This window comes from Aureococcus anophagefferens (assembly GCF_000186865.1).
Source record: "Aureococcus anophagefferens unplaced genomic scaffold AURANscaffold_10, whole genome shotgun sequence".
In the NCBI taxonomy this organism is placed as follows: domain Eukaryota; class Pelagophyceae; order Pelagomonadales; family Pelagomonadaceae; genus Aureococcus; species Aureococcus anophagefferens.
In genome coordinates, this window is record NW_008705570.1 from 1,361,203 (window position 1) to 1,484,329 (window position 123,127).

General features: G+C 71.8%; 22 protein-coding genes across 22 annotated transcripts in view; 13 read left to right on the forward strand and 9 right to left on the reverse strand.

Annotated features, from left to right (window-relative positions):
• Window positions 1-9,176: 9,176 nt before the first annotated feature.
• AURANDRAFT_64537 (hypothetical protein) lies at window positions 9,177-12,231 on the reverse strand (the record flags this gene model as incomplete). Its single annotated transcript, XM_009039113.1, has 2 exons — window positions 9,177-9,506; window positions 10,879-12,231. The coding sequence occupies 2 exons, from the start codon at window positions 12,229-12,231 to the stop codon at window positions 9,177-9,179; spliced, it is 1,683 nt and encodes a 560-aa protein (XP_009037361.1).
• A 451-nt stretch (window positions 12,232-12,682) lies between these two features.
• Window positions 12,683-13,672, forward strand: ABC8 (putative ABC transporter; the record flags this gene model as incomplete). The annotated part of the gene is made up of 1 exon (XM_009039058.1): window positions 12,683-13,672. A coding segment is annotated over one exon (990 nt), but the record flags the coding sequence as incomplete, so codon positions are not given.
• A 1,185-nt stretch (window positions 13,673-14,857) lies between these two features.
• ABC40 (hypothetical protein) lies at window positions 14,858-19,964 on the reverse strand (the record flags this gene model as incomplete). Its single annotated transcript, XM_009039112.1, has 4 exons — window positions 14,858-15,898; window positions 15,936-16,652; window positions 16,820-18,772; window positions 18,900-19,964. 4 exons carry the CDS (start codon window positions 19,962-19,964, stop codon window positions 14,858-14,860), a joined length of 4,776 nt encoding a protein of 1,591 aa, XP_009037360.1.
• SDH3 (putative sarcosine dehydrogenase, SDH3) lies at window positions 19,963-22,990 on the forward strand (the record flags this gene model as incomplete). Its single annotated transcript, XM_009039059.1, has 3 exons — window positions 19,963-19,973; window positions 20,295-21,990; window positions 22,234-22,983. 3 exons carry the CDS (start codon window positions 19,963-19,965, stop codon window positions 22,981-22,983), a joined length of 2,457 nt encoding a protein of 818 aa, XP_009037307.1.
• A 1,789-nt stretch (window positions 22,991-24,779) lies between these two features.
• AURANDRAFT_64540 (hypothetical protein) lies at window positions 24,780-28,159 on the forward strand (the record flags this gene model as incomplete). Its single annotated transcript, XM_009039060.1, has 6 exons — window positions 24,780-26,258; window positions 26,516-26,653; window positions 26,825-26,977; window positions 27,314-27,619; window positions 27,800-27,847; window positions 28,049-28,159. 6 exons carry the CDS (start codon window positions 24,780-24,782, stop codon window positions 28,157-28,159), a joined length of 2,235 nt encoding a protein of 744 aa, XP_009037308.1.
• Window positions 28,160-30,270: 2,111 nt separating this feature from the next.
• AURANDRAFT_27076 (hypothetical protein) lies at window positions 30,271-31,134 on the forward strand (the record flags this gene model as incomplete). The annotated part of the gene is made up of 1 exon (XM_009039061.1): window positions 30,271-31,134. The coding sequence occupies one exon, from the start codon at window positions 30,271-30,273 to the stop codon at window positions 31,132-31,134; it is 864 nt and encodes a 287-aa protein (XP_009037309.1).
• A 12,527-nt stretch (window positions 31,135-43,661) lies between these two features.
• AURANDRAFT_71728 (hypothetical protein) lies at window positions 43,662-52,058 on the forward strand (the record flags this gene model as incomplete). Its single annotated transcript, XM_009039062.1, has 8 exons — window positions 43,662-43,729; window positions 43,788-43,829; window positions 43,951-45,097; window positions 45,286-45,812; window positions 45,868-46,198; window positions 46,587-46,766; window positions 47,207-48,244; window positions 50,292-52,058. 8 exons carry the CDS (start codon window positions 43,662-43,664, stop codon window positions 52,056-52,058), a joined length of 5,100 nt encoding a protein of 1,699 aa, XP_009037310.1.
• Window positions 52,059-56,835: 4,777 nt separating this feature from the next.
• AURANDRAFT_12141 (hypothetical protein) lies at window positions 56,836-57,534 on the forward strand (the record flags this gene model as incomplete). The annotated part of the gene is made up of 1 exon (XM_009039063.1): window positions 56,836-57,534. A coding segment is annotated over one exon (699 nt), but the record flags the coding sequence as incomplete, so codon positions are not given.
• A 925-nt stretch (window positions 57,535-58,459) lies between these two features.
• Window positions 58,460-59,204, forward strand: AURANDRAFT_59056 (hypothetical protein; the record flags this gene model as incomplete). Its single annotated transcript, XM_009039064.1, has 2 exons — window positions 58,460-58,516; window positions 58,587-59,204. 2 exons carry the CDS (start codon window positions 58,460-58,462, stop codon window positions 59,202-59,204), a joined length of 675 nt encoding a protein of 224 aa, XP_009037312.1.
• A 346-nt stretch (window positions 59,205-59,550) lies between these two features.
• Window positions 59,551-60,063, reverse strand: AURANDRAFT_12986 (hypothetical protein; the record flags this gene model as incomplete). Its single annotated transcript, XM_009039111.1, has 1 exon — window positions 59,551-60,063. A coding segment is annotated over one exon (513 nt), but the record flags the coding sequence as incomplete, so codon positions are not given.
• A 3,919-nt stretch (window positions 60,064-63,982) lies between these two features.
• On the reverse strand, window positions 63,983-65,150 carry AURANDRAFT_2958 (hypothetical protein; the record flags this gene model as incomplete). The annotated part of the gene is made up of 2 exons (XM_009038926.1): window positions 63,983-64,526; window positions 64,726-65,150. Coding segments are annotated over 2 exons (969 nt in total), but the record flags the coding sequence as incomplete, so codon positions are not given.
• Window positions 65,151-66,000: 850 nt separating this feature from the next.
• AURANDRAFT_26961 (hypothetical protein) lies at window positions 66,001-66,537 on the forward strand (the record flags this gene model as incomplete). Its single annotated transcript, XM_009039065.1, has 2 exons — window positions 66,001-66,264; window positions 66,337-66,537. Coding segments are annotated over 2 exons (465 nt in total), but the record flags the coding sequence as incomplete, so codon positions are not given.
• A 931-nt stretch (window positions 66,538-67,468) lies between these two features.
• AURANDRAFT_17386 (hypothetical protein) lies at window positions 67,469-67,756 on the reverse strand (the record flags this gene model as incomplete). Its single annotated transcript, XM_009039110.1, has 1 exon — window positions 67,469-67,756. A coding segment is annotated over one exon (288 nt), but the record flags the coding sequence as incomplete, so codon positions are not given.
• Window positions 67,757-76,564: 8,808 nt separating this feature from the next.
• AURANDRAFT_2565 (hypothetical protein) lies at window positions 76,565-77,879 on the forward strand (the record flags this gene model as incomplete). The annotated part of the gene is made up of 3 exons (XM_009038924.1): window positions 76,565-77,113; window positions 77,240-77,400; window positions 77,543-77,879. Coding segments are annotated over 3 exons (1,047 nt in total), but the record flags the coding sequence as incomplete, so codon positions are not given.
• Window positions 77,880-78,235: 356 nt separating this feature from the next.
• P5CR2 (hypothetical protein) lies at window positions 78,236-79,042 on the reverse strand (the record flags this gene model as incomplete). The annotated part of the gene is made up of 1 exon (XM_009039109.1): window positions 78,236-79,042. The coding sequence occupies one exon, from the start codon at window positions 79,040-79,042 to the stop codon at window positions 78,236-78,238; it is 807 nt and encodes a 268-aa protein (XP_009037357.1).
• A 4,647-nt stretch (window positions 79,043-83,689) lies between these two features.
• AURANDRAFT_11312 (hypothetical protein) lies at window positions 83,690-84,874 on the reverse strand (the record flags this gene model as incomplete). The annotated part of the gene is made up of 1 exon (XM_009039108.1): window positions 83,690-84,874. A coding segment is annotated over one exon (1,185 nt), but the record flags the coding sequence as incomplete, so codon positions are not given.
• Window positions 84,875-95,824: 10,950 nt separating this feature from the next.
• On the forward strand, window positions 95,825-96,391 carry AURANDRAFT_6700 (hypothetical protein; the record flags this gene model as incomplete). Its single annotated transcript, XM_009038946.1, has 2 exons — window positions 95,825-95,934; window positions 96,001-96,391. Coding segments are annotated over 2 exons (501 nt in total), but the record flags the coding sequence as incomplete, so codon positions are not given.
• Window positions 96,392-99,295: 2,904 nt separating this feature from the next.
• On the forward strand, window positions 99,296-100,222 carry AURANDRAFT_11435 (hypothetical protein; the record flags this gene model as incomplete). The annotated part of the gene is made up of 1 exon (XM_009039066.1): window positions 99,296-100,222. A coding segment is annotated over one exon (927 nt), but the record flags the coding sequence as incomplete, so codon positions are not given.
• A 394-nt stretch (window positions 100,223-100,616) lies between these two features.
• AURANDRAFT_64546 (hypothetical protein) lies at window positions 100,617-110,095 on the reverse strand (the record flags this gene model as incomplete). Its single annotated transcript, XM_009039107.1, has 4 exons — window positions 100,617-102,240; window positions 102,276-107,146; window positions 108,327-109,130; window positions 109,190-110,095. The coding sequence occupies 4 exons, from the start codon at window positions 110,093-110,095 to the stop codon at window positions 100,617-100,619; spliced, it is 8,205 nt and encodes a 2,734-aa protein (XP_009037355.1).
• A 2,477-nt stretch (window positions 110,096-112,572) lies between these two features.
• Window positions 112,573-116,043, reverse strand: AURANDRAFT_64547 (hypothetical protein; the record flags this gene model as incomplete). The annotated part of the gene is made up of 1 exon (XM_009039106.1): window positions 112,573-116,043. The coding sequence occupies one exon, from the start codon at window positions 116,041-116,043 to the stop codon at window positions 112,573-112,575; it is 3,471 nt and encodes a 1,156-aa protein (XP_009037354.1).
• Window positions 116,044-118,018: 1,975 nt separating this feature from the next.
• Window positions 118,019-121,447, forward strand: AURANDRAFT_64548 (hypothetical protein; the record flags this gene model as incomplete). The annotated part of the gene is made up of 2 exons (XM_009039067.1): window positions 118,019-118,064; window positions 118,233-121,447. 2 exons carry the CDS (start codon window positions 118,019-118,021, stop codon window positions 121,445-121,447), a joined length of 3,261 nt encoding a protein of 1,086 aa, XP_009037315.1.
• Window positions 121,448-122,166: 719 nt separating this feature from the next.
• AURANDRAFT_64549 (hypothetical protein) overlaps window positions 122,167-123,127 on the forward strand; it is a gene marked incomplete at both ends in the record, with an annotated part of 7,044 nt that continues 6,083 nt past the window's right edge. The window contains one exon of the mRNA XM_009039068.1: window positions 122,167-123,098. Coding sequence (XP_009037316.1) covers window positions 122,167-123,098 — 932 coding nt within the window. The remainder of the gene's footprint in view (window positions 123,099-123,127) is intronic.

Sequence of the window (123,127 nt, forward strand, 5' to 3'; positions counted from 1 at the left end):
CGGGAGCCGATGCGCGCGGGGCAACATCGCTTCAACGCCTAATCGAGGGCAAACTTCGCCAAAGCGGAGCCCCTGGTTTCACCACAAGCTCATCGCCCCCTAGAGCGTGCCCTGGCACTGCTCGACGTCGCGCGACAGGGACGCGTGGTCGACGCCGCTCGACGTCGCGTCAGGAAGAGGGCGGACGCCGAGACGCCCGAAATCGAACGCCGAGTAGACGACCCGTTTCCAAACTCTATGGACCTCCGCGCCCGCGTCGCCCTCGCCGCAACAATCATCCTCTTCCTCATCTTCACGAGCGACGACGTGCTCGTGCCCCTCTTCGGCGAGCGGTTCCCGCCCTTCCACCGCAACGACGTCACGTTCCTCGTCGTCTCGCGCGCGCGGTCGGGCACGGACTGGCTCGATTCGATGCTCAACGACGCCGTCGACGTCTGCGCGCGCGACGAGCCGCTCGGCGACGTGAACACGTGGCGCAGGGCCGAGGCGGCGGCGGGCGTCGAGACCTCCGAGCTCGACCGGCGGCACGCGGCGCTCATTAAAGAGAAGATCCACGCGGTCACGTTCGGACAGTTCACCAAATACATGACGCGCGACAACGTCACGAACCACCACGTGCGCTGCGACGACGATATCGTGACGGCGCGGGGCTTCAAGTGGTTCCACATGCAGGGGGGGATCTGCCCCTACGGGGAGGGGAAGTACTGCGGCCAAAACCCCGCCGTCGACCGCGTCTTCCGCGACTGGCTGCGGAAGCACGAGGTGCGCATCATCATGCTCGAGCGCCACGGCCTCGCCAAGTACGTCTCGGGCCTGCTCAAGACGAACCAGACGCTGCCGAAGCACTGCGAGACCGCGGCCTGCGTCGCGCGCGTCGGCGAAGTGACCGTCGACGTGTCCGTCCGCAACCTGCTCGCGAAGATGAAGAAGGAGGCCAAGGAGTGGGACGCCATGCGGGCCTGGGCGTCGACGGCCGGGGCCGCGTTCCTCGACGTCCAGTTCGACGACCTCGCGCGCGACCCCGTCCGCGTCGTCTCGGACATGTACGCGTTCCTCGGCGCGCAGCCCCACGAGACCAACCCCCACCTCCTCGTCAAGTCCATCCAGCGGCCCCTCGACGAGATCATCGCGAACTACGCCGAGGTCGAGGCCGCGCTCGTCGGGACGCCCTGGGAGGTCCCGGAACGACGGCGCGTCTTTTAAAAACGGCTTAGTGCGGCCCGAGCGCGAGCATGCCGATCACGGCGACCTCGTCGGCGTCGTGGCGCTTCGGCGCGCCCTTGCGGCCGTCCATCAGGGGGCCCAGCGCGACCTTGTGGTCCTCGAACGCGAGCGCGCGCCATCGGGGCTCCTCGGCGAGCTCCGCGAGGAACTCCGCGCGCGCCTCGCGGCCCGGGTCCGCGACGAGCGCCGCGGCGCCGTGCTTGCCCCGGCAGGCCGCGAGCAGCACCTGCGCGACGGCCCGGGCCATCTTGCCGTCGTACAGCACGTCGGAGCAGAGGATGAGGTCCGGCCGGAAGTCCGCGAGCGCGTTCTCCACCTCGATGAGGTCGAAGACGTCGAGGAACCGCAGCCGGAAGCCGCCGGCGCCCTCGACGCGCGTCGCGACGCGCGCGCCGTCCTCGCAGAGCCGCAGCGCGACGGCGGACGCGTCCGTCGCGAGGACCTCCGCGCCCAAACGGCACGCGGTCAGCGCGCCGAGGCCGCAGCCCGCGCCGATCTCCAGGACCTTGAGCCCCCGGAGCCCCGCCGCGCCGCGCGCGAGCTCCTCGGCGACGGCGACGCTCGACGGCCAGACGACGGTGGCCAGCGACTCGTGCGCCAGAAATTCGCCGCCCGTCGCCTTGTCCGCCGCCGCGGACGACGCCTGGTCCCGCAGCTCGAAGACCATGACCTCGAGGACCGTGAAGCGGCCCGAGCCGACGTCGGGCACGGCGAGGGGGCAGACGACGGGCACGATCCACTGGCCGTCCTCGGCGTCGGCGCAGAGCTCGACGCCGCCCTCGTCGAGGTCCACGTGGCTCAGCGCCTCCCGCAGATCCTCGACGACGGGCTCGTCGACGTCGAGCATCTGCGCCATGCGTGCTGTTGGCGGCGCGAGCGGCGGCGGAGCTAAGAGGCAGAGCAAGTGGCCCAGTCTCTCCCAAATCTGTGGCAACTCCGCGGCACCGTCACTGCAAGTGCCCCGCGCAGGGGCAGCTAGCTAACGATGGACTAGCCCCATCATAATAAACGATGAGCCGGCGCGTGTCCCTTTTGGCGCGCGTGGACCAGATCGTCGCCAAGGGCGACTGGAGCCGGGAGCGGGCGCAGCAGCGGCAGACGCACCACGTGCACACGCGCACGTCCGACAAGCGCGGCAAGCGCTTATTGGGCACCCAGGCGACCATCGAGTACTACTCCCACCAGCTCAAGAAGCAGGACAAGGCGCCGAAGACGCCCCAGAACGCCGAGGACGCGCGGCGCCTCGACGACGCGCAGGTCGTCCGCCGCACGGCCGGCTCGGCGTTCGCGAGCCCGCACCACCACAAGCGGAGCAACATCGCGCTCTTCGCGGGCGGCACGACGGGCCAGCGCGGCCGCGCGACGTCGGCCGTCGCGCTCATGCGCCGCGCGGCGCCCCACCTCGCGGAGCAGGTCCTCGACGACGCGGACTTCGAGACGACGGTCGCGAAGCTCGACGCGCTCCACGGCGCGCACGGCGAGGCCGTCATGCGGCGCCTGAAGCAGTTCCTGACGATCATGCGCTCCGCGCGCGCGGGGTTGGAGGCGCGGGACGACGACGGCGACCCGGGCCTCGCGCGCTTCGAGAACGGCGTCGACGTGAGGATGCGCGCGGCCGTGCCCGCGCTCGAGGTCATGGCGTGGCTCTGGCGCTACCTCGAGCGCGAGTTCGAGCGCCAGCACGGCCGCGAGCCCCTCGACGAGCACGCCGCGCGCTGGACGAAGCACCACGAGCACCAATTTCTACTGTTCCGCGGCGGCTGCGACGTCGACAAGGAGGAGAAGCACGTCGTCCGCATGTCCGACAGGGTCGACGCGGGGCCCCACGTGCTGCACAAGGAGGACTTCCAGTCCCAGAGCCACGTCAAGCCCGTGAACCTCATGTTGAATTTTATCTCCGCGCGCACGGAGGTCGTGCGCGCGCTCGACGGGCGCGCGAAGGCGGCCGAGGACGCGAACGCGCCGCCCGCGTGCGAGGACGTCAAGCCCCGGTCGCCGACGCGGCGGCGCGTGCCCGTGGACCCGGAGGACACGGAGAGCGACGGCGAGGGCGACCCCTCGGAGGCCATCATGCCCAAGCGGTGGGTCGACCCCCGCGAGGACGCGCGCGTCGCGCTCGCCAGGGCAGCACAAGAGAGCGAAATTCCCAACTTCAAAGGCTCCGATCTCGGCCGTTTTCCACTCGTTTCGGCTGATTTTTGGACGAGCGATCATCTCTCGGAACGGTCTCGACGCGTGGATGCTTTTCTTGTGACGCGCGCGCGCGGAACACTCACGTTGAAGCGACGTTGAATCACTCTCGTGCTGCCCAGGCGCTCGCGACGGCCTACGACGGCCGCGACGCGCGGAGCCTGACGACGAAGGTCGCGTACAAGTTCAAGTCGGGCACGCACCGCCACTCCATCCACGTCCTGTTCATGAAGTGCCGGCTGCGGCCCGTGACGGATTTCGGCGCCGAGGGCACCTTCACCTACCAGGAGCTGATCCTGGGGCTGGCGACGTTGAACCTGACGTTCGACGTCTACGAGGCGCGCGCGCTCTTCGCGACGCTGGGCGGCGGGCCGGGGCGCGTGGTCCACGTCAAGACGCTCGACACGTTATTAATGGCCTTCTGGCTCCGCGTCACCCAGACGAAGCGGCGCAACGAGACGGAGAAGCGGCTCAAGCGGGAAGCCGAGGCCGAGAAGACCGACCCGCGCCCGAAGCGCCACATGGACTTTGTGTGGTCCAAGGCCGGCGTCGAGAAGACCATCGACCCGGGCCCGCTGGGCGCGACCTACGGCAACGTCACGGGCCCCTTGGACGAGCTCGCGAAGAGCGCCGCGGCGCTCTACCTCGAGCAGGAGGAGGCCAAACTCGCGGCGATGGCGCGGCCGAGCCACGCGCTCACGAAGCTGAAAGCCTCCGCGCGGCGCACGTCGCTCTTCCGCCGCCTCAACATGGGCGAGGCGCGCAACAAGGAAACCAAAAAACAGCCGGAGCACGAGATCCAGGGCCAGCAGGACGTCGCGGCGTTGTTGCAGGCGGAGCACCTCCTGCACCGGCAGCGGCGTTTAGCGACGCGCTACACGGATTTACGTAGAAAATACATCAACGAGAAGCCCTACTTGTTGAAGGTGGAGCGGCGCAACCTGCCGGCCTTCGCGCTGGCGGCCCTCGGCGACGCGCCGGAGCTCGCGAGCCCGCAGCGGCCGTGGTTCCCCGCGGGCATCCTCGAGTACACGGACATCGAGGCCGAGTACCGCGAGGACCCCGCGCGGGACCCGAAGACGCCCCGCACGAAGCCCCTGGTCGACGCCGTCTCCGCGGCGCTCCAGCGGCGGCGGGAGCTCGCGTCCGCGCTCCGCCGCGTGACGCGCTTGGACGCGCCCGACGTCGCCGACGAGAACGCGGAGGCGCGCCTCGCCGCGAACGTCGCGCGGTCCAAGCGCCACACGGACAAGCTCGCCCTGCGGCGGCGCAACCGGCCGAAGCAGGTCGTCCTCGAGCGGCGCGACGACGGCGGCTACGACTACAAAGAGACGCGCAAGTACCGCGACTTCTCCATGGACGACCGGCCGAAGATCAACGACTGGGCCTCGGACTCGACGGTGGACGGCCGCGACACGGACGTCGTGCACCTGCTGCCGGCGCCGGACGCGCCGGAGCTCCTGCCGCGGCGCTACGAGCCCAAGATCACCGTGCCTTTGCACGACACGCACTACACGCCGCGCGTCTTGGCGGAGCTCGAGCCGCCCAAGCCCCTGCGGCGGTCGTCGTCCGCGGGCTCGGGCGACTGGCCGGGCGGCGCGTCCGGCGGGTCCGGGGAGACCATGGCGACGCTGCCCGAGGGCGGCGAGGAGGACGTCGCCGCGGACGACGTCGCCGCGGAGGACGTCGCCGCGGAAGCGCCCGCCGACGTCGAAGGGAACCGCCGGCCGACGCCAAGGATAAACACGGCCGCCGCCAAGGAGGTCGCCGCCGAGGAGAAGCCGCCGCCCGCGGCGAAGCGCGCGCCGCGGCCGTCGTCCGCGGCCGCGCGGCGCTCCGTCGCCGGCAAGCAGCAGGGCCGCCCGACGCTGCCGCCGCGGCCGTCGTCCGCCGGCGCGCTGCGGACGAAGGCGCCGCCGCCCCACGCGGAGTGGACCGTCGCCGCCGCGGCCCACGCGGGCGCCGCGCCGCGCGTTCGCCGGACGACGCGGAAACCGACGCTCCGGACGCGAGCCGCCGAGGTCCCGAAGGCGCCGCCGCCCATCGCGGAGGACTCGCGGGGCGCGAGCTCGTCGCGGTCCGACGACGCGTCCGAGGCCACGGAGGCCACGGAGGCCACGGAGGCGACGGCGCCCGTCGAGAGCCCGCGCCAGGCGCGCGCGGACGAAACGACGGTGTCGTCGCAGTGGGAGGCGTCGGAGATCCTGTCGGAGACCGTCGGCTCCGACGAGCCCGCGCGGCGGCCCCGAACGAAGATGCCGCCCGCGGAGTCGATCGGGAAGCCCGCGGAGCCGCTCGCGGAGCCGCCGTCGAAACTCGCCGAGCCGCCGAGGCGCGCCGCGTCGCCGGACCTCCCCTCCGAGGCCACGGCGCCGGACGTGACGTCGCTCGCGTCGCCGCTCGCGTCGCCGCTCACCGTGCCCGCCATCGCCGCCGCCGCCGCGCCGCCCGCCGTCGAGGTGGCGCCCCTGGACGACGACGAGCCCGCGCCGCCCCGTCCAGAGACGGACGACGCGCCCGCCGCCGCGAAGAAGCGCCGGAAGAAGAAGCGCCTCGGCGCGCCCAAGCTCAACGCGGGGACGAAGGGCTGGCGCGCGCGGACGCCCTGCGCCGGCGTCGCGACGCCGTCGGTGCCGCCGCCCGTCGGCCCCATCACGAACGCGCTCTACAAGCAGCCCGTGGTCAAGTTCGGCGGCGCGTCGAAGTCGACGCCGAACCTGCGCAAGCCCGACAAGCTTTGGGAGCACTGGGACGTGCGGCAGGGGGCGGCGTCATAATGGCATTACGTGGCGCGCGCCTGGACGTCGCGCGCGGGGATCGGGTTGCACTGGCCCGTGTCGTCCCAGAGGACCTCGTAGCTGCCCTCCTCGGAGAGCACCTCGTCGACGACGCCCGGGTGCCACGCGCCGCCCCACTTGGCCTCGACCTCGTCGCCGACGCGGAAGACGGGGTCCGCGACGAGCGACGGCGCGCGGCAGCAGGGGCAGGTCAGCCGCGTCCCGCGCCGAGTCCGCGTCGCGGCCGTGCCGTCGGCCCAGGCGTTCTTGCTGTACTCCTCGAGGCAGCTCACGTGGATCCGGTGGCCGCAGTCGAGCGCCGTCGCGTCGTCGCCCAAATCCTCCAAACACACGGGGCACGGGTCGACGCGCGGCGGCGCTTTCTCGACGCGCGGCGGCGCGGCCTTTTCGACGCGCGGGCGCTTCGGAGCGGGAGGCACATTGTCGCCCGCGATGGTGGCCGCGAGGGCCTCGACGTCTGTTCGAAGGTACGTTTTGACGTTTCGAGCGCTATTCGTTCCAACCGTCGGCTGTCGCGCAACCACACATGTGAGAGCTTCAAGGCTCGTTCGACTGATGCTCGGATAGAGCTCGTGCACCTTGCTCTTCGTGAGCCGTTCGCCGCGTTCGACGGCTTGCCCGCCAATTCTGCCGCGATCTTCGAGGCAAGGGCCTCGACGTCTGTTCGTAGGTACGTGTAGACGTTTTGAGCGCTAACTTTTCCAATCGTCGGGCGTCGCGCGACCACAGAAGGCAGCGCGCGAAGACGGCGTTCAGATACGCACGGATACAGCTCATATACCTGGCTCGTCGCGAGCCGTTCGCCGCGTTCGACGGCTTGCCACGTCGGATCAGCCAATTCTGCGGCAACTTGCGCTGCGAGGGCCTCGACGTCAGATAAAAGGTACGTGTGCACGTCTCGAGCTGCATTAATTCCAACCGCCGGCTGCCGCGCGACCAAAGAAGGCTGAGCGCGAAAGCGCCTTTCGGATACGCTCGGATAAAGCTCGAGCGCCTTCTGCCTCGTGAGCCGTTCGCCGCGTTCAACAGCAGCCCAAAGAGGATCGACGGCCGCAGGAGCCGGAGCCGCGAGTCGCGCGATGAGCGCAGTCACGTCCGAGGGCAAATACGTCCAGACGTCCACAGGCTGAGCCAGTCCAATTTTCGGGCGCCGCGCCGTCATGCGAGGAATCGTGGCAAGCTGGCGTTCAAAAACGCCAGGGTAAAGCTCGAGCACCTTCGCCGCCGTCAACCGCTCGCCGCGCTCCACCGCAGCCCAAAGAGGATCGACAGCCACCGGAGCCGCTAGTCGCGCGGCGAGCGCACTCACGTCCGAGGGCAAATACGTCCAGACCACTCGAGGATTGCTTTTAAAGCCAAGTTCCGGCCGTTGCGCTTTCACGCGAGGAATCGTGGCGAGCTGTTTGTCAGAAACACCAGGGTAAAGCTCGCGCACCTTCGCCGCTGTCAACCGCTCTCCGCGTTCAACAGCAGCCCAAAGAGGATCGACGGCCGCAGGAGCCGGAACCGCGAGTCGCGCGACAAGCGCAGTTACATCCGAGGGCAAATACGTCCAAACTTCTCGAGGACTGCTCGCGCCAAGCAGCGGCTGTTGCGCTTTCACACGCGGAATCGTTAGAAGACCGTCGCCGAGGCCCCGACATGTTCCATGGTAAAGCTCGTGCACCTTCGCCGCTGTCAACCGCTCGCCGCGTTCAACAGCAGCCCAAAGAGGATCGACGGCCACAGGAGCCGCGAGTCGCGCCACGAGCGCAATCACGTCCGAGGGCAAATACGTCCAGACGTCCGAAGGCTGAGCCGGTCCAATTTTCGGGCGCCGCGCCTTCATGCGGGGAATCGTGGCAAGTTGGCGGTCAGAAACGCCAGGGTAAAGTTCGAGCACCTTCGCCGTCGTCAATCGCTCGCCGCGTTCCACCGCAGCCCAAAGAGGATCGATGGGCGCCGATGCTGCCGCAGCTGCCGGAGGTGCGGGTTGCGCTTCTAACATGGGTGGCATGGCCGCTGGTTGCAACGCCGGAGTTTCGAGGGCGCCGGCGTCCGTGGACTGCGCCCCGACAATTTGTGTCACCTCGTTCTTGAACCATCGAACATCTTCGCCGTCGAGATCGACGCCAAGATTGGTCTCGAGCTGCGTCCAGAGGCTCGCGAGCTGGGCAGGGTCTATATATCTCGCCGCCAAAATATCGCCGAGCCGCGCGCCGACGCGCCGCCACATCGCACGCGCCTCCTCCTCTGGACGGGCTACGCCGAGGACGACCATGGCGTCCGCGCTCTTCGCGTCGCCGAACTTTTCGACGACCTCGTCGAAGGACGCGCGCGACGCGTCGAAGCCGTGTACGCTGAGGACCACGTCGCCAACGCGGAGCGCGCCCGCGGCCATGACTTCGTGTTCCGTGAAGTCTGTGATGACGACGCGCGAGGCGCTGTCGAGGCCGATGCGGATACCGTACGACCCGTTCGTGAGCGCGAGGGACACCTCGAGCACGGAGTGGCCGGGGGGCACAATCGGCGGCGGCGGTGGCACCTCGACGCCGCGCGAGGGTTCTGAGCCCCGACGGAGCTCGACGACCTCCTGCGGAAGTGCCGCAACCTGCGCTTGCTGGAGAGTCACGTTTTGGGCTTGGAGCTCCGCGACCTGAGCCCGGAGCGCCTCGTTCTGGGCTTGGAGCACTTCGAGCGACGTCCCACCGTCATCCGGCCGCGCGCCCTGGGCGGCGCTCGACATCTGCTCGTAGGCGTCGCGAGCCGAGAGCGGTCACCGCGCCTGTGCTGAGGCGATTTCAAGCGACCCGCTCGCGAGGCCTCGAGAAGCTACTTGTAGTAGAGTCTACTGCGGCGCTCCGAGGCCTCTCATCATAGACTCATGGCGTCTAAGTTCGCCACCCCAAGCCTACGCCCGACCCCAGGCGACAGCCACATGTACATCGAATCAGGAACACGACGAAGGGAGCTGGTAAAACGAGCTTACGCGCGGGCCCGGACGTCGCGCGCGGGGATCGGGTTGCACTGGCCCGTGTCGTCCCAGAGGACCTCGTAGCCGCCCTCGGAGAGCACCTCGTCGACGACGCCGGGGCACCACGAGCCGCCCCACTTGGCCTCGACCTCGTCGCCGACGCGGAAGACGGGGTCCGCGACGAGCGACGGCGCGCGGCAGCAGGGACACGTCAGCCGCGTCCCGCGCCGCGTCCGCGTCGCGGCCGTGCCGTCGGCCCAGGCGTTCTTGCTGTACTCCTCGAGGCAGCTCGCGTGGATTCGGTGGCCGCAGTCGAGCGCCGTCGCGCCGTCGCCCAAATCCTCCAAACACACGGGGCACGGGTCGACGCGCGGCGGCGTTTTCTCGACCCGCGGCCGCGCAGCCTTTTCGACTCGCGGGCGTTTCGGAGCGGGAGTCGGAGCGGGAGGCGCGTTGCCGCCCGCGAATTCGGCGGCGAGGGCCTCGACGTCTGTTCGCAGGTACGTGTGAACGTTTCGAGCGTTATTAATTCCAATCGTCGGCTGCCGCGCGACCACAGAAGGGAGAGCTTCAATGCGCCTTCGGGATAAGCTCGGATAGAGCTCGCGCGCCTTGCTCACCGTGAGCCGTTCGCCGCGTTCGACGGCTTGCCACGCCGGATCCGTCTCTTCAGCCGCGGCCTCCGCCGCAAGGGCCTCGACGTCTGTTCGCAGGTACGTGTTGACGTTGCGAGCATGGCAACCTCCAATCGTCGGCTGTCGCACGACCACAGAAGACAAAGTTTCAAAGCGCCCTTTGGGCAAGCTCGGATAGAGCTCGCGCGCCTTTGCTCTAGTCAGCCGTTCGCCGCGTTCCACAGCTTGCCACGTCTCCGGATTCGCCAAGATGACGAGGTCCGCTGCGATAGCCTCGACATCCGTGCGCAGGTACGTCTTGACGTCGCGAGCGGGATTATTTCCAATCCTTGGCTGTCGCGCGACCACAGAAGGCAGAGCGCGAAGGCGACTTACAGGTACGCACGGACAAAGCTCGTATGCCTGGCTCGTCGTGAGCCGTTCGCCGCGTTCGACGGCTTGCCACGTCGCGGACGGTGTCTCTCGCCGAGGCCCTCGCTCGTGCGCCAACTCGCGCCGAGGCTCACGGGGTCGTGCCCGCGCGCCCTGGGGGGGCGCTACCGCCGGCGGCACTGGACCGCTCCGAAGTTCGACGTTCTCCTGCTGCAGCGATGCGACCTGGGCTTGGAGCTCCTCGACCTGAGCCCGGAGCGCCACGTTCTGGGCTTGGAGCGACGCCCCGTCGTCTTCTGGCCGCGCGACCCGATCTCCGCTCGACATCTCGCGTTAGCGCGGACGCGATTCTCTCACCCTCGAAAGAGCTTTGCTGCGGCGAAACACCTTCGGCGAGCCTCGAGCCGGGGCCGGTGCCGCGGCTGCAGGACTAGCCTAGGACTAGCAGGGTCCCGAGGTAGTCCTCCCCGAGCAACCCACCAAGCCTACGCACGACCCCAGGCGACAGCCACACGTGCATAGAACCAGGAACACGACGAAGAGAGCTGGTAAAAAAAACGACGCGCGCCCGGGGCGGAGGCGGCTATGCCGCGCCCGGATCCTCCGCGACGCGCGCGCGCGTCGCGGCCGGCGCGTCGAGGCCGCCGCCGTCGGACGGCTCGGGCGCGTCGTGCTTCCTGGGGCGTTGATCTACGGAATGCTTCACGACGAGGATCATGACGATGGGGCCGCCGCCGCACCAGAGGCGGGCCGCCTCGGCTTCGACGCGGGCGAAGACCGCGCCGCGCGCGCGAAAGCCGCCGCGGACCAGGTGCGACGCCGCGGCCTCAAAGTATCTCTTCTCGACGCCCAAAATCTTGACGTCGCGGGCCTGATTCCCCGACGCCGACGTCCACTTGCACGCGGCGAGGCCGCCGACGTCGGCCTCGTCCTCGGGGTCGACGCCGCGGAGCGCCGCCGGGTGCTTGCCGTAGAGCACGTACCAGCCGGGGAGGAGCGCCGCGCGCAGCGTCTTGATCGGCGTCCGCGCGGACTTGACGGGCAGCGCGCGGCCGTCGGTGAACGTGCCGGCCATGGGGAGCACGCCGCGGTAGCAGCCGCCTTCGGCGTCCTCGACGGCGACGCGGACGAGGTCGAAGCGGCCGAGCTCCGCGTCCGCGATGAGCGTCTCCACGAACGAGCACTCGGTGCATCCGGGAAGACGCTCGGCGCCCCAAGACGCGACCGGCGCGGCCGGCGGGGGCGGCGGCGACGGCGCGTCCTCGCCGTCCGCGGGCGCGGCCGGCCGGGGCGGCGACGGCGCGTCCTCGCCGTCCGCGGGCGCGGCCGGCGGGGGCGGCGGCGACGGCGCGTCCTCGCCGTCCGCGGGCGCGACCGGCGGGGGCGGCGGCGACGGCGCGTCCGCGTCCTCGCCGTCCGCGGGCGCGGCCGGCGCGGCCGGCGGCGCAACGACTTGCGACGGCGCGTCCTCGCCGTCCGCGGGCGCGACCGACGCGGCCGGCGGCGCGGCGACCTGCTCCCGGCGGCGCCACTGGAGGCCCAGGTCGGGGGCGCCGCCGTGGAGCGAGTGGTCCTCGAACTGCCAGCCGGATGTGAGCCAGTCGTGCCGCGCGGCGTCCGCGTCGGACCGCGGCCGCTTCCGGCTCTCCTTGCGGCCGCCCATCTTGAGGAAGGTGGCCCGCGCCGCGTCGAGCTCGAAGCGCTCGTACGCCGTGAGCTCGCTCGTCTTCCTGAAAGATTTGTTTTTGCCCATCGCGCGCGTCCGGCTGAACTTCTTCGTGATGCGCATCGGCGTGCACCGGAGGAGGCCCGCGAGGAGCGCGCGGAGCGACTCGCCCCCCGCGCAGCCCGGCGCCTTGCCGTTGATGAAGTGGTCGATGACGAGCGACGCGTAGGCCTCCTCGGGGGGCGTCCACTTGCCGTGGCGCTCGGGCCGGTGCTTCTTCGCCGGCGGCGGCGCGCCGTCGCCCCCGGCGGGGGGCGAACCGTCGGCGAACAATTCGTCCGCGGGCGTGCCACCCTGGAAGTCGGGCGATCCCTCGTGCGGCGTCAAGGGCATCGGCGCGCTCCAGGTCCTCGGCGCGGGCATCGTCAAGGACATCGGCGCGCTCCAGGTCTTCGGCGCGGGCATCGAAGCGAGCGCGGACGGCGAAGCGATCTCGTCGCTCGTCGCAAAACTGAGGCGATGACCGTTATGCTCCTTTCGCTCCTCTTCGAGTAGCTCGTCAAGTCGTCCATCCTCGGTCGCTAGCGCGAACATGTCCATCGTGCCCGAACGAGAATCCTTCGAGCCGTCGAGGCGTCAGGAGCTCTGTGCACACGCACACGCGACCGTGTGATTCAGCTGCTTGCACGGCAACTTGATGAACGTGCTTCCACGTTGACATGATCGACGTGGGATGGGCTGCCCGCAGGGCGAACGCGCGCGCCGCGGCCTCGTAGTCGCGCGCGAGGTCGCCGGCGAGGCCCGCCGCGCACTTGCGCTCGCCGTAGGCGACCCATAAAAAACCATGGACCTCGCCGGGCTGCCCTGCATCGCGCAGAGCGACGACGAGCTGTCGGAGCTGTCCTGCGTCGCGGGCTTCGACGACGACGTCTGCATCGCGGGCCGCGAGTCAACGGACATCGATTGCTGCTTCGAGGACCGGCGGCGCGCGGAGGCCGCCAAGGCGCCGGCGAAGCGCCGCCCGTCGCAGCAGCGCCTCGCGAGCTCCGCGTCGCGCGTGCTCGCGTTCTCGCGGCTCACGTTCTCCGTCGCGGACCGGCGGACGCGGCGGGAGCGGCGGCTCTTGGACGACGTCGGCGCGCGCTGCGACCGCGCGACGACGACGGCCGTCATGGGGCCCTCGGGCTCCGGCAAGACGACGCTGATCTCGCTCCTGACGCTCCGCGCGCCGCGGGGCCGCGCGACGGGCCGCGTGACCCTCGGCGGCCTCGCGCTGACGCAGCGGCGGTTCCGCCGCCTGTGCTTTGTGGTGAACCAGGACGACGAGCTGTGGCCGACGCTGACGCCGCGGGAGCAGCTCCGCCACGCGACGCAGCTCTTCGCCGCCGCGGGCGCGGACATCGAGCCCGGGAGGGCCGAGGAGATCATCGACCGGCTGGGGTTGGCGTCGTGCGCGGACACCTTCGTGGGCCACGCCTTAGTCCCCGGGGGCCTCAGCGGCGGCCAGAAGCGGCGCCTCTCCATCGGCGTGGCGCTCGTGAAGCAGCCCGTGGCCGCGTTCTTGGACGAGCCGACGAGCGGCCTGGACGCGGCCGCGTCGCTCCACACCATGGCCTTTGTGCGGTCGCTCGCGAAGGACGAGCACCTCATCGTCGTGGCGACGATCCACCAGCCGTCGACGAAGGTGTTTTTGGATTTCGACACTCTATTGCTCCTCTCCGAGGGCCGCGTCGCGTACTCCGGCGCCGCGTCCTCGGCCGCGGCGGCCTTCGAGGGCCTCGGCCACGTCCTGCCGCCGCTCACGAACCCGGCGGACTTCCTCCTCGACGTCGTCAACAGCGACTTCTCCGACGCGGGCGTCGTGCGCGAGATCCTGGACGCCTACGCCGCCGCGCGGGAGCGGCGGCGCGCGACGGTCGACGACGACGCGCATTTCCACTCTGGCGGCGTCGACGCGGGGCTGGAGACGGCCGTGGTCATCGAGCCGACGATGGGGAACCAGGTCGTGCCGCTGCTGCGGCGGCACGCGACGCTCCTCGCGCGGGACCTCGTGCTCGTGGGCGTCCGCGCGACGTGCTTCTTCTTCGGAAATTTGTATTTCGCGACGGTCTACATAAAATCCCGCGAGCGGCACCAGACCCAGGTCGCGAACCGCGTCTGGCTGCTCATCTGGATGAACGCCGTGCCCGCGTGCCTGACGCTGGTCATCGTCGTCGCGATCAACATGGAGACGCGCATGGTGAAGTCCGAGGCGAGGAACGGCATGGTGTCGCCGGCCGCGTACCTGCTCGCGCGCGCGGCCCTCCAGGTCCCGCTCGTCGCGGGCTTCTGCCTCGTCGCGCTCGGCGTCCCCGGCTTCGCCGTCGCGAATTTCACGGCCAAGGACGGCGCGTTCTTCACGACGTGCGCCATCTGGTGCGCGGGCCAGTTCTGCTGGGACTGCTACGGGACGGCCTGCGCCGTGGCCTTCGACCACCCGCTCCTCGGCACGGCGCTCTACATGTTCGCCTGGTTCTCGTCGTTCCTCTACGCGGGCTTCATCATCCCCATCGAGGACGTCAAGTGGCCGCTGCGCGCGCTCGCCTACGTCTTCCCCATGGGGCGGTCCATCCGCTCCATGATCTGGTCCGACTTCATCCGCGCGCGCTACGACGCCTGCGACAACTACTCGTCGAGCCACTACTGCTACTGCGGCGACGACTGGGACCCGGCGGCGGGCTGCGACGGCAAGCACGTGCTCCGCGACATCGGCATCATCTACCGGTCCATCTCCGCGCGCGACAAGATCGCCGAGGACGTCGCCTACTGCGCGGGGCTCGGCTTCCTCGCGGGCGCCTACGCGTGCGTCGCGTTCTACCGGTCCACGCGCGGCTCCGCGGCGCCGCGGCCGCCGTCGGACGCACCCGCGCGGAGTCGCGCCCCGCTGGCCGCCGCGTTAAAACATACAAGTTAAAGAGGTCACTCGTCCCGCTCCGAGGGCGTTGTCGCCGCGTAGGAACATACATGTTATTTAGATAGGTCACTCGTCCCGCTCCGAAGGCGTGCACCCCCAGTGGGTCACGTAGCCGCCCGCCTGATGGAACGCGACCTGGGGCGCCTCGAGCGCGTCGTCGCTCGCGAAGGGGAACGTGGGCACCCAGAAGTGGCCGAGGGCGTCCTCCCAGAGCGCGTTCATGTCCTCGAGGACCGTTTTGTAGTCCGGGTCCGTCGCGAGGTCGATCTCCTCGCGCGGGTCCTCCTTGACGTCGAAGAGCTGCGTCGCCGGCGACGACCCGTCGCAGCGGGCCGGGTCCGAGTCGATGGTCCCGTTGAAGGACGGCATGAACCAGGTCACGTTCACGGCGTTGTACGTGTACTTGTAGGCGCCCGAGCGGATCGACGCGGTCGAGTCGGACGCCGCGAAGATGATGGTCTCTCTCCCCGCGGACCCGGCGCCGGCGCTCCCGGCGATCTGGGGCCAGTGGTTCATCGTGTCGAAGGAGCTGTCGAAGGTCGTCAGCGCCGCGACGTCGCCGCCGCCGAGGTGGACGAAGGTTCCGAACCAGTCCACGTGGTGCATCAGACCGTCGTAGGCCGCGCCGCGGCGCCGCGCGGGGACGCGGCTCGGCGAGTAGACGACGCCGGGCAGCCGCAACCCGCCCTCGAACTCGTAGAACTTGGCGCCCCGGTAGGGGTAGTTGGAGCCCTGGCAGTGGTAGCCGCACGCGAAGCCGCCGTTGTCCGAGGTCACGACGAGCACGTAGTCCCGCGCGCGGTCGTCGAGCGCCGTCCGCACCTGGCCCACGCCCCGGTCGATGGCGCGCAGCCCGCAGCCAAAGTTGAAGCGCGCGAAGGGCAGGTGGCCCCGCTCCATGAAGATCGCGTCGTCGTCGTCGTCGCCCGTCTGCGCGCACGTGTCCGCGTCCGTGACGCCGTCGTTGTCGTGCATGCCGTGGTAGGCGAGCCACATGAACAGGGGCGCGTCCTCGGGGGCGTCGTGGAGCACCTTCTCCGCGCGCTCCGTGAAGAGCGCGGTCGTGTACGTGCCCTCGTACTCGGAGCCGTTGAACGCGAGGCCGCCCTCGTAGCGGAACATGTCGTAGAGGGGGGCGCGTGACGTCGTTGACGGTGTAGGTGTTCGCCGTGTCCGAGACGTGGTCCGTGTAGCCGATGCCGTCCGTGAAGTAGCCGACGAACGTGTCGAAGCCGCGCTGCCACGGCATGTACTTGACGTTGCAGTGGCCGATGTTCCACTTGCCGATGGCGTGGGTCTGGTAGCCCAGGCGCTTCATGCCCTGGGGCAGCATGTCGTGGCCCAGGGGCACGGAGAAGTTCGAGTAGGCCGTGACCTCGCGGACGCCGCCCTGCTGGTCGCTGAAGCCGATCTTGTGGGCGAACTTGCCCGTCATGAGCGTCGCCCGCGCCGGCGAGCAGAGCGACTGGCCGTAGTAGCTCGTCAGCTCGACGCCGTCGCGCACGAGCTTCGACATCTCCGTCGGCTTCGGGAGGTCCGTCGACCGCCAGAGGTCGTTCAGTCCGACGTCGTCCATGAACACGAGGACGATGTCGGGCCGGCCGTCGTCGGCGAAGCGTGCCACGTGCGCCGCCGACGGGCCCGCCTCCTCGTCGAGCGCCTCCGGCGCCCGGCCGCGGGCGGCGAGGCCGACGGACGCGATGCCGACGAGGCACGTCGCCGCGACGGCCGCGAGGACCACGGACCGGCTCTTTTTCGGGGTTTGCCGCGCCGGCCGCTCGTCGTCATCGGTGACCTCCATGAGCCGCTCCGACTCGGCCATCGTCGGCGACCGACGGCCGGCCGCCGAGGCGCGGGAAGGCTGCCCAGACGTCCTTGGATTAGCTTGGATGCTGCGATCTTCACACTGCAGTAAAGATCTACCGGCTCCTGATCCACGAGCAGCTGCGCCCGCCAAGTCGCCCGCCGGACGATGTGCAGGGGAGGCCAAAGACCGCGACATTCACATTACCACCACGCGCTCGACACCACGAGCCCCGCGGCGACCATGCAAAAGACGCCGAAGACCGCGAGCGCCAGCGCCGGCGTCCGCCCCAGCGCGTCGACGGCCCGCGCGAGCGGCGCCACGACCCCGGCCAGGCACAGCGCCTTGGGCAGCGACGCGCGGTCGCGCCGCTCGCGGTGGAGCCCCAAGAGCGCGCCGAGCGCGCCGAGCCGCAAGGCGACGCCGATGACCAGTAGAAGCGCCACGTCCAAGACGAGCCCGTCGTCCGCGTAGTGGAACGCGTGAAGTCCCGCGAGCGCCGAGTGGCGGTTCGGGTCGTCGATAAAAGTCACGGGCATCTTCCACGCGTCCGAGAAGTGCCGCGCCTGCAAAACATAAAGCGCCTCGCAGAGCCAGCGGTTCGGCGACGCCCAGGGCAGCCCCACCAAAAGGGGCGACATGGAAGCCAGATCGTCGAGCGTCGGGACCACGCCCGCGAACATGGAGGCCACGAGCACGAAGACCGTCGCCGCGAGCTGCGCCTTCGACTCCCGTAAAAAAACCGTCGACGCGAGGTAGCCGACGCCCGCCGCGGCGTAGGCGCAGGCCGCGCAGACGCCGAAGAAGACGACCGGCCGCGTGAGCGGGGCCGTCAGCGGGTAGTAGACGGACAGGAACGCCGCCGTTAGCAGGGCGAGCCGCGGCAATTCCACGAGGTCCACGGCGAGGAAATAGGCCGCCAGGTCGAGATCCGCGCCCGCGGGCGACGCCTCGCGGTCGAGGCCGGAGCGCTCGCCGCCGAAGCAGGGCAGCGCCGCGAGCGCGACCGTGAACACGAGACCCAGCGACGTCATGAAGTTCATCGACGGCAGATCCCCGAAGGCGTACTCCGAGTACGTCGACGCGACGAGCGCGCCCGCGAGCGCCTCGACGACGCAGTCGCTGAAGAGCTCGCCCAGCCGCCGCGACCGCTCGACGGCGTAGCGGCTCGCGAGGATCCGGACCGCGGCGGGAAACGCCGGCCGCGCGCGCCGGCGCCGCGGCGGCGGCGCCCGGGTCTCCGGAAGCGGGGGCGCCCGCCAGAGCGACGCGAGCTTGTCGTCGCCGGCGACGACGGCGACGACGGCGTCCGCCGGGTTCGCGTGCGACGCGTCGATTGGCCGCACGCTCCGCAGGTAGGGCAGCGCGTCGCCGGGCTTGCCCTCGAAGGCCGTGCCGCCCCGGCCGAGCAGGAGGAGCCGGTCGAAGAGGGCGAAGGCGGCGCTCGACGGCGCGTGGAGCACGGCGACGACGGCGACGTTCTTCTGGGCCGCGAGCGCGTGGAGCGTCCTCGCGAGCCGCAGCGCCGTCGCCGAGTCGAGGCCGGACGTCGGTTCGTCCAAAAATAACAGGCTCGGCTCCGCGACGAGCTCCACGCCCACGGAGACGCGGCGCCGCTGGCCGCCGGAGACGCCGCGCGCCGCGGCGCCGTCGCCGAGCAGCGCGTGCTTCCGCCGCGACAGGTCCAGCGCCTCGAGCACGTCCTCGACGAGGTCCCGCCGCCGCCGGTGCGCCGCGGGCAGCCGCAGGCAGCTCGAGAAGTAGAGCGTCTCCCAGACCGTGAGCCGCGCCTTGAGCGCGTCCGCCTGGTGCACGAAGGCGCTCCGGTCCGCGCACCAGCGCTCGACGCCGCCCCGGCGCCCGTTGACGCGCACGGACCCCGTGCGCCAGCCCGACCCGAGGCGCCTGCCCGCCAGCAGGGCCAGGAACGTGCTCTTCCCCGCGCCGGACGGGCCGAGCACGGCCGTGAGCTCGGCGCTCCTCGCGGCGCCCGCGACGCCGCCGAGGACGCGCGCGCCCGACGCGAGGCGCAGGCCCAGGTTGCGGAACGTGAGGTCCACGCGCTCGTCGGCCTCGCGCGGGCGAAACGCCGGCGCGAGGTCCTCCGGCGGCGGCCGCGGCCGCGGCGCCGCGCCGCGCGACACGACGCCGTGCACGAACCGCGCGTCCGCGGGCACCTGGGCAGCAAAAGAGAGATTCAACGTCGCTTCACGTGAGTGTTCCGCGCGCGCGCGTTCCGGAAAAAACATCCACGCTTCGAGACCGTTCCGAGAGATGATCGCTCGTCCAAAAACCAGCCGAAACGAGTGGAAAACGGCCGAGATATGAGCCTTTGAAGTTGGGAATTTCGCTCTCTTTTGCTGCCCTGGCGGGCACGGCCAGCGGCAACTCCTCCCAGGCCGTCGCGTCGTCGCCGAAGACCTCCGCCTCTAAAGCGACGTCCATGGAGTCCACGGGGTCGACGAGCGCGTCGTAGGCGTCGAGGTCCGCCGTCCCGTCGACCTCGATGACGCCCCAGGCGTCGTCGTCGCCGTCGTCGTCGTCCGACGCCGCGTCCGCGACGGGCGCGGCGCGGAACGCGCGCCGTTTGCGCGACCGGTGCCGCCGGAGAAAGGCGAGGAAGCTCTGGAGCAGGCGGCTCACGCGGACGACGACGACGACGAGCACCAGCGACGCGAGCGCGAGGCGCTGCGACGCGCCGGAGAAGTCCTGGCGCGCCGCGCGCTCGGAGGCGCACCGCGCGAAGGCGCTGCACCGCTTCGGCCGGGCGGAGCCCTTGGGGCAGAAGTGGTGCGCCGGGCACGGGAGGCGCGTCGTCGCGTCGGGGCACGAGAAGCCGGACGGGCACGGGTGCACCGCGGACGACCCCGGGCAGAGGCCGTTCGTCGGCGACGTCGTCTTTTCCAGCGCGCTCGGGAAGGCGCAGGCCCCGTCCTGGGCGACGGACGGGGGGCAGGCCGCGCCCGTGGGGCAGGCGACGGCGCAGACCGCGTCCTCGGCGCAGAAATGGCCGCCGTCGCACGCGGCGAACGCGCCGGCCGCCGAGAGGCCGAAGCCGCGCTTGCAGGCCCGGTTCGCGCCGTTGCCGCAGGCCGACGCCTTCCGGCCGACGTACAACGTAGTCATCTCTTGCGTGTCGCAGCGGCGCACGGCGGACGCCGCGGCGCCGTAGGCCGCGGCCCACGCGGCGGCCGAGAAGTTCGCCGGGGCCGAGCCGCTGTCGCGCGCGAGGTAGCGCGCGTACTTGCGCGTGTCCGGGTCGTCGAAGGCGAAGGCGTAGGTGCTCCGCCGGTAGAGCTTTTCCCGTCTGTAGACCGCGTCGACGGCGGCGGCGACGACGGCGGCGAGGATGGAGCAGCGCAGGACCATGCCCAGCAGGTGGAGGCACGGCCGAGGCCGGTCGTCTTCTCGTTGTATCGCTGGAGGTGGGCTCAGCGGCAGCCGCTGGTGTTCCGTGTCCGCCGCCATCCTGTCGGCGCCGGCGACCATGTCTAGATCTATCTCAGTAGAGGAATACCTCGGCCATTGGCGGGCTGCCTGCAGCCAATCAGATTTAGGAATACATCGACTTCAAATTTGCCACAGCGAGGCTTTGAGGCATATGGCATCTCGCTTGGCGTCGAGCCGCGCGCTGCCAGCGCTTCGCGCGCCGCCAGCGCTGCGCGCGCTGCGAACGCGACGGCTCACAACGCTTCCGAGCCAGGCGCGCGTCGTCGTCGTCGGCGGCGGCATCATCGGGACGTCGACGGCCTACCACCTCGCCAAGCGCGGCTGGGAGGACGTCGTGCTCCTCGAGCGCGACCGCCTGACGAGCGGCACGACGTGGCACGCCGCGGGGCTGATGGTCACGTTCGGCAGCCTGAGCGCCACGTCCACGGAGTGGCGCAAGTACTCCAAGCGGCTCTACGCGGAAACGCTCGAAGCGGAGACGGGACTGGCGACGGGCTTCAAGGGCTGCGGCTTCATCGAGCTCGCGACGGACGGCGACCGCCTCGAGGAGTACCGGCGCGTCGCGGCCTTCAACCGCAAGGAGGGCGTCGACGTCCAGGAGATCTCCGCGGCGGAGGTCGAGCGCCTGTTTCCGCTCTGCCGCGTCGACGACGTTTTAGCGGGCTTCTACGTCGCCGACGACGGCCGCGTGAACCCCGTCGACGCCACGGCGGCGCTCGCCAAGGGCTTCAAAAACATGGGCGGCACGGTCGTCGAGGGCGTCGCCGCCGAGGATTTAATTACCGAAGGACGCCGCGTCGCGGGCGTGGCGACGACGTGCGGCCACACCATCAAAGCGGACTACGTCGTCAACTGCGGCGGCATGTGGGCGCGCCAGTTCGCCGAGAGGCACGGCGTCTGCGTGCCGAACCAGGCCGCGGAGCACTACTACCTCGTCACGGAACCCATGGCCGACGTCGACCCGGACTGGCCCGTCGTCGAGGACCCGAGTTCGCACACGTACATCCGGCCCGAGGGCGGCGGTTTGATGGTCGGCCTGTTCGAGCCCGAGGCGGCGGCGTGGAACGTCGGGCACATCCCGCCGGACTTTAGCTTCGGCGAGATCGAGCCGGACTGGGACCGCATGGCGCCGTTTTTGGAGACGGCGTGCGGTCGCGTGCCCGCGGCCGGCGCCGCGGGCGTGCGCACCTTCTTCTGCGGGCCCGAGTCGTTTGCTCCCGATCTCGCGCCCTTGATCGGCGAGACGCCGGAGCTCTCGGGCTACTTTGTGGCCGCGGGCATGAACAGCATCGGCATCCTGACGGGGCCCGGCGTCGGGCGGACCGTCGCGAACTGGGTCGTCGACGGCGTCCCGGACACGGACGTCTGCGGCGTGCACGTCGACCGCACGAAGGACTTCCAGCGCGCGCCGCTCTACCGCGCGCGGCGCGTCGAGGAGGCGCTCGGCGACGTCTACAAGTGCCACTACCCGTTCAAAGCGCCGAAATCCGCGCGCGGCGCGCTCCGCCTGCCGCTCCACGAGAGGCACGTCGCCGCCGGCGCGACGTTCCGCGCCGTGTCGGGCTTCGAGGCGCCGGACTGGTTCGGCGCGCCGGACGCGTCGGACCTGGGCTGGGGCGAGCCCGCGTTCTTCGAAGCCTGGGCCGCGGAGCACGCGGCGGTCCGCGAGCGCGCGGGCCTCGTCGACATGTCCTTCATGTCCAAGTTCGCCGTGGCGGGGAGGGACGCGGAGCGGGTGCTGCAGCGCCTGAGCACGGCGGACGTGTCCGCGGGCATCACCTACACGCAGTGGCTCCGCGACTCGACCGGCACTTTAGAAGCCGACCTCACGGTCACGCGGCTCCCGGCCCGCTGGGCCGACGCGACGGGCCTGGCGCCGCGCTTCGGGGACGCGGATGCGGCGGACCCGTTCCTCGTCGTCGCCACGGACACGGCGCACCGCCACGTTGAGGCGCTGCTCCGCCGGGAGATCGGCGGCGACGAAGTCGTCGCCTACAGGGCAGGACAAGGGTGATTCAACGTCGCTTCAACGTGAGTGTTCCGCGCGCGCGCGTTCTAGGAAAAAGCATCCACGCTTCGAGACCGTTCCGAGAGATGATCGCTCGTCCAAAAATCAGCCGAAACGAGTGGAAAACGGCCGAGAGAGGAGCCTTTGAAGTTGGGAATTTCGCACTCTTGTCCTGCCCAGGTCGCCTTCGCGGACGTCACGGGCGGCCTCGCGCAGCTCGCGCTCCAGGGGCCGCGGTCGCGGGACATCCTGCGGGCGGCCGTCTCCGGCGCGGACGACGGCGACGTCGTCGCCGGCCTGCCGTTCCGCGGCGTCGCGACGGTCACGGTCGGCTACTGCCCGCAGGTGCTGATCGCGCGCATCACCTACGTCGGCGAGCTCGGCTTCGAACTCTTCGTCCCCGCGGAGCACGCCGTCGACGTCTACGACGTGCTGACGGCGGCGGGCGCCGACTTTGGCCTCGCGCCCGCGGGGCTCAAGGCGCTCTCGGGGCTGCGATTGGAGAAGGGCTACCGCGACTTCGGCCACGACGTCGACAACTGCGACACGCCCTACGACGTCGGGCTGGGCTTCACCTGCGACTTCTCCAAGGAGTTCAACGGCAGGGCCAAGTGCCTGGAGCACAAGGCCGCGCCGCGGCGCCGGCGGCTCGTGTCCGTCGCGCTCGACGACCCGGCGGCCTTCGCGCACCACGGCGAGGTCGTCTACCGCGACGGCGTCGTCGTCGGCGACGTGCGCGCGGCGTCCTACGGCCACGCCGTCGGCGGCGCCGTCGGGCTGGCCATGGTCGCGCCCGGCGGCGGCGCGGCCGCGACGAAGAAGTGGATCGACGGCGGCGACTGGGCCGTCGACGTCGCGGGGACGATGGTCCCGGCGCGGGCGACCCTCGGGCCGCTCTACGACCCCAAGGGGCTGAAGATTAAGGGGTGAGGTTTTGCATATTGGAGTGCGAGGCCGTAGGTGCCTACACCGTCGGCGGCAATGCTGCCGGCCTCGTGCTCGACGTCGACCTCGGCGTCTCGCAGCACTCGAACTCGACCTTGACAAAGCTGTGGCAAATCGTGTTGGCGCGAGTTTTCGCTAGCCCGCAGCAGCGCGCGGCACTCACTCACGCGCCACCCGCCGGCGCGCAGCAGCACTTAGCGCACGACCATGGGCGGCGGCGCAGATCTTGCGAAGCTGAACGGCGCGCAGAACTGCGGCCTGGGCATGGTCGCCGGCTGCTGCTGCAAGGCCATCAACTACCCGCTGCTGTCCTGGAAGAACAGCGTGCAGCAGGGCCTCGGCGTGTCCCTCAACCCGGCCGTGGTCTATCGGGGCCTGCCCATGGCCATGCTGAACCTCGGCGGCACGACGGCCGTGCAGTTCGGTTCGACGCGGCGTCCCGCGGCGATGTTCGAGAGACCGGGAAAACGACGAACCGTCGTCACCGAAGAATTTTGTTAGGCACGACGGGCTTCTTCCAGCGCGCGCTCGGCTCCGTCGCGAGCAAGGACGACGCGGAGATGGGCGGCGCGTTCCTCGGCGGCCTGGCCTCCGGCGTGCCCTGCTCCGTCTGGGAGCTGACGATGATCCAGCAGCAGCGCTTCGGCGGGTCCATCCTCGGCACGCCGACGGGCATCCTGCGCAACTTCGGGGGCGCGGGCCTCCTCCGGGGTCTGACGATGACGCTCGGCCGCGAGTCGCTCTTCACCATGGCCATGCTCGGCGTCACGCCCCAGATCCAGCGCAAGCTCGTCGACAGCTCGGGCATGGACAAGCAGGTCGCGCTCGCGGCCGGCGCGCTGACGGGCGCGTTCTTCTCCGCGACGGTCACGCACCCCATGGACACGATCAAGACGTGCCTCCAGGGCGACCTGGAGCGGACCAAGTACGGCGGCGTCCTCGACACGGGCAAGAGCCTCGCCGCGGAGTACGGCGTCGTCCAGGGCCTCTTCAAGGGGCTCTCCTTCCGCATCAGCCTCATCGCGACGACCTTCTTCCTCATCAACAACTTCAAGCAGGCCATCGGGCCCGTCCTCTACCCGGACGTCCTCGGCGCGTAGGCCGCGCGTGCACATAACATGGAAGATTGCATCATCGCCGCGCGACGAACGCGCCGACGCGCTTGCGCTTGCCCGCGCCGCGCGCGCCGATCTCCGCGTCGCCCGTGTACACAGTCCCGCGCAGCGACCCGTCGTCGTCGAGCGCGCCGTCGAAGATGAGCACGTCGTCGTAGACCGTCGCGAGGTCGAGCGTCCAGGACACGGAGACGACGTCGTTCTTGTTCGCGTACTTCCACGCGCTCGCCGACTCGCCGAGGAGCACGTCCTGGCAGATGGACGCGCAGGTCCGCCCGCGGAGGCGCGCGTCGCCGTTCGCAGCGAAGTCGAGCGCGCCGGAGAACTTTGCGCCGTCGGCCGTCGCGTCGAGCGTCCACGCGCCGATGAAGGACGCCGCGCCGCTGAGCGGCGCGAAGCGGCCCAGCTTCGGGACCTCGGCGGCGGCCGGGAGCGGGAGCAGCAGCGGCAGCGGCGCGGCGAGCAGTCGGCGGCGAGTGGTGCTGCCAGCGTTGCGCAGCGCGGCGACGCTCGTGAGACTCAAGAGCAACACAGCGGCGCGCGCGGCGTCGGTGCAACACAGACACATTGAAGCTTCAGCATCCGAACAAAGCGAGGGCAGCCCGCCTGCAAACTGCCGACGCCGCTCGCGCCGACTTGGCACTGCGCTCGTCGCGGCGTCGCACCATGGTCATCATCTCGCCGCGCAAGTCGAAGGACGCCATCGGCCCCTGGCCGACGGAGAAGGCCCGGGAGATCGATTCCTGGCTCAAGAACAAGTGCCCGCAGCGCCTCTTCGGCGGCCAGGCCGCCGTCGAGGGCATGGTCAGCGTGCTCCACGCCTGCCTCGCGCGGGGCGACGCGGCGACGAAGCACGAGGAGATGGCCCTCTGCTGGGCGCACGTCGCCCTGGAGCTCAAGGCGTCGACGGCGTCCGCGGGCGACTTCCACAAGATGTGGGTGGAGAAGGTCCTCGCCGGCACCGCGGGCGAACTCAAGACGTCCGCGCACGCCGCGGCCCAGGCCGGCGGCGCGCCCCCGGAGACGCGCGACGCGGCCACGGAGATGCTCTCGCCCGCCGAGGCCTACGCCCTCGACACGCTGCGGGAGGCGAGCGAGCAGGGCAGCCCGCTCGCCGCGCCGCCGCAGCTCAAGCTCCCGCAGCTCGACCTCGCCAAGGCCGACGGCGGCGGCCCCCGGAGCCGCACGGAGCGCGAGGGCCGGCGGAGCGCGAAGCCGACGCTCTCCGCGCGGCGCACCCAGTCCGCGCGGGGCAGCGGCCTCGACTCCGCGCGGAGTCAGTTCGGCGACGACGAGCCGCCGCCCCAGGACAAGGCCGGCCGCAAGAAGCGGCCCGGTCGCCAGCTGAGCCGCATGTCCATGCTCGAGCGCCAGGCCCACTGCGCGGAGAAGAAGCGGGAGAAGCTCGACGCGCAGCGCGCCGAGAAGGAGCAGCGCGAGGCCGACGAGCTGTCCTTCGCGCCGAAGCTCCACCGCCGCATCTCCGCGCCGCCGCCGCCGCGGCGCGAGGCGTCGAAGCAGGACGTGCTCAAGGAGAAGAACGGCGAGCCCAAGAAGAAGCGGCCCGCGGCCCTGCGCAAGAAGCGGTCGTCGAAGAGCAACGCCGCGAGCGCGCCGTCGCGCGAGCCGTCGCCGGCGGCGGGCGAGGACGCCAAGCCCCGGCTCTCGCCGCGCACGGGCCTCGCGCGCCGCCGCCGGAGCTCGGCGCCGCCGCCGGACGAGAACGCGGCGCCCGCCGAGGCGGCGCGCGCCGACGAGCCCGCGCGCGCCGGCGAGCCCGCCGCGGAGCCGTCGCCGGAGAAGCCGCCGTCGCCGGAGGAGCCCGCGCCGGCGCCGTCGCCGGAAAAGCCCGCGACGCCGCCGCAGCCGACGTGCGAGTTCGACCGCGTCGACGACGGGCGCGCCTACGTGCGCCTGCGCAAGCCCGGCGACATCGACCCGCGGAACATCTTCCGCAAGCGCGCGGGCAAGCTGGGGCACGACGGCGCGACGCTGTCCGTCGGCCGCGACGACAAGGGCAGGGAGCACGTGCTCCAGGTCATCCTCGACGCGGACCGCTACACGCCCGAGCAGGCGCACGCCTACCTCCTCCAGCACCACCACGCCGACTACCTCGCGAAGCGCGAGCGCGGCGGCGACTGCGCCGTCGCCGGCGCGTAGGGAACCCCGCGCGTACTTACCGCTCGTCGCCCGGCGCGTAGAGCCAGCGGCGGCCGCCCTTCCGGCCCTTGGAGGCGGCGTGGACCTTGCGGCTCGGCGCGCCCGTCGTCGACGTGAGGAAGTCCGTGAAGTCGAGGCCGTAGATGGCCGAGTCGCAGTGGGCCCAGTCGAAGTCCGCGTAGATGAAGGGCACGACCGGCGACGCCGGGTCGAGCAGGTCGTACATCTCCTCGTTCGTGTAGAGCGTCTGCATCGTCGGGTCGCCGCCCTCGTCGCCGTCGCGGAGCGAGAACGCGAACGGGATCACGGAGCTCTTCTGGTGGCCCGTGCAGTTCGTCACGGCCGCGGACCCCGTGCCCGGCCAGGACTCGGACTCGAAGGTGTCGGAGATCTTCTTGTAGATGAAGAGGCGCTCCATGGTCGGGTGGATGGGCCAGAAGGACGGGTCCATGGGGCTCCCGGACTCGAGCTGGTCGCCGTCGGCGCCGATGCCGCCGTCGCAGACCGCGTCGATGACGTAGCGCTTCACCTTGGACGTGAGCCACGCGTAGGACTCGACCTCCTCGTACCAGGAGAACATGACGCCCCAGTGGGCCTCGACGTCCTTGTGGGACGTGCACGCCGCGTGGCACTCCGCGAAGGGCGTCTCCGCGGAGCAGTACTGGGGCATCTCGAGGTCGCCGGACCGGTACATGTCCTTGAGCGTGACGAAGAGGCTGCCCCGCAGGTAGGCCATGAACGTCTCGTACTCCTCGTACTGCGCCTCGCAGTCGCCCCGGCAGGGGACCTCCGCGCGGAGGTACGCCTCGACGCCCGCGGCCGTGTCGTTGCAGTGGAACGTGCCGCCGATGACCTCGTGGACCGTGCCGTGGGGGTCGTAGGGGAGCAACCACGCGAAGTCGTACCACGTCTCCGACGTGAGCAAAAAGTAGTGCTCGACGCACGACGGCAGCGCGGTCCCGGAGTAGCCGCACATGTCGGGCACGCGCGTGAGGTAGGGCTGCGGGTTGTTGTTCCAGGGCGCGCGCAGGTAGCCGTAGGAGTTGTGCGTCGCCGTCCACTGGTTCGCCGCGACGGCGATGTTCGCCCACCGGCCCTCGTCGATCGTCAGCGTGTCGCGGTTGACGCCCCCGAGCCAGGACGCGTCGAAGATCGGCGACCGCCACACGCTCGACAGGTTCCCGCTGTCGAGGAGCCACTTGTCGATCGTGAAGTCCCAGTACGGCAACGACACGCGCGCGTCGACCGCCTGCATGGCCTGCTCGAACATGAGGGACAGGCCGCTGTGCATCGTCAAAAAGCCGAGGCCGTCGTGCATGTGGTCGCAGGTCACGTCCGACGACAGGGTCACGTGGTATTTCGATAAGTCGTTGATGTCGAGGTACGCGGGCCCGTAGAGCCGCGAGCCGGCCTCCGTCGACGTGTTCCAGAGCGTCTGCATGGCGTCGAGCCAAGCGTGGCGGTCGCCGTCCGTGAGCTGGCGGATCTCGCGGCGGATGTACTTGACGATGACCGTGCCGGCGTAGGCGACGGACGTGCCGTTCTCGTCGGCCGCGGTGAGAGAGATCGCGTACGTGCGTAACGCGAAGAACTTCTTGAGCACGGCGGCGCCCGACGCCGTCGACCCGTCGTCGAAGGCCCAGGTCACGTTGGTCGCGTTGCCCGCCGCGGCCCAGACGGCGACGAGCTCCTGCCACTTGTGGGGCTCGGCGATCGCGTCGTACGACGACGCCCAGGAATAGAGCGTCCCGGGCTCGCCGTAGGCGTCGACGTAGGCGTTGCGCACGCGGAAGGACAGGGGCGTGCCGGCGGCCACCGCGGCGGCTTTGTGGGACCGCGTCGCGCGCAGCGTCGAGGCGCCGGCGTCGGGCTTGAGCCAGGCGTAGCTGAGGACGACGAAGAACGCGACGACGAAGGACGACGCGCCGGCGAGGATGCGCGACCGCGACTTCCTCTCCGCCGCGTCTTCGATCTCGTCGTACGCCTTCGATCGACAGGGGCGCCGCGGCATGGTCCCGGGCTGCCCTAGGCTTCCATCGTCCCCCAATCAAGGGATCAAGGGATCGGGAAACCATGTTGAACCTCGGCGAGCCGGACGAAGTGCTGGACGATTGCCGATTTGCCGGACGGGCTCCGAGACTTCGAGACGGGACCTTACGCGGCGGGACGCGCGCCCGCCCGACCCCGCGCGCGCCTACTTGCCGCGGGGCGGCGGCGCCGACGAGCCGCCGGCCTTCTCGATGCAGCCGTCGCCGTCCATGTACTCGTACTTGTTCTCGAGGAGCTTGTTCCGGTAGCCTTCGAGGTAGTCCGTGATGCTCCGCTCGACCTCGTCGCCGCGGCCGTCGGCGAGGTCCCACTCGTAGACGGCCTCGTTCTTGCAGTTGACGACGAGCATGTTGTCGTCGACGTCGCGCGCGAACGGGAAGTACGGCTCGTCGATCTCCCCGAGGAGCTTGCCGCAGGCCTGGAGGGCGATGAGCTCCTTGTCCTCGAACCAGATGCCGTCCCTGGCGCTCAGGTAGAGCTCCTCGAGGGCCAGGGGCAGCGCTCGCCGCTTCGCCATGCGGTCGACGTCGTCCTGGGGCGTGCCCACGGCGTCGAGGTCCGCGTGCTTCCGGAACCACTCGACGATGTCCTTGGAGCACTGCCGCACCTCCGCCGGCGACATCTCGCCGCGGCGCTTGTTCCCCTCCTCCGCGACCTCGATCTTCCCCGACGGCGGCATCGTGCGCTGCCTCGCGGACGGCGGATAGCTGCCCCGAGGTTCGAATGCCGCACGATGCACTTTATAGGCTGTGCTCCAGTTGACTCTGGAGCAGCGAAGGACGCATTGCCGACGCTTCGCCGCCCATCTTACTGCGCGCGCTCGACGCATTCCATGAAGCCCATCCACGGCATCCCGACGTCCGTCATCGTCGTCGTGTCCGCGCTCGTGCTGTTGCACGCCGCCGCGTTGGCCTGGTGGCTCAAGAAGGCCGTCGAGAAGCCCCAGAAGGGCTGGGGCACGCTCGAGGGCAAGAAGAAGACCTAGATGCGGCCCTTCGCCGTCGTCCGCGGCGCGCTCGGCGCGGAGGCGCTCGCGGACCTGCGCCGCGAGGCCGACGCGCTCGCGGCGAAGACGCCGCCGACGGTCGCGAACGGCTGCGTGCTCGAGCCCGTCGTCGCCGCGGCCGGCGACGAATGGCGCGCGGACCGGGCCGCCTACGCGGCCGCGCGGCGCGAGACCTGCGTTTCCGCGCTCTTCGACGCCCTCCCGCGCCTCGCGGCGGCGCACCTCGGCGCTCCCGACCGCGTCTTCCTCTTCAACGACCACTTCGTCGTGAAGCCCGCGCGGAGCGACGTCGCCTTCCGTTGGCACCGCGACGTCGACGAGCAGCTCGCGTCCTTCGCGGGGCCGCGGCGCCGCTACGTGTCCTGCTGGTGCCCCCTGGACGACGTCGACGAGGCCAACGGGTGCCTGGTCGTGCGCTTCCGGGGCGAGGAGCTCCCGCTGCGGTGCGCGGCGGGCGACGTCGTGCTGCTGAGCGACGACTGCGAGCACGCGTCCGGGGCCAACGGGTCGGCGTTCCCCCGGCGGGCCTTGTACGCGCAGTACTCCGACGGCGCCGTCGGCGGAGACCGGCCGCTCCGCCTCGCGATCCCGGTCGACGTCTCGCGGCGAGAGCCGCCGAGGAAGCGGCCGCGGTGCGACCTGCCGGCCTTCGCGCCGGACCTCGACGCCGCGGCCGCGTCCGCGCGGACCGTGCTCGCGGACGTCGACGCGTGGCGCGCCGCGGCGGCCGCGACGGCGGAACGAGAGCACGCGCGCGCCGTCGAGGCCTGGGACGGCGTGCGGGACGTCGCCTGGGCCGCGCTCCACGGCGACGGCGCGCACTGGCGCGCCGTGCCCGTCGCCTGGCGGCGCTGCTACGCCGTCGCGGCGTTCTACGCGGGCTGGTCGCGCGGCGAGCAAGGAGAAGCAGGAAACGCCGTCGCGTGCCTGGACCTGGGCCTCATGCTGTCGGACGCGTTCCACCGGCCCGCGCTCCTCGCGCTGGTGGATTTGCTGGAGGCGCGGCTCGGCGTCGACGCCGACGCGCCGATCGCGCCGCCGCGGCCGCGGCCGCCCGTCGTCGACGCGCGGCCGCGGACGGGCGCGGACGTCCCGGCGTTCGAGCGCCCGTCCGTCGCGGCCTTCGAGCGCGCCTGCTACGCGCCGCGGCGGCCGGCGTTGCTCACGAACTGCATGGCCCACTGGCCCGCGCTGACGACGCGGCCCTGGGCGTCCTTCGACTACCTGAGGCGCGTCGCGGGGCACCGGACGGTGCCCGTCGAGCGCGGCGCGCACTACCTCGCGGACGACTTCGCCGAGTCGCTCTGCACGCTCGGCGACTTCCTGGGCGAGGTCGAGCTCGGCGAAGACGGCGCCTACCTCGCGCAGCACGCGCTCTTCGACCAGGTGCCGCGGCTGGCGAGAGACGTCGCGACGCCGGACTACTGCTGCCTCGGCGGCGGGCCGCCGACGATGAACGCGTGGCTCGGGGGCCGGACCAAATCGCCGCTCCACCACGACCGCTACCACAATTTGCTCGCCCAGGTCGTCGGCTCGAAGTACGTCCGGCTCTACGATCCGGAGCACTCCGCGGCGCTCTACCCGCGCGACGCGGCCGACGTCCACGCGGTCTCGAGCCGGATCGAAGACATCGACGACGCCGCGGACTTCCCGGCCTTCGCCGGCGCGCCCTACGTCGACGTCGTCCTCGAGCCCGGCGACCTGCTCTACATCCCGCCCCACTTCTGGCACTACGTCGAGAGCCGGGAGCCGTCCTTCTCCGTGTCCTTCTGGTGGGCGCCGGACCGCGGGGGCGAGGCTCCTTAGGCCTCCGGGGTAGTTTGAGGGGCCATACCGGATGGGGCGGTCTACGGCCCGGGAAGGTCAGAGGGATTCTGTTTCGCGGAAGTCCCGCGGGAGGGATGCCGGTTCGCTGAACGTCACCCCCCCCCGCGGACCAAAGTCCGGGAGGCACGCCGCGCCGCAGGTCACGGGCGACGCCGGCGCGTCGTCTTCGTAGACGCGGTCGTAGACCTCCGCCTCCTGCTCCGCGCGGGCGACGGCGGCGGTGGCCCCGGAAGCGCGCGCCGCGAGCTCGGACGGCGAGAGCCCGCCGGGCGGCGCCTTGTCGTCGCCCCACGGCGACCCGGGCGGCGAGTCGGGCTTCTCGGCCTCCTCCTTTTCCTCCTCCTCCGGCGGTTTCTCGCCGAGGGCGCCCGCGACCACCGTCGCGAACGCGAACAAGGGAAGCAGCGCCGCCGCGAAGAGGAGCAAATTGCTCAGCACGGCGAGGCCCGGCCGGTGCAGCGCGATCTCCGCGCGGATCATGAGGCACACGAAGAGCGTGATGACGATGGCCCAGGACGCGATCTCCGCGATCGCGTCGTCTTCTTCGAAGACGAACGGTCTGTATTGGATGTAGGCCGCGAGGTACAAGATGGCGACGGCGACGGCGATGGCGAGCTGGAGCTTCGAGCCCTGGTCCAGGATGGCGATGAGCGCCGTGAAGAAGACGCGCCGCAAAACTTCCAGGCATTCCCACCAGTAGACGCGCGGCTCGTAGTCGCGCCAGAGGTACCTGGGCAGGAAAAGAGTGCGAAATTCCCAACTTTGGAGGCTCATATCTCGATCGTTTTCCACTCGTTCGGCTAATTTTTGGACGAGCGATCATCTCTCGGAGCGCTTTCGACGCGTGGATGCTTTTTCCGGCACGCGCGCGCGCGGAACACTCGTGTTGAAGCGAACTTGAATCACTCGTTTCCTGCCCTGCGTGGTACTTGAAGGAGTCGACGGGGATGTAGCGCGTCGACGCGCCTCCCTCCGACCCGTCGAGGCGGCAGTCCCGGAGGTCCATGAGCCCTTGCCTACCAAGCATGACGGTGACGATTTCTCGTTGTGTTCCCACCCCAAATCTCTCGAAAATCGTCACGGCAACGGGGCGCCGGCCCTCGCTGGAAGGTGTCGCGGCGGATGAGGCTCGCGCGCGCGTTGTGGGAGATGGCGTTGCGCACGGCGGTGCCGTGCTGGTGGTTCTGGTGGGGCGTGTCCCCGAGCCCCTCGGCGACCTTGACCTCCTTGTGGACGTTGAAGTCGATCTCGTGATCGGAGAAGTGTTCGAGCACGGCCAGGGCCTCCGCGGACTCCGTCGGATTGAGCTCGTTCCGCGCGCCGTAGAGCAGCACAAAGTAGACGAGCGGCACGCCGATGGGGTAGAGAACAACACACAAAATCCCATACACCCTCACGAAGCGCCGGTAGAGCGACCCGTCGCAGGAGATCGCCGGCGCCACGCGCAGGAAGCTCTCGTCGCCGCCGTCGCCGAAGTCGTAGGCGTCGCAGACGAGCGCGCTGACGGATCCGATGCTCAGGAGCGGGAGCGAGAGGTGGAGGAAGAGCAGGAACCCCTCGATGAGCAGCATGCCCGTGCGCTGGAGCTGCTCCGGGCGCTTCTCTTTGACTTTCGCGACGGCGTAGGACGCCGCGAGGAACGCTAAAAGCACGAAGGGCGTGACCGTCGTGCCGACCAGAGTCGTCGCGTAGTACCGCTCGTTCGACGCCGAGCTCAGGCAGCGCGTCGCGAGCAGCTCGGAGAACCCGAAGTTCGTCACGGACGCGACGCGGAGGAAGTGGCCGTAGACGTCCGGCACGTTGAGCATCGCGCCGAAGACGTTGGGCACGGAACTCACGATCTGGTAGAAGGCGCAGATGGCCTTGAACTTGCCGATGTGGCGCCCGAGATTCGCGTACATACCGCCGTCCTCCGCGCCGAGATCCTTGACGGCCCCGACGACGTCGTTCGCCGCGCCGCCCTGCGTGTCCGCGACGAAGATGAAGCATTCGCGGCCGCGCTCCGCGAAGATGAGCCAGATGCCGCCGCAGAAGCCCAGGAGAAACAGGAAGGCGTAGACGCCGAGCGAGAGGCCGCGCGCGCCGCTGTCGCAGCCGTCGCACGTGAAGGCGACGCCGCCGGCTGTCGCGTAGTGGCCCCGCTCGCAGTCCGAGCAGAGCACGCCGTCGTAGCCGTCCGCGCAGAGGCCCTCGCCCGTGGCGTTGCCGCCGGGGCACGCGTCGCCGCCCCCCGGGCACCGGTAGAGCTTTTTCGAGCTCGCCGTCGTCCGGAACCACTTCTCCTTGACGACGAGCGACGCGAGCTCCGACCCGAAGGGGCAGCTCGCGCCCTTGGGGCAGCTCCGGCACGTGCCGCCGGCGTCGTAAAATCCCTCGCAGCACGCGCAAACAGCGTCGCCCGGCGACGCGCACGTGTTCGCGCCGTAGGTCGCGCAGGGCTCGCAGTCGACGGCGTCGGCGTCGGGCACGCGGTTCTCCGTGCACTCGGCGCACGCCGTGAAGCCCAAGTAGGGCTGGACCGTGCCGGCCGGGCACGCGCCGCAGGCGGCGTCGCCCGTGGCCTTGGCCGTGCCAGGGGGGCAGGGCTCGCAGCTGTCGCCGTCCCACGCGCGGCCCTCGCGGCAGAGCGAGCACTCGTCCGCGGCGTACGTGACGGCGATCTCGTTGTACTGGTCCGGGGCCTCGACGGGCACGAGCTCGTCCAAACAGTAGAAGTCGACGGTCACGGAGTTGGCGAGGAAGAGCGTCTGGTTCGGGGAGAGGGACCGGACGCGGTGGAGCTCCGCGACCGCGTAGCGCAATCCGAGGCCGCTCGGCGCGCCCGCGGCGGAGTTGCCCGCGAGCGACACGTTCTTGAGCGCGAGTCGGCCGCCGTTGACCTTGAGGAAGCCGCCGCCCTCCTTGTCCGCGTCCGCGCGCAGCGCGGCGTTGCGCGTCGCGGCGACGTCCGCGACGACCATCAGACCGTTCCACGTGTAGTCCCCCGAGCTCGCGCAGGACGCGATAGCGCCGCCGATGTCCGCGACGTTGTTCTCGAAAACTGAACGGTAGATCTTGAACTCCGCGGCGGCGATGTCGACGTAGATCGCGCCGCCCTCCGTCGCGGAGTTGCCGCGAAACACGCAGTCCTCGACGACGGCGTCGGACTTGAGGAAGAGCGCGCCGCCGTAGGAGTGGCGGTCGTCGTAGGCCGTGTTGTTCTCGAAGGTCGTGCGGACGATGCGGATCTGTGACGTCGGCGACTCCTTGACGAACATGGCCACGCCGCCGGAGTCGTCGGACTCCTTCTCGTCCAAATTGTTCGCGAAGACGCAGTCGGCGATGAGGAACGTGCCCGTGTAGAACTGGAACGCGCGGAAGACGCGGTCGAAGTTGTCGTGGAACGTCGAGTTGCGCACGTTTAAATTCGTGAGCTGGGAGAAGACGAAGGTGCCGTCGCCCTTGTTGTCGTTGCCGTAGGCGTCGATCACGTCGAGCGACGCCTCCGCGAGCGACGCGAGGCGCACGACGCTCCGCCCGTCCGAGTAGACGTTGTGCGCGAAGGTCGTGTGCGCCATGGCCAGGCGCCCGCCGGAGCACTCGTGCGTGAGCGCCATGCCCTTGCGTGCAACGTTGCGTTCGAACGTCGAGCCGTCGACGGCGAGCGACTCGGAGAGCGCGTAGATCGCGCCGCCCTCGGCGTCGGCGCCGTCGGCGCCCGCCTGGCAGTCGGCGAAGGAGGCGTTGGTGATGGTCAAGGATGTCCCCGTCGAAGCGTAGAGGCCGCCGCCGTCGCGGCCGGCGACGCAGCCGGAAAAGGCGGATCGCGCGAGCGCGAGGCTTCCCCCCTCGACGCCGAGGCAGCCGCCGCTCGCCGACGACGACGACGAGGCGAACGTCGAATCGGTGACGGTCGTGCTCGACGCCCGCGCGTAGATCGCGCCGCCGCCCGCGGCGTCGCCGTCCGCGAACGTCGACCCCGTCACCTCCAGCCGCGCGCGCTCGGCGAAGATCGCGCCGCCCTCGCCCGCGGCGCGGCAGGCCACGAAGCTGCAGTTCGCGAGCGTCGCGTTGGCGTCGTAGACGGCGACGGCGCCGCCGTCGCCGTCGTCCGTCGCGCAGCGCACGAACGTCGCGTTGTCCGCGCGGAGCGACGCGCCCGCGCGGACGACGACGCAGCCGCCGTGCGTGCGGCTCGTCGGCGCGCGCGTCGACGGCGCGGCCGACGGCGGCCGCGAGACGCCGACGAAGTCGCTGGGCGCCGCGGTCGGCGCGTAGCGCGCGGCGGTCGGCCCGTACGTCGGCTCCGCCGTCGGCGCGAAGGTCTTCGCGAGCGTCGCGTCTACGAGCGCGAGGGGCGCTTCGACCTCGAGGATCGGCGCGGCGCCCTCGTCTTGGTAAATTCCGAAGCCATCGCCGTCGAGGGTGCGCGTGTAAGACGAAGTGAAGGACTCGTCGGCGCCGAGGAAGATGTCCGCGGCGAGGCGGACCTCCGTCGCGCTCGCGTCGGCGAAGGCGGCGCGGAGCTCGTCGGCGCTCGAGACGGAGACGACGGAGGCCGCCGCGGCCGGGAGGACGACGAGCAACGCACCCAGGGGCAGCCTCATCTCCCTATGTTTAAAACTGTGCATCTTGCATCCATGTTGGAGCTCTCAAGAATCATTTTTTGGGAGAGGTCCGGCGGCTCGACGCTGAGCGTCCCCGAGTGCTATTTACCTTCTTTGAATCGTTCGAGTTTTGCTTCGGGGGAGAGGACCGGCGGCCCGACGCTGAGCGTCCCCGAGAGGGGCTGCAGGCACACGCCGGGACCGGTTTTGATGCTGCAACTTGAGCCTTGTTACTGCATCTTGAGCCAAAACCCTGAGGCCGGCAAGGCGCATGGCGACCATCAAGGTCGCCTACTGCGACAAGGACGGCGCCAAGCCGCTGAAGACGCAGCTCACGCTGCCGAAGAAATGGCTCAAGCCCGAGATCAACACGGCCTGCGGCCGCGTGCTCGACGTCTTCGTCAAGACGTACAACGCGCGCGTCGTCGGCGGCAAGCTCGACGCGTCGACGCTCGTCCTCGTGAACCCCGCCACGCTCGCGACGCACGCGCGGACGGACGCGCTCCTCGACGCGCTCGCCGGCGGCCACTCCTTCGAGGTCGTCGACGCGGCGTCGGCGCCGGCGTCCGCGGGCGCGGCCGCGCCCGGCGCGGCCAACCAAACAACCCCGGGCGACGGCCCCGACGCCCCCGCGCTCGACATCCTGCGGCGCCTCGAGAAGGGCCTCGGCGCGAACTTCGCCGGCGAGTTCTTCCCCACCGAGGACCCGCCCGTCGAGGACCTGCCCGGCCAGGGCCCGAAGCGGCGGGCGCGGCGCGGCCAGGACGACCAGCCCACCTGCGAGGAGCACGAGCGGCGGCCCGACTGCGTCGTCGGCGTCTTCGAGGTCAACTTCTCCGGGACCATGTACAACGGCGTCGGCTACGTCATGGGCCCCGGGTCCACGCGGAAGATCAGCACGCCGCCGCCCATCGCGCGCCACGGCCTGCGGTTCAAGGGCTTGCTGGATCCGCTCGTCCACGGCTACGTCCGCGTGCTCCACGAGGTCGGGGGGTTCTACGACGGCCTCTGGCTGCCCCGCGTCTCCGCGGGCCACGAGTGCATCAAGAGGATGCCCGAGGGCACGGAGCTGTGTGGAAACCAACCACTGGTTTGGGTGGTCCTGACCAAACTTGAGAATTCTCTAGCTCGGTCAAATCGAAGTCGATTCGGCTGATTTTTGGACGGATCGATCGCTCTCGTCGAGTTCTCGAAGCCCAGCCGAAGAGCTTGTGTCAAAACATTCGAGTACGCTCACATTGAAGTCGGGTTGAAGATTTGGTTTCCACACAGGCACGGAGCTCGCGCCGCCGCGTCCGCGGACGCCGCCCGTGAAGGGGCCGCTCGCGCCCGAGGTCAAGGCCGCGTGGGACGCCTACTTCAAGGAGTGCGAGACCAAGGGCACGGACGACGACCCGGAGGTCATCCGCTGGCGCCGGAAGCACGGCATCCCGGACCCCAACTCCGAGGAGGGCAGGAAGGCCCGCGAGTCCGAGGTCAAATACGACCACCCGCTCTTCGGCGGCAAGGGCGGCGCCGGCCTCGGCGGCGGCGTCGCCTACGGCGGCCGGGGCGGCGGCGGCGGCGGCGCGCCGAGCGGCGGCGCCAAGGCCTCGACCGTCTTCGACGACGGCGACGACTCCGACAGCGACGGCAGCCTCCGCGAGTAACCGGTTTTGCAGCTTGAGCGGGGGATTCTTTACACGAAGCGAGGGGGGCGCCGGACGGGCGGCGGCCTAGACGTGCGTCGTCCCGCGGCGCGGCGCCCTGCCCTGGATTTGCTTCCCGATGGGGTTGTGGGCCATCTCGACCTCCGTCGGCGACTTGGGATGCGGGAAGCCGTGGGCGAAGTGGATCGGCGACTGGGGGCTCGAGACCGCCCGGTCGACCTTGCCGGCGTCGTCGTCGGAAGAGCCGCAGCTGCACGAGCACAGCGCGAGGCCCGCGACGAGCAGCAGCACCGCCGCAGCGCCCGCGCCGAAGGCCGCGACATATATCGGCAGGCCCGCGACGTCGTTGCCCGCGTCGCCCTTCTTCGACGCACCCTCGGCCGTCGGCGCGGGCGCCGCGGGCGACGGCGGCGCCGTGGGGACGAACGTGACGACGTCCTCCGCGGCCGTGGCCTCCGCGAGCGCGACGACGTAGGCGTCGCCGGTCGCCCCGGCGGCCTCGACGAGCGCCGCGTCGAAGGCCCCGCCGTCGACGGCGCCGGCCGTCTCCTCCTGGACCTGCGCCTCGAAGCCCGCGAGGCCGAGGCCGCCGAGCTCGGCCTCGAAGACGCGGATGGCGTAGGCGACGACGAGCCCGCCGCCGAGGCGGCGCCGCGCGCCGTCGTAGATGTCGGCGGGCGCGTCCTCGAAGGCGTCGACGTTATCGCCGAGGCGGCGCGCGCCGTCGACGACCTGTAGGTCGTAAATGTCTTCCGCCTCGACGTCTGTAAGCGTCGCCGCGAGCGCGTCCTTGAAGGCGTCGACGTAGTCGTCGTTGTCGAAGGCGGACGCGTCGACGCCCGACACGGTCATGCGCTGCTCGAGCGCGTAGAGCGCGCGCGCGGGCGCGGGCGTCGGCGCGATCTTCAGGTCCGTCGGCCGCGGCGTCTCCGAGCCCGTCAACACCGCGGAGAACGTCGCCGTCGCCGTCTGGTCGCAGGGCTCCTCGAAGTCGGGCCGCCAGTGCATGTCCATGGAAACGTCGTCCGGCAGGCCCATGGCGTCGAACATCTCCTCGGAGCTCCCGTCCATGACCATCGTCACCCGCTTCGGCGTGCCGCCCATGTCCGCGGGCTCGAGCTCCTCGAGGTAGGCCGTCATGGACATGGTCATCTCCCCATTCACGCTGCTGTCCACGTCCGCGACGGCGATTTCCGGCGCGAAGACGAGGCACGCGACGGGGCTCCCCGCGTGCGACGACGCGCGCATGTCGCCCGTCGTCTTGAAGGTGCCGCCGAGCTGGAGGACGTCGCTGTGGCCGTCGACGTAGATCGTCGACGACGCGTAGGCGTCGATCTCGGCGTCGACGGACGCGTAGTCCGCCTCGGCCGATATTTCGAACATCGTCGCGCCGTCGCTCGTGAACGTCGCCGCGCCCGCGAACAACACGTCGCCCCCGAGCTCCGCGCGGCCCGCGGCGCCGACGTCGAAGTAGGCCTCGCCGTCGACGCGGCACGCGAGCGCCGCGTCGCCGCGCGGCGCGTCGCCCGCGTCGCCGTCCGCGGTCCCGCGCAAAAAGAAGCGCTCGTCGTCCATCCACGTCACCGTCATCTCCGCGGCGACGTCGTCGGCGCCGTCGAGGGCCACGGCGCCCGACAGCGCGAGGTCCACCTCCTTGAAGCCGTCGACGCGGACGACGAGCGCGTGCTCGCCCGAGAGGCCCGCGAGCGCGTCGTCGGCGCCGCGGCGGTCGTCGCCCTCGAGCGTGGCCTTGACGTAGAACGTCTCGTCGAGGCCGTCGGCGAGGCGCAGGAAGCCCTCGACGTCCGCGTGGTCCTTGTCCTCGTCGACGTAGAGCGAGCCGTCGACGGCCGTCACGGAGAGCTGGAGGTCGTCGCTCGCGCGCATATGGACGCGGCCGTCCGCGTGGGCGCCGCGGTCCAGGGACCCGGCGACGAAGACGTCGATGTAGAGCTCCTCGGTGCCGTCGGGCAGCCACCAGGTCAGGTTCCAATCCACGGACGCGTCCTCGAAGTCGAGCGCGAAGCTCGACGCGAGCGAGCCGTCCTCGTCGACGGCGCGGTCGAAGAGCCGCAGCTCCAGGTTCGCCGTCACGCCGAAGGCGAACTCGCTTCCGCCGTCGTCGTCGCCGTCGTCGCCGCCGTCGTCGTCGTCGCGCCACCGGTCGTCGTCCTCGTCGGAGTAGTGGAAGGAGTACGAGCTCGAGCCGTCGCACGGCGTCCACGTGCAGACCTTGCCCGGGTCGCCCTGCACCTCCGCGGCGTTGAGGCAGTCGTCCTCGGTGTACAAGTTGCCGCACCCGGAGTCGCCGTCGCACGGCTCGCAGTCGTCCGACCCAGTATCGTCTCCCTCCTCGTTCTCGTCCTCGGCGTCGCACGGCGTCCACGTGCAGACCTTGCCCGGGTCGCCCTGCACTTCCGCGGCGTTAAGGCAGTCGTCCTCGGTGTACAAGTTGCCGCACCCGGAGTCGCCGTCGCATGGCTCGCAGTCGTCGGAGTAGTCGTAGGAGTAGGAGTAGCTCGAGCCGTCGTCGCGCCACCAGTCGTCGTCCTCGATCTGCGCGTTCGTCGGCGCGACGGGTGCCGCCGTCGGAGTGACGGGCGCCGCCGTCGGGGTGACGGGCGCCGCCGTCGGAGTGACGGGCGCCGCCGTCGGAGTGACGGGCGCCGCCGTCGGCTCGGACGTCGGCCGCGGCGTCGGCGCGAACACGGGCGCCGCCGATGGGTCGCCCGGGAGGCGCGTCGGCGCCGGCGTCGGAGCCGGTACCGGCGTCGGGGTCGGGGCCGGAATCGGCGATGTCGTCGGCGCGAACACGGGCGCGGCCGACGCGTCGTCGTTGTCTTCGTCGTCGTCGTCGCACGGCGTCCACGTGCAGACCTTGCCCGGGTCGCCCTGCACCTCCGCGGCGTTGAGGCAGTCGTCCTCGGTGTACAAGTTGCCGCACCCGGAGTCGCCGTCGCACGGCTCGCAGTCGTCTGAGTAGTCGTAGGAGTAGGAGTAGCTCGAGCCGTCGCACGGCGTCCACGTGCAGACTTTGCCCGGGTCGCCCTGCACCTCCGCGGCGTTGAGGCAGTCGTCCTCGGTGTACAAGTTTCCGCACCCGGAGTCGCCGTCGCATGGCTCGCAATCGTCGGAGTAGTCGTAGGAGTAGGAGTAGCTCGAGCCGTCGCACGGCGTCCACGTGCAGACCTTGCCCGGGTCGCCCTGCACCTCCGCCGCGTTAAGACAGTCGTCCTCGGTGTACAAGTTCCCGCACCCGGAGTCGCCGTCGCATGGCTCGCAGTCGTCGGAGTAGTCGTAGGAGTAGGAGTAGCTCGAACCGTCGTCGTCGTCGTCGTCGTCGTCGTCGTCGTCGTCGTCGTCGTCGTCGTCGGACGCGATCGGCGCCGCCGTCGGAGTGACGGGCGCCGCCGTCGGCGCGACGGGCGCGGGCGACGGCGTGACCGCCGGAAGCGCCGTCGGCGCCGGCGTCGGCAGCGCCGTCGGCGGCGCGGTCGCGACCCCGATCGGGTCGCGCGACTGCAGGCGGCGCAGGGCCGCGGCCGCGGCGCGCGCCGGCGCCGCGAGGCGCCGCGCGCCGTCGTCGTCGTCGCCGTCGAGCGTCGCCTGCACGTGCGTGTAGAAGACCTCGTAGGCGTTGAAGACGAAGCGGAGCGTCGCGTCGACGTCGAAGTCCGCCGCCGGGATCGTCGCGGTCGCGTCGAAGAAGGCGTCGTGGATCACGGCCTCGCCGTCGACGCGGAGGCCGCCGCCGACGAAGACCGCGGACGTGTCGTTCACGGACGTTCCGTTGAAGGCGAGGTCGGCGCCGACGACCTCCGCGCCGTCGGAGCTCAGCGCGGCGACGAAGGCGACGTCGTCGGGGAGCTCCAGGGGCGAGAACGTGCCCGCGCCGACGGTCAGCGCGGCGGCGCCGGCGACGTCGAGCACGGAGTCGCCGCCGAGCTCGAGCGAGCCCGCGAAGCCGCCCGCGGCCTCGAAGCCGGCGCTTCCGTCGTCGTCGTAGGCGTAGGAGTAGGACGACGGCGCGTCGCCCACGCGAAAGTGGCCCGAGAACTCGCCGTAGGCCTCGTGGTCGTCGACGGACTTGAGGACGTCGAGCGCGGCGCCGTGGCCGGCGATCGAGAAGCCGCCGTCCACCTCGTTCGCGCCGACCTGGCCGACGAGGCGGACGCGGCTCAGGACGTCGTCGCCGCGCTCGACGGCGGCGAGGTCGAGCGTGCCCGCGGCGCCCATGTCGAAGCCCGGCAGGTCCGTGGTCACGTCCCAGGCCGCGGACAGGTTGAGCAGCGGGCCCCGGTGGTCCGCCATGGTCACGGCCGCGCCGTCGCCGTCGACCGTCGCGATCGTCGTGACGTTGCGCCGCGTGCCGTCGGACTCGATCACATGGCTGTAGGACGTGAGGCGCAGGTCGTCGCCGCTGCCCTTGAGGTACTCGTCGACGGCGAAGACGTGGGACCCGTCGCTCGCGCGCGTCGTCGCCGCCGTGCCGCACCAGAGCGCGTCGACGACGGTCCCGCACGCGCGCGTCTCGTACTCGTCGTCCCAGACGCTGTACAGGCAGTGGTCCTCGGAGAGGGACTCGAAGTCGCAGGCCGCGCGCCACGCGGCCGGCGCCGCGAGCCGCCGGCGCCGCGGCGCCGCCGGGCCGCCGAGCGAAAGACTGTGCCGCGCGCCGACGAGCGCCTCGAAGAACGTGCGCCGGCCGCCGCCGGGGAGCGTGTTCGCCCAGAAGTCCCAGCCCGACGCCCGCTCGTTGCTGTAGGAAAGCACGTTCGCCGCGAGGGGCCCCGCGAGCGCGCAGCCGGCGGGCCCGGCGGGCTCGCCGGTCGCGCACCTCGCAAAGTAGGACACGTCGACGGCCGCGGCCTCGCCGCGGGCGAAGCGGAGCGTCGCCGCCTCGACGCCGGCGACGTAGTGCGCGCCCACGGGCGCCGCGGCGCCGTCCCCGCGCAGCGCCGCGGCGAAGGCGCCGCGGTCGTCCGACGACGCGACGACGAACGAGAGCTCGGGCGCGCGCACGGTGACGTTGGCCACGGGCCAGTCCGCGGGCACGGCGACGGGCGACGCCGCGTAGGTGCCCCGGAAGCTCCCGGCGTCGCTCGAGAAGGCGCGGAAGTGCTCGAGCGCGGCGTCGAGCTTCGACGTCGACGCTTCGACGAAGCCGCCGCGCGCGTCGCCGGCGAAGAGCTTCTTCCCGTCGTAGGCGACGTCGACGGCGCGCTCCCAGGTCAGGGTCCGCGAGAAGCCCAGGGACCGCCAGAGCGTGCCCTCGGCGTCGACGGCGCAGGAGACGCGTAGGGTCGACTCGAACGCAGAACCGGTCAACGCGTAGGCGCGAAGCCGCTCGAAGAGGAGGTCGAAGTCGAGGGCCGACACGCGCAGGGACGCGCGCACGGTCGCCGCCTTGCCCACGAGGGGCCAGGCGCCGCCGTCGGGCGCCGCGGAGACGCGCGCGACGGTACCGCCGGCCAGCTCCGCGCGGCAGGAAGCGCCCGTCACTTCCAGCGAGTGGAAGCGCGACCGCGGCCCGTCGAGGCCGACGCCGGAGACGTCGACGACGACGTCCGGGCCGTCGAAGCGCACGGCGATGGCCGCGTCCGTCGCCCGCAGGCCGTCGGGGCTCCGGAGGAGCGGCGCTACGGTGAGGATGGTGGCGAAGCCCAGGGCGAAGCTCAAGGCCGCGAGGGCCGCGAGGCAGGCCAGGAACCGGCGCCGCCGCGTCGTCGGCGGCGGCGCCGCCGCGAGCAGGCCAAACTCGCCGCCCTTCTCCGGGCGCAGGGGGTTCTCGACGGACGCCATGTTCGATGGGTGGTCGGGCAGCCCTACTCCGAATACACGTCAACCAACGGTTCATCATTGCAAACTTGAAGTGCGATGCGATGAGCAGCCCGATGACACGAGGATGATGCCTCCATCGTAGCAGCATCGATCATCTTGACGCTCGTCGGCGCGGCGCGCGGCGACGCCGCGCCGTGCCGCCGCCGCTGAAGCTCGGTGATGTGGCGCCTCCTCCTGATCACCAAAGCGCTCGCCCAGACCGCCTGCCCGAGGTATGTTTTGATCTCGGAGCAGCGGAGCGGTACGGGATTCTTTCTGGAGAAGATCAACGCGCACCCCGAGGTCAACTTCGCGAGCGAGCTCTTCGACGGCTTTCATGCATTGCATAAGTTGGACGTCGGCGTCGGCGTCCGCTCGTCCGCTCGTCTCGCCCCGACCCGCGACCGTCGCGCGATCGCAGGTCGGCGACGTCCTGGTCAGCTGGGAGAGCATGGAGGCGGTTATCGAGGCCACGTACCGCAGCCTCTGCGACGGGCGGCAGGCCTCCGTGGGCTTCAAGTGGATGTCGGGCGGCCAGCGTCCGCGCCTCGTCGACTCCCGACGCGACCTTGCGTAGGACGAACCAGGGCCACAGCGTGCACCACGCGCGCATCATCGAGTACCTGTCGCCGCCCCGGCGTCCGCGTTCCCGATCGTGCGCGAGCTCCCCGGCCGCCCGCGCGCCTCCCTCGGCCCTCCGCGCGCTCTCCGACCGTTCCGCGAGCTCCCCGGCCGTCCAGGCGCCGCACGGGCACCACCATTCTCTACCTCTTCCGCCGGAACCTCCTTCGCCACGAGATCAGTAAGAACGCCAACACGCAGCTCAAGGACGCCCTCGCGCATCCGAAGACGGCGGCCGAGCTCGCCTCCGCGCGAGGCAACGTGACGCTCTTCGAGGGCGCGGAGCTCGTCTCGGACATGGTCAAGAGGCTCGAGGCGCGCGCGAAAGTCGTCGGCTACTACGCGGGCATCCCGTCGCTGTTCCTCGCGTACGAGGACCTCGTCCCCGGCTCGAGCGACGCGGAGGCGCGGTGGGCCGCGGTCTTCGAGGTCCTGCGCGCGAGCGCGAACGCGACGATGAAGACGCCGAAGAGGCCGCTCGTCGCCATTCACCAGACGCGCGCGATCCTCGGCGACGTCGACAACGCCGCGGCGGTCCGAGACACGATGCGCTCCGTCTGCTCGCCGGAGGTCAGCTTCGGAGGCGCGTGCGAAGAGGTCCTCGCCGGAGCCGCCGCCGCTCCCGACAAAGCCATGCGGTCCGTCCTGAAGCGCTACGCGGCGGCGAACGCGGCGCTCGCGGCCGCGGCGGCGACCGCGGCGCTCGCGCCCCACGAGGGCAGGCGAACGTCCGTTCGCGCCCACGCCGACGCCGCGCCGTGCCGGCGCCTCGAGGCGGCGCTGACGCGCGACGACGCGGGCCGCCGCGCCTCGGCGCTGCGCGACTGCGGCGCCTGCCTCGCCCACCTCGACGCCGCCATGGACGCCTACTTCGAGTTCCTGCCGCTCGTGTCGGCGCGGCTCTTCCAGCTCCAGGTCTACGGCTGGGCCGACGGACGGACGGGCAACGCGTCCGCGTTCCGCGCGCTCGCGGACCGCCGCGCGGCGCTGGCCGCGCGGGCCGACCCGGCGCTCGCGCGGCCCGCGGCGGCGCGGCGGCGCATGGACGCGAGCGTCGCGAACTACGGCCAGTGCGCGCGCAGCGGGCGGCGCCTCGCCGCCGGCGCGGACCCGCGCGAGGACTGCGGCGCCGCGGCCGCGCGGGAGCCAAACGGGACCGCGTCGCTGCTCGCGCACCTGCACCTGACGTTCCACGGGGGCACGGCCCTCCTCGACCTCATCAAGTCGTCGACGTGCATGCTCCTGCCGAAGACGTGCGCGGCGAACGTCGGGGCGGGAAAAGAGCGCGAACTTCCCAAAGGCTCCTCTCTCGGTCGTTTTCCACTCGTTTCGGCTGACTTTTGGACGAGCGATCATCGCTCGGAACGGTCTCGACGCGTGGATGCTGTTTCCGGCACTCGCGCGCGCGGAACACTCACGTTGAAGCGACGTTGAATCACTCGTGTCCCGCCCAGGCGAACGTCCGCCCGGACAAGCGCGGCGCGGTCGACCTCCTGGCGGTGACGGCGGCGGCGAACCGGTGCAACGACCAGCGCTGCGGGAAGAACTTCGCGAGCCTCGCGGCGCCCGACGACGACGGCGCGGTGGCGGCGCCCGTCGACGCCGTATTCTTCGAGCCGTCGCTGCCGCGGCACGTCGCGCTGCGCTGGCTCGACTCTCCCAAAATCGTCTTCTCGACGGTCGCGCGGCACCCGTCGTTCTTCGCGCTCACAAGGGGCCTCCAGGCGGGCAAGCACCCGGACTTTCTGCTGCACGCGTGGCAGGGCAAGAGCCCGCCGCCGTCGTACTGCACAGTCCTCGCGGAAACGCACGTCAACGAGGTGCGGCGCCGCGTCGACGCCGGCGCCATCGAGGCGCCCAAGGGCCTCGACGCCTGCCTGCGGGGGGGCAGGGCCTCGCGGGCGCCGAACGCGACGCGCGCGGACCTCGCCGCGGCGCGCGCGAAGATGGCCCGCTTCGCGGTCGTCGTCGTCGCCGAGGAGTCCGCCCCGCCGGCGTCCGCGCGCGCGGGGGACCGCGTCGACGGCGCGCCGCAGGTACGCCGAGGGCCTCCGCGGCTTCTGCCGGCGCCTCGGCTGGCCGAGCTGCGCGGGCACGCGCCACCGGTGGAACCCGCCGCCCGAGGTGAAGGCGGCCGCGGACCGCGTCGGCCGGCGGCTCCGGCCCGCGCCCGCGCCGCACCACGGCGCCGAGGCGGCCCTCGGCCACTACGGCCTCGACCGGGCCGCGTTCGCCGCCCTCGTCGACGCGAGCCAGCTGAGCCTCGAGCTCTACTTCTTCGCGCGCGAGCTCAACCGCGCGGACCACCGCGAGCTCGGCCTCCGGCCGCCGTCGACGGGCCTGGCCGCGCCGGGCGAGTTCGAGGGCGTGTTCTTCTAAGGGAGTGTCGGTGTGAAGTGGATACCACGTGCGTTCGAGGGCGTATTCTTCTAGTTTGTGTCGGTGTGCGTCCAAGACATCGAATCCGGGAGAGCAAGCGAATTAGACGACGACGAAGGGACAAGCGGGACTAGAGGTGGCCGTAGGGGTTCGCCGGCTCCGCGGGCGTGACGCCCTGGTCCGCGAGGGCCGCCTCCGCGCTGCTGAGCTCCTCGAGGTAGGCGGCCTCGGCGTGGATGTACCTATCGAGAGGGCATGGTTTCGGGTGTTCGAATGCGCGGCGGACGCCGGGGCGGACCAGGAGGCGATGGCGGGCTTGAGCTCGACGAGCGTGATGCCCGTGGCCTTGTCCACGGTGACCTGGCCGATGATGTAGGCGACGTCGGCCTCGCGGACGGGCACGTGGTCGTTGATCTCCGTGAGGAGGCCCGACAGCTGGTCCACGGGCAGGTGGCCCGACGCGTCCTTGTCGTACTTCTCGAAGAGCTCCGTGAGCTCCTTGTTCGCGTGCTTGATCGCGATCATCGCCGACAGCGCCTTCGGCAGCTCGTCGACGGTGAGCTCGGGCTTCGCCGTCGTGCCGCCGATGCGCATGATGAGGTCCACCTCCTCGTCGGTGACGCCGCCGACGCCGGGCGTCCAGACGTTGAGCAGCTCCGTCGCCATGGCCTTCACCTCGTCGTGGTTGAGCGTTCCCGTCTTGGTGGCATCAAACTGCGTCATGAACTTCTGGAAGGCCTGGTTGCCGGAATTGCGCGCCTCATGGCGCTGGTTCCGCCGCTGCGTGTTGGGCGCGAGGTGGGCCGAAGCCGCGGCGCCCATGCTCTCGGGAGAGTGTGCTCTGCGGCGCTGCTGAAATTATTGAAGATTCAGGTTTACCTCATCGTGCTTCCAACGGCAAGTTTCTGATGGAGCTGCCCCGATGGAGCTAGCTCTCGAACTATGGCGGCCCACGTAGACGACGACCCGGAGCTCGAGCTCGAAAAGCTGCCGCAGGACCTCCACTCGCTGCGCGCGAGGGATGCCGCGCTCGACGCCTTGGCGAGCGAAATAATCGAGCGCGCGGCGCGGCTCGCGGCCGCGGCGCTCGAGCCCGCCGACGCGGCGGCCCTCGCGGCCCTCGGCGGCGCCGTCCTCGTCACGGGCGCCGCGGGCTACCTCGGCGCGGCGCTCTGCGGCGCGCTCGGCCGCCTCGGCGTCGCCCACGTCGGCGTCGACGTCGTCGCCGGGCCCGCGGTGCGCAAGCGCCACGACGTCGCCGACGCGGCGGCCCTGCGCGCGTCGGCCGCGGGCTGCGCCGCCGTGCTCCACGCGGCGGCACTGCACGCGCCGCACGCGTCGTCGCGGCACGCGGACGACTTCGTCCGAACGAACGTCGAGGGCACGCGGAACGTGCTCGCGCTCGGGCTGCCCGCGGTCCACACGTCGACGACGTCGCTCACCATAACGCCGCGCGTGAAGCGCCGCGAGCAGGCGGGGGAGCTCGTCTGGCTCGACCACGCGTCCGCGGATCCGACCGCGGCCGCGGCCGGCGACGACGCGCCGCGGAACAAATACGGGCGGACGAAGCTCGCGGCGGAGCGGCTCTGCGTCGCCGCGGCGGCGGACGTCGTCGTGCTGCGGACGCCGCGGTTCTTTCCCGAGGCGCCCTTCGAGGACGGCGGGGATCTTCCGAATTTCAAGGCGAACGAGCTCCTCGGGCGGCGCGCGGCGCTCGTCGATTTGGTCGACGCCCACCTGCGGGCGCTCGCGCGCGTCCGGGCGCTGCGCGGCCGCGTGCTCACGCTCTGCGCGCCGACGCCGCTGGCCCGCGGCCTCGCGCCGCGCGCCGCGGCGGCGCGCGTCCGCGACACGTGGCCGCGGGCCGAGGAGCTCTTCGCCCGCCGCGGCTGGCGCCTCGCGGACGCGATCACGCGCGTCTACGACCCGAGCGCCGCGATGGACGCGCTCGCGTGGCGGCCGCGCGTCACGTTCGCGTCGGTGCTGAGGGCGCTCGACGGGGAGGTCGTCGACGAGGCCGCGGCGCTGGAGATCGTTCTACGGGGGGCTTACTAAGCGGCGACGCGACGGGTCACTTCTTCGCGCGCTTGCGCTTCGACTCCTGCCCCGCGGCCTCGAGCTCGCGCACGCGCGCGAGCGCCGCGGAGAGGAGCTGGTCCTTCTCCGAGACGCGGACGTAGTCCGCGCGCGGGAACGGCACCGGCGCGTCGCGGCGCCGCGCGAAGAAGACGCCGCTGCCGAGCTCGAGCGCCTCCGAGAGCAGGAGGTCGCCGTCGCAGAGGCGCAGCGCGGGGACGTCGCCGTGGACGACGCCGCAGCAGAGCTTGCCGGCGTTGTCGAAGTCGCCGCCGACGCGATCCTCGTCCTCGTCCTCGTGCGCCCACGCCGGCCGCGCCTTGTTGCGGGCCATGCCGCGATCGTCCCAGCGAATCGGGTCGCCCTCTTTGCTGACGAACTCGAACGTGTGCCAGTAGCCCGTCGACGAATACGGCCTCGGCTCGACGTCCTCGAGGATCTCCGTGGAGAACGCGCCGGTGAGCGGACGCGCAGGAACGTCGTTCCGCGGGATGTCGACGCATCCCTCACCGCTCTCGTCGATGGACAGGTGGCCGGCGGAGGGGAGCACGACCTCGCGCTCGTCGTGGTCGCCGCCCCAGTCGTTCATGCTGAGGTAGAATCCGAAGATCTCATACCGCCCCGCGAGCGCCGCGGTCGTCGCGCCGCGGATGACGAGGCTCGCGTCCAGCGAAGCGTCGCTCACGTCCCAGAAGTGGTCGCCGGCGTCGGCCTTGTAGAAAAGTCTGCGGGACGCGAGCGCTTGCTCGTCCGCGACGCGCTTCTCCTCCTTCTTGAGCTCCTCCTCCGTCAACGCCGGGCCCGGGCGGACGGTGTTGCGCCGCGGGGGGCGTTTGCCGCCAGTCGACTTGCGCGCCGTCTGCTTGGTCCGGACCATTTCTCCAGCGGGTTCGCCGCCGCCGCGTTCCCAAAGACCCAGAAGCCGAGCCCTTGGCCGTCACGTTGTCAGGCAGCGGCGAGCAGCCCAGCGACAACCTCAATCCGGAGCGGCAATTTTGATGCATCGTTGAAGATCGGTAACGGAATTGCCGGAAGCGGCGCGCTGTGAGACGAAGACGCGCCGCAGCCACACCCACACTCAGCCACAGCAACAGTGCGATGTCGGCACCACCGCCGCCGCCGCCGCCGCCGCCGAGCATCGGTCCGCCGCCCGGCGCGCCGCCAGCTCCAGTTCCGAGGCCGCCGCAAAGCCCCGCGCCGCCGTCTGTGGTGAAGAAACCGCCTCCAGGTGCGGTAGCGATGCTGCCGCCTGGGGTCGGCGCGAAGCAGCTCACGAAGACGCTGAAGGCGACGAATGTCGGCGGACCCCCGCCGGGCCCACCACCGCCGGGCCCACCGCCGCCGAGTGCGATGAGCGCGTCGCCGGTCGTCCCGCGGCCACCCGTAATTACGCCGCCTCGGCCGCCGACGTCGTCGACTGTACCCGGCGGGCCGCCGCCGGGCCCGCCGCCGACGCCGCCGCCCTCGGGCAAGCCGCCCGTCGTCGCGCCGCCGCCCATGGTGGCGCCTCCGCCGATGTCGAAGCCCCCGCCGGCGTCGCGCGTCCCGCCAGTGAAGATGGCTGCGAAGCCGAGCAGCCCGGGCGCGCCGCCGCCGCCGCCGCCGCCGCCGCCGCCGTCGACGCCAATTCCCGGCGCCCCGCCGCCGCCGCCTTCGGCGCCGCCGCACTTGCCGCCGGGTCTGTCCCAGCGTCCGACGACGAGCCTACTTTTTCGCGTGAGGTTCCAACTCCGTCGTTTTCGTAGGCGCACCCCCGCCGCCGCCGTTACCGCCAGGACCTCCACCTTCTTCGGGCCCCGCGCCCCCGAAGCTCGTCGCGCCGCCGCCGCGAGCAGCGCCGCCCCGGGCCGTCGCGCCTCCTCCGCGCGGCGCGGTGCCGCCGCCGCCGCGCGGCGCGGCGGTCCCGCCGCCGCCCCGCGGATCGCCCGGGCCGCCGCCGCCCGCGAGCCCCGCGCCGCTGGGCGCCGCGCCGCCGGTGGCGTCGCTGACCCCGAAGCCCGGCCAGAGGAAGAAGGCGAGCCCGAGCACGGAGGACTTCGCGGAGGACCTGCCCTCGGCGGCCGTCTTCGACCACGAGGCGCGCGCGCAGGCCCTCGAGGAGATGGCCGCGCTGGAGCGGGCCCTCGAGCTCGAGATCGACGCGGGCGCGGCGCTCGAGGACGAGGGCCCGTCGCGCGACGCGTCCGTCGCCGACAGCGAGGAGGACGCGTACGAGCGCGCGCGGCTCCTCGAGACCGCGGAGCTCTGCCGCATGCGCCTCGCGGAGCACGACCAGCGCGTGCTCGAGCGCGCGGCGTCCTTCGACGACTGCGAGTGCCCGCTGTCGACCGTGCTCCGGGGCGTGCTCTTCGCGCGGGGCCGCCGCATCGCCGGCGACGGCATCGCGAGCGACTGGGCCCGGAGCCTCCTGCTCTGCGTCTTCAGGTGCCACGCGGGCCCGGACAAGCGCTGGGGCTTGGAGGAGTGGTGCTGCTTCGTCGCCGACTGCAAGTTCCCGTCGGAGGACGCGCCGCGGCTCTTCAGGCGCGTCGCGCTCCAGCGCGCCGCGGCCGCCGTCGGCGGGCCCAACGACGCCGCGGACGCCTACGACTCCGACGCCTCGGACGACGACGGCGACGGAGACGGCGTCGCGGCGCTCGTCGCCGCCGGAGTGCACGACGTCCGCTTCGAGTTCGGCGGCTTTTATCGCTTGCTCGAGGAGCTCGCGGCGTCGCGGCGCGCGGCGGCCGGCGCGGACGACGACTCCCGCGACGCGCTCGAGGCGCTCTGCCACGACGTCGTCGTGCCCCTGGCCGCGCAGATCGGCGCGCGGGGCCCGGACGCGCGCGGCGCGACGCGCGTCGACGGCAACCCGCTCCTCGCGGAGCGCAAGACGCTCCTGCTCCTGGCGACGTACCTGCCGAACCTCTGGCAGCTCTTCACCTTGTACGCGCAGGACGAGCGGGGCCACACGGCGCCGCGGGGCAACGCGTCGCGGTCGCGGGCGCTGGGCTTCCCGCACCTCGCGCAGGCCGCGGAGCACGCCGTCGCGGGCGTCGAACTGCGGGACCCGGCGTCCGTCGAGTTCGGGCCCCGGGCCCGCGACATCGAGGCGACGGCGCTCGGCTCCTCGGCCGAGCACTGCCGGTCCGTCGCGTTGGCCCTCAACGAGGACCGCTTCCTGCGCCTCTGCGAGGATCTCGCCTTGGTGCCCGCGGTGGCGACGGCCGCGTTGGGCCGAAAATGCTACAAGGACGCGCGGAAGCCGCGCCTCGGCTGCGAGCTCGGCGAGGCCGCGTCGCCGGCGAAGAAGCGCGCGAGCCCGACGAAGAAGCCCCGCCCCCACTTCCAGTCGCCCATCCTGCGGACGACGGCGGCGCACCGCCGCCGCATGCTCGCGACGGCGTCCCAGACGTCGAGCCTCCACGCGACGCGCGACGGCCACGCGCGCGCGACGCCGCGGTCCAAGGCCGTCCGGGCCAACGTGAGCCTCGCGCTCGAGCAAACCAAGGCGCGGGGCCCGCGGAGCGTCGCGTCGACGCTCGCGCGCGAGATCGACCTGACCACGGAGGCGTGCCCGGGCCTGAGCTTCTGCGAGTTCGTCGACGCGCTCCTCTCCGTCGCCGACGGCGCCATCGGCGCCCGGGGGAGACTCAAGGCCCTCTACCCGACGCCCCACGACCGCGCCGTCGCGCTCCTCGCCGTCTGGGGCGCCGCGGACCCGAACAAGTTCGACCTCGTCGCCGGCTGCGTCGCGAGCCACTGCCACGCGAACACGGGAGAGCACCGTTAGACGGTGTCCCGACGGGCGGTCGCGTAGCCTAAGTTTACCCGAGGCTGCTGTCGGGTCTGACGAGCCTGGGCGTGAGGTGGTCGGCGGCCGTGACGTTGACCTTCCCCCGCAGGATGAGGTGCGCCGTGACCATGCACTCCGTGCCGTACTTGTAGCGGATCCGGTAGGGCCCGCAGACCTCGTTGAGGAGCGCGTCGTCGGGCTTGTGGGCGAGGCCGATGTCCGCGCACCGGCCGTCGCGGAACTCGTCGGCCCAGAGCCGCTGGTACGAGTCCATCGCGCCGCGCGTCATGATGGCAAACGCGTCGCTCCGCGCGCTGTGGCGGTACCAGGCGCGCGGCGCCTCCGGGTCGCCCGGCGCCGACGCGATGGCCCGCACGTAGCGGACCTGGCGCTTGCCGTAGAGCGCGTCGGGCCGGAGCCGGCCCGCCCAGCCGTAGCGGACGCCCGTCGCTCGCTCGTGCGCCTGGACGAGCGCGAAGCACCTGCCGATGCTCCAGAACTGGGGCCCGTGGTGCGAGAAGTGGCAGCAGCTCGGCTTGCTCGGGTTCCGGTGGCACTCGCCCGGCGGCGGCGCCTCGGCCTCGTAGTCCGCGAGGCCCGCCGCGGCCGGCCGCCCGAGGACCTTCCGGCTGCTCTCGTAGTACTCGACGCGGACGGGCCGCAGCGACGCGATGGCGGCCGCGTAGCGTGTCGCGTTCTGCGTGCCGTGGAAGCTCGCGAGCTTCAAGCTCTTGCGGTAGGACTCGTTCAGCGAGATGAACATGAAGACGTCGCCGCCGCCGGGAAACGCCCGCCGCAGCGGGCCGATGGACTCGTAGGTCTCGAGGAACGTCCGCAGCTGGCCCGAGATGCACAGCGCCGCGCGCTGCGAGTAGTCGGGCGCTGCAAGCGCCAGCGACGCCAGCGCGAGGAGGCGTCCTACCATCGTCGGGCAGCCTTTACATTTTGTTGAACAAATGCTGAACACTTTCTTGAACCCTAGGCGAGATATGGAGTCGTGAGAGCTCCTCGGCTGCCCGGCAGAGCAAGAGCCGGTGGCAAGCTCTCGTCAGCCTCGAACCGGGCAGCCTCGAACCGGGCAAGCTCTTGTCAGTAGAAGAAGAACTCCTCGGCTTCCCTCGGCCGCCCCAACCATGCCTCGCGCGTCCCACGCCATCGAGGACGCCGCGGCCGCGTACCGGCGCCACATGGAGGAGACGTCGACGCAGCGCATGATGGACAACGCCGCCGCGGTCCTGCGCCGGTCGACGCGGCCTCGCGAGGAGGAGGTCGATGTCGAGGTCGACGAGGCGCCCGCGCGCGCGCTCCCGAGCCGCTGGCACCTCGCGGCGCTGCCCGCGCTGCCCGCGCCGCGCGACGACCGGGGGGACCACGAGTGCAGCGTGTGCCTGCAGGCCATCGAGGACGAGTTGGCGCTGCCCTGCGGCCACGCCTACTGCGGGCCCTGCGTCGAGGCCGCGCTCCGGAAGAAGGCCGAGTGCCCGCTCTGCCGCCGCGACATGGCCGCGTTCTGCGCCGCGCGGGGCATCGAGACGGCGGCCGCCGAGCGGGCCGCGGAGCCCCAGCGCGCCTTCGGCCGGCGGCGGCGGCCCCCGGAGTCGTCGGACGTGCCCGTCATCGTGCGCGCGGGCCACTTCGAGCGGGGAAACATGGTCGTCTTCTTCGTCCGCGTTGACGGCCGCTGCCGCTTCGGCGACGCGCTGTTCCGGAAAGTGTCGTTCCAGTTCAAGAACGCCGCGGGCGACGAGCAGGAGATCGTGTTGAACGCCGCGCCCTTCGAGCTGCCTCTGCCCGCGCCGGCCGCCGGCTCACCACCCGCGGAGGTGCTGGCGACGGTGCACCCGCGGCCGGGCCTCGGCGTCGACCGCACGCCCCAGTTCGTGCCCCTGTCGTCCGCGACCTTCGCGGGCACGGTGCTCGCGCTCAAGAGCGAGTGGGCCGCGGCGGCCGCGAGCCGCGTGCGGCGCTCGCGCGCGCGCGTCCACTCGGACCCGGGCTCCATGACGGAGACGCTCACGCAGCTCGACACGCTCCGGCGGACGAACATCGAGACGCACCGCTCGCTCACAGGCACCGTGGAGCGCATCCGGGGCCAGGCGAACAACATCCGCGCGCAGCTCCGCGAGTCGCGGCGGACGCCGAGCCTCGCCGACATCGTCGCGCTGAACAACGCGGCGCTGGGGAGGTAAGGGGCGCGGGTTCTTTGTTTTCGCTTCTCTGGATTGATTCGTCGGCCTCGATACGTCTCAAGTGACGTCTCGGCGCTGCGCCGGCCGGGCGCCGGCTCGGTGCGACTGGCATGCGTTGGGGGGATTCGCAGGCATCCAGAGCGCGCCGGCCGGCCGATCAGCCGAGCCAGCTCGAGCTCGACCTTGACATCACCAGGTGGCCAGCAGCGCGCAATGAAAATCTCAGCCGCCATCCTCGCATCCGCCGCCGCGACGGCCTCGGCCTGGGTCGCGCCGCGGTCCGCGGCGCCCCGCGGCCTCAGCGTCCGCGCGCCGCCCGCGTCCCACGACCTCTTTTTTCCCGCCAGCTCAGTTTGAAACCCCGTAGGCCCGTCGACGCCGACGTACCAGGTCATCGACATCCCGAGCGACAAGCCCAAGGTCGAGGAGGTCGAGGCGAAGCCCACGGCCGAGGAGGAGGAGGCGCGCCTCATCGCGCCCATCGACGGGCGGCCCATCGTCGGCGTGTCGGGGTTCTTCGCCGATCCCACGAAACGGAACGACCAGCGCGTGCTCGACGTGCTCCACGCCCAGAACTCCTGGGGCGGCATCGTCGCCTTCAGCGAGGACGTGCCCGCGACGAAGAAGCGCCTCGTGAGCCGGTCCGCGCGCTACTCGGGCCTCCTCGGCGTCCTGAAATTCGGCGAGTGGTCCGAGTCCGGCGTCGTCGAGGCGCTCGAGGGCAACGAGGTCCAGGCCTGGCTCGCCTTCGACGTGCCGCCGGAGAAGGTCGGCGCGACGCTGTCCGCGGCGCTCAAGGCCAAGACCGTGGAGCGCGTCGTCGTCGCGTCGACGGGCCCCGTCGACCCGTCGCAGCTCACGGTGCCCGAGGACAGTGACCTCACGTGGTCCGTCGTCGCCTTCGACGTCGCGGCGCTGGCCGACGACCTGCCCGAGGGCGGGCCCCTGGCCGTGGACCGCGACTCGGAGGATTTGGCGGCGGCGATCTCGCGCGACGACGCGTGCCGCGTCGTCGCGGAGGCCTTCGTGCTCGCGCCCGCCGCGGGCAAGTGCTTCACCGTGTCCAACGGCGGCGAGGTCGCCGCGTCCTACCTGCGGACCCTGCGCGAGGACGGCTACAGCCGGCGCGCGGAGCTCGCGAAGCTCGTCGAGGGCGGCCTCGCGCAGTTCGAGCTCGACATGAAGCCCAAGGAGGAGCAGGAGGCGGCCCTCGACCCCGAGGAGCTCGCGAAGATCAAGGCCCAGGAGGCCGAGGACCGCCAGAAGGAGTACGCGGCGCTCTTCGAGGAGTCGCGGAAGCAGGCGGCCGAAAAACGCGAGCGCGAGGTGACCGCCAAGGCCCGCGAGTGGCTCGGCGGCCGCTGGAACGAGAAGAAGTACTCGAGCGCCGCGGGCATCGACGTCGAGGCCTACATCGAGGAGAACTGGGCCCAGGGCGTCGAGGAGGCGTCCGCGATCCTCGGCTACACGCGCCGCGACCGCGAGGCGGGCAAGCTCGACGACGACGACGACGACGACGACGACGACGACGACGACGACGACGACGACGAGTAGGCGGCCCGCTTCTCCGCGCCGGGGCCCATCCACACGCGGCGCCCCCGCGCCCCGGCCGCCGCGGCCGCGGCCGACGCCCGCCGCGGCCGCGGCGGACCCACCCCGATCCCCCCTGCACACTCTCCGCCAAGCTCCGTTTGCCCTAACATCTCGAACGCACGCCGCGCGGGTCGGCGTGGGAAGGCGCGGTCGCCGAGGCGTTACTCGGCGACGACCCCCGGCGACCGAGCTGCAGGGGTGCGATGGTCCCTGACCTGCTGATCGCATTGCAGCTGACCTGCTGATCGCGGCGCGCACACCTTGAGGCACGCGGCAGCAGCAGTGCACGCGTACACCCCGTCGTCATGGCGCAGGCGCGCGGCCTCGTGCAGTGCGTCCTGATGCTGGTCGGCGCGTGGCTGTTTCTCGCGTGGACCTTCCTCCATAGCCACCACGACACCGTCGTCGACACGGCGGCGGCGGCGCGCGCCTGGCAGGAGGCGAAGGACCACGTCGACGCCGCCGGCGCGCTGCGGCAACAATTCGCCGCCCCGGCGGCGCCGCGCCGCGTCGACGCCTCCGCGCCGCGCGCGCCGCCGGCGCTCGCGGCGGCGCCGCGCGGCGCGGCGGCGCCGGGCGACCTCTTCGCCGCGGACGCGACGCGCGACGCGGCCTTCGCGGCGCAGGCCCTTCGGGCCGCGCCGGCCGCGCCGAAGCCGCCGGCCGTTCGGGCCGCGCCGAAGCCGCCGCCGCAAAAGCCACCGCCGAAGCCGGCGGCCGACGGCTGCACGTGGCGCGACTGCTTCGGCCCCAAGCAGTCGTGCCTCGCGTTCTGCCGCCTCGAGCCGCCGACCTACGTGGCGCTCGCGCCCGACGGCTGGGTGCCCGACCCGACGGCGCTCCGGAAGAAGTGGCTCGCGCGGCCGACGGAGTTGGACGACGCGCTGTGCGAGGACTACAGTCCCATGGGCGGCCGCGGCGACGACTCGAACAAGCGCATGCTGCGCGAGGGCCCCATCGAGGCGTCGCCCTTCGAGACGCGGTCCGGGCCCAAGCTCCTGTGTTTGGTCTATACGATGGCCGAGAACCACGCGTCGAACGTACGAGCGATCGCGGAGACGTGGGCGCCGGGCTGCGACGGCTTCGTGGCCTTTAGCACGGCGTCGGACCCGGCGCTCAACGCCATCTCCATCCCCCACGACGGCCGCGAGGAGTACAACAACATGTGGCAGAAGATCCGGTCCATGTGGAAGTACGTCGCGGCGCATTATCTGGACCAGTACGACTGGTTCTTCATCGGCGGCGAGGACCTCTACGTGATCCCCCAGAACCTGCGGGACTACCTCGCCACGCGGCCGGGGCCGGAGACGCCCCAGTTCCTCGGCCGCCGCTTCCGCGACTACGGCAACGTGCTCTTCAACAGCGGCGGCGCGGGCTACGCGCTGTCGCGGTCCGCGCTGGAAGCCTACGCGGCCCACGCCGAGGATGCTAGGTGCGCGCCCGCGGCGCACACGCCCCAGGAGGATGTTCAAATCGCGAAGTGTCTGAAGAAGATTCTCGGAATCGAGCCGGACGACACGCGCGACGCGAGCGGCCGCGAGCGGTTCCACCCCTTCGCGCCGGGCCACATGCTCACGATCCGGCCGCCGGCCAAGGGCCAGCACGACTGGTACTACGACTACAACAAGGAGTGGGGCGTCCTCCCGGGGACCATGTGCTGCGCGCCGGACTCCGTGTCCTTCCACTACCTCAAGAAGCCCGCCATGGTCCGCCACGTCCACAAGCTGCTCTACGACCGCTGCCCCCATCGGTAACCTGGAACCTAGCGGAGCTCCTGCTTCTTCTTGCGAAACTCCCGCTTCTTCTCCTTCTTCCTTCGCCGCTTCTTCTTCGGCGGCGCGTAGCCCTCGCGCTTGAGGAGGTCCTGGACGGGGACCTTCAGGCTCTGCGCGCGCTCGAAGAGGCGCGTGAGCCTGGGGCCCTTGGAGTCCTTCATGAAGTCGCGGAGGCCGTCCGCGCCGAGGCCGTCGAGCGCGGCCGCGAGCATCTGGCCGTCGCCGGAATCCTCGTAGGCGAGCGCCGCGCGCGCGGTGGCGCCGAGGACGGCGAGCCGCGCGCGCAGGCCGTCGGATTCCCTCGCCGCCGCCGCGAGCCGCGCCTCGGCGCCGTAGATGTCGACGTCGTAGCGGAGCTCCGATACTTTGAAAGCGGCGTAGTGCGGCTCCGTGGACGCGACGGTCGCGCCGCAGGTGCCGCCGCAGATGGCGTCCGCGGCGACGTGGCTCGCGTGCCAGAGCTCGTCGAGCTCGGCGCAGATCTCGTAGGCCGCCGTGACCTGGGCCGGCTTCAGGCGCGCGGCGCGAAAGTAGCCGCTGCCGCAGGCGACCTTGGCGTAGTCGCCGGCGGCCGGCGCCTTGGACCCGAAGGCGAAGCGCGCCCCGTCGTCGTCGTCCGACGCCGCGAAGCGGAGCACGAGGAGAAGCGGTGCGACGCGCATCTCAGGATTAGGCAGCCCGAACGACCATCGTCAAGGCGACACCAAGTCATGAGTGAACGGCAACCAATCGACGGCAACACAAGACGACCTCGAGCGTTGACATCAGCGCGATGGCGACCATGTCCTGCCGCAAGCTTTTCGCTGCAACGATTCTGCGCAAACCGACGGCCGTGCGCAGCATGGCCACCGCTCAGAGCATCGAAGCGACGAAGGTCGCGCTGCGCGGCGCCGACGCCGTCTGCTTCGACTTCGCGCGCCGCCCGCGCCCGTGACTGCACTCCCTTTTGCACATCCCCGCCCCTGCAGGACTCGACGCTCATCAGCGAGGAGGGCATCGACGTGCTCGCGGCGCACTGCGGCGCCGGCGAGGCCGTCGCGGCCTGGACGGCCAAGGCCATGGGCGGCGGCGTGAAGTTCGAGGACGCGCTCGCAGCGCGCCTCGAGCTCATCGAGCCGTCGCGCGCGGACGTCGAGGCCTGCCTCGCGGCGCACCCGCCGCAGGTGACGCCCGGCGCCGAGGCGCTCTGCGCGGCGCTCGCGGCGCGCGGCACCCTCGTCTACGTCGTCTCCGGCGGCTTCCGCTGCATGATCGAGCCGACGGCGTTGTCTTCGTTCGGCGTGCCGTCGGACCGCGTCTTCGCGAACCACATCCTCTGGGACGAGGCCGGCAACTACGTGGGCTTCGACGAGGCCGAGCCCACGTCCCGCGACGGCGGCAAGCCCAAGGTCGTCGGCATGCTCAAGGCCGCCGGCGCGAAGACCGTCGTCATGGTCGGCGACGGCGCGACGGACGCGCAGGCCAAGCCGCCCGCGGACGCGTTCCTCGGCTTCGGCGGCGTCGCCGTCCGCGACGTCGTCCGCGACAGCGCCGACTGGTTCGTCACGGACTTCGCCGACGTCGTCGCCGCGCTCGACGCGCCCTAGGCGCCCGACCTCGCCATCCGTAACTCAGGACACATGAGGCACAGAAGATGCTGTCGATGAAGAAGTCGACCGTCGCGTCGTCGTCGAAGCCGGCGAGCATGTCGATGCGATTCCCCTCGACGCTGTCGTCGTCGCCGAGCATGCGCGCGTGGGTGACGAGCTCGACCCAGTCGCACTCGGCGGCGGCGAGGTCGAGGCCGCCGCGGAGCGTCGCGTTGCAGCAGAGCTCCGTCCCGACGAGGAAGACGTCGGACAGGTGCTCGAGGTGCGCCATCGACGGCGGCAGGCCGTCGAGGCGCCGGTTCTCCGCGAGCACCGCGATCTCGAGGCTCGCGAGGCGATCCGCCGGCAGCGCGGCGAGGTCGTTGGCGCTGAGATCCAGATATCTCAGGGACGCGAGCTCGGCGAAGGACGGCGGCAGGCGTTCGAGGGCGTTGTACTTCAGATCGAGCGTCTCGAGGCTCGCCAGCCCGCCGAAGGAGCCCGGGAGCTCGACGAGCCCGTTCTCGATCGCGCTCGGGGTCTCGAGCGAGGCGAGATCGCCGAGCGAGTCCGGGAAGCTCGTGAGCTCGTTCATGTCGAGCACGAGCGTCGCGAGCGCCGCGAGGTCGCCGATGGACTCCGGGAGCGCGCTCAGATCGTTCGAGGCGAGCTCGAGGCGCTCGAGGCTCGCGAGGCCGGCGATGCTCTCGGGGAGCGTCTGGAGACGGTTCCCCCGGGCCTCCAACACCTTGAGTTCGGACAGCGCGCCGATGGAGTCGGGCAGCGACGCCAGGAGGTTGTACGAGAGATCCAGGTACTCGAGCGCGTCGAGGCCGCCGCACGACTCGGGCAGCGCCTCGAGCGCGGCGCGGGTCACGACGAGGCTCTCCAGCGTCGGCGCCACGCTCCGGCCCAGGGAGCTCGGCAGCGCCGTGATGGACTGGGCCCGGACCTCGAGGTACCTACGCGGCCGCGTCGGCGAGTCGACGCGAGCGTCCCGCGGCGCGGGGCGGCGCTTGACGTTGAAGAATCGCGTGGACAGCTCGTCCGGGAAGTCGCCCGACGCGTCTTCGCCATCGTCGAGCTCGTACTTGTAGCCGCCGTCGAGGACGAAGTGGCCCCGGTCGTTCTTGAAGAGGTCGGAGACGCCGTCGGAAAGTAAAGCCTCCTTCGGCGCGAACTTGGGCGAGACGATGGGCGCGGTGCAGTAGTGGTGGCCCCAGAGCGTCGTGACGACGGCGCTCTCCGCCGTCCGGCCATCGCCCGCGCGCCGCCGGAGGGTCTGAGACGCCAGGTTGACGACGCCGCACTCCGAGTCGACGAACGAGTCGAGCGCCGCGCCGCCGGCGAGCTCGAAGAGCAGGGTCGCCGTGTTGCCCCAGGGCGGCCAGTAGGCGAGCCCGGCCTCCGACGCGGCGAGCGCCGCGACGGTCTCCGCGGACTCGACGAGGCCCCGGCCGCGCCACTCCCAGTCGAAGGTGATCTCCTCGCAGTCGCGCTTCACGGCGCGGTAACCGTCGTCCCGCCGCGTCGCCGTCGCCAACATCGCCGTCGTGTAGGCGGCGGCGGCGGCGCTGCCGAGGACGACGGCCGCGGCCGCGGCCGCGCGGCCGCGGCTCGCGGCCGGCGGGCGCCCCTTCGCCGGCGGGCTCCCCTTGGCGCCGCCGTCGTCGACGGCGTAGGGCGCGACCCGGGCCGCGGAGCGCGCGGCGAGCGTCGCGTCGCGGAGGGCCCCCGGCGCGTGGAGTACGAAGGGCACGACGGGCAGCGCGGACAGCGCGACGTCCGCGAGTGAGCTGGACACGAGCACCGCGGGCAGCGCGGCGTCGTCGACGATGCGCGCCGTGCGCCGCGACGCCGCGAGGGCCGCGCCGAGCGCCCAGAACGTGTAGCCGAGCTCGAGGAGGCCGTCGACGAGCGCGTGCGCGAGGTCGACGTCCACGACGGCGACGAGCGTCGCCGTGAGCGCGCAGTTGACCGCGAGGAGCCACGCCAAACCGCCGACGGCGAGGCCGCCGTCGCCGACGACGGCCATGGCCGCGGCGAGCTCGTGGTAGGCCCGCGAGTCGCGGCCGTGGAGCGCGACGAGGATCGGGTCCAGCGAGCTCCAGCGGAGGACCTGGTACGACTGCGCGCCGACCTCGAGGGCCTCAAAAACCAACGTCTGCAGCACCTGGGACCGCGTCCCGAGCGCGTACAAAACGAGCACGACGAGCGCCGACCCGACGCCGACGCCCGCGGACGGGCCCGAGCCGCCGCCGACGACGAACGCCGCGACGATGGCGCACACGAGGAAGCCGATCTCGACGGCGTCGCTCCCCGCGGCCTCGACGAGGCGGTCGCGCGCGCGACGCCACGGCGACGGCGCGTCCCGCGCCGCCGCGCCGGGGAAGTAGAAGGACCGCCAGCGCAGCGTCGCGTCCATGACGACCTTCGCGCACCAGCCGCAGAGGACGAGGTAGACGGCCGCGGCGACCAAGACCTCCCAGGTGTCGTGGTGGTACAGGCGCAGCAACCGCGCGTACTTGTAGTTGTCGCTGTGCTCGAAGTCGTAGGCCGGCCGCGGCGTCCATTCGACGGCCGCGTAGCCCGCCGCGACGCCGGACACGTCGAAGCCCGCTTTCCCCCACGACTCGACGCGCCTGGCCTCCCACGTCGACCGGTGGGCGCTGCTGTAGGCCTAGAGCTGGATCGCGTTGACGCCCAGCCAGGCCATGGCCGCGCCGACGAGGCCGAAGAGCACGGGCGCGGCGAGCCCCATCCAGCCGAGCTCGGACCAGAACGATCCGGCGGCGCTCCGCACCTCGACGTCTGCGCCCGTGTCATCATCATCGGGCGCGATCTTGCGCGCGGGCACCGCTTCCGTGTCGGCGCCCGCGTCGGCGGCCATCGGGCTGCCCCCGCGCGTAGCAACGCAGCAGCCCGCTGTATTCCCGCTTCGATCCCGCTTCGGCAACGGAGTTGCGGCCAAAAGTGATGCCAACGTTAACGACTGCTGCATCTCGCCGAGCTCGGATCGGATGGAGGAAGCGACTGCTCCGGGGGCTCCGGAGGAAGTGGTGGCTCCGGAGGCTCTTGAGGCGACGAGCTGGTTGGGCCCGGCCGGCGGGCGCGCCCGCTAAAGACCACAAAAACCGACGTTACGCGCGCGCCTCCGCGTCGAGCAGCGCGAGCCACCGCTCGGAGCGCGATTTCGCGTCCGCGCCCTCGGGCAGGCCGCGGACGATGTCCGCGAGCCAGTCCCGGTGGTGCTCGACGTAGGACCGCCGCGCCGCGCTCGCCGTCGGCGCGCCGACGAGCAGCGCCGCCTCGCCCGGCGGTCTCCGGTCGTCGCCGTCGCCGCGCCGCTCGGCGCGGAGCGTCACGAGGACGCGGCGGCCCGTGCGCCGGAGCCGCGCGCCGTTGTCGTCGAGCCACAGCTCCTCGGCGACGTCGTAGCCCCGCGCCCAGAGCGTCGACCGCAGGTCCCGCGCGTGCGCGATGTGCTGCTGCGTCGGCTGGACGACGAAGCGCCGCGGCGGCGCGCCGGCGTCGCACGCGGCGTCGATTAAGCGCGCGGCCGTGCGCGCGCCGACGCCCGCGACGATCGCCGTCTCGCACCAGGGCAGCGCCGCGTCCCTCGCGACGGCCGCGACGCCGTCGCCCAAAAGGAAGGCCTCGGCCGCGACGCCGCGGTCCGCGAAGTGGCGCACGGCGTTCCGCAGGGGCGTCTCGGCGATGTCGACGGCGACGACGCGGCGGCCGAGGCTCGCGAGCTCCGCGGCGAGGTAGCCGTGGTCGCAGCAGACGTCGGCGACGAGGCCGCGCGGCGCCGCGCCGCACGACCAGGGCCGCTGCGCGAGGGTGAGGGCGTGCGTGAGCCGCTCGCTCAGCGCTGCGGCGCGCGCGAGCGCCCCGGCGGCGACGACGGCGACGCGCAGGGATATGACGGCGCGCATCGAGGCGATGGGCGGGCACCTAGCAGTCCTGAATGTGCTCCATTGAGGCGTCCATTGCTGCGAATTTGATGCACCTGCAGAGTGATGTGCATCGTGCAGTGATGACACGCCCCCCCCAATAATGGCTGCCATCGTCGACGCGCCCCCAATAATGGGCAGTGGATGACGCCTTCCATGCGAAATGGAAGGAGCAGCGGTGGGTCGAGACCACGCGCGACGGCGATTTCGAGGGCTGCATCAAGGACATGGGCATCAACGCGGCGGGCGCCAAGATCATCAACTTCGTGTCGTCGGTGAAGACCAAGGGCGAGTTTACCCTGAAAGTCGTCGACGGTGCGCCGCTCCCCGTCGGGCGCCTCCCCGCGACACGACGCGCGTCCCTAGGTCAGTTCATCAAAATCAGACATAACATGATGTCGGACAAGGTGGGCACGCCGAAGCCTCTCGACGCGACGACCGAGGTCGAAGACACGGACGAAGCGGGCCGCAAAATAAAGTGCGTCACCTCCGTGAAGGAGGGCGGCGCCATCGAGGTCAAGAGCGTCTGGGTCGACACGGGGTTCATCGGCCTCGCCACCTTCGAAATCTCCGACGACGGCAAAACGATGAAGAACACGACGACGTCCCGGAACGGCATCAGCTTCACGACGACGTGCGTCCCCGCGGAAGCGCCGACGGGCTGGTTCTCCTGAGCGTGCCCGAGGCGCGTCGAGCCCCCGGGCGCGCCGCGCGTCCCCCCAGAACCGTTACCTACGCGTGCGTCTGGACCCTCCGGCTGTCGAAGGCCGTCGACGGCCCGTAGCGCCAGGCGGGCATCTCGACGTGGTCGCCCCAGCCGACCTCGCCGACGCCGGCGACGCGCTTGTAGGCCCGGGCGACGTAGTCCGGGACGACGTGCGTCACGTCGGGCCGCCGCTCGTTGTGCTCGTAGAACGAGCTCCAGCCGCAGACGTAGCGCGCCGGGAAGCGCGACCCGTCGAAGACCAATAACGGCCCCTTTGCGTGGGGGAAGTCGCCCGCGGCGACCGTCGTCAGGCGCACGCGCCGCTCCGACGGGTACGCGAGGCACGGCTGCAGGTAGCGGACGCCGTCGTGCGTCGCGTCCCAGCCGAAGTGCGTGTGGCCGAAGACGTGGACGTCGGGTTTTAATTCCGCGACGCGGTCGCCGAGGAACCGCGACCCGACGGCCTTGTTGAGCGCGGGGACGTAGAGGAACCGCTTCTCCGGCACGAGCTCGATGCGGGGCACGAAGTGGCTGCAGGTCACGAGCGGCGCCCCCGGGTGCGCCGCGCGCAGCGCCGCGACGTCGTCGCTCAGGGGCCCGTTCGCCTCGTCGAAGAATCGCGCGACGGATTCGTCCGTCATGTCCAGGCCTGGGCAGGAAAAGGGTGATTCAACGTCGCTTCAACGTGAGTGTTCTGCGCGCGCGCGTTCCGGAAAAGCATCCACGCTTCGAGGCCGTTCCGAGAGATGATCGCTCGTCCAAAGATCAGCCAAAACGAGTGGAAAACGGCCGAGATAGGAGGCTTTGAAGTTGGGAATTTCGCTCTCTTGTCCTGCCCTGGTCCAGGCCCGGGAAGGCGCAGCGGTAGTAGTCCGACATGCACTGCTCGGCTTTGGGCAGGTTCTCCCAGCCCGTCACGTCGGGCTCCGTGTCCCAGGACTGGTGGTGCCAGCTCAGGATCGGCGCGACGACGCAGCCCGAAAAGTACGCCGGGCGCGTGTGCACGTGCAGCGACGCGCAGAGCCGGTCGATGGCCTCGCGCTTCTCCGCCGCGGACGCGAAGGCCTCGCCGCGCTCCTTCCAGAGGTCGTGGTTGCCGACCACGAACGCCACGGACGCGAAGCTCGCCGCGCAGAGCTCGAGCGTCTTCCGGAGGACGGAGAGCCGCGACGACACGTCGCCCGCGACGATGAGGCCGTCGCGGCGGAACCGGCCACCGCCCAGCGTCTTCGCGAGCCAGTCCCAGTTCTCCGCGTGGTCCGTGTGCAGGTCGCTGATCGCCCAGAGCCGGCCCGTCGCCGCCGGCCGCGGGCCCGCGCGGAGGCACCGCTCGGTGACGAAGCCGCGGACCGGGCTCAGGATCTCCGCGCGGACCGTGCCGTCGTGGAGCGTCACGCGGCCGCCGAGCGTCACGCGCGTGCCCGACGCGAGCTCGCCGCAGGCCGCGGACGAGAGCTCGGCGCCCGCGCGCACGCGCGCGCCGTTCTTCGAGGAGATGATGGCCTCGCGGGCCGGCTCGTCGTCCGCCGGGCTGCCCGCGTCGTCCGCGGGGCTGCCCGCGTCGGCTGCGCCGCTCGCCGGCACGCGCTGGCAGCTCCACGCCGGCGGCTGCTCCGCGCCGGCGCTGCACGGCTTGGTCCACTCGGTGGTGGCCATGGCTGCCCGATGACAGGACTCAACGTGGGCTCACATAACGATGTTGAAGCAGTAAAAAGCCGATGGAATGCAAGCTCTAGCCTACACATGCTGGAATGGTGGTCCCAGACGGCCGACGACGCGTCGGACGGCGACGAGGAGCCGCTCGACGCGTGGCTCGCGCGGCCGATGGCGCCGGAGCGCGCGGCGCCGCAGAGCAGGCCCGCGAGGCGGCCGCTCGGGAAGCCGCGGCGGCGCGCGGCGCCTCCCGTCGAGCCGCGGCGGCGCGCGAAGCCGCCGCGGCGCGAGCAGCCTCTCGACGAGTGGCTGGCCGGCGTGGGCCTCGTGCAGGAGTCTCGCGCGGCGGCGAAACCGCCCCAGGCCTCGAAGCCCGCGAAGCGCGCGTGTCGCGAAAGCCGCGAAAGCCGCCAAGCCCGCCAAGCCGGCCAAGCCCGCCAAGCCCTTTAAGCCCTTTCAGCCCGCCGTCGCCGTCGAACCCGAGCCCGCGTCCGCGCCGATGGTGCCCCAGGGCCGCCAGAGCAAGACGCACCTGAGCGCGACGGAGATCTCGCACGCGCGCGACGCGTTCCTGAAATTCGACCGCAACGGCGACGGCGAGATCGACGTCCACGAGGCCGCCGCGGGGCTCGGCGTGTCCTTCGACGACGCCAAGGTGCTCGTCATGGCCGTCGACGAGGACGACAGCGGCACGGTCTCCTTCTCGGAGTTTCTGATGATGCTCTGCCTGCGCGGCCACGGCGTCCACGGCGCGTGGGGCGCCGTCGCCTCGGGCGTCCGCGAGGCGGCCCACGCCTTCGACCCGAAGCAGAAGCGGGCGCTGTCGCTGCGCAAGATCCGCCACTACAGCGAGTGCTTCGCGCGCCTCGACCGCGACGGCGACGGCGAGGTCGACTCGCGCGAGATCCTGGCGGGCATGCACGTCATGGGCCTCAAGGCGACCGCGGCGGAGGTCGAGAAGCTCATGGACCAGTTCGACGACGACGGCGGCGGGAAGCTGAACCTCTGCGAGTTCCTGATGATGCTGTCCGCGAAGCGCGGGTCCGCGTGGCAGTTCAAGATCTTGGTCGACAAGATCGCGACGAACCTGACCAAGGCCCACGACCTCTCCTGGGACGAGCGGTCCGAGGCCGTCGCCCTCTTCGCCGCCATCGACGACCGCGGCGCGAACGCCGTGTCCGGCCGCGACGTTTTAGACTACCTCCGGAACTTCGCCCGGGACGCGCGGAGCCCGACGCCGCTCGTGCGCCTCCTCGCGTCCCTGGGCCCGAACAGCGACCTCAACGAGGGCAACACGCTCGACCTGCAGGACTTCCTCACGTGGGTCGGCGACCTGAAGCACGCGGACACGACGGAGTTCTCCGAGCGGAACCGCCTGCTCACGTGGCGCAACGAGCCGAGCCCGATGAAGCGGAACGCGAGCTTCTACGCCGCGCGGTCCTGCAAGTACGCGCCCCCGCCCGCGCCCGAGGACGTGGATTGGGCGGACATGGTCGACATGCTGCCCCTGGCGACGGCGAGCGAACGCCAAAATTTCGACGTCGCCGCGAACGGCCACCCCGCGGCGGCGCTGCTCCACCGCGGGTCCAACGGCGGCGACTCGCTGCTCCACTACTGCGCCCACGCGGGCGACGCGCGCGCCCTGGAGATCCTGCTGCGCCACGAGCCGCTCCGCGGCGCCGTCGGTGCGGTCAACGACGTCGGCCTCCACGCGTGCGCGCTGGCGCGCGACGCGGAGTGCGAGCGGCTCCTGCGGCCCTGGCTCAACTACTCCATCCAGAAGGCGGAAGCGAACCCGAAGCTCCGCGCGGACAAGGCCGACGGCTCCGCCGCCGCGGCCTACCGCCTGCGGCTCCACCGCGCCGCGAAGAAGGCCGTCTCCGCGGGGAAGCTCTTCCGGGGTAACTCCTAGCGGCCCGCCGGCTTTCTCTAGGGGGTGAGCCTTAGCCCATGACGCGCTTCGGTTCCTTGCCGCGGAGCCGGAGGGACACGTTGTCGAGGACCTGGACCGCGCCGAGGCCCTCGGCCTCCATGCGCCTGCCGAAGCCGACGGCGCGCTTGAGCGCGTCCGCGTCGATCTGGGAGATGGCGCTGCCCTTCTTCCGGTCGAGCTTCTCGTACCAGACGCAGCCGAAGCTGTTGTCGAGCATGACGCGCATGAAGCAGTGGTCGAAGCGGATGGGCCACTTGTGGGCCTTGGCGAGCGCCGGCAGCGCTTTTTTCGTGAGGCGCAGGTACTCGTCGACGAGCGTCGCGCGCGAGTCGGCCTCCGGCTCGCGCGCCGCCGGCGCGGCGGCGGCGTCGTCCGCCTTGGCCTTCCGCGGGCGCCGCGGCCGCGCCGGCGGCTCCGCCGGCTCCGCGTCCTCGGCCTTGCGCTTGCGCCGCGGCGCCGCCGCCGGCTCCGCGTCCTCGGCCCCGCGCGTGCGCCGCGGCGGCGCCGGCGCGAGGATCTCGCCGTGGCAGACGGCGACGACGGTGCGCTTCTCGTATTTCGATTGCGGATACAAGCCCCATCTGCCGTCGTCCATGGGCACGGGGGTACATGTACTCGCGCGTGCCGAGCTCCGGCGCCTCCGTCGCCTCGCGCCAGCCGTGGCGCTCGTAGTAGGCGCGGTTCTTCTCGAGGAGCTGCGCGCGGTGCGACGCGCGGAAGCGGCCGTCGCCGAGCCACGGCGGCCGCTCCCAGCGCGTCGGCACGGCCGCGCGCGGCATCGTCGGCCCGTTGGTCTTGCCGCGCGCCTCGTAGGCCTCGAGGCACGCGTTGTAGTACGCCGCGAGCGCGTCGCGGTAGCCCCGCCACGTGCGCGCCGCGCCGTAGGCCTCGAGCTCGAAGCCGCGGCCCTCGAGCCACTCGAGGACGAAGCGCGCTTCCGTGCGCTGGTTCTGCAGGCGCTTGTCGTCCAAGCTGAGCGCGGACTGCAGGAAGTCCTCGAGGGGCAGGAAGGTCATCATCTTAGAGCTGCGCGCTGCGAGGCGTCGGTGCACGAGCAATGCGTGTGTCGCGGTTGACGGCGGTGGCGGCTGCGCTCTGCGAGGCGTCGGTGCAAGAGCAATGCGTGTCGCGTCTGCGCGAGGCGTCGGAATGCGTGTGTCGCGGTTGACGACGCGGTGCGACGGCGGTGGCGACGGTGCTTCCTTCGGCCGCCACCTCACCAGTTGGTGCTCCTTCGAAGCTTCGAATGATGAAGCGACCGAGCACTCCGCACGATAAAAAAGCTTCTAAAGAAAAAGCTCTTACCCAGGCGCCTCGACGCGGTCGAACACGGCGACCGTCTCCACGTGCCGCGTGCTCGGGAACATGTCGAAGGGCTGGACGTCGCGGCACGCGTAGGGCCCCGCGAGGAGCCGCGCCGCGTCGCGCGCCTGCGTCGCCGGCTCGCAGGACACGTAGACGATCCGCTTCGGCGCGAAGGCCAGGAGCCGCCCGAGGAAGCGCGCGTCGAGGCCCGCGCGCGGCGGGTCGACGACGACGACAGCATCGACTCCCGCGCCCTTTGGGAAGCGGAACTTGGACGCGTCGGCGACGCGGAAGTCGCACGAGACGCCGTTCGCCGCCGCGTTCCGCCGCGCGCTCTCGATCCCACCGACGTCGAAGCCGTGTACGGCGCAGTCGTGCGCCTTGGCGATGGCGACGGCGAAGAGCCCGACGCCGCAATAAGCGTCGACGGCGACTCGAAAGCCCGCGCAGCGGTCGACGACGTGGCGCACCAGCAGATCCGCTACGCCCGCGTTGATCTGGAAGAAATCCGAGGCTTTGAAAGAGAAAGTCAACCCCGCGATCCTTCGCTCCACGAGCGTCTCCGGCGCCGTGGCCACGCGGCCGTCCTCCGAGAGCCGGAGCAGCGGCGGGCACCGCTCGCCGGACGCGCGCGTCGCCGCGTAGGCGTCGGCGATCTCCGCGCGCGCCAGCAGGCACGTGTGCACGTCCACGAGCGCGCCGCCCCGCGTCGCGGCGAAGCCCGTCGCGCCGTTGGCGCTCCGCGGCGTCAGCTTGTCGCGGTAGCCCGTCTCCGCGTCCGTGCCGACGACCTCCGCGACGCGGATCGCGGCGGCGTCGCCGCCGACGAGCGTCGCCGTCTCCGCGCGGGGCCGCCCGGGGAAGGCGACGCGCCGCCAGGCGTCGACGACGTGCTGGCGCTTCCAGCGGCGCTGCGCGTCGAGCGACAGGTGCTGGTACTGGCAGCCGCCGCAGCGCCCAAAGTACTCGCACGCGGGCTCGCGGCGGTCCGGCGACGGCCGCTCGACGGCGAGGAGCGTCGCTTCCGCGGCGCGCTTCTTCTTCTTCTGCGCGACGATCTTCGCCGTGATCTGGTCGCCGGGCGCCGCGCCGTCCACAAAGACAACGAGGCCGTCGTGCAGAGCGATGCCGGCGCCGCGATTGCTGAGCGCCGTGATCTCCAGCGACACCGTGCTGAGCGCGCGACGCAGCATCACTCAAGAGCGCAGCACCAGTGAACGTGCGTCAAGAGGGCTGGCGCAGGGAAGGGGGCTCTCAGCTGCAGAGGACAAGCAGAGGTCCATAATCATGGTCTTCATCTTCAAGTTTCCTTCAACATGACATACAAGAGGTACAAACTCCCGTCGCGAAATGCTAGCTCGCAATGGGAATGGGGCGCGCGGCCGGAGCGGGCGTACCGCGAAGGAAGGGCGCGGACTCACGCGACGACCGTGACGTCCGCGCAGGACGCCCAGATCTGGTCGCTCTCCTCGCAGTCCCAGCGCCACTGGAGCACGTAGTCGCCCGGCGCGAGGTCCGCCGGGATCATGACCTCGTCGACGACCTCGAGGTTCGGGAGGAGCGGCCCGTTGTTGCTGTAGCCGCTGCACTTGCACGTGCCCTGCGGCGCGCCGAGGCCGTGGGAGAAGCCGCGGATGCAGTCCTCCGACTCGTCGCAGACCGGCGCGAAGGCCGGCCCCTCGCGCTGCCAGAGGCCGCTGGGGATCGGGTTCTTGCGCCACGTCGAGCCCGCGGGCACCGTGCCGACGCGCGTCTCCCAGCCCCGGGCCTTGGCGTCGAAGGCCAGCTGCGTGGCCTTGTCGCCGCCCCAGCGGAGCGCCGAGTCGCCGACGAAGTCGAGGGCCAGCTTGCGGAAGTTCGCCTCCGTCAGGGGCTCGTCCGCGCGCGCGAGGCGGTACGCGTAGCCGCCGCCGTGGTTCGCCATGACCGTCCAGCCGACCTCCTGCGTCTCCCCGGCCTTCCACGTCGCGGCGCTGGGCCCCTTGGGGATCGTCGAGCCCGCGTCGCCCTGCGCGAAGAGCGACGAGTTCTGGAACTGCGCGCCCGCGGGCCCGATGCCCTGGCCGGGGAAGCGGCCGCCCGCGGAGCCGCACGCGTCGATGACCGGCGCCGAGCCCGGCGCGCGCCAGGGCGAGTGGTAGTAGAAGTCGTCGGGGCCGCCGCACTCCGCCTGCGTGTTGCACGTGCGGAGCCGCGGGTCGCAGACCGTCGCCTTCGTCGCCGGCGCGGCGCAGTTCGACGTGATGTTGAATTTGTAGCTCCCCTCGAGGACCTACCAAGTGCGACGGGGTCGGATTTCTTCACATCTTCAGGCAAAATTCACGCGAAAAAACACTCCTGTCGCTCCACGCTGTCGAGGACCATGGTGCCCGGCGCCGGCTCGAAGGGGTTCCCGATGGTCAGATTCGCTTTCTTGATCTGCGAGGCGTTGAGCCCCATGTAGAGGAACTGCTGGCCGCCGTGGCCGACGTGGTTCGTCGTGCCGTCGCACGCGTCGCAGCCGATGGTGCACCCGTTGGAGAACCAGTAGCACGCCTGGCCGTTGGACGCGTTCAACGCGTCGGGGTGGCCCGCGACGTGGGCGCTCACGGGGCAGGAGCCCTGGCACTCCGTGCCGTCCTCGCAGAAGGTGATGATGCAGGACCCGTTCTCGTGGCGCTCGTCGCAGGGGTAGGCCCAGTCGCTCCAGGGCGCCAAAGCGCCGTCGAGCGCCTGGCGCGGCTTCGGGAACGTCATGGCGCCGTGGCCGCGGGCCAGGGTCGCCAGGGAGGCGCAGAGCAGCGCGCGCATGGCCATGAAATTCGAAGAGCGCGCTTCAAACAAAACCGCGAAGGGCCAACTTGAACTTCAAGAAAGACAACAGTACGCAATTACGTCTACGCGCGCGGGGTGGGGGTCGGGATGGGGAGGGTCTCCGAGCTCGGCGCGGCGCGGTAACTTGGGGCGCGGCGCTCGAGGAGGGTCGTCGGTTCACGCGGCCTCCGGCTCGCGGGGCGACGCGCTCTGCTTCGGCGGCATCGTGCGGACCATGCTCACGCGCTTCGAATGCTGCACGTTGGCGTTCTCGAGCTCGCGTTTGCGGGAGTCGGCCTCGTCCTGCTTGCGCTGCTTCGCGGCTTCGCGCGCCGCGAGCTGCTCCGGCGCGAGCGCCATCTCCGATTTGGCCGCGACCATCGAAACGCGCGCTCTGTACTGCGTATTCTCCGCGTCCATGGCCTTGCGTTTCTCCTCCGACTCGCTCCGCTTCCGCGTCGCGACGGCCTCGCGCGCCGCGAGCTGCTCGGGCGTCAGCGAAAACTCCGACTTGGCCGTCGCCGAGCTCAGGTTCTCCGAATGCTTCGCGTTCGCGGCGTCTAAGCGCCGCTTTTTTTCCTCCGCCTCGGCCTTTTTTCGGGTTGCGACGGCCTCGCGCGCGGCCTCCTGCTCCGCCGTGAGCGCCATCTCCGATTTCGCCGTCATCGACCTCAGGTTCTCCGAATGCTTCGCGTTGGCCGCTTCGAGTTGCCGGCGCTTCTCCTCCGACTCGCTCCGCTTGCGCGTCGCGACGGCCTCGCGCGCCGCGAGCTGCTCGGGCGTCAGCGAAAACTCCGATTTCGCCGTGGCCGACGACAGCTTCGTGCTGTGGCGCAGATTCGACGCCTCGAGTCTCCGGCGCTTGTCCTCGGCCTCCTGCTTCTTGCGGAGCGCCGCCTCCTCGCGCGCGGCGAGCTGCTCGGACGTCAAAGCGTGGCTGCTCTTGCTCTTTGTGGACGCGAGCTTCTCCTTCATCATGGCGTTGTGCTGGCGGATCGCCTCCTCTTGCGCGGCCTTCTTCGCGCGCCGCTCGGCGGCCGTGAGCTTGGCGCTCGAGGGGCGCGCTGACGCGCGGCCCGCGCCGAAGGAGCTCTGGCGGGCGCCGAACGTACTGCGCAGCTTCGAAACGTGGCCGGGCTTCGTTGATCTCGCGATCGAGGACGTGCGCGGGCTCGTCGCGCTCGACGCGTTGCCCTCGGCGGGGGGCTGCGGGCCGCCCATGCTCCCCGGCGTCCTAAACAGTGAGAAGCACAAAGCTTTGTCAGGAGAGCGGATGCACTTCACAGCAGCGCCGAAACCGCTGAGGAAAGAATCCTTCTACCAAAACATAGATAAACATTGAAGGGAACCTTACCTTTTCAAGCGCCTTAAGCACGCGACTCAAACAACTGAAGGGAATGTTACCTCAATCACACAAGCGTCTCCTTAGACGAGGGATCCTAGGACGCCGCCGGCGACACGAGGGCGTCCAGCGACGACACGAGGGACAGGCGCGCCTTGTCCGGCGTCGCGAGGGCCGGGCCCTTGTTTGCCCGCCGCGGCGCCGCGGCGAGCGCGACGTGGCGCCGCTTCGCCGCCGCGGCGAGGGCCTGGAGCTCCGCGACGTCGGCGCTCCTGAAGCCGTCGCGCGCGTAGAGCGGCGCGGCCGCGCGCCGCGCGTAGGCCCCCGCGACGCCGAGCTGCGCGAGCCGTCGGAAGACCGCGTCGCTGCGGTCGTCGCACGCGATCTCCGGGAAGCAGCGGTCCTCGGCCAGAAGCGCGTCGAGCGCGACGGCGCCGAGGAAGACGCGCGTCGGCCGGGCGGTGGCCACGAGGCGCGCCACGAGCTCCTCGTCGAGGCCCACGTAGGACCCGGAGCCCGGCGGGCCCGGCAGCTCGCGGACGCAGAGCGGCGACACCACCACCGCGCGCGCCTCGGCCGCGCGCGCGACGGCGACGTCCGCCTCGAGGGCGATGCGGTCCCACTCGGGCAGCGTCGTCCACCGGTGCTGGGTCCAGTCCGGCCGCGCGTGCGCGACGAGGTCGCAGTCGCCCGAGACCTCGCGGAGCCCCGCGGCCGCGACGACGACGGCGCCCGCGTCCGCGCCCTCGAACTCGACGCGCCGCGCGCCGCTCCGCGCCAACCGGATCGCCGCGTCGCAGTCCGGGGCGATCTCCGCGAGGGCCGGCTCCGCGAGGTCCTCGGACGTCTCCGACTTCGTCGCGGACTCGCCCGCCAAGCCGTCGTCCGACGGCGCCGGCTCCTCGGCGGCCCTCTCCGCGAAGGGCCGGCCGAGGGGCTTCGCCGGCGGCGGCTCCGCGGCGGCGCCCCGCGTCTTCACCTTGCGCTGGAGCATGGCGTCCGGCAGCGCGAGCGCGCGCGACCCGTCGGGCAGGAGGTGCCACTCGCCGGCGAGGACGACCTTGTTCGGCGCGCCCGTGAGCACCGCGTGCCCCCCCCGCGGCATGATGAGCATGGACTCGCCCGCGCGGAACTCGTCGTACTGCAACGCCCCCCGCGCGAGGCACTCGTGGAGCGCCGACGCCTCGAAGGCGACCAGGCGCGCGTCGCAGTCGCGGCTCCAGCCGAGGCCGTTGTTCACGAGCGACTCGCGCATCGCGTGCAGCACGACGGCCACCTCCCGGGGCACGCCGAGCACGCGGTTCAGCCCGGAGAGCGTGTGGTAGAGCACGGCCTGGACGCCGAAGTCGCAGTGCGTCGGCGTCAAACCGCCCTCCCAACCGACGATGAGGTAGTGGCGCCGGTCCTCGTCGCCCGCGAGCGTGTCGCCCATGGGCCCGAAGCGCCAGCCGTCGTGGGCCGGGCAGATCTCGTGCATGCCCGCCACGGAGGCCAACGCGTCGCAGTACTTCTGGAGCTTCCCGCCGTTCGCGACGCGCGTGTCGAGAGCCACGCACCGCGCCGTTTCCGCGACGGCGCCGCCGCCGGCGACGAGCGCGTCCAGCCCGTCGAAGGACTTGATGCCGAAGCCGCCGGCGATGGTGTTGACGTGGTAGGCGCCCGGGTTCGTCGGCTCGATCTCGCCCCGGAGGCCCCGGACGCGCTCCAAGGAATCGAGCGCCAGGGCCTGGCTCGGCGGCGGCCGGCACGAGCTCGCGCCCCGCGGCCGCTTCGCCGGCGCCGCCCGCCGCGGGGGCGGCTTCGTCTCCTCCGCCTCGTCGCCCTTCTTCGCCGCGCGCCGCGGCGGCGGCTTCCGCGGGGGCGCGCGCGTCGCGCGCAACCCGTCGTCCAACTTCTCGCCGGGGCGCGCGTCGACGCAGAGCCGCACGATCTGGGGCTCCTCGTGCGCCGGCCGCACGCGCTGGAGCGCGTCGTCCAGCGCCGCGTGGGCCACGGGCCAGAGCCGGCTCAGGTTGCCGCGGTCGAAGGCCTCCTGGAAGAGGCGCAGGCACCGCTCGTATTCGAGCTCCGACACCAGGCTCGTCGCGGCCTCCGCGCCGTTGAAGCCGCCGAAGGCGCGCGTCTCCCGGACGGCGGCGCCCTTCTTCTTCTTGGGCTCTTCCGGCCTGAAGTTCTCGGACACCCAGTCCGGGTCCAAAGGCGCCGGAGCCACCAATCCGGCGACGAGCGCGCGCGCTTCCGCGCGCGTCACCGACGGCGCGCGCGACACGGCGCCGCCCTCGTCCCTCACGCGCTTCGCCGCGTCGAAGACCTGGGCCAACGGCAAACCGGCGTCCGTCGACTCGCCCGCGGCGCCGCGGTGGCCGCCGCGCGTGGCGGGGGCCGCGCGGCTTTGCGACGGGCTCGCGGGAGTCCCGGACGCGGGGTCGCGGCGCGGCTCCTTGCCGCCGAACTTGCCCGCGGTCGAGGGCGCCGCGGGCGGCCGCGGGCTCCGCGTGCGCACGCGCTTCGCCGGCGCGGCGGCCGCGGGCTTGCGGTTGCGCTTCACCGTCATCTTCTTCTTCCGTCTCGGCGTCTTCTTCTTCGGCGGGTCGTACTTTCGCACGAGGAGCAGGTCGGAGCCGTCGGCCGCGCAGGAGCCGGCCATGGAGAAGGCGCCGAAGGCGTTGGCGCCCGTCGCCGAGATGGCGATGCGCGGGCCGTCGGGCGCGAAGCCAAAGGCCGCGGACTCCTCGACGGTCCGCGGGCCCGCGGGCGTCGCGAGGTCGAAGCTTCCGGCGAACGTCCGTCCGCGAGGCGGCCGCCGCCGGCCGCGGGCGCGTAGCGGAAGGGCGACGTCGTCGCCGCGCCGCGGCCGAAGCCCCAGCGGCCGACCATGTCGCCCGCCTCGGTGATGGAACCAGAGAGCACGGCGTTGTTCGGGTCGTCGGCGTCGGCGGTTTCGGGAGCATCCGAGGGCTCGGGCGCCGCGTCGGCGTCGGCGGCGTCGTCGTTCTCGGGTGCCGCGTCGGCGTCGGCGTCGTCGTCCTCCTCGGGGGGCTCCTCGACGCCGGGCGCCGCGGCGCCGCCGTCGCCGGGGGCCGCGGCGCCGTCGTCTTTCGGGTCGTGCGCCTCGCTCCCGCTCGTCGGCGTCGTCGCCCCGGGGCTGCGGTCGTCGTCGGGCTCGGACGCGGGCGTCATGACGTCGTCGACGGCCTCGGCGGCCTCGCTGACGTCGTCGACGACCGCCTCGGCGGCCTCGAGCATCGTGTTGACTGCAGGCGCACGAGGCCCGAGCCGAGTGCCGAGATGCCGGAGTCGCAGAGCTTCGAGAAGCCGATGGCTGCTTCATCTCCGACTCGATGCTGTCGACGCGCGGCGGCGCAGTCGTCGCGTCGTGAATTAATTCAGCCCGCGCAGTGCGCCGGCATCGCGTCTCGCTCGACGCGCAGACACGTCGACCATGACCTCCATGTTCATGGTATCCGGCGAGCAGGAGATCATCCCCGACGACGCGTCCATCGCGACGACCGAGGCCGACACGCCGGTGAACGGCTCCGCGCGGCGCATGTCCTACGACACCAACGACCCGAGCGACGGGCGGCGGAAGCAGGGCCGCGTCTACCGGCTCCAGCCCGCCGTGAAGCAGTAAGACAACGGCGTCAAATCGACGCGCCACCGCGCGCGCGCGACGCGCCCGAAACCGCCAGGTACGCGTGGGGCATCCGCGGCGCCGACAGCCGCGTCGCGCGCTACGGCGTCGAGAGCGGCAGCGTGCGCGCCATCGACCAGTCGGCGCCCTACGCCGAGCTCTGGCTCGGCACGCACCCCAGCGGCCCGTCGCTCCTCGACGACGGCACGGAGCTCGGCAAGGTGGTCAAGAACGGCCAGCTCCCGTGGCTGCTGAAAGTCCTGAGCGCGGGCAAGTGCCTGAGCATCCAGGCCCACCCGGACAAGGCCCTGGCGAAGCGGCTCCACGAGACGCGGCCCGACGTCTACAAGGACGACAACCACAAGCCCGAGATGGCCATCGCGCTCACGCCTTTCGAGGCCATGTGCGGCTTCCGCCGCCTCAGCGAGATCGCGGTGCACCTGCGCAAGCACCCGGAGTTCGCCGCCTGCATCTCTACGGAGGCGCAGCTCGGCGTCTTCATGGCGTCGAGCCTGGACGTGGGCGGCCAGAAGCGCGCGCTCCACGGCCTCTTCGAGTCGTTCATGGCGTGCGACGCGGCGACGTCCCGGGCCCAGCTCGAGAAGCTCGTCGGTCGCCTGCGCCAGCAGCAGTCCTGCGCCTTCCGCACGTCGGGCGCGAACCACATCAACCCGGCGCTCTCCGACGCGACGCCGGGCGTGCCGGGCGGGCCCGACGCCGCGGCCGTCACGGAGTCCGCGTGGGAGCGCAAGGCGTCGCGCGCGATCCTGCGCCTCGAGGAGCAGTTCCCGGGCGACGTCGGCGCCATGGCGCCCCTCTTCCTCAACTACCTCCTCATCGCGCCGGGCGAGTCCTTCTTCATGGCCGCGAACGAGCCGCGAGGATCCCGCGTCGGGTCTCGGGGTTCGGCGAGAGAGCGAGGGAGCGCGCCGCCGTACGCGCCTCGTCTCGGGAGCGCGCCGCCGTACGCGCCTCGTCTCGGGAGCGCGCCGCCCTTCCGCGCCCCGCGCCGCGCCCGACGCGCCGTCCGCTCGCAGGCACGCCTACGTCGCGGGCGAGATCCTCGAGTGCATGGCCTGCAGCGACAACGTCGTCCGCGCCGGGTTGACGCCGAAGCACAAGGACGTCGAGAACCTCGTCGACATGCTAAGCTACACCATGGGCGGGCCCGACATCGAGTTCGGCCGCCTCGTGCACGTCGGCGAGGGCACGCGGACGCTCTGCTACACGCCGCCCGTGCCCGAGTTCGAGGTGCTCATCACGACGGTCGAGCCCGGCGCGTCGTACGAGATCGCGCCGTGCGAGGTGCCGTCGATCCTCATCTGCATCGAGGGCATCGGCCACACCGTGTCCGCGCCGGGGCCCGACGGCGTCGAGCCCCAGCGGAAGCACCAGTACGAGCTCTGCCCGGGCAAGGCGCTCTACGTCACCGCGGGCACCATCGCGCTCAACCTCGCGACGTCCGACGGGTGCAAGGGGCCCCTCAAGGTCGCGCGCGCGCGGTCGAACCTCACCATGCTCGGCAAGTCCGAGGACGCGTAGATTGCACCGCGCGCCGTAATTTCAGCGACCTTCCCGACGGCCGGGCCGCCCTCCGAGTCGGGGTTTTCGACACAACTAGCCGCCGCGGCCGTAATTCCAGCTCGAGCGTCGGGTCCACGCAGCCAGCGGCCGTCGCCCCCTTCCCATGGCCGCCCGACACACATTTTTGGTGCGTGCGAGCACCCGCTTTACTTGCTCATGTCGTCCGCGCGCGCGTTCGCCGCGGCGACGGCGGACATGGCCGCGAAGCGGAAGCCGTTCTTCTCGAGGGCCTCGACGCCGGCGATGGTCGTGCCCCCCGGCGAGCAGACCTGGTCCTTGAGCACGCCCGGGTGCTTGCCCGTCTCGAGCTGCATCGCCGCGGCGCCCTTGACCGTCTGCGCCGCGAGTTTCAGAGCGACGTCGCGCGGCAGCCCCGCGCGGACGCCCGCGTCCGCGAGCGCCTCGACGAAGAGGAAGACGTAGGCCGGCCCGCTGCCGGAGACGGCCGTGACGGCGTTGAGCAGCTTCTCGGGCACGTCGACGACGGTGCCCGCGAAGAGGCCGCGCGCGGCCGCCGCGTCCGCGTCCGTCGCCCGCGCGCCGCGCGCGACGCCCACGGCGGCCTCGCCGACGAGGCAGGGCGTGTTCGGCATGGTGCGCACGACGCGCACGTCCCAGGGCTCGAGCGCCGCCTCGATGGCACCGATGGTCACGCCGGCCGCGATGCTGACCACCAACTTGCCGTTCGCCGACGGCGCGAGCGCGCGCAGCGCGTCGCCGACGACGCCGGGCTTGACGGCGACGACGATGACGTCGCAGGCCGCCGCGACGGCGGCGTTCGACTCCGTCGTCGCGATGCCCGACGCCGCGGCGCGCTCGCGGCACCCGGCGTAGGGGTCCGACGCCATGAGGCGGCTCGCGTCGACGCCGCGCTTCAGCAGGCCCTGCATGATGGCCGTCGCCATGGCGCCGGCGCCCACGAAGCCGATCTTCTTGCCGTCGAGCGCCGACATTGGGTGTTTGCTCCTGTCGTTGCCGTTGGAGATGGCGAGCTGCACTGAATCGATCAGGGGCCTGCAACAATGCTGCAAGTTTAAGTCAACGAACTGACTTTTACCACAAACCCCTACCCCACGATCATGCGCATGATGCTCGCGGCGAGCTCGTGCTGGATGGCCGCGAGACCCGGGCGCGGCGGCGGCGCGGCCGCCGCGCACGCGAGCACGTCGCCGTCGTTTTCCGGGCCCCGGGTCGAGCACGAGGACGACGCGCCGCGACGGCCAGTCGCAGCACGCGCAGGGCGGCGGCGGCGAGCGGTGCACCGCCGCGGAGCGCTGGCCGCGCCAGAGGCGGCCGACGAGGAGGACCGCGTCGCCGGCCCTGGCGTCGTACGGCGGCGCGGTACCGGTCGCGTCGAGGAGCCGCGTGTAGGGCGATTCGCTCTCGTGATCGACCGCGTCGTCGGGCAGCACCTGCGTGCCGCGGCCGGCCAGCGTCGCGATGCACCGGGCCTGCACCGTGTCCGCGTGGAACTTGGGGCACGGCTGCGACGCGCGCGCGTCCTCGACCCGGCTCACGTGGAGCCGCGCGTCGACGCCGCGCGCGTCGCAGGCCCGCGCGAGCTCGCCGCTGAGCTTGGCGATGCAGTCGACGAGGCTCGCCTGGTGCTCGTCGGCGAGGCCGCGCAGCGCGGGGAGGAGCTGGGCGCGGAGTCGCTCGGCGGTCGCTTCGGCGTCGCGGGCTTCGGGGAGCACGCACTTCCAATCCGTCGGAGGAACGGCGTCCCAGGCATCCGTGGGCACGGCGTTCGCGGCATTCTCGACGACGATGGCTTGCTTGCCGAGATCGAGCTGCGCGTCGACCGCCTGGAAGTCCTCTCGAAATGCAATGTTCGCTGGCGCGGCGATGCGGCACGGTTTCGCAATCGGCGTGCCGACCTGCAGCGGCAGCGTCTTGGAGACTATTTCCAGCGCGCTAACGGATGCAAGCAGCAACGCTACTGTCGCGTACATGGTCGAAGGCGCGCGCTGGCTCGTTTTTAAGACCTTTGTGGCCAAGAGATCGATTTTCTTCTGGAGAGTCAACTTGCACTCAAGTTGACCCTGACGAGCCGACAGCCACGGGCCTGATGCGCCGCGCGCTCGCTGTCGCGCTCCTGCTCGGCGAAGCCGCCCGCCGATGGTACGACACATACGGCTACGACGACGCCTCTCGGCCCCGCCGCCGATCGCGACCGTGACCGCGGACGTGTCAAAACAAAACGCGCTTACGACCGCGACGCGCGACGTCCAATTTAAACAAAACGCGCTTACGACGACGCCGCGACAACCACGTCCTCCCCCACGTCGACGGCCACCGTCGCTCGCCGCCGCGGCGCGAGGTAGGCCGCCGCGGCCGCGGCGGAGATCTCCGCGAGGCCCTGCCGGCCGAAGATCTGCTCCGCGCGGCGGAGGCCGTGCGGGTACGCGGCCTTGAAGATGTCGAAGTCCGGGTCGCCGGAGATGGCGATGCCCTCGAGGATGATGAGCGCCCGCGTGATGAGCGCGAAGAAGTCGGGCACGCGGAACGGGTAGTTGAAGAAGATGTCGTTGAGGTCCGCGGAGACGGCCGCGAACTCCTTGCGCCGCTTCTTCACGGCGGCGACGTCCGGCGACGCGCGCGCGGCGAGCCGCGCGTCCTCGAAGACGCGCGAGAGCACGGGGTACAGCGCCTCCTTGTCGACGTCCGCCGGCAGGAAGTCGAGCGCCACGGCGTCGTCGATGAGCGCGGGCACCGCGCCCTGGATGAGGTGGACGACGGCCTTGGTCAGCGCCTCGCGCTCGCCGACGTCGATCTCCGTGCACAGCCCGAAGTCGATCAGCGCCAGGCGGCCCTGGGCGTCCACGAGCAGGTTGCCCGGGTGCGGGTCGCAGTGGTAGGTGCCCACGTCGAGCATCTGCCACATGAAGAGCTCGACGCCCAGAGGCACCAACCGCGCGATCTCCGCCTTCGACGCGCGGCAGAGCTGGTCGCCGTCGACCCAGTCCGTCGCCAGCACCTTGCGGCTCCGGAGCCGCACGGCGGGGATGTGCACGTTCCGTCGGAGGGTGCGCGAGGTCGCGAGCGCGAGCTTCGCGGCCATGTCCTCCTGGTTCGCCGCCTCCGCCTCGTAGTCGAGCTCGGACCACGCGCCTCGCGAGAAGGCCTCGACGAGCGCCTCGTCGTAGGGCCGCTGTTTCGGCACCAGGAAAACCTTCGCGCGCTCCACGAAGCGCGCCCACTTGCGGAGCAGGGCGAGGTCCAGGGACACCGCCGCGATGACGTTTGGCCGCTGGACCTTGAGCGCGACGGTCCGTCCCTCGAGCTCGACCTTGTAGACCTGGCCGAGGCTCGCGGCCGCGACGGGCGGCGTCGACGCGTCGAGCCCGCCGAAGGCCATCGCGCCGACCTCCGCCTCGATGGTCGCGAGCGCCGTCGTCGTGGGAACCGCCGGCACGGCGTCGCACAGGCTCCGCAGCTCGTCCAACGCCGCGGCGGGCACGACGTCCGGCCGGATGCTCAGCGCCTGGCCGAGCTTGATGAAGGCCGGCCCGAGGGCGACGAGCGCGTCGCGGCCCTGGATCGCGCGCGCCCGCAGCCGCGCGTCGCGCGCGGCCTTGGCTTCGTCGCGCGGCGCGGTGGCGTAGTCCGCGGCGAGCCCGCCGAGCACGGGCGCGACGGTCCGCGCGATGGCGCAGGCCCGGCCGAGCGTCGCGAAGGGCCGCGCGTCCCAGTAGGCCTCGATCGCGGCGCCGTCCCAGCGCCGCGGCAGGTCCTCCTCCCGCGACGGCATTTCGCTGGCGTAGCCGAAGCCCAGCACCGCCGACGCGCCGCCGAGCGCCGCGGCGCTGACCGCGCGCCGCGAGGTATGCAGCATCGCTTTTTGTTGGCAGCGGCGCGGCTGTCCTTGTGCACGCGCCGAACCGACGCGGCCGGGGACGAGCCGATGAGCTGGCCTGTGAGAGTGAGGCTCTCCGTGTTGAAGGCAACGATCCCTCACGTTACCCCTCCCAGCGCCCCGCGTTCTCGAAGAGCACGTCCGTGCGCAGGACGTGCTTCGTCGCGCCGCGCGCGACGCTGCCCTCGTGGAGCGGCGACGCCCGGTGGTGGCCGTGGAAGAAGAGGAGGCACGCGCCGAGCTTCGGCGCGACGGCGACTTTCCCGTAGTCGTCGCCGTCGCCCTTGACGAAGAACGTCGTCTCGCCGCCGTCGAAGTCGTCGTTGAGGTAGACGATCGCCGTGAGCCAGCTCAGGGCGTCGTCGCCGTGGCCAAAGTCCGGCGCGTCGACGTCGCAGGGCTGCCACGCCGTGTCGTGGTGCGGCTGCACCGAGTCGCCGTCCGCGTAGCGCAGGAAACGGCACTTCGCGTTGAGCCCGCGAAGCGCGCCGGGCACGGGGATCGCCTTCTTCGCCGGAGCAGCGCCGTTTTGCGTCCTGGACCCGGCGCTCATCCAGGCCGCGGTGCCCCGCGCGGGCGCGAACGGCAGGACGACGTTGAGCGCGGAGCGGATCGCCGCGTCCGCGTCGACGAAGACGCACTGCTGCGTCGCGTTGCGCCGCAGCGCGTCGCCCTTGTCCAGTTCGGCGACGCGCAGCCCCATGGCCCGCGACAGGGTCACGAGCGCGGCGCACTGGGGCGGGGAGAGGACGTCGCTCGCGAGGAACGCGCCGTCGACGCCCGCGACGTCCTCGACGGCCGGCGGACGGCGCCGCGCGGCCGCGCCCGCCGGCAGCGCCGCGAGGGCCCCCGTTCTCGCGCCGGGCAGGTAGAACACGGGCACGGACGCGTGGCCGCTGCCGCCGCCGCCGCAGTCGTGGCCGCCGGCGACGCGGAGCCCGGCGGCGACGGCCTCGGGCGTTTCGAGCGCGCCTCCGTCGTGCGGCTCAAAGACGTCGCGCCGCGGCGCCGCGGCGCTGGCCCAGGGCGTGACCGCCGGCTCCCGCCGCGCCGCGGGCTGCTCCTCGACGGCCGTCGCCGTCGCGACGAGCTCCAACGTTTTCGCCGACGCCCAGCCCGCGACGGGGTCGACGAGCCTCACGCGCGGTGTGCCGTCGGTCGCCGTCGCCTCGGCGTCGACGACGACCTCCATGCCCTTGGCGAGCTTGAGCACGAGGCCCGAGCTCTTCTCGACGCCGCCGCGCACGATGGCGCCCTTGGGCTGGGAGCAGACCATGACGCGCGGCGGCGACAGGCGCGTCACCGGCGTCGCGAACCAGACCATGGGCCCATGCTCCGGCGGCAGGCCGAGGCTCCGCTTTTTCGGCCGGCGCTTCTTCGGCGACGGCGCGGGGCCCGCGGCGGCGACGCGCTCCGCGAGCGCCGCGACGGCGACCTTGTACTCGGCCATCTCCGCGGCGGCGGCGCTCTCGGCGAGCTCCAGCGCCGTCTCCGGCGCCATGGCCGTGGACGGCGCCGCGGCCATCCCTGGAGCGAGCGGCGCCGGTGGCGGCGCAGCGATCATGGCGCAGCGATCACTGGCGGCCGAAGCGAGAGGCGCCCATAAGAAAGTGCATCACTGGAGCATCTTGCCTTCCATCGATCGATGTTTGCTTACGCGCTACCTCGCGGCGACGGCGGCCTTCGCCGGCTGAACCTCCGCGGCCGATTCGTTTTTGGAGCACAGGTCCGGCAGGTGCTTCTTGTCGAGCGCGCCCTCGCTGTCGAGGCAGACGGCGGTGACGCGGAGCACGCGGCGCTCGTCGGCGTCCGTGACCGTGAAGTCGTAGTTGTTGACGATGATGTGGTCGCCCTCGCCGGGGATCTCGCCCGCGTGGAAGCAGAGCCAGCCCGCCGCCGTGGTCACGTCCGGGAAGGCGTCCGCGTCGAGCTCCGCGCCGTCGTCGTCGCGGAGGACGAGGACCTCGACCAAATCGTCGAGCGCCGCGTCGCCGCGGATGTCGTAGGTGCGGTTGTCGGCCCGCAGCGTCACGTATTCCGACAAATCGCGCTCCTCCGTGTCGTCCTCGTCGTAGATCTCGCCGACGACGACCTCGAGGATGTCCTCCAGCGTCACCATGCCCGCCGTGCCGCCGTACTCGTCGACGACGATGGCCATGTGGAGCCGGCGCCGCCGCATCTCCTCGAGCACCTTCCAGGCGAGCATGGTCTCGGGCACGAAGTAGGTCTCCTCGACGAACTCGGCCACGAGGACGTCGTCGATGGGCTGCGCGTCCGCGTCCTTCTTCACCATGAACTTGAGCAGCTTCTTCGCGTTGACGACGCCGACGATCTTGTCGATCTCGTCGTCGTAGACGGGCACGCGGCTGTGGCCCGTGGCGTTGACGAGCCGCAGCAGCTCGAGCATCGTCGCGTTCCGCTCCAAAGCCTTGACGTTGACGCGCGGCTGCATGATCTCCGCGACGCGCGTGTCCTGCAAATCCAGCACGCCCTCGATCATCTCGCCCTCGTTGGTCTCGATGCCGCCGCTCTCGCTCGCGCCGCCGATGATTAAACGCAGCTCCTCCTCGCTCACGGCCTCGGCGCTGCCCTCGTTCTTGATGAGGCCGACGAACTTGAGCGTCTTCTTCGACAGGCCCGCGAAGCCGATGGCGACGGGCCCGAGAATCTTCGTCATGATGTTGATGGGCGGCGCGAGCAGCCGCGCCGTGCGCTCCGCGTTGTTGACGCCGATGGCCTTGGGCAGGAGTTCGCCGAAGAACAGCGTGCCCGCGGTGAGCATCGCCGTCGCGTACGCGAGCTTCCGCGCGCTGCCGCCGCAGACGGACACGGCCATGTCCGCGAAGAGCGCCGTCGAGGCGATGTTGCAGCACGTCGTCGCGACGAGGATCGTCGTGAGCACGCGCGTGATGTCGCGGTCGAGGAGCGCGAACGACGACTTCGGGCCCTCGGCCGTCGCGAACTCCTTGACCTTCCAGGGGTAGAGCGTCGTGATCGCCACCTCGGCGGCGTGGAGCAGCGCCGACGTGCAGAAGAGCGCGCCGAAGATGCACGCCTTGCGCGACAGCGCCGACAGCGCGAGCGCCGTCCCGGCGACGGGGTCGCCCGCCGCCGCGGGCACGGCGAGGCCCACGCCGACGCGCACGCGCGACCGCTGGGGCTGCGTCGCACGCGCGGGGCACCGGAGGCCCGCGGGGGTCTGCAGGGCCGTCGCGGACAGCGCCGCGCAGAGGACCGCGCAGAGGAGGTTCATTCCAGTCCTCGAGCTCATCGCGCTTTGTAAACGTCGTTGAAGGGCGATTGAAGGGCTGGAGCAGCCCCAGAAACGCGAGCTCTGGTGGTGGCCTACCATGGTTGCGCCGACGAAGCTATCGACCATCAAGGCGGCGAAGCTGCTCGGCGTCAAGGTCGGCGAGGCGGACAAGGTCGTGCTCAAGGCGGCCTACAAGAAAGCGGCGCTGCGCGACGCCGCGCCATTCCGCGCGCGCACGACACGAAACACGCACCCATCCCTAGGCGCGCGCACCCGGACAAGGGCGGCGACGAGGCGACGTTCGTCGCCGTCTCCGAGGCCTACGCCGTGCTCCTGAGCGCGCGCGGCCGCACGGTCAGGGCCTCCGACGAGTCGAGCTCGAGCGACGACGAGGCGACGCGCGACACCCTCTCTTCGCGCATCGTCGACCCGCACGCGCTCTTCGCGGCGACCTTCGGCGGCGGGCCGGCGCGCCAGGCCATCGGCGACGACGGCTACGAGCGGGAGATGACGCGGTCGAGCAAGGAGGTCATGGCCGCGTACGACGTCGACGGCTGCGACGCGTGGGACGTGTGGGGGCGATACGAGCGGACGACCGCGGGCCTCCGCTACGAGCACGCCGACGGCTTCGTCCTCGAGCGGCGCCGCGCCGACGCGGCCTGGATCATCCGAAATCCGAGCGGCGAGCTCCTCTACGTCGTCGGCGGCCCGGAGAGCGAGTCGGCGCCCCTGCACGGCTGGGCGCCCGCCAAGGGCGGCGCCGGCGCGCCGCCGCGCGCGCGCTACGTGCGGGACTGCGAGGCGCACGCGCGGCCGGCGACGATCTACGTGCGCCTGTCGCTCTCCGGCGAGCGGAAGCTCGGCCTGCGCCTCGACGCGCTCCTGCGCCTCAGCGCCGTGCCGCCGGGCTCGGAGATCGCGGCGGCCGGCGCGCAAACCGGCTGGACCTGCGTCTTCGCCGGCGGGCGGCGGGTCCGCGCGCCGAACGACGTCAACGCGGCCGTCGCCCGCGGCCGGGACCGCGGCGACGCGCGCGTGCTCCTCGGCTTCCGCGCCGCGGCGGCCGAGGACGCGGCGCCGCCGGCCGTCGCGGCGGACGCGCTCGCCAAGGAGCAGCCGAGGAGCCGCCAGGTCGGCGGCTCCTTCCGCGAGTTCTCGCGCTTCACGCGGCCCTTGCAGCAGGAGGCGGACCGCGCGCGACACGCGGCGAAGGCCGCGGGCGGCGGCGGCGCGGCGGCCGAGGGGGCCGCGGCCGAGGGAGAGACGGCCGAGGGAGAGACGGCCAAGGGAGAGACGGCGGCGGCGGCCGAGGGAGACGCGGCCGCGGCGGCCGAGGGCGAGGCGGCCGAGGGAGAGACGCCCGAGGGAGAGACCGCGGCCGGGGCGCCGCGGCCGAAGCCGCCGCCGCCGCCGAAAGAGGCGTTCGCCGTCCCCGCCTGGGCGGCGGCGCCGGGCGCCGCGCGCGCGCCGCTGACGCCGTCGGCGCTCGCGCTCAGCGCGGCGCCGCGGCCGACGGCGGCCGACCCCGACGCGGAGGTCGCCTTCGGCGTCGTGTCGCGGAAGAACGGCGCGCTCGTGCGGGCCCGCGCGGGCCTCGACTCGAAGAAGGTCGCCGGCGGCGCGCTCGCGTCGGGCGCGTTCGTCGAGGTCGCCGAGGTCGCGACGAACGGCGCGGGCGTCCTCCGCGCGCGCCTCGTGGCGCCCGTGCGGGGCTGGTGCACGGCCAAGTGCGTCGCGCTCCTCGTGCCGCCGCCGCCGGGGCCCGCGGCCGCCGACGCGCCCGCGGCCGAGCCGGAACCCGCGGCCGAGCCGGAGCCCGCGGCCGCCGCGGCCGAGCCCGAGCCGGAGCCCGCGCCGGAGCCTGAGCCCGCGGCCGAGCCGGCGCCGGCGCCCGCGGTCCCCGCCGCCGCGGCGCCGGCCGCGCCGCCGCCCGCGGCCGAGCGCGAGCCGACCGGGGCGGCGGCGCCGTCGACGGGGCCGGCGCCGCCGTCGCCGACGTCGCCGTCGCCGTCCTGCTTCGGGGGCTCCCCGCGCCGCGGCGACGACCGCGGCGACGCCGCGAGCCGGTGGCCCGTCGTCCTCGGCGTGCTCGGCGTGCTCGGCCTCACGACGCTCGCCGGCCTCCGGTCGCGCGCGCGGGGCTAGCGCGCCCTAACGGATCCCCGCGGCCGTCAGCCCGCGCTTACGCCGCGCCGCGCCCGAGCGCCGAGCGCGAGCGCCGCGCGGCACGTCGCCGCCGCCGAGACGGCGAGGATCCCGCCGGCGAGGGCGTAGACCGGGCGCCGCTCGAGGCGCGGCAGCCCGGCGGCCGCGAGCGCGGCGCCCGCGGCGCGCGCGACGCGCGCGAGCGGCGTCGCGGGCGGCGGCGGCGGCGGCGGCGGCGGCGGCGGGCGGAAGCGGTGCGGGAATTTCGCGAGCCCCGGCGGCGCGGGCGCGCGGCAGAGGTCGCGCCAGGGCCGCGACGCGAAGCGGCCGCGGTAGAACTGCGCGTCGAACTTGGCGACGACGTCGACGAGGAAGTCGACGTCCTTCCGCGCCGTCTTCGATGACGCGTGCGCGACGTGCCGGTCCTCGTGTTTCTTCAGGCCGATGAGCACGGGCAGCGCCTGGACCAGCCGGATGCGCTCGTACTTGCCGTAGGCCGCGAAGCGCGCGAGCGCGTCCCAGCGGGCCGAAATATTGTCCTCGCCGCCGTGCCACTCCAAGCACTCGACGGCGCAGTTCGCCGCGTCGGCGCAGCGCTCGAAGTCCGCGGTGACGGGCTCCAATTCCCAGCGCGCGTCCCAGTCCATCTGCACCCGGAGCCCGACGGCGATCGGTATTCGCCGGAGGTAGCTGGAGAACGAGTCGTTGAGGAGGAGCGCGTGGCCGCTCCGCGGCCCCGTCGACGCCTTGAGGCCCTCGAGCATCTTGTAGTGCGGGTCACTCTTGGGCACGAAGATGAGCGGCGTCGTCGTCCACTTCTCCACGCCGCCGCCGCCGCCGTGGTGGTAGAGGTAGCCCGAGACGACCGTCGCGTATGGCTCCCGAAAAAAGGCGACGCGGCGCCGCGGCGCGCCCGGCGGCACGGCGCCGCAGTGGGCCTTGTCGCGGGCCGTCAGCCGGCAGCGCTTCGCCCAGGTCGCCGCCTGGCCGTGGCGCCAGCAGGCGTCGCCGTCGTAGCCAAAAAGGGAACAGGAGATGTTCGACACGTCGCGCGTGTACCACACGCCCGTCTTGTGGTGCGCGTGCAACTCGCGGTAGACGCGCGGCGGCGCGGCCTCCTTCTCCTTGGCCGCCGCCGCCAGCGCGACGACGAGCGCGAGCAAGGGCAGCCTCATGAGGTGCCCATCGTGCAGCTCCGCGCCGAGGTGCACCCAGAAACACTAGTACCTTCGCCAGCAGTATCCACTTCAACAATGGCTCGCGCAGCAAGCAATGGAGCGAGCTATGCCCATTCATGCGTGAGCCTCGCTGCTGAGCTCAACAATTTAGTAAAAGGAAAAACCATGTCGTCGTCGTCGTCGAGCGCCTCGAGCTCCGGCTCCGACGACGACGGCTCGTTGAGCGACGACGACTCGCCGGAGCTCGAGGCCCTGGCGACGCAGGCCGCGACCCTCGCCGCCGTCGACGCGGCGTCCTGGCTCGTCGACGACGCCGCGGCGCGCCTCGCCGCCGAGGCGGCGCGCCGCGCGCGGCGCCGGGCCGCGGCGGTGTTCCTCTGGCGCCTCGCGGCGGCGGTCGCGTGCGCCGTCGCCGCGCCGGTGGCCGCCGAGGCGTTCCGCCGCGAGCGCGGCGCCTGGTCCGCGGCCTGCGCGACGGGCGTCCGGCCCGACGGCCACGCCTGCGACCGCTACGGCCGCGGCGCCGAACCGTTCGCCTGCCCCGGCGCCGTCGTCGCGCCCTTCTCCGTGGCGCCGAGCCGCGTCGGCGACGGCGTGCGGGACTGCTGCGACGGGAGCGACGAGGGCGCCGCGGATCTGGCCGCGTGCGCCGCCGCGGGCCGCCGGCGCGCCGGCGAGCTCGAGGTCCTCGTCGCCGAGAGCGCCGCCGCGGGCCGCGCGCGCGCCGAGCTCGCGGCGCGCGCGGCCGCGGCCGCCGCGGCCGCCGCGACGGACGCGCGGCGCCTCGGCATCCAGCTCGCGCAGCTCCAGCAGCGCGCGCAGCAGGCGACGTCCTACCACGAGGCCATGCAGCTCCAGCAGTACCTCGCCGGCGGCCAGGCCGAGTACGGCCGCCTCGCGGAGGCGGCGACGGCGAGCGCGGACGCGTACGGCGCCGACGGCGCGTGGCTCGGCCTCCGGGGCACCTGCGTCGACTCGCCGCCCTTCTCGGAGAAGCAGACGTTAGGCGGCACGTCCAACGTGCTCCCGCGGACCTACGTGTTCCGGGTGTGCCCCTTCGACAACGTCACGCAGCACGAGCCGTCGCACGGCGCCTGGCGGCGGCGGACCGACGAAGAGGAGGGCATCGCGAAGAAGAAGAAGAAGAAGAAGACCATCCTCGACCTCGTGGACGACGACGAGCCCGAGCCCATCGGCCTGGGCCACTTCAACACCTGGGCGCGGCCCGCGACGGCGTCGGACCTGGGCGCGGCCGCGACGGCGTCCGACGAGCCCTTCGCGTGGCCCGCGACGTTCGAGGACGCCGCGGCCCGCGTCGCGGCCGCCTACGCCGCCTTCGACCTCGATGAGACCGTGGACCGCGCGCTCGTCGCTTTGGAGGCGCTCCGCGCGGCGGCGGCGCGGCGCGCGGCGGGGCCGGCGCCCGCGGAGCGCGCCTTTTACGGCGCGAATCGCGTCGCGTGGGTCGCGGCGGCCGCGGACGACGACGGGGCCGCGATGATCTTCGACCGCGGCGCGCCCTGCGGGTCGCGGCGCCGCGTCGTCGTCGTCGCGCCGGTCTGCGGGGTCGCGACGGCCGTGACGCGCGTCGACGAGGACGGCACGTGCTCCTACCGGGTGGTCCTGGCGACGCCCGCGGCCTGCGGCTCCGACGCGGCGCCGCGGCTCCGCGCGCGGCTCGTCCTGCTTTCCGCGCTCCTCGACCACCCGCGGACGTTGGCCGCCTGGCGGCGGGTGTCGTCGCTGGCCGCGGCCGGCTCGCGCGCGCTCTGGCTCGCGCTGGTCTAACCTTGCTTTTTACTCAATCGTCGTCGTCCCGGAAGTCCGTCGGCGCCTTCCAGTAGACGTCGAGCGCGGCGAGGTCCTCGAGCTCGCCGGCGCTGCGCGCCTTGGGCCGGATCCTCTCGGGGCTCTTCGGCCGCCGGGGCTTGCGCGGTTGTCGAGCGGGCGGCTTCGGCGGTTTCGGCCGCGCGCGCGGCCGCGGCTCCGCGGCGTCGTCGGCGAAGGTCGTCGTCAGCGGCCGGTCGCGCCGGGCGCGCATGGCCTCGAGGCGCCGCCGCGACGCCTCGGCGCGCTCCTGGGCCTCCTTGACCTGGCGGTCCGTCTCGCGCCGCGACGCTTCGAGGTCGCGGCGCGCCGCCTGGCCCATGACGAGCTCGCGCGTGTCGCTGCGCATCTCGCGCCGCGCGGCCTCGAGCTTGGCGGCGACGTTGCCCGCGGGCCGGCGCTTCGCGGCGCGCGCGCGGAACCAGTCGCGCTTCGCCGCGTCGCCGTCCTTGGCGCGGAGCATGACCCGTCCTAAATCCGCGAGCTCCGCCCGCGTGAGCTGGTCCGTGTCGAAGTCGCCGGCGCAGTCGCGCCGCGCGGCGGCGAGCGCAACCCGGGCGTCGTGCTCCCGCTCGACGTGCCGGAGCTTGGTCGCGTCGTCCGCGGCCCAGTAGGACGCGACGTCCTCGGCGCCGAGGCGGTCCTCGAGCGCGCCGTCGTCGGGGCCGAACCAGGCCCAACTCGCCGCCGCCTTGGCCCGCCCGAGCAGGGACCTTTGGCGCGCCGGTTTCGCGGGTGGTGGTGCGAGCGTGGGCCAGAGCGACGCGAAGATTTCCGTAAAGTCCCGGTCGCGCTCGTCGAGCGCGCGCTCGTCCTGCGACGACGGCTCCGGCTCGGAGGACGGCAGCTCCGGCTCGTCGACGGACGACGGCGGCTCCGACGTGTCCTGCCACGCGGCGTCGGGCTCCCACTTGGATTCCTCGACCATGATGCGGGCCCTCACGCCATCATCTGAGCAGTAGTTGCCACAGGTCTGCAAGGTGAAGTGCAACTAAATTAGATTGCGACCTCGCCCGCTCCGAGCTGGCCAGCCACGAACAGGCAGCCCCCGACCGGCTCCGGGGATGGAGGCGGCGGGGGAGCCGCGCGTGGTCGGCGACCCCTACGAGGGCCCCGTCGTCGCGGAGCCCGGCGCGGCCGCGGCCTACTGCGCCGGCCGCACGTCGTGCTGGGCGTACGTCGCCGGCGAAGTGCGCGAGTTCCGCGACAACTGCACGCCGGCGACGCTGCTGGGGTTCGACCTGCTCTTCATCGTCGGGGCCTGGATCGCCACGGGCACGGCGGTCTTCTACCTGTCGGCCCAGAAGTCGATCCAGGGCGAGTTCACGGGCGCGTACAGTTTCTTCTACAGCGCGAACATCGGTTTAGGCGTGGGCAACGTGCCCTACCAGCCGACGCTCGGCGCCGTCGAGGTCTTCGAGTGCTTCTACTGCTGCACGGGCAACTGCCTCGTCGTCGGCGGCCTCGGGGTCTACTACCGCATCCTCTCGGAGCGCGCGGACCGCCAGCAGATCTTCGGCCGCGACGGCGGGCCGTCGAAGAAGGTCGTCTTCGGCGCCGCCTACGCCGTGGTCGTCACCTACGGCTGCCTCGTGGCCTACTACGCGGCGGGCTACACGGCGTTCGTCGACCTGCTGCTCTGGTCGGTGACGTATCTGCAGACGTCGGGCCTGCTGCTGGGCCACTACACGTTCCAGAACTTCATGGCGACGGGCGTCTTCCTGATCGTGGGCATCCCCATCGCGGGCATCTTCATGGCCGAGCTCTGCGACAACTACTTCGACTACCACGAGCGCGTGACCATACAACGGCGCCCGTCGATCATCCGCGTGCCGCTCCGGGGCCGGACGCACAGCATGCACCAGCCGGCCGTCGCGAAGCCGCTCCTGCCCCCGGAGAAGGAGGACGTCGCCGTGCGATCCGACGTGCTAAGCTACCTCGAGGGCCTCGCGGCGTCGCTCGCGCCGCGGTCCGGCGACGGCGCGCGGCCGCGTCCCGCGAAGGACCGGCGGGACCGCGCGGATTCGCTGGAGCCCTACGTCGACGACCTCGTCTGCGGCGCGGAATGCGGCGACCTCTTCATGCCCGAGTGGGTCGGCGATTTGTGGCACCGGTGGCACGTCTGGCGCGCGGGCTACGACCCCCTCCAGGTCCTCGCGATGGACCTCGGCGCGTCCGTCGCGGTCTGGATCTGCGTCGGCACGATGTGGTTCACCTTCTTCCAGATGGACAACGGCTGGAGCGCGTCCTACTCCATTTACTACGCGGTTCGACGCCGGCGTCCGACGTTCGAGAGATTTATTGGGGAGAGCATTTGGGGCGGGGGGGAACGGGTCCCGCGACGAGCATTGGGGGGGACACACGGACGCGCGTCGTAGGTGAACGTGGGCATGGGCGTCGGCTCGGCGAAGAAGCACGCGGGCGGCGCCATCTCCAAGTGGTTCGAGGTCTTCTTCTGCATCTGCGGGTCCGTGCTCATCGTCGGCGGCATCGGCCTGACGTTCCGCATCTCCAGCGACCGCGCGAAGCGCTACGTGGCGGGCAGCGACCACCCGGAGAAGATCGCGCGGTTCAAGATCGCGGGCTTCTCGCCGGTCATCTCCGTGCTCGGCTCGTTCTACGTCTTCATGGTCGGCGTCGGCGTGGTGATCGCCTACTACTGCTGCGGCTTCCGGCGCGTCGGCGACCTGTTCCTGTGGACGATCACGAACATGACGACGGCGGGGCTGCGAGTGTCCCAGCACGGCGAGCCGCACTACCACTTCTACGCGTTCACCGCGGCCTACATGCTCGTGGGCATCCCGGCGTCGGCGATCTTCTACGCGGAGGTCGCCGCGGAGCTCTTCGACTACCACGAGAAGGCCGTCGTGACGCACCGCCTGTCCATGATGTCGGAGCTCCACCTGGGCGTCCCGCACGACGACGACGACGTCGCCGTCGCGGCCGCGGAGGTCAAGTCCGACGACGAGGCGGTGACGACCGTGGACCGCGAGTACCTCAGCTACCTCGAGGACATCGCGCTGCGGAGCGGCGCCGTGGACAAGAAGACCCTCGAGCGCAAGAAGCAGGAGGGGTCGCCCGTCGCGGAGCCCGTCGGCGTGTCCGTGTCGTCGCGGTCCGCGGCGTCCGTCTTCGCGCCGGTGCCCGAGTCCGACGACGACGAGGAGGAGAAGTCCTAAGGTTACGGGTCCGCCTTCAGCAGGGGGAAGGACTCGTAGCGCGGCTTCGTCGTCGGCCTCGTCGCCCCGGGCAGGCCCGGGTGGACGACGACGAGCGCGGGGCCCGGCGCGACCCGGGCGCAGAGCGCGGCGACGAGGCACAGCGCGGCGACGGCGACGGCCGCCTGCCAGCCGAGGCGCGCGGCGGCGCGCGCGGCGGCCCGCGTCCGCGCGCGCGCGGCGACGCCGAGGCACGACGCGCCGAAGCTCCCGTCGCCGCCGTCGGGAAACGCCGCGGCGGCGACGGCGAGGGGCAGCGCGCGCGCGAGGGCCGCCCGCGGCGTCGCCAGCGCCGGGCTCCGCGCCGGCGACGCGAGCACCGCGAGCGCCGGCAGCGCGGCGACGGCCGCGGCGACGGATCCCAGACCGAGCCGCGCGGACCGCTCGCGCCGCGACACGCCCGCGGGCGTCTGCGGCACGTCCGCGGAGATGCCCGACGCCGCCGCGGCGAGCGCGAAGGCCGCGACGACCCAGGCGAGCGCGACCCAGCACGCGCGCCGCCGCTTCGCGAGCGACCGCCGCACCTCGGCCGACGTCCGCACCGGCGCGGCCCCGTAGGCGTCGCGCTGCGGCGACGCCCCGGCGTGGCGGTCGAGGCGGAAGAGGCGGCCCCGCGTCGCGCGCCGCGCGCCGCCGCCGCCGCAGCGCCGCCGCCGCGACGACCGGTAGGACAGCGCCGCGGCGCCGACGGCCGCGCCGAGCGGCGCGCACGCGACGTACGCGAAGACCGTCAGGTACTCGGCCCGCTCCGGCGACCGCCGCAGGGCCACCTTGAGCACGAGCGCGCCCAGGAAGTGGGCGACCCAGAGCCCGGCGTCGAGCGCGACGACGGCGGACCGCACGCGCGCCTCGAACGGCGCCGGCCGCTCCTTCTCCGCGGGGGCGTCGGCGGGCGCGTCCGCGGCGTCGTCGACGTCCGCGCCCACGTCCTCCTCCTCGAGGGACCCGGACTCGCGCCGGGTCGCGTCGCGCCGCGCGGGGCTCCGCGCGAACGCGTCGCCGCGGACGACACCGGGCAGCGCGACGGCCGCGACCGCCAGCACGCCGCCGCACCCGCCGAGCGTCGCGCGCCACGCGAACGCCGCCGCATCTTCGACGCCCGCGCAGCCGCCGGCGCCCGTCGACGTCGCGTAGGTCGCCGGCGCCGCGACGGCCAGCGCGGCGCAGAAGCCCAACCCCCCGCCGACCACCGGCGCGGATCGCAACGCGAAGGACCGCCGGAGCGACGCCGCGCGCCGATCCGCGGGCGGCAGCTCGACGGCGGACTCCGGCGGATGGTCGAGGGCCGCGAGGCAGTCGCCCAGGAGTTCCAGAAGCGCGTCGGAGCCGCCTGGGCAGGACAAGAGTGCGAAATTCCCAACTTCAAAGGCTCCTCTCTCGGCCGATTTCCACTCGTTTCGGCTGATTTTTGGACGAGCGATCATCCCTCGGAGCGCTCTCGACGCGTGGATGCTATTTCCGGAACGCGCGCGCGCGGAACACTCATGTTGAAGCGAACTTGAATCACCCTTGTCCTGCCCTGGGAGCCGCGGCGGCCGCAGTAGCCCGCCACGAGCCGCGACGCGAGGAACGCGCCGCACCGCGCGCCGCGGTCGCCGGCGCCGAGCGGCGCGGCCGCGAGCGCGGCCGCGGCGAGCGCGCAGCCCCCGAGCAGGCGCGCTATGGCGCCCGGCGACGGCCGCCGCGCGCGCTTCGACGCCTTTCGTTTCGCCGCCGCGACCGCGGACCCGACGTGGTACGCGACGCCCAGCAGGCACAGCTCGTCGAAGCGCACGGCGCCGCGGCTCCCCAGCGTCAGCGCCGGCAGCAGCGCCGGCAGCGCGCCCGACGGCGCCGCGCAGGCCAGCGACGCCAGGCCCAGGGCGACGAGCGTGCGCCGCCGCCGCCGCTGGCGCTGGAGGCCGTAGGACGCCGCCTCGCGGAAGTTGAGCCACGACGGCTCTCGCGTGATCTGCGGCGACCCGTCCGCCGCGGCGACGAGCGCGCGCGTCGACGACGAGGCGCCCATCTCTAGTGGATTTGCGAGAGCGCCATAATCTCATCAATGTTGGCTTTTGTCGGCGAGCTTGAAGTTTAGGTTGCCCGACGAGCGGCCGGTGAGCGCGAGCGGGTTCGAACCTCTGGGCAGCCCTCGCAGCGGCCAGTCGCGGCGCCGCGCCGACCAGGAAGCCGCGCCGTACGCGCCGCCCGACATGGCGCGGTCCCCGTCCAAGGCCGCGGCCCTCGTCGCCGAGCCCTACCAGAGTGCGGTCAAATCCATGGAGACGACGCACCGCACGATCCTCATGCTCCGCTGCAAGGTCGTCGTCGTCGGCGACGCGACCGTGGGGAAGAGCGCGCTCATCTCCATGTTCCACTCCGGCGGCGCGTGCGCCCGCGCCCGCCGCGCTCGCGAAACCGTTCGGAGACCGCGATCCGCCGCCGCAGGCACGAGTTACCCGAAGCAGTACGTGATGACGAGCTGGGTCGACTTCCGCGTCAAGCAGGTGAACATCCCCGACACGTCGACGGCCGTCGAGCTCTACCTCTTCGACTGCGCGGGGCAGAGCATCTTCAACCAGATCGAGGCGAACAACGTCCACTACGACAACGCGAGCTTCCTGCTGCTCGTCTACGACGTCACGTCCCAGGCGTCCTTCGAGTCCTGCGGCAAGTGGCTCCAGCAGGTGCGCAAGGGCCGGAGCCGGGGCGCCGCCGTGCCCGGCGTGCTCGTCGCGAACAAGAAGGACCTCGCGCAGTCGGGCCGCCGCTGCGTCACGAAGGAGAAGGGCGTCGAGTTCGCCGAGGCCAACGGCCTCGCCTACTTCGAGACGTCGGCCCTCGAGGGCGAGCACGAGGAGCCCTTCCGGCATATCGCCGAGGAGTTCGCGAAGAAGTACGAGGACACCGTCGCCCGCGCGGAGGAGAACTGAGCGCGGGCTGTCGACGCCGCGGGGGGCCTTCGCGAGCGACCTAAGCGACCTAAGCTGGGCCGACGCTCTCATGCAGCCCAAGCGGCTCAGCGATCCCCGACATGGCAGCGACGACGTCCGAGATTACGACCGACCCCCTACTAATCACGTTTCTTCGCCTCGAACTTGTCCGCCTGCTTCTGGACGACGTCGATGAGCCCCTGCTCGTAGAAGTAGCCGTCGGTGTCGAAGAACTTGCCGACGCAGTACTTCTCCTCCATCTCCGGCGCGTCCGGCGCGTCGCGCTGGAAGATGACGGAGAAGTCGGACTGGAACCGGGGGAACGCGGTCCGGACGCGGATGCCCGCGGCGTCCCCCGGCTTCTTCTCGGAGACGAAGATGATGTCGCGCTCCATGAACTTGACGACGAGCTGGAGGATGCCCGAGAAGGTGAAGTAGCCCGCGCAGCAGACGCCTAAAAGCGGGCGGCACGCGGGGAACTTGATGCCGAGCACGGGGTCGGAGAACTGGCCCACGCAGGCGAAGAGGCAGGCGGCGACCATGAGCGAGATCTTCAGGTTGTCGATGAAGTGGACCTCGCCGTAGCCCTTGTCGACCATGGCCTTGACCGTCGCCTCGTCGAGGACCTGCTTCACCTTGAGCGAATCACCGGTGTCCACGTGCTGGTACTCCTCGTCGTCGCTGTCGCTGTCCGACCCGCTGTCGCTCGAGCTGTCGAAGTCCTCCTTGTCGCTCATGGTCTGGAGGCGGGCGGCGCGGCGACGTGCTGCTGCGGCAAGCACAAGGCCGCGAGCCTCAAGCGACGCCGGGGGTCGCACCCTGGAAGCCCTGGACGCCGTCGGACGGGTCCTCCCATCTCGACCGGTCCCCAGACCCGGCGCACGCTGGCCTCGTATGTCCGGCGCGGCGACGCGCGGCCCGCGCCGCGCCGGCCCACACAATCACCATCGGAGAAAGCCTCTAGGAAGATGGGAGGGGCGGGTCACAAAAACGCGCGCCGCGCGCGCCGCCGCGGGGCCTCGGGCCCCTACTGCGGCGGCGCGCGGGCCTCGAGGAAGGTCCACTGGTCGTCCTCGTACTGGAGCGCGGCGACGGCCGCGTGCTTCAGGGCCGGGTGGTGCTCGCGGGAGATGCGCGGCGGCTTCGGCGGCGGGGCGGCGACGGGCTTCGCCTTGGGCAGGGGCTCGGCGATGACGGGGCCGCGGCGCGGCGCGCAGGTCGCGGCGCGCACGAGCTCCAGCACGTCGACCTCCTTGTTGCACTCGTCGCCGACGACGTCCGCGAGGGCGACGACGAGCGTGGAGAAGCGCAGCAGCTGGCGCGACACGCCGAAGCAGCAGACCGTGTCGCTCTCGGGCGGCATGTGGGCGAAGAGGGAGTGGTCGCGGTCGGCGCGGCAGAGCGTGGCCCAGGCGGGGACGACGGACATGGTTGCGCAGCGCCGCGAATGGGGTCGTATAGAAGTGTAAGTTCGGGTCTCGCTCCGGGCTGCTCCGGGCTGCTCTTGATAATCGTATCGACAAACCTATCGGAGCCGTCCGTGCCGTTCACAGTGCCGTTCACACTCGATTCATGGAAGTTTGGCTCTGCGATATGCGGCGCTCGCCACGGCTCTAGACGTTCTACGCGAGTCGTCGCCATGTCCTTCCCCTCGATCGCCGCGGCGCTGACGGAGGACGACGGCAACGGCTCCGATTTTTCCGACGCGGACCATCACGACGAAGGGCTGCCCATGGAGGTGAGCCTCCGGCTGCAGGCCAAGGACAGCCTCGCGGCGCCGGAGTCGCCGCGGTCCAAGACGACGGAGGCGGCCGAGGCGAAGCTCGCCGTCGCGAAGGCGAAGCTCGACGCCGCGCGCCTGGAGCGATCGCGGTCGCAGCTCGTCGACGAGAGCGCGGCCGCGGCGCCGGACGACGGCGGCGCCGCGGCCGGCGGCCCCGCCGCGGACGGCGCCGACGGCGCCGCGGCCGATGGCGACGCCGCCGCCGATGAGGCCTCCTCGGCCGCCGACTCGGCCGCCGCCGCGTCGTCGGACGACGCGGCCGCGGCCGACGACGGCGACGGCGGCGACGCCGCGGCCGACGGCGCGCCGCGGAGGCTCCGCTTCGCCATCGACGGCGACGAGCTCCTCGGCGACGAGCGCACGGACATGCTCCTCGAGCAGGTGTCGAACCTCTCGGAGAACTTCACCGCGGACAGCCCGCGCCTCGCAGGGCAGGACAAGAGAGCGAAATTCCCAACTTCAAAGCCTCATATCTCGGCCGTTTTCCACTCGTTTTGGCTGATCTTTGGACGAGCGATCATCTCTCGGAACGGCCTCGAAGCGTGGATGCTTTTTCCGGAACGCGCGCGCGCGGAACACTCACGTTGAAGCGACGTCGAATCACTCTTGTGCTGCCCAGGCGCCTCGTCGACACGCCGTCCGCGCGGCCCAAGAAGCGCAAGTCGCTCGCCGCGAAGGCGCTCAAAAAGGCGAAGAACGGCATCCGCCACAGCGCCAACGCCGCCAAGGAGGCCGTGACCAAAAAGGCCGTCGTCGCGCGCCACTTCAAGCCCAAGCTCGTCCTCGGCGCGGGCGCGTTCGGCGCGGCGCGGGAAAGGGGCGATTCGACGTCGCTTCAAGATGAGGGTTCCGCGCGCGATTGTTCCAGAGCAAGGATCCACGCGTCGAGAGTCCGAGAGATCATCGCCCGTCCAAGAAGGAGCGAAACGAGTGGAACATGACCGAGATCGGAGCCTTGGGAAGTTCGCGCCCTTTTCCCGCCCAGGTTCGGCACCGTGCTCTTGGTGAAGAAGCGCACGGGCTTCACGCGGGGCAAGCTCTACGCCATGAAGGTCATGGCCAAGGCGGACACGAGCGCGAAGATGGCCAAGGTCGAGCGGGACGTGCTCGTGCGCCTCTGCCACGTGCGGAGCCCGTTTTTGGTGTCGATCTGCTACGCGTTCCAGAGCCGCACCAAGGTCTACATGGTCATGCAGTTCATCGACGGGTCCTGCCTCGAGGCCCAGCAGACGGCGCTCCTGGACTGCGACGACCCCAAAGCGGCGATCCAATTCGTCGCCGCGGAGCTCACGCTCGGCCTCGTGCACCTCCACCTCGCGGGCATCATCCACCACGACATCAAGCCCGCGAACTGCCTCGTGCGCCACGACGGCCACCTGTTCATCTGCGACTTCGGGCTCGCGACGCTCACGGAGGGCAAGCGGGACTGCGGCTTCAAGCCCGCGAAGCTCCAGGACAAGGCCTGCGTCGCCGTCAAAAAGGGCTTCCAGGGCACCGTGCCCTACTCGGCGCCGGAGGTGCTCCAGAAGACGGCCCACGTGTCGTCCGCCGTCGACTACTGGGCGCTGGGCGTGCTGCTCTACGAGCTCTACCACGGGCGGACGCCCTTCGACGCCGCGAAGGCCCGCGACATGTTCGCGAACATCCTATTCAAACAGCCCGCCTACGACGAGTCCCGCGTCGACGCCGCCGCGCGGACCTTCCTGGGGCGCCTCCTCTCCAAGGACGTCAAGGCGCGCCACGGCGTCGACTCCGTCCAGAGCGACCCCTACTTCCACGCCGTATCGTGGCCGCGGCTCAAGAAGCGGCTCGTGCCGCCGCCGTTCCAGCCGCCCTGCGACTGCGTCGACGAGGCCGACTTCTGCGACCGCTTCGAGAGCGACGCGCTCATGCGGCGCTGGTACGACGACGCGCCGCCCTCGCCGAGGAGCGACCAGCGGAACTACGAGCTCATGGCCTTCGAGTTCACGCACGCGAGCCACAAGTCCCTGTCCCTCTCCGACGGCCTCGACGACCCCAACCGCGGCGAGAGCGACGAGACGACGCTCGACGCCATCGACACCTTCGGGCGCCTCACGTCGCCGTCGCAGAAGGACGTCGCGCGGAAGGAGCTCGCGAGCCCGCCGGCGCCCGACAAGGACCTCCGCCGCAGCCGGTCGAGCTCGTCGGCCTACGGCGGCGCGCGCTGGTTCGGCTGCCTCTGCGGCCTCCCCGGCGACGCCGAGGCGCCGCGCGAGTCGTCGAGCCGCTCCGCGCCGCCGGCCTTCGCGTCGGAGCGGCCCGCCGCGGCGCGCGCGGCCGAGGCGCCGCCGCGGTCCGCGGAGTCCGCGCCCTAGGCTCTTTAAGAGAAAGGCGTTACCTCGTCGTGTACTCGACGCGCGCGAGGCAGATGAGCGTGCCGATGCGGAAGACGATCATGAAGGCGACGAGCGCGGCGACGTCGAACCACCGGTGCGAGTAGCAGAACGCGCCGCCGAACTTCGACTCCGTCCAGTGGGACGCGTAGTAGCGCTTGTCCGTGGGCCAGCCCGGCAAATCGGAGATGCGCACGTGGCTGTCGTGGAACTGGGTGACGACCATGCCCTCGAGCGCGTAGTGGATCGTCGCGACGTGGTAGAGCGGCTTGAAGTACCACGGGATCTTCGTCGGCGAGATCGCGAAGCCCGCGACGATGCTGCAGACGGAGAGGAACGCCGTGCCCAGGCTCGTCGCCGCCTCCTGGGACGGCATGGCCGCCACGAGGAACTGGGCCAGGAAGGTCATGCCGGACACGTAGAGGAAGTACATCGCGAAGTACCACGCGTATTTGTCCCAGCCCGGGTAGAAGTCGACCATGACCCACATCGTCGCCGTGTGGAGCAGGGAGAAGCCGAGCAGGTAGGGGAACTCCGCGACGCCGAAGGACTCCGTGTAGGGCAGCGTGCTGTACATCTTCGACTGCTTCTCCCGGTAGTACGCCTTCCGCTCCTCCATCATCTGGGGCACCGCGGACACGAAGAAGATGATGCCCATGAAGAGCGTGCTGATGTACAATAAACCGATCCTGCCGAGGCCGCCCGTGAACGTGTTGATGGCGTCGGGCCGCTCCTGCGTGAAGACCGTGCCGAAGAGGAGCGAGATGAGGAAGCTCACGGCGCCCCGGCTCAGGTTGTACGCGGGGCCCCTCCAGTAGTTGATGATCATGCGCTGCACGAGGACCGCGCGCTGGCGGCTCATGTTCACGGCGTACTTCGTCGGGAAGGACACGGGCAGCGACCCCTCCGCGGGCCGCATCAACGTCTCGCAGAGCCGCACGTTCTCGTCGTGCAAAGCGCTCGCCGCGTAGGCCTCGGCGACGGCGTCCGTGCAGGCGCCGAGCATCCACGTCGCCGGGTTCGCGCCCGGCCGCAGCGGGTCGAGGTCCGGCCCCCGCGGGCCGAGCGACGCCGCGGTCTGGGATAAGAACGCGACGAGATCGCCGCTGTCCTCGCCGAGCCCGCCAAAGTAGACGACCATGCCCCCCTTCTTGAGCAGGAGGAGGCGGTCGAACTGGGCGAATAGGGCGTAGGACGGCTGGTGCACCGTGCAGATGACGCTCCGGCCCGTGACCGCGACCTGCCGCACCGCGCGGATGACCACCAGCGCCGCGCGGCTGTCCAGACCCGACGTCGGCTCGTCCAAGAAGAAGATGGCCGGGTTCGCCGCGAGCTCGACGGCGATGGTCAGGCGCTTGCGCTGCTCGAAGCTCAAACCGCCGGGCTTGCCGAGCGTGCCGACCTGGTTGTCCGCGATGGGCGCCAATTCCAGAATTCGCAGAATGTTCGCGCAAAAGGGCTTGCGCTTCTCGTCGGCGCTCGGGTTCAGGCGCAGCGCGGCGGAGAACGCCACGGCCTCGGCCACGGTGGGGCCCGGCGAGTGCACGTCGAGCTGCTCGACGTAGCCGGAGACGCGCGCGAACGTGTCCTGCTTCTTCGCGTGGCCGTTGACCGTGATCATGCCGCTGAGCGACCCGCCCGTCTTCCGGCCCGCCACGACGTCGAGAGCGTCGTCTTGCCCGCGCCGGAGGAGCCCATGAGCGCCGTCATCGTCCCCGGCGTCGCGAAGCCCGTGACGCCCGCGAGCAGTTCCAGGTGCTCCGGCTGGCCGCCGCCCTTCTTCGACGGCACGTCGACGAAGTAGTGCAGGTCGCGGAAGGCCACGGACATGGGCTCGTAGGGAACGTCGCCCGACGCGTCGATGTCGCCCGCGTTCGCCGCGGAAAACGCGGACTGCTTCCGCTCGCTCCGCCGGCTCGCGGTCTTCGCGAGCTTCTTCTCGCTGTAGCGCCGCCGCGGCGTGCCCGGCGGCGCCGCGTCGTGGCGCGGCGAGCAGTCGTCGTCGCTCTCGACCCGGAGCGGCGCCGGCGGCGCCTTCTCCGGCGGGAGCAGGAACGGATCCGCGACGTCGTCGACGGGCGTCGCCTCCGCGGGCTTGAGGCTGTGCACGCGCGACGGGTGGCGCTCCAGGGGCTCGGGCTCCTCGCCGTCGCCGGACGTCGGTCCCGCGCCCACGCGCACGACGGACAGCGCGACGGTCTGGAAGACCATGCCCGCGGCGAAGTACGCGCCGAAGACGACGAACGCGCCGCCGATCCACGCCCGGTCCGTCTGGAACTCGTACATCTTCAGGAACAGGTGGCCGTCGCTGTCGGCGAAGGCGCAGCCGTCGGCGTAGAGCCGCCACCGGAAGGCCTCCCAGTCGAAGTACCAGAAGGGCGCCACGGCCGTCTGGAACTTGCAGCTCGCGTAGCGTTCGCTTCCGAACTCGTTGATCGCGGCCGCGCGGATGCCGTGGGCGATGGGCGACATCCAGTAGAGCCACTTCCAGAACCAGGGGATGTTGGGCCGCTGGACGATGAACCCGGAGAAGAGCACGAAGCAGACGATCAACGCGCCGGCCATGGGGTTCGCGACGTCCTCGTTCGGCGCGACGGACGCGATCAGCGCGAAGATCGACGCCATGGACACGGACAGCGTGAGGCAGATGGCGAAGAAGAGGGGGTAGCCCTGGGAGCCCAGGCCCGTGAACCAGTAGGCGACGTTCGTGAAGATCGCCGACTCGATGACCGCGATGGGCAGGTCGACGGCGACGTTCGCGAGCGTGAAAGCTAAAGTAGGAAAGAAGGACTGGTCGCGCATCTTGTAGAAGACGTCGCGCCGCTCCAGCAGCTCGGGCATGTAGGCGAGGCCCGTGACGCCCAGGTACATCAGCACGGCGAAGAGCAGGCCCATCTTGCTCGTGAAGTCCTCGTAGCCGAGATCGCGGAACAGCAGGCCCGTCGCGAGCCCCATGGCCAGCGCCTGGAAGCACTTGACCTTGACGAAGGTCGTGTCCTTGGCGATCTCGAAGGCGCGCCTTCGTAAAATCCAGTAGGCGTACCAGCCCAGCGGCTTCGTGAACTCGATGCGGAAGTACGCGGGCCACTGGTCGTCGCCGAGCGCGTACGCGTTCGGCGAGTCGAGGGCGTCGACGGTCTGGGCGTGCCACTCCGTCTGGCGGAAGAGCGCCGCGAAGGCGTCGGCCGACGCCGGCGGCGTCGCGTAGCCCTCGTAGAACGCGTAGCCCGCGGGCGAGCTCACCTCGATGAGGAAGTCCGCCGCGTCCTTGCGCGCGGGCGGCCGGAAGCCGATGGACGCGAAGTGGTCCAAGATGCCCTGCGTCGGGCCGTGGTAGATGACGCGGCCCGCGTCCAGGAGACACACGCTGTCGAACTGGAGGAAGACCTCGGGCGGCGGCTGGAGCAGCGACAGCACGCACGTCGTCTTGAGGTCCCGCGCGAAGCACTTGAAGGCCTTGACGATCTCGTGCGCCGTCTGGCTGTCCAGACCGGTCGTTATCGAGTCCCCACACAAAACCCGCGCCTTGCCCATCAGAATCTCGCCGACGGACACGCGGCGCCGCTGGCCGCCGCTGATGCCGCGCGTCGTCGCGTTGCCGACGATCGTGCCCTTGACGTGCGCGAGCCCGAGGATGCCCAGCACCGTGTGGAGCTTCATCTTGCCCTCCTTCTGGTACTTGATGAAGTCCTTGACCTCCGTCGCGTCGACGCCCCGCAGGCTCGCGGCGAGGTCCTCGCGCGCGCCGCCGCTCGCCTCGCCCGCGCCGAGGGTCTCGTAGGCGAACTCGAGCGTGTCCTCGACCGTGAGGGACGCGCTGTGCAGGTCGATCTGGTCGATGTAGGCCGCGACCTTGGAGGGGACGAAGCGCCCCTTGGGGTCGCTGAGCGGCTCGCCGTTGTAGAAGCAGTCGCCCTCGAACGTGAGGTCGCGCGCCGCGCTCGACTTGAGCATGCCGCAGAGCATCTTGAGGAAGGACGTCTTCCCCGCGCCGGGCTTGCCCAGCACCAGGGTCAGCGTGCCCGGCCTGATCGCGCCGCTCACGCCCTTGAGGATGTCGACGTGCTTCGACGTCTCGCCCTCGTGCATCATGCGCGACAGGAGCACGCCCAGGGGCGTCACGTTGACGACGTTCTCGACCTTGGGCCGCGTCGTGTCGACCATGGCGTAGTAGTTGACCTCGCGGTAGCGCACCTCCACCGGCAGGTGGTCGCTCCGCGCGTACGTCCGCGCAAAGTCCGCGAGCGCCTGGACGTGGTCGTCGACGCTCTTCGACGCCGCCTGGTTCATGAGCCGCGAGATCTTGCGCCGGTGCGTCGTCTTCTGCGGGTCGTAGGGCGTCGAGCTCTTGCGCGCGGCGACCTTGGGCAGCGACGCGAACGGCGTCGTGTGCGCGGGCGACACGACGCCCTCGCTCTCGTCCTGGACGACGCCCGTGCGCAGGCGCAGCGCCTCGATCTCGCCGTAGCCGACGTCGTGGCGCAGGAGCGCCGCCTCGTAGGCCGCGAGGATGCGCTCGATCTGGACCTCGCGCGGCGACACGGTCTCGCCGCCGAGGCCGCCGGTCGGGAGCGGCGCCTCGTCGTCGTCCGGCGCGCCCCGGCCGTCGTCGCCGCCGTCGTCGTCGGCGAGGCCCGGCCCGGCCTTGACGTAGCCCCGCCGGTGCGGGCCCCGGGGCGTCGTCCGCGCGAGCCAGTAGTAGCCCGGCGCGAGCGCCGCGAAGCAGAAGAACTGGAGCGTGACCGAGTCCGTGAAGTCGTTCGTGCGCTCGCCGCGCCGCAGGCCCAGGTCCCCGAGGCCCAGGTAGGCGACGACGTCGCTGCCGAGCTCCTCGCGCACGAGCATGGCCAGGGCCGGGCGCAGGAGGCTAAAGTAGGGCATCCACTTGAACGCGCGCGGCAGGTCGCGGCGCCGGATGACCGCGTTGCTGCAGCAGACGCTGACCACCGCCGCCGTCGTGACGGCGTTGGCGGCGAGGTCGAGGCGCGCCGCGACGCAGCAGGCGCTCAGCAGGCCGACCTTGAAGAAGCAGCCCATCGTCGCCATGACGCGCGCAAAGTGGAAGACGCGCTCGAGGCCCGTCGCCCAGGCGAAGAGGAGCGACATGGGGTAGTAGAGCCCGAAGCCCGACAGGATCTCGACGGCGGCCGCGGCGACGAAGTAGACCCGGGGCCCGTACAAGCCGTCGGCCATGTCGCGCGACGCGCGGAGCCGGTCGTGGAACGTGACGGTGACGGCGCTGAGCTCCGCCATGAGGATCGTGATGACCCAGACGACGCAGGCGTGCGTGTAGGACGTGACGCGCTCGTAGGACAGCTTGGTGGACGCGTGGTCGGCGTAGGACACCGTGTCCCAGGGCAGCAAATCGTCGGGCGTGTCGTGGCCGAAGAGGAACGCGCCGATGCAGACCGCGATGCACGCGTGCGTCGCGCGCGCGGTGAGCGCGCCCGGGTGGCGCACGTGGAACCGCAGGATGCGCGACGCGACGGCGGAGAAGGTGACGCGGAGCGACGCGCGGTTCGGCGGCGGCAAAATGTCGTCCTTGGGCGGCCCCGCGCTCCGCGCCTTCGCCGCCAAGGCGGCGACGGTCGGCGCGCACGTCTTGTGGAACGCGCGGCTCGCGTTGGCCACGTCCGTGAGGTAGACCATGGTCGACGTGCCGTAGCTCCGCGGGTCCTTGTCGCAGTCGATGGTGATCAGGTCCAGGATGAGGTCGCAGGGGTTGCCGTCGTCCGCGCCGTCGCCGCCGAGGTAGCCGATGGACTGGAACCAGGCCACCGCGCCGTCGACGTGCCCGAAGTACATGGCGTGGCCCGCGCTCAAAAAGTAGCAGCTCTCGAAGAGGTGCCAGACGCCGCGCCGCGGCTTGTGGAGCGACGCGACGACGGCCATGCCCTGGAGCGCCGTCAGAGCGACCTCGCTGACGAGGTTCATCAACACGAGCGCGGACTTGCAGTCGAGGCCCGACGTCGGGTATTCCAGGTACAACAGCCGCGGCTTCGTCGAGATGGCCGTCGCGATGGCCAGGCGCCGCCGCTGGTCCGCCGTGAGCCCGCGCACGTGCAGGTTGCCGTCGTCGACGCGGCCGCCGACGAAGAGCGGGCCGCACTCCTCGAGCTCCATCTCCTCGAGGGCCCACTTGCAGCGCTCCGAGACCTCGAAGTTGTCCACGTCCGCCGGGGCCCGCAATCGCAGGAGAAAGAAGGACGCCTCGAGCACCGTGAGGTGCGCGGGCAGCTCCATCCCGAACGGCACCGTCGCCGACGAGTCGCGCAGCTTCTCGCGCCGCGCGGTGCGCCCGTCCAGCGCGAAGTAGCCCGCGACCTCGCCGGCGACGGGCCGCCCGCTCAGCAGGTCGACGAAGGCGCCCGTGTCGCTGCGGGAGCCGAGCACGGCCATGATCTCGCCCTTCTCCACGAAACCGCTCGAGTTGACGAGCGTCGGGTAGGCCTCCTGCGTCAGCGAGGCGTTCTCCCAGACGAGCAGCGGCGGCTCCTTGCCGCTCTCCGTGGACTCGTCGTCCCGGTCGGCCTCGAAGGAGAACATGGTCGGGCGGCCCCGGCAGCGCGGGGCGCCGCCAGACCGTCCGGGCAGCCCAGCTTTTTACGTGATGCGATGGTGCTGCATCGTCTGGTGCACGGCCGACCTCCAGTGTAGCGAGCTGCTATGGCCGCTTCGAGCCCGGTGTAGCAATGCTGCCGGCGCTCAGTGGCGAGCTGCTTATGGCCGCCCTCGAGCTCAGCGCAGCACTGCTGCCAGCGCTCTGCGTGTTGGCATCGCTCGTCGCGCTCTTCCTCGTGCGGCGCAAGCGCCGAAAAAACGCAGCGCCAAGCGATACTAGTCATTCCGCCGCAGAACAGAGCGCAGCGCCACGCACAAATCCAGACGAGCCCGCGCTCTCGCCCCACTGCGACGCACGCGTACTCATGCCCGGCGTCGTGCTGCTCAAGGGCGTCCTGGACGCCGACGCGCAGCTCGACGTGCTGCGCTGGTGCCTCGCCTACGGCGTCGACGGGAAGCGCTGGCTCGACGGCGACGGGCTGAACGCGCCGCGCCAGGGCCGCGGGCGATCGTACGACGCCGTCGGCCGCGTCGACGCGCGCGCGGGCCCGCTCTGCGAGGCGCTGCGCCGCGCCGCGCGGGCCGTGGACGGTCGCGCGGACCCGCTCGGCGGCGCCGCGGCGACGCACGTGCTGCTCCTGTGGTACGCCCGCCTCGAGCGTGGCCTCGGCTGGCACCGCGACGACGGCAAATGGGACGGCGCGTCGCTCGCGCCCGTCGTGAGCCTGTCCCTGGGCTGCAGCTGCGACTTCAGCCTCAAGGCGAACCCTTCGGACGCGCCGGTCGTCGCGCGCCTCGACTCGGGCGACGCGATCCTCTTCGGCGGGCCCGCGAGGAGCGTCATGCACGCCGTGACCAACATCACTCCGGGCACGTGCCCGCCCGCGCTCGCGGCGGCGGCGTTGGGGCGCGTGGAGACGGCGCGCGGCGGCGAGTTCCGCCTGAACCTGACGTGGCGCCACGCGCCGGAGATCGCGGGCCTCGAGGCGGAGGAGCGGTTCCACATCTTCGGCGGCGGCACGCGCCAGTTCCTCGACGCCGCGCGCGACCGGGGGCTGGAGGCCGCGCGCGCCGAGGCCAACGAGCGGCGGCGCGCGAGGCGCGCGAGGCGCCTCGAGCGGAAGGGCCGGATACCTTAGTCCCGCTTCACGACGCCCGGGCCGATCTTCTTGTCGTTGTAGTTGACGACGGGCTTGATCTCCTTCTTCTTCTTCTTCTTGCGCCCGGCGGGGCAGACTCGGCCGTCCATGGTCGTGCCGACGTAGGGCCGGCACTTGGCGAGGTCGATGAGCTCGTTCGTCGTCGACCCCTTGAACGCGTCGAGCTCGACGTAGTGGGCCGTGGCGTCGGCCGCCGCCGCGGCGTCGGCGTCGTCCGGGTCCGCGTCCGACGCGTTGCGCAGCAGGCGCCCCGTCTCCATGACGCGCCACAGCGCGGCCGCGCGGCGCGCGGACGCGGTCTCCATGCCGCGCGACTGCTCCTCGGGCTTCATCTCGAGGTAGCGCGCCGCGCAGGCGTTGGAGCAGGCGGCGACGAGCATGGCGCGGGCGTGCTCCGTGAGGCCGCGCACGCGGTCCGCGTCGCGGTCGAGGACCCGGCTCGACGGGAGCAGGCTCTCCTCCGCGTCGCCGAGCGCGAGGTGCAGCGCGCGCTCGGCGCGAAACGCGGCCCAGGACTCGGGGTCGCCGGCCATGGCGAGCTCCGCGTGCTTCCGCCCCTCGGCGAAGGCCTTCGCGGTCACGTTCTCGCCCGGCGCGCAGGCGAAGAGGACGACGGCGAGCTCGGCGGAGAGCTCGGCCCTGTAGGTCTCGTTGAGGTCCTTGGCCTTGAGCGCGCGCCGCAGCCGGCCCGCCTCGCCCCGCGGCGGCAGGAGGTTCCCGACGAGGCCGGCGGCGCCGGCGACGAGCGCCTTCAGGTTGACCATCGTGCGGAGTCGATGGACGTCGGATGGGGGCTGCGCGTGCACCGCCGGACGGCTTCTTTACCGAAACTTTACTCGCCGCCCTCGACGACCATGTCGCCCTGCTCGTTGACCTTGGCCGTGAGCATCGTGCGCTTGCCGACCATGTCCTTCGCGGGGACGATCTTCGACGGGTCCTGGGCGGCCATGAGCTGGACGATGCGGTTGTGCGCGTCCATGATGCCCCAGGTCCGCTCGTCCTCGCCGTACGCGAAGTGGTCCATGGCCTGCTGCTCGTTGAGGCCCTTCATCGTCGCCGGCATGCCGCACTTCGCCAGCGCGGGGCCCCGCACCTTCATCCAGAGCGCGTCGACGTACTCGCGGAACGTCGGCACCTTCTTGCCCTTGCCGCCGCCCTCGGCCGCCTTCTTGCTCTCGGCCCGCATGTCGTCGACGTCCTGCTTGATCTTTCGGATCAACGTCTGCACCGACGCCTGGCGGTAGCCCCACTCGAAGTTCTCCTGGAGTCGCACGGTGAGCTCGTGCGTCCAGAACGTCGGCCGCGGGAGGGGCGTCCCGTCGTCGTTCAAGGGCGTGAGCGTCTTAAACGACACCCAGCCCGTCACGTAGCCGCAGCCCAGCGACGTGTTCGGCACGATGACGTGGACGCGGAGGTCGCCCTGGTCGTTCCAGACCTCGTCGTCGCCGTGGACGATCTCGCCCTGCTTGATGGGGCCGAGCGCGCCCTGCAGCGCGAGCTCCGTCTTGAGGGACACGCCGTTGCGCATCGTCGCGCCGTGCTTCGCGGAGACGCGGTATTTCTTCGTGGTTTCGGGCAGCTCGGCGCACATGGAGTTGTAGTTTCTTGCGCGCGCCGTCTCGGACCAGGGTGGGCTGAACTCCGCTTTGTAACATACCGCTCCGGGGAGAATGCCGCCGTAGCCATCACCCACGCTCAGCTGCGAAAACTCCTCGGCCACGACGAGCTCCTCATCGTCCTTGCCGAGGATGGCAGCCATAATTGCTCGAAACCAACTTGAAGGCGCATTGCACCGTCCATGAAGCAAAGAGGTCTGGCTTACGCCGAGCCTCATCGAGAGCGTCGCGGCGTGCTTCATAGCGTTGGCGTAGCCGCGGGCCTCATCGAGCGCGCTGCGGCCCGCTTCATAGCGTTGGCGTAGCCGCAGCATCGCTTCATAGCGTTGGCGTGGCCGCAGCATCTCACAAATGGGTACCAGCCTCTTGCTGCTCGCGCTGCTGAGCGCTGCCGCCACCCGCGTCTGCGACATCACCGACTTTGGCGCCGTCGGCGACGGCGCCACGGACAGCACCTTCGCGCTGCGCGAGGCCGCGCGCTGCTGCGCCGCGAGCCCGCCCGCCGCGAGCACCGGCGGTCCGCGCTGCACCGTCCGCGTGCCCGCCGGCGTCTTCGTTTCCGGCGCGTTCAACCTGTCGGGCGGCTCGCGACTGCACCTCGCCGCGAACGCGACGCTGCGCGGAATCGGTTTCGACTGGAAGACCTGGCGCTACCACTGGCCCGAAGTGACGGCGGCGCCGGGCTACGGCGAGACGCGGGACCAGTGCTGCGTGCCCTGGCCGCCCGCGGTGACGCGGCGGCGGTCGCAGCACGCGCCCTTCGTGGGCGCCTTCGACGCGACGGACGTCGCGATCTCGGGCGAGGGGCCGACGTCCGTCATCGACGGCCGCGGCGCGGACTGGTGGCGGAGGTTTCTGTGCGGCTTCGCCTACGCCGCGGCGCAGCGCGTCGGCGCGCACCCGTGGGCGTTGGCGGCGCTGTCGAAGGTCAACGGCGACGTGTCCCGCGGCTGGCGCTGTTCGTCGGATGCGAGCCCGGAGCGGCGCTACGCGAACCTCGGCTACGCCCTGGGCCGGCCGCGGCTCGTGGAGTTCTCGAACGTCAGGCGCGGCGCGGTCCGGGGCGTGTTGTTGGTCGATTCGCCCTTCTGGACCCTCCATATCGTCGACTCGAAAGAAGTCGTGGTCGAGGACGTCAGAATTCTCGCCCCTCGCCACGAGACGCTTCGTCGCGCCTGGGGGGCGAACACGGACGGCATCGACATCGACTCGTCCGAGGACGTGCTCGTGGACGGGGTCGACGTCCGCGTCGGCGACGACGCCATCGCGATCAAGAGCGGCCTCGGCGCCGCGGGCCGCGCGCACGCGGCGCCGTCGCGGCGCGTCGTCGTCCGCGACTCGCGGCTCCGGAGCGAGTGGCTGTCCATCGGGTCCGAGGTGAGCGGCGGCGTCGACGACGTGCGGATCGAGAACTGCACCTTCGGCGACGCGGCCGTCGGCGGCGCCGCGGCCGACGACGTCTCCGGCGCCGGCTTCTGGCTGCGGCTCTTGACGGGCGGCTGGGCGGCGACGCCCGCGGCGCGGGCCCGCGGCGGGCCGGCGGGCGTGCACGTGAAGACGCGGCCGGGCCGCGGCGGCTTCGTGACGAACGTCGTCGTCGACGGCGCGACGGCGGTCAATTCGGACGCGCTCCTGTGGATCTCGACGACCTACCCGGGCGAGGACCCCTTCGAGCGCGCCGCGGACGCCGCCGAGACGGTCCTCGCGAACTTCTCGGTGAAACGGGCGACGTGCGTCAACTGCGAGCGCGTCGTCGACGTCGTCGGCTCGGCGGCGATCCCCGTCGACGGGTTGGCGGTGGAAGACGTCGACTCGGACGCGACGGAGAGCGTCTGCGCGCGCGCGACGCGCGTGAGCGGCGTCGCCTGCGAGGAGCCCGCGCCGTCGCGGCTCGGCGTCGTAGCGGTGGCGGTCGCCGTCGTCGTGCTCGTGCTCGCGGTCCTGGTGGCGCGCCGCGCGCGCGTCCCCGCGGTCCTCCTCCACGCGTCCTTCGCGTCCACGTTCGTCGTTTCGTCGTTCTGGCTCCGCTCGAACGCGTACCGCGGCGCGTCCGCCGGCCTCTTCGCGGCGCCCTGCGCCTTCGCGCCGGCGCCGGTCTCCGCGCCCTGGCTCAACGCCGTCGACTGCGGGCCCGTGTTTCCCGGCCTCGCGCTCGCGGTCTCCGCGGCCTACGCGTCGCCGTCGAAGCGGCGGCGCGCGCTCGCGGCCGCGCTGGCGCTCAAGGTCGCGGCCGTCGTCGCGCGCGTCTGCTTCGACTCGCGCGCGCGCGCGGCGGCCGCGACGCTCGGCCTCTGCCGCGCGGCGCTCGCGGGCCAGCGCGACGACGCCGTCGCGCTCGCGTGCGCGGCGCACGCGGCCCAGGGCGAGCCCGCGCGGACCGCGTGGGGCGCGGCGACGTCGGCGCTCGTGGCGGGGCTCGCGGTGGCGGAACTGCTCAGGAGGTCCTAGGCGGGCGATCGGGCAATGCGGTCGAGCCGCGCCGCCCGCCTCGCCGCGGCCTTTGCCGACGGCGTTCCGCCACAGCAAGTGGGGCGCCCCCGATCCCGTCGCGTCCGAGTCCGAGTCCGACGCCGACTATTCTCGGGCTTCTCTCATAGCTTATTTACGCGCGCGACCCCCGCTAGCCCAGCTTGGCCAGCAGCTCCGTGCACTGGGCGACGATGTCGGCGTCGTCGATCTTGTCCTGGGCGAGCGTCGCCTGGAGCGCGGCCTTGACCCGCGGCGCCGAGGCCGCGAGCGCCGCGTGGTTCGCCGCCGCCAAGGCCAGCAGCAGCCGCATGACCGTCGCGTTCTCGCCCGCGTCCTCGGCGAGGGGCAGCTTCGGCAGCACGAGGGCCAGCACCTGGTCCACGGGCGCGGCCTCGAGATCCGCCTGCGCGATGCGGCACATCGCCGCTAAGGCGTTGTCCGCGGCCGCGCGGTCCGCGGCCGCGCGCTCCGGCGGCGCGCCGTCGGCCTTGGTCACGAGGGGATACAAGGCGTGGAGCGCGTCCGGGATGTGCTGCCGCGCGAAGGCCGGCCCCGCGGCGGAGAAGAGCGCGCCGACGCCGAACGCCGCATTCCGCGCGACGTTCGAGTGCGCGTCGCCGCACGCGGACGAGAAGAGCCCCCAGAGCTGGGCGAAGTGGCGGCCCGCCGCCAGGTCCGGCGGCAGCTCGACGCAGAGCTCCGCGAAGCAGCCCAGCGCCATCGCGCGGTCCGACGCGGCCCGCGCGGGCTGCGCGTACTTGGCGAACGCCTGGAACACCGCGTCCGCGGTCCCGTGGCCCACGAGGCCGCCCCCGACCTTGGCCACGGCGCCGCAGAGATCCGCGACGTTGTCCATGAGCACGTTGTCGTGGTCCTCGTCGTCGTCGTCGCCCTCCTCGTGCGTGCCGCGCGCGACCGCGTCGATGACGTCGTCGTCCGCGCCCAGCAGCGTCTGGCAGGGCGCCTGCTTGTTCGCCAACTGGAGCGTCGCCTCGACGATGGGCTGGAGCGCCGGGATCAGGGCCGCCGGCCCGACGTCGCCCAGGAGCTCGTTGAGCGCCTCGCAGGACACCGCGACGACGGACTTGGCCGTGTCCTCCGCGAGGAGGCGCGCGAGCAGGCCGACGCACGCGTTGACGTAGGTCGCGAGCTGGGGCGACGGCAGGGACGCCGCGCCGTCGCCCTTGGCCCAGGCGATGGCCACGGGCTCCTTGTCGTCGTTCGCGGTCCGCGGCGCGTAGGGCAGCGCGCGCGCGCTCCCGCCGTGCGCGACGCACGCCGCGTGGGCCAACTGCTGCAGCGCGATGGCGCTCCGCTCGCGGATCTCGTGGTGGAAGTAGTCGACCATGACCCGCAACACGTCCAGCGACTTGTCGAGGTGGGGCGCGAAGTGGCCCTCCGTGTACTCGGCGACGTTGCCGAGCGCGACGATCGCCGCGCGCTTCACGTTCATCATCGCCGTGCGCACGGTCATGACCGCGTGGCCCGCCAGGTCGTCGTCGCTCTCCTCGTCCTCGACGTCGTCCTCCCACTCGTCGGCGTCGCCGGGCTCCCGCGGCTCCTCGTCGTCGTCGTCGCCGTCCTCGAGGAACGCGGCGTCGAAGCCCCCGCCGCCCTCGTCGTCCTCGTCGTCGTCCGCGAAGTCCAGCGACGCGCCGTCCTTGCGCGCGACGACGTCGAGCAGGTGGGGGACCAGCTGGGGCAGGAGCGGGCCGAAGTCGCCGCGCATGACCTTGGCCGCGTTCGCGAAGAAGCCGTACGAATACTCCGCGAGCTCCGTCGAATCGAGCTCCAAATTCTGCGCGGCCGCGGCGAGCGCGCGGTCGCGGTAGGGCGCGAAGCGCGCGGCGCCCACGGCCAGGGCGACGTGGCCCAGCGCCTCCAGGGAGCGCCCGCGCAGCTCCCAGGCCCGCTCCTCGCCGAGCTCGCACATGGCCGCGAGCGGCGGCGCGGCGACGTCGAGGTAGGGCCCGAAGCCGTCGGCCGCGGCGATGGCCGCGGACCCCACGGCCGCCGCGGCCATCTCGCGGATGCCCAATAGTTGGTGCCCCAGCAGCGGCAGCAGCCGCGCCATGAGCGGCTCGAGGAGCTGGCCCAGCTGCGACGCGTCCATCGACTCGCAGAACATCTCGAGCACGTAGCACGACGTGCCGACGACCGCGGCGCGCGCGTCGTTGAGGAACTCGAAGACGACGGGCACGACGGCCGCCGCGTGGCCCACGATCTCCGGCTGGCAGTGCTCCGCGAGCTGGCCGTAGGCGAAGCAGAGGCACTCGCGCGTCGCCGGCTCCGAGTTCGCCGCCGCGGCGTTCGCGAGCCGCTGGAGCACCTCGCCGAGGTGGTGCTCCCGCAGCGCGTCCTGGAAGCCCTCGGCGACGACGCCCACGGCCGCGGCGCCCGCGCGCCGCGTCGACGGGTTCGCGTCCTCGAGGCACTGCATGGCCAGGCCCAGCGTCGGCTCGAGCGACCACTTCAAAGGCACGTGGAGCGCGATCTGGTCCAAGGTCGTCTGCGCGACCTCCTGGGACGACGGCCCCTCGTAGGCCTCGTCGTCGTCGTCGTCGCCGCCGAGCACGACCTGGCCCGCGGCGATCTTCGCCGCCTTGGCCAGCGCCGCCTCCTCCTGGCGCAGGCGCTGGAGCGGCGTCGACACGAAGAGCGCGCCCGCGCCGCCGCCCTCGCGCGCGGACGCGTCCGCGGTGACCATGATGCCCACGCAGGTCTGGACGATCGTCGGCACGAGGCCGACCTTGCCCAGGAGCTTGGGCTTCCACTCCGCGAGCGCGCCGATGACGGACGCGGCGCCGTCGCGCGTCGCGCGCTCGAGGTCGTCGTCGCCCGCGCGCATGACGTCGAGGAGCAGCGGCACGACGTCGCCCACGTGGGGCGCCAGCACGGGCACGGGCGTCTGCGCCAATTCGGCAAAGGCGTCGAAGAACTGGACGAGCACGGCGTCGTCGCGCTGCTGCGCCGCGGACCGCGCGACGACGACCATCGGCGGCACCAAATCCCGAAAGAGCATCGCGTCGTCGTCCGTGGACAGCGTCGACACGAAGGCGCAGCAGGCGCGCAGGGCCATGACGGACACGGCGCGCTCCTCGTCGCCGAGCGCCGCGCGGAAGAGCTGGGCGAGCTGGCCGAGCTGCGAACTCAGCGACGTCGCGACGGTCTCGGACAGCTGGAGGAGGAGCAAATACGCGAGCTCGCGGTGCTGGGGGCTCGTCGCCGCCGTCGCGCACTGGGAGATGAAGGCGAGGAGCTCGGGCCACTTGTTGTGGGGCACCAAAACCTTGGCCAGCGCGGACGCGAGCGCCGCGACGGACTTGCGGACGGCGCGTTCCGGCTCGCTCCCGAGGCGCTCGAGGATCGCGGCCTTGACGCGGGTCTGGGCGCTCTTCTTGAGCTTCTTCCAGAGCTTGACGATCTTCTTGCGGAGGATGACGGCCGCGATCTGGCGCACGGCGACGTTGCCCGACGACGCCACCTGCGTCATGAGCGCGCCCACGCAGGCGCTCTTCTTGAGCACGGGCTTCAGCGCGTCCTCGGCCTGCTTGATGCGGCTCGTGTCCGGGGCCGTCAGGGCCACGAGCACGGCCTCGAGCTGCTGGTCATCGGCGTTCATCGTGTCCAGACGCGGAGCAAATCGCCAAGGTCACCACGCTTTTCAACATCTTGAAGGTGAAGCGCTCAGAAGCCCATTCATGGGCATGGCTCGGCTGCGGCTCCTGGCCCTGCTCGCGGCTTCCCTGGGGAGCCGCGACGCGGACCGCGCGGCGCGGACGCTCGCGACGCTCAACGTGACCTGGCTCGAGGAGAGCGTGGCGCGCGGCGAGCGCTTCCTGCTGCGGGGCGGCGACGGCGCCGCGGCGGCGGACGTCGGCGGGCTGCTGCGTGCGCTGCTCCGGCCGTTCCGCGACCCGGCGCACCGGCGCGAGCCCTTCGCGTCGCTCCGCGGCGACGGCGGCGCCGCGTACCGCGGCGGCGACGCCGCGGCGGCCGTCGCGCGCCTCGTCGCCGGCGGCGGCGTCGCCGGCGGCGCAGCGTACCGCGGCGGCGACGCCGCGGCGGCCGTCGCGCGCCTCGTCGCCGGCGGCGGCGTCGCCGGCGCGTCGGCGGTGCTGCGCCTCGAGAGGCTGGCAAGCGCGCCGGGCGCCGCCGAGGCGCTGGCGCGGCTCCTCCCGCGGCGCGTCTACGACCCGGACCGCGGCGACACGGCCCACGTCTACGTGTCGTCGCCCGGCGCGGCCGCGCTCGCGAACCACACGGACGTCACGGACGTGCTCGTCGTCCAGCTCCGCGGGTCCAAGACCTGGCGCGTCTGCGGCCGCGCCCAGGCCGCCTTCACCCACGGCGAGCTCGACCGCTGCGCGGCCTACGGCGCCTCCGAGATGGCGGCCGTCGCGGACTGCGAGGCGACGACGCTTTCGCCGGGCGACGCGCTCTACGTGCCCCGGCGGAGCATCCACAGCGCGCGCGCGACGGACGACGCGCCGTCGACGCACCTCACGCTCGGGCTCGCGGCGCCCTGCGCGGACCGCGGCGCCGCGCGCGCGCGCGCCTACGGCCTCGGCCGGCGGCGCCGGCGGCTCACCGTGTGCGACTCCGGCGCGTCCGCGTGCCCGGCGAACCACTACTCATCCAGCGGCTCCTACGCGGGCTCGAGCTGCGACTCCTGCGACGACTCGAGCTGCGACTTTACCTGGCTATCGTGCGACCAGTCCTGCATGGAGGACAACTACGAGTGCGACGGCGACGAGAGCTGCGACTCGTCCTGCGACCTCTGCGGCGGCTGCGCGGCCTGCGCCGCGGGGAAGTACAGCACCGCCGGGTCGGCGACCTGCGCCGACTGCGCGGCCGGCGCCATCTCCGCGGCCGGGGGCTCTTGCGTTGATTGCGCCGCGGGCACCGCCGCGGCGGCCGCCGGGAGCGCGACCTGCGACCCCTGCGAGGCCGGCACCTACAGCGCGGTCGGCGCCGCGACGTGCGAGTACTGCGCGCCGGGCTCGTACTCGCTCGCGGGCGCGTCCCAATGCGAGTCGTGCGCCGCGGGCCGCTACGCGTTCGCGGGGAGCCCGTCCTGCTCCGACTGCCCCGCCGGGAGCTACGCGGACGAAGCGGGGGCGTCGATCTGCGCCGTCTGCGACCCCGGTCGGTTTAACAATGCGGGCGGGACGACGTGCTACGACTGCCCGCCTCATACGTACGCGCCGCTCGCGGGCGCCGACGATTGCGCGAGGTGCCCCGACGGCGCGTCGTCCTACGGCGGCGCGGTCGCGTGCACCTGTCCCGCGGGCGAATACGTCGACGAGGACGCGGACGCCTGCGCGCCCTGCCCGTCGGGCCGCTTCTCCGACACCGAGGATTCCGACACCGAGTGCGCGCCGTGCGCCGCGGGCTCCCACGCGAACGACGAAGGCGCGACGGCCTGCGACGCCTGCGGCGCGGGCACGTGGGCCCCCGTCGCCGGCCTTTCGTCGTGCTTCGACTGCGACGCGGGCTCGTCGTCGGCCGCGGGCGCGTCGTCCTGCGAAGCGTGCCTTCCGAACACCTTCGCGGCGGCGGCCGGCGACCTCTGCGAAGCCTGCGACGCGAATTGGATGTCCCACGCCGGCGCGACGGAGTGCTTCCCCGACCCGACCGCGTGTCCGTCGTCCGCGCCGACCGCGGCGCCGTCGGGCGCGCCGACGGCCGCCCCCTCCGCCAGCCCGACCGCCCGGCCGTCCACGGGGCCCAGCCCGTGGCCCACGCTGTCCCCGACGACGTCCGAGCCCTCGCTGCCGCCCTCGCCCGCGCCAAGCGCCGTGCCCGCAGCCGTGCCGACGCCCGCGCCGACGTCGGCGCCGAGCCCTGGGCCGTCCTCCGAGCCCTCGGCCGCGCCGTCGGCCACGCCCTCGGCCGCGCCGTCGCCTGCGCCGTCGGGTGCGCCGTCCGCGCTGCCGTCGTCGTCGCCGTCCGGCGGGCCGTCGTCGCTGCCGTCGCCCGTGCCGACGCCGCTCCCCAGCGCGATACCCACGCCGCGGCCGACGCCGTATCCCACGACCGCGGAGCCGTCGCCGTCGCCGACCCTGCTCCCGTCGCCGCAGCCGTCGTCCTTTCCGACGGTGTACCCCCAGGTGACGGCGCTCCCCGCGGAGCGCGGCGTCGCCCTCACGAAGCCGGCGTCGGCGAACTTCACGCTCTTCCTCATCAACCTGAGCCAGGACGAGCTGCCGGAGCAGTGCATCCGGAACACGACGGGCGAGCCGGACCGCGACCACGCGGGCGCCGCCGTCTTCCCGGAGGTCGCGTGGTCGCGGACCCGCCTGACGCTCGGCAACTCCATCGACGACCTCGACGCGACGGTCGTCGCGACGATCCGCTCCGCCGGGTCGACGCCGGGGACCTACACGTTCCGCTACGCCGTCGACGCCTGCGTGTCCAACGTCGGCGACGGGGACGTCCGGCTCGTCGTCGAGATCCGCACGGAGCCCGTCGCGTCCGAGTCGTACGTCGAGTTGGGCAGTTCGGCGCCGGTGCTCGGCGAGGACTGGCGGGCCGCGGCGACCATCGTGCCCGTCGACGCCGACGGCGACCGCGTCGCCGCCGAGGACATCGACGAGGCGTCGGTCTTCGAGGCCGTCCTCTCGAAGCAGAAGGCGCAGACGTCCGAGAACGAGACGGTCCAGTACGTCGGCTACCAGTTCTGCACGACGACCACGAAGACCTTCCCCGAGGGCGCGGCGCTCGTCGCCGACTGCGCGACGCCCGACGCGCGGGAGGCGGGCGTCTGGGACCTCCACGTGTCCCTCAACGGCGCGGAGATGGCCGCGCTCAACGTGTCGGCGCTGTGCCCGGCGGGCCGCTACGACGCGGCGGGCTACTGCGAGGACTGCTTCGGCGGCCTGACCTGCGACGAGCCCGGCGTGACGCTCGACGTGCTGCCCCTGAAGGCGGGCCGCTGGCGCGGGTCGCCCGCGTCGACGAACGTGCGCAAGTGCCTGAACCCGACGGCCTGCCGGGGGGGCAACGCGACGGGCGACGCGTCCTGCCGGAGGGGCTACGAGGGGCCGCTGTGCGCCGTCTGCGACGCGGGCTACGCGCCCGCGGGGATCTACCGCTGCGAGGCGTGCACGCCCGAGTACACGCGGACCGTCCTCGCCGCGCCGGCGTGCGTCCTGCTGCTCGTCGCGTTGTGCGCCTACCTCTTCGTCTATCACAAGGCCTACATCGAAGGTCTGGTCTTCGGGTCCATGACGAAGCGGCGCTACCAGTCGCTCAAGGTCAAGGCGAAGATTTTATTCGTCATGGAGCAGATCACGATCTTCGTGCCGGAGAACCTGCCGTCCGTCGCGCTGCCGACGTCGTACCTCAAGTACCTCGACGTGGCCCAGGTGCTGAATCTGGACGCGGCGCGCAACGCGGAGCGCATGTGCATCACGCCGCCGAACTTCTACACGCAGCTCATCACCGTGACGGCGATCCCGATCGCGGCGTGCTCGGCGCTGCTCTTCATGGTCGCGCAGCTCAAGCTCCGCAAGCGGCGCTGGGAAGGCGCCTACACGCTGCTGCTCCTGTTGACCTTCTGCGTCTTCCCCACGGTGTCCCAGACCATCTTCCAGACCTTCTCCTGCGACGGCAACTTCGACGACGGCTCCTTCCTCCGCCTCGACTACAACATCAAGTGCGAGGGCACGACCTACGAGCTCTTCGTGCTCTACAGCGTGATCATGATATTCGTCTTCCCCGTCGGCGTGCCGCTCTTCTACGCCTTCAATCTCTACCACGCGAGGGCGCTCCTCCGCCCGTCGCCGACGCGCGCGGCGATCTCCGTGAGGGCGGTGCTGCGGCGGAGCCGCGTGTCCGTCGCCGCGCGCGCGTCGCCGACCCCGGGGCGCCCGCACAACAAGAAGGCCCTCCACTACTCGAAGACGCGGTCGCTGAAGCTAGGCGCGCGGTCGCCGGAGCACAAGCCCAAGGGCCCGACGCTCGCCGCGGCCGTCGTCGAGTCCCGCGCGGCCGTCGTCGAGCAGGAGCGCCGCGACGAGATCGCCCGGCTCGCGGAGCTCTGGGCCGCCTACCGCCGGCTCGACGGGCGGCGCACGCCCGTCGAGGAGCTCGCGCTGAGGGAAGCCATGGTCGTCGCGCTGCACGAGATCCCCGACTTCTTCGAGCTCGAGGGCCAGGGGCACCTCAAGTTCCTGTTCCAGCCCTACGTGCCGCGCTACTTCTACTGGGAGGTCTTCGAATCCCTGCGGCGCTTGATCCTGGGCTCTGTTTTAGTGATCGTGCAACCGGGCCACCTGTCGCAGATCGCGCTCGGCGCGCTGGTCGCGTTCCTCGTCGCGGTCTTCCACGCCAAGTTCCACCCCTACCGCGAGGAGGCGGACAACGTGCTGGCGTTCGCCGCGAATCTGGTCGTGGCGCTGACCTTCTTCGTGTCGCTGGTCATCTTCGCGGGCATCGAGGCCGACGGCTACTCGCAGGAGCAGCTCGGCGTGTTGCTCATCGCGCTCAACTTCTCCGTGCTGGCGCTGGGGCTCGGCTTCCTGCTCCACGACCGCTTCGGCATCACCGTCGAGTCGGCGTGCTACGGAGTGCTCGATTGCTGCCTGTGCTGCGTGCCGCGCGCGGCGGACGCGCGGAAGGCGCTCCGGAGGCGCGCGAAGCGGCGGTCCTACGACACGAACGTGGAGCTCGTCGAGAAGACGACGGACCGGCCGAAGAACCCGCTCCACGCGGCCCAGGTCGGCGGCGCGGAGACGCGCAGCGACCCGACGGTCGACGGCATCGACGTCGACCGGCTCGCCGGGTCGGACGACGACCGAGACGACGGCGGCGACGACGCGCGGCGGACGTCCTTCGCGGGCGAGCTCGACTACGACACCTACGACACGAAGCGCGGCGACGACTCGTTCTTCGCCCTGTCGCCCATGGCCACCCGCAACCGCCAGCGGCGCGGCCCCGCGAAGGCGCACTTCCAGGGGCGCCACCCGGCCCACTCCGATGCCGAGGATCCCGACCCCGGCGACGAGCCCGGGCCGACCTAGGATCTTTTTAAACCAGGGGCCGTCGCAGGAGGACGCGCCAGATCTTCTCGAGGAGCGCGCGCGGGCCCTCGAGCCTGTCGAGCAGGACTCGAAGCTGTCTGCCCAGAGGCGCGAAGGGCGACTGGATGCAGAGCAGGGCTCCCTGTTGCGATGGCTGCACCGCAATGTCCAGCGACGGCGCGGCGGGAGGAGCGCACTCGGGCGGCGGCGGCGGCGGCGCGGCGGGCGGGGCGCGCGGCGGCGGCGGCGCGGCCGCGGCCGTCGTGGCGTACGTCGCGCCGAGCGCGCCGCCCAGTGCTACCGAGAGCGCGATCGTGACGAGGACGGACCGCGAGGACGTTCGAGGCTTGTATTTGCCGTCAAGATTTTGAATTGCGTCGGACTTGTTCAAATCGGACAGAGAGTCCGAGCGTTCGAGAATCACCGACGTGGGACTCTCGCGGAGGTCGAGCGTCGACAAATCACTATAGCGACTCGAGATGCTGCTCGATTGCCTCCTAGTGAGCAGCGGGGAGCTTCCCGCGCGGGGGCGGGCTGCCATGACTTCGCAAGATCGTACGACGGTGCATCAGTGCGGCAAGCAAATCTATCTGGCCGACGATGCCCTGCGGTTAGCTAGCTCTGCATAACACGATGGGCGTTCAAACCGCGGGCTGCCCGCGTGCGTGCCAACTGCATCGCTGCGGCGCGTCGACATTTCACCGGAGCCGGACGCAGCCATGGCGCCGGAGCCCAAGGCCTTCGGGCTGCCCGCGCCGCTCGCCGCCGCCGCGGCCCTGGAGCGCGGCGTCGCGTCCTGCGGCGAGGGCCGCGCGCCGCGCTACCTCCGCGTGCGCGTCGCCGAGTACCGGCCGCTGCGGCACGGCGACGCCTTCGGCGACGACGCGGCCCACGTCCGCGCGTCGCTCGCGTCGCACGACGCCGCGCGCGCGGGCGCCGCCGCGGCCGTCGCCGCGCGGACGGGCGGCGGCGTCGCGCGCCGCGACGGCGTCGTCGTCTGGGAGGGCGCCGCGGGGACGCTGGACCTCGACCTCGTCGGCCTCTTCGCCGCCGTGGCCGGGAGCACGGGCGCGGAGGTCGGCGACGCCGCGTGGGTCGGCGGCCTCCGCCTCGCGCTCGCGGCGACCGTCGGCGGCCGGAGCTCCGCGGGCGAGGTCGCCCTGGGCCCGCTCCTCGAGCACTGGCTCGGCCACCGCTGGGGCGCCGTGCGGCGGACGGCGAAGCTCCTGCCGCGGTCCGGCGCGTGGAGCGACGACGGCCGCGTGCGGTACAAGGAGGCCGCGGGCGCGGTGACGTTCACGCTGGCCTTCGTCGGCGACCTCGAGGCCGTGCCGCGCGCCGCCGTGCCGCCCCAGCGGCGCGCGCGGCTCAAGCTGAAGATCGGGCCGGGGAGCGGGCTCCTGCGCGTGTCGCTCGCGGCGTCGGGGCGATCCGTCGAAGTCGCTTTGACGGACGCGGCCCAGACTCTAGTCCTCCGGAGCGGCTGCGCGGACGTCGACGTGCTCGCCCTCGCCTGGGCCGAGGACCCGGAGGACCGCGAGCCGTTCACGCTCGCGCTGTCCCTCGCGGCCGTGGAGCGGGCCGCCGAGGCGACGAAGGCGCTGCGGGGCTGGCCCCTGCGGCGGCGCGTCGGCGGCACCTCCAGGGTCGCGTCCGTCGCCCTGCGCGCGCGCGTGTCGA